The sequence below is a fragment of the Symsagittifera roscoffensis genome, chromosome 5, assembly GCF_963678635.1.
Source record: "Symsagittifera roscoffensis chromosome 5, txSymRosc1.1, whole genome shotgun sequence".
Lineage (NCBI taxonomy): Eukaryota > Metazoa > Xenacoelomorpha > Acoela > Convolutidae > Symsagittifera > Symsagittifera roscoffensis.
This window is the reverse complement of record NC_087066.1, coordinates 5,988,851-6,133,029: the sequence shown is the minus strand read 5'-3', so window position 1 is coordinate 6,133,029 and position 144,179 is coordinate 5,988,851. Positions and strand designations below refer to the sequence as shown.

Genomic DNA, 144,179 nt, shown 5'->3' with positions numbered 1-144,179 from the left:
GATAATGCTGGAGGATGACAGATGTGGAGTGCCTGCTTATTTGAAGTTTTTTCTAAGTATATTTGTATATTGTTTTCAATGCGTCTTCGGCGTCTTGAAGACCACACTTGGGCTTGTTCGCTGGTTACTGCCGCATGGGCTCAGTTGGATGTCTACTGACCGTTTAGACCCCAGTCAGTTCTGCTGATGTTAGAGAGGCTTGAAGGGATGGGACACAGTTACTAGAAGCAGTAACCGTAAAGGGAACAAGTTCAAGTTTTGTTTTTGAAACCGAGTAGGGATGCCTACGACTAGCGAGTTTCAGAAAATATGAATGATGAATTTGAACTAGCTTCTTCTTTAATTTGGTTTTATACCGACTACGATTGAACCTCACTTTAAATATTGATACAGAGCGTGGACCTTATGTCATTAATCTGTCTAGACAATGCCCTAAATCTGCTGCTTTATGTTTATTCAAACTTGAGTACTTTTCTTTTCCAAAATCTTTTATGTTTTCAGATTTATATATTTTTCCTTGTCTTTGAAGATTACAAATTTGTCCTTCATTTGATAAAAAGGGCAGTGCTGAGTAACCAAGTTGGGTTCGTTAACTGTCCCTTCACTGTTTCTGGTGCTTCATACTTAAATTCTTTTTATATGCAAATTTACCATTAACAGTGAGAAATAAATTCTTTCTTTCTTTCTTTCTTATATTCGAAGCAACTGTTGCGTGCTTGTAGAAGAACATGCTCATACGCCCCAGCTTTTAAAAACAACAGACGAACTCAATTTGAAAATAGAGATGATATTATTTTAAGCTTACAAAAATTAGGTACTAGATACTTGTTTGGTCCCAATGAAAAATATTAAAATAGCAAATGCTCCAAAATATTGGTAAACGCATTTACTACACAAATTTACTAAAAACAAAAAAAGCTACTTTTAGGCGTGGTATTACTCCCAAAGTAAGCAATGCTCTTTTAGATTACTGCAATACAATCGCCGTGCTTTCTAATCAAACATTGAAACCAAACTTCTAATCTAGTTTTGTTGAGAAACCAAACAAATTGATTAGTACCAAAAAATCTTTTTTTTTTCAACTATAACAAGACTGCTCGTATCAGGGCGAAGCCTTGAATGTTCCGACTGCCTTTTAAGGTTTTATGGAGCAGTAATAACATTAAAAAACTAAATTTAATAAAATAAAAAAAATAAAAATGTTTTTTTTTTTAATTTGAAATTTTTTAATGAAAATCATCCCCCACACGCCATTTAAAGTACAAAAAGATAGATTTAGCTCCTTGTAATAAAACACTTATGGCAAATAAGCTTCTTTCAACCAATTTGGAACGTTTTTAAGGCGGATTAACTCTCCGCTTACGCGTTAATAGCGCGAAATATATTGCGCGTTAATTGTCCCAAATTGGCCAAAATGGCAATCCTTAAACCCCCATAACTTTACGAAAAATGATCACAGGTGAAATATCTTTTCCAATTTGAGCTCAGGACAACAATACCTTTTGAATGATATAAAAAAATTCCGTCAAAATGGCTAGTTAAAAAGTCGAAATTTGTCTGAAGAAAAAAACCCACCCCTAGCACAAATATTCCGTTACTTTCGTATCGAAAGTCGGAACAAAAATAAAGATAAACTTAGGACTTTTTTTCAAGCTTGTCTATGACGATAGCACTGAAATTCATGGAGCAGTTTCTCTGTTTCCATTTATTTGTAGCGTTCCCTCCAACGATTTAACTTCTGAGTTCAACTTCTAAGAGTTCTTTTAACACATCGAAGCATGCAGCATGAATGGCTGGGTCAAGCAGTGTTGCAAACAGCAAACAGCAAAACGTCGGGCGATCAGCGGGAGGTTGCGAAGTCTTCTTTGCAGCATTTAAATACCTTCTCGCGTATGATTTTCGCAGTGCAGCTATTTCTTCCATTTTTGAAAGCCCTAGAAGCCTTTCAATTTCTCCAATAACGATTTGGATTTCCAACCCCTCTGATTGCAGATATTGTAAACTGGCTATGCCAAGTTCAAAATCCTGATGTTGTTGCGGTAGTGTGACAAACATTTCGCAAGAGATTTTTCCACTGATTGAAGATATCTGTAAAAAGCTACTTTCCAAACTTTTCGCCGCCTTTTCAGCTCTGTAATAACCTTTCGACCATTTTGGATTTTCCACAATAGATGTGCGAGCTGAATCGAGGCTCGAAAAAGTTAAAAAAGTTTTGCAGGAATTGGCTTTTCATTTGCCAGATCAAAGCTTAATTTAGAAATATTGGTATTGAGTTTTGCTAACTCCAGAAGGTGGGTTATCGCATTTTCGCCATTGCTTCGTGATTTTTCAATAAGTAGATTCAGCTTTCTTCGACTAACATCGTAATAATTTATAATATTTTTCTTTCTTTCGGGAGCCAATTTATAGATAAGAGCAGCAACTTGCTTCAAGTCTGTCCACGAAAACCGCTCGTCATTTTCTAAATCAACCGTTGTCAAATTCAAATTTCGTGCGTTAGATAAATTTTCACACGGAAAACGATCGTTCTGGAATGGTTTTGGATTTTTCAAAAAATTGATTAATGATTTGTAACTGTCCAGGCTTGGAGAAAAGCAAGATAATATAATGAAATCAAAGTGAAATGTTTCAGATAACAAAACGAGTGATTCTCTAAGAAAAACATCGTTTAGGTGTCTGAATATAAATATGCAGTAAGCACCTTCAATATAGGCAGTTTTTAAAGGAAAACAATGTATTACACTCATTATTTGAGGAAACACAAGTAAATGATCACGATTTTTGTAAAGGTACTGTTGGACGCCTTCTGGGATTGTTTCACTTTGAGACGGTTCAACATGAGTTAGATTAGGTACACTCCACCCATCGCCGAAAACAATCACCCTCTGTTTTCTTTCAAAACAGATGTCCAGTATTCTTTCAAGATATATAGGTATATCCTGTTTTGGCAAAAAATGATCCCCCACTGGCCTGAAATCAAAAATAAACCAAAATGTTTGAGTCAAACAGAAACATTATTACCCTTGCGATAAGAAGGGTATTGCAATTGGGTACTTGACTTTTTACATAAACAGCTTTAGGTACAGAATGGTCAAAATTAGAAATGGTAAATTTAGGTTCAGTTCTAAGTCAATTCAAGTTTCTTTGTTTCTCTGGCACACTTGGTCCGGAGGTAACGAATACGCCTGGAACGGCAAAGGTCCTGCGATCGAACTGACAGGACTTGTTTTTTAACGGGAAATAATCGGTTTCACAAATCAATTGTCGGCTTAATTTTTGTCTGCTTATATTCGTCTTAATTTTTGTCTGATTATATTTGTCGGTTTAGTTGCCATATTGTAGAATTGTTGTTTTTTTTTCAAACATTATAGTTGCTTTTAGTGTTCTGATTTACCTCTGATGTTGATAATTTTTCTAACCTTGACTTTATTTTTTTGCTCAAAAAATTTTATTCTGCCCAAAAAGATTCGGCCTATTTTTCATCGACTTAGTGACCTAATTTTGATCTTTTTCATTTCTTAATCGCAAAAAATGCTAAAAATCACAATCAAAATTTTAGTTCTTCATGAGATTTTCATGACAACTATTTTTTTTGGCTTTTTTTGTCTGCTTGATAGGTTGTGGCCTATGTTATATTGGTTTGGTGTGGCCATATTGCGTTTTTTGACTTTCTTATTTTTGATTTTCGGCTTTCTTATTTTGTATTGCAAATGATGCAAAGCTCAGCTTTGCCTCTGTGTATGGGTTTGTAATTAAAACGATGTAATAAAATTTTCGGCTTTGTCACCGTTTGGTAATTTTTGTTCCCATGCTTAATGCACATTACCTGGTCTTGGCACGTTTTTCTATTGGAAAGCTAGCCTTATTTTTGTGACAGATCTAATTTTTTCCCTATTTTTGAATTGTTTTCGATTTTATTTTGATCTGGCGGTTTTCTTGTTTTTTTTTGCAAGTGGTGCGAAGTTCAGCTTCGCCTATGTGTTTGAGTTTAAAATTGAAACTATATTCGTAATCACCCATGTAAGTATCATCGATTATCTTCAAAAGTTTCAATTTCCAGTCAATGGCGTTGAAATGATGGACTATGAATTATCTCTTCATTCTCGAAGTCATCATGAGGGAATGATAGCAGAAAGGCAGGATGTAGTATGCATCATTTGAACTAATTTAATTGAATTTCGGAAGAAGAAACTTTTCCTAGTCTACTTAAGGGCAAGATTATCCATTAAGACTTAGCTTTTTTGTTTTTGATGTTGTGGCTAGTCGTTCACCTATTACTAACACTTCAATAGGTTCTGCTGCCTCTCGGAGAACTTCAGGATCAATTTGTAGTTGTGCAACAACAGTTGACCGTCTTAATCAATGTATATTTTGAATGTTTCAAAACAAACTTGCGTATTTTGAGTTATGTGACAATCAACAAGGGCAATTCCATTTCGAACAAACCGTATCTATGACAACGTTCTAATATAAATTGAAATGGGTTGGTTTTCTATTGACCGCTGAAGATATCATTAGGACAGTTGAACATACAAGCAGACGCATATATCTGTGGTATCAAAAACCAAAATAAAACTCTCAAATCTCAAAATCACAACAGTTTCTTTTATTCCACTGACTTCTGTCAGAAACGAAGTAACAACTGACTGGTGGTTCTCTTTAGACATCTTCTTGGTGGTATTTACAGTTTGCACCTTTTTTGAAGCGTTTTTCTACCTGACACTCTTATAGTTGGGTTGTCTTTTGTTGCTGGTTCTAAACTGAACCAAAACGTTTCATAAAATCAGGGTTTTTTTAAAACATTGGTTTGGGAAATATAGATAATTCAAACCTATGGTTCAAAATAGATTACTGTTAAGTTGAGGAGGTTTTAACACAAATTTTGAGTCTCGATCATTAATTTTCAAGTAGATCCACTGAAAATTTTGAAACAAAATTCGAAATTCTTAAACTCTGCTAGTGACAATAATTTAAAAAAAACGTTCAATTTCTTCACTCTAACTTTCACCTTGTTTTCCGCCTCACTTCCGGTAATTTTCTTGACAACGTGTTCACCAATGATTCTGAGAAAAAAAACAAGCTGTCGCAGACCTTGGATTTTGCCTACTTTTCTTTGTTGAGATTTTTCAGCAAACATATATAGTGAGTTCCATTGTATCAGTAAGTAGTTTTGCTAGAGAACAGAACAAAAATGGTCGAATTGAAACTTGAATTGTTACAGAGAGCTTCAAACATTAGCCTAGAATGATTGGAACCAGTTCAAAACTAGTATGTATATCCAATCATATCATTGATAAAACTATCTCTAAAAAAAAAATTCTAACTAACCAATCATGATCCACAACTAACACGTAGAATTATTTGTAACGGTGAAACTGTTCATAGTTTCAGCAACAGAACAAAATAAATATAGCTTAGAAGGCAGTTGTTCTCCTTCAAGATAGTTCCTGATATCTAACTCGCAAGTACCAGCATACACTAGATCTATTGAGATTAGGAGATATAAGATTAAGAATAAGATAAGTATTAGACTAAGAAGTTGCAGGAATATATCCGGCCGAAAATAAAAAAGCATGACGAACAGAGGGTTTTCCTGTCTGAAGATACTTTATGAGTGAGCCATCCTGGACTTACACTCATCTGGTGCGATCAAGAGTCTCTAACATGAAATAAAATTAACTTGTAGCAATAAGATTCTTTTCCAAGCCATGTACTTCTTAATGATTTATAACCATATTAATTAAACATAATAGGGACTGACAAAAAGATCCCAAAGTCGTTCATTTTATCAAATCTGCAGCAATATTAAAACTTGTGTAAGAACAAAAATGCAAAAATTAGTTAATAGTTAGATTAAAGTTAGTTTTATTGGATTTACAAAATTTTCTTGCTTCTCGAGGACTTGTACCCCCCATCCTTCTATAACTAATGCTTCTTTGTTTTTTCATCTAAAACATAACCATAACCAACTAAAAATTAGTATCATTCATATCTCTAACTTTTAAATCAATCCTTAGTTCAATATTTTTCATCAAATTATAATCTTCAACTAAATTATTATCAAGGCTTATCCTTTTCTTGTAATGACCTAAATTTTCCCCAAACCAGATCATCAAGGCTATCCTTGAATCTTCAATTTTGAATTTAGTTTTAAACTCTTTCCTTTGAAATATTTGATCATCAAAGGAGCTTTACTTGAATCAATCAGAACAATTTTGTTCTCCCAATCTTCTAGTAAAAAGTGTCTAACAAACTCAAGCGTCGATTCACTTTCCAACCCTTATCAACAACCCAGGACTAATGAAAATGTTTGAGAAACTAACCTTTTTAAATAAGATAAAGGAGATGAACTTTGGTTGCTCATCCTTCACTTGAGCCCCTCCTCCTAATGACTTAACTTAACACACATCTTAAGACTAGTAAGATTTAAGATAGTATCTAATGATCTACTTGGGTTCTAATTTTACCTGAATCTTGTGGGTTGATATACTCTTCCCCAACCTATGATCACAATCACAACCCTAAGTAAGATAAAGTAATTTTTTCTCAATATAAAACGTAGACACCAAAATCAATATAACGAGTTGATATACTCTCTCTCCAACCCGTCTATACTCAATAACCTATGTCCCAAGTTAGGATAACCTCGCAAAAAATTGTAGGAACTAATAGTTGAGGAAATATAAAGACTAACCCCTGAATTTTGCTTGCATCATCCTAACTATTATGTCATGAGATAACTTAGGAAAAAAAACAAACAATAGTACTCCACAATTATTTAATTCAAAACGAAAATTTTCTAAAACACGAAAGGCATTTTCGGAACCTGATACAACTACAAGCAAGATCCTCAAAACTTCAAATTAACGACAAAAAATAAACAAATAAACGTTCATAAGCATTTTTGCGGATCAGAATCTACAACACCATCATTCATAAAAGCTAAACGCAGAATATAAAATTCATACCTTTGCAAACCAATACGGCTCTATAATTGGAGTCAACCACTGAAACACATTGAAATGTACACGATAACCATAATACAGCACAAAAAATCATTCAATACGACAAAATTTTTGTTAATAATTCTAATCTTAAAACATTTAGACACTAAAATTTGTGGAAGTAAGATTTACGCAATCGAAGAACACGCAATTATTTTTGCTCCCATGTTTCATCAAAAAACACTTCAGCGGCTTGAACACTAAAAAGATCTGCAAAAGAACTCAATAGGATAAGAATCCGTGTGTATACAATGACTTGACTTCTTTTCAGAAAAGTTTTTATGGCCGAGTGAGTTTTTGAGCAGTTTGATTTGTTCTGCTCAAAAAATCTAGAGAAGTCTGGTGATTTTGAAGACAATTTTCCTCTACATTAATGACACTGACTGCGCTATGAATGCTTAAATAAAAGTGTTAAGCAACGTAATCGAAGATAAGATAAATTACTGGGGTAACTTGCAAGTAAATGGACATCACTTTTGTTTGATCAAATTTTAAACAAGTTTAAAAAAATTTCTTTGTTTCAATTCTGATACTTAGTCGAAAGTTGTACAATTTTCATTCAATCAGAAACAAAACAAGAATTGTTTAAAAATTTTATACATATATAACCAAGTTTTTTTAAACCAAAACATGAAAGCAGCCCCAGAAAAATCACAGTTTTTCCTTACTAGTGTAAAATTCCTTAAACACAATTTTGAAGGCACCACAATTACACCTTTAAAATCACGAGTAGAAGCAATTTTAGAACTGCAACCACCATCAAACAAAAAGAAAATGCAAGAAATCCTTGGATTGCTAAACTTTTAAAATAACACCGTTTACAGAATGTAATTATATCTCAGACCATTTTATATTATTCTCCGACAACAAAGTGATCTTGAATGGCCATTAGAACATCCAAAGCTTTGACGAATTAAAAACTCTTCTAACAGAGCAAATTTTGAACACAAATCCAAATCCAGACGAACTATTTTACGCTTTTTGTGCGATGCCTCCAACTTTGGAATTGGCGCAGCACCTCAACAATCACATAAAGGTACAGATAACATGAATCTCATATCTGCAATTTCAAGAGTTTTTACAAAAGCAGAACTTAGACGCTCTACCCTTATGAGATATGAACAGCCACAATATGTACATTAACAAATTTTGAATTCCTAATCCTTGGATCAAAACATCCAACAGTTTTGTTCACAGATCATAAACCAATAATTTTTCTATTTAGAAAAAAATTAAACCCAAATCAGTGAGTTTTTACATTTCAACATACTCGAATAAAAATTCTAAAAATAGGTATAAATTGAACAACAGGCAAAAACCTTGCTTCACTAGAGACACTTAGTCAAAACACACCATCTGATTTGACAACACGAAAAACAACTGTAGAAAAACCACAAATAAAAATTGTTTCTTGCAAAAGACGAAACATTTCAACAACTAGAATGTAAAAATGATGTGAAAACTGACTCTGACGCTAAGCAAATGAACACCTTAGAACACCAAATTCTATTTAAAGATAGTCGTCCAAACAACCACTATGATGTTGATTTATTAGAAAAAAAATCCACTTAAACCAATTCCATACTCATCATTAATAAAAAACATTACACAACAAAAGACATCAAAACAAAAACAACACCGAAATAACTCCTTCCCTTTGTAAGAAGAAGAAAACCTAACAGAAGCCTTAAATTTGCCAGCCCAGCCCCCCCCCCCCGACTTAAACCAAAAAATTACAATCAAAAAGATCCAAAAACATTCAATTTACAAGACCCCCTGGATAATATACCCCTCTCAAAGAATGAAATTCAAAATAATCTTCTCCACACACAGAAAAATGGCACTTCAGTTATTACAAAAATATCACAGTCTTGACTCTGTCATCCGACTACTGGAACCTTCGCACAAATTTAAAACAAAACCATTAAAAGTCGATATCACAATCCAAGGAAGTGAAATCTTACTACCATATTTCCGAACAATTAATAGTACGACAATTAACGAAAGTACTGACCTCTTAGAAAATCACACTTTTAAAACAAAACTACCCACTCCCACTTAGCTTAATTTTAATTGCATTTCACGTTTCACATTCCTTTTATACAAAAGGACAGGCAGGATCAGAAAAAAAAACAGATTCAAATTTTACTCAAATTTTTCATTTTCCAAATGCACCAACTTAGATAAAATTACTATGCAGTGATTGCATAACCTTTCAATTAAACAAACTGTTTCCACACTAAAAACAAATATTAAAAAAATACAAGAATTCATAGGACAAAAATTTACTTTAATTACAGAGTCTCATTTGATACCAAAGTCTATCACCCTCATCAGAAGTAAAATTTTACATAATGGTAATAGTAGATGCAATTACGCACTTTATAGCACTCAACCCTGTACCCCCTGCAACGCTTATTATCCTTATACAACACTTAACGAACACTGGATAGCAAATTTTGCACTACCAGAAATCCTTGTCACAGGCAAAGGAACAGAATTTATAAATGATGAAATCATAACATTATGTAACTCTATTTTAAAAACCTAGATCATCCCTCGGCCCAGGAAAAAAAAAATTAATTAGTTGAAGGCATGAACCGTTCACTACAAGAATACCTCCGATGTTTTGAAAATGGAGATAAAAAAAAATACACCGAATGACCAACAGACGTAAAATGTTTCCGTCTAGCTTACAACTCTCAAATCACAACACCTCTTGGACTATCACCATATGAAATGGTTTTAAGCAAAAAACCACGTAAAAACACCGACAGCTGGCCAAACCAGCCAACTCCAATCATCTACTCGTATCTCGTTGGTAGGAAGCCTTAATACGTTTGAAGAAAGAAACGCATCACTATCCGAACCATTAATACCAGCCATTCGTCAAGCACCACTAAGTCGACCACAAAACGAGTCAACAAGTAACATCTACCCCTCACTTCATTACGACTTTAACAGAAACAGACATCCAAGCCAAAACCGAAATTTAACAACTAAAGTAAATAGACAAATTTATAACCCATGACGAAAACGAAACCTTACAACAACACAAGGCCTTCATATTAATATACCCTAATCACCATCATCGACCTCTCCTGTGTGTTCTAGTAGTACAATACCAAGCACCCTTTCATTGCTGCAAACGATCTCGAAGCAAATTAATCCAAGTATTCCATCAGATTGTTTAGGTTCAACACCAACTTCTAAACCAATTCGTGAGCATCCTTCTAACCAACCTACTTCAGCGCAAAGACTTCCACTTCCAATCCAATGACACAAATACTTTTACAAGGTGAGCCAAACTTAGTTAATGATCCAACCGGTTTTTCATCAGACACCTCTTTATCACTACAGGAAACTCTATCACTTCCATCAACACCTTCATCAGTTACAGGCCGAAAACCATCAACTACTTTCCCTACAAACTTTTTAGGTCAACCAACCGATAGATATCGTGAACTGCAAAGTTCAAAAACACACTACGCTCAGACTGAAACTCCTATGTAGCACCCCTCCCATTTTTGGCCAACATCTCTTTGACAATCGAGTAAATAATTGGGAACTCAATAGACTACAATACAGACACGATATTCACAAAGTTATACATAAATATATTATCCAGATCTTACCCAATATAAGTTAACCCTTAAATTCGAAATAATAGTAAATTAAATAATTTAGTAAATCATCCATTACCACCATCCCCACCAAATATAACCAGTCAACCTTTGCCGCCCCCTCCATTTATTACACAGGAACTTATCTACAAAAACGGTAGATATACAAGCAAGATAATAGGATACATAACATTCTATAATCCTTTCTTTGGATAATAATATGTATGTATACAACTGTAGAAAAACCACAAATAAAAATTGTTTCTTGCAAAAGACGAAACATTTCAACAACTAGAATGTAAAAATGATGTGAAAACTGACTCTGACGCTAAGCAAATGAACACCTTAGAACACCAAATTCTATTTAAAGATAGTCGTCCAAACAACCACTATGATGTTGATTTATTAGAAAAAAAATCCACTTAAACCAATTCCATACTCATCATTAATAAAAAACATTACACAACAAAAGACATCAAAACAAAAACAACACCGAAATAACTCCTTCCCTTTGTAAGAAGAAGAAAACCTAACAGAAGCCTTAAATTTGCCAGCCCAGCCCCCCCCCCCCGACTTAAACCAAAAAATTACAATCAAAAAGATCCAAAAACATTCAATTTACAAGACCCCCTGGATAATATACCCCTCTCAAAGAATGAAATTCAAAATAATCTTCTCCACACACAGAAAAATGGCACTTCAGTTATTACAAAAATATCACAGTCTTGACTCTGTCATCCGACTACTGGAACCTTCGCACAAATTTAAAACAAAACCATTAAAAGTCGATATCACAATCCAAGGAAGTGAAATCTTACTACCATATTTCCGAACAATTAATAGTACGACAATTAACGAAAGTACTGACCTCTTAGAAAATCACACTTTTAAAACAAAACTACCCACTCCCACTTAGCTTAATTTTAATTGCATTTCACGTTTCACATTCCTTTTATACAAAAGGACAGGCAGGATCAGAAAAAAAAACAGATTCAAATTTTACTCAAATTTTTCATTTTCCAAATGCACCAACTTAGATAAAATTACTATGCAGTGATTGCATAACCTTTCAATTAAACAAACTGTTTCCACACTAAAAACAAATATTAAAAAAATACAAGAATTCATAGGACAAAAATTTACTTTAATTACAGAGTCTCATTTGATACCAAAGTCTATCACCCTCATCAGAAGTAAAATTTTACATAATGGTAATAGTAGATGCAATTACGCACTTTATAGCACTCAACCCTGTACCCCCTGCAACGCTTATTATCCTTATACAACACTTAACGAACACTGGATAGCAAATTTTGCACTACCAGAAATCCTTGTCACAGGCAAAGGAACAGAATTTATAAATGATGAAATCATAACATTATGTAACTCTATTTTAAAAACCTAGATCATCCCTCGGCCCAGGAAAAAAAAATTAATTAGTTGAAGGCATGAACCGTTCACTACAAGAATACCTCCGATGTTTTGAAAATGGAGATAAAAAAAAATACACCGAATGACCAACAGACGTAAAATGTTTCCGTCTAGCTTACAACTCTCAAATCACAACACCTCTTGGACTATCACCATATGAAATGGTTTTAAGCAAAAAACCACGTAAAAACACCGACAGCTGGCCAAACCAGCCAACTCCAATCATCTACTCGTATCTCGTTGGTAGGAAGCCTTAATACGTTTGAAGAAAGAAACGCATCACTATCCGAACCATTAATACCAGCCATTCGTCAAGCACCACTAAGTCGACCACAAAACGAGTCAACAAGTAACATCTACCCCTCACTTCATTACGACTTTAACAGAAACAGACATCCAAGCCAAAACCGAAATTTAACAACTAAAGTAAATAGACAAATTTATAACCCATGACGAAAACGAAACCTTACAACAACACAAGGCCTTCATATTAATATACCCTAATCACCATCATCGACCTCTCCTGTGTGTTCTAGTAGTACAATACCAAGCACCCTTTCATTGCTGCAAACGATCTCGAAGCAAATTAATCCAAGTATTCCATCAGATTGTTTAGGTTCAACACCAACTTCTAAACCAATTCGTGAGCATCCTTCTAACCAACCTACTTCAGCGCAAAGACTTCCACTTCCAATCCAATGACACAAATACTTTTACAAGGTGAGCCAAACTTAGTTAATGATCCAACCGGTTTTTCATCAGACACCTCTTTATCACTACAGGAAACTCTATCACTTCCATCAACACCTTCATCAGTTACAGGCCGAAAACCATCAACTACTTTCCCTACAAACTTTTTAGGTCAACCAACCGATAGATATCGTGAACTGCAAAGTTCAAAAACACACTACGCTCAGACTGAAACTCCTATGTAGCACCCCTCCCATTTTTGGCCAACATCTCTTTGACAATCGAGTAAATAATTGGGAACTCAATAGACTACAATACAGACACGATATTCACAAAGTTATACATAAATATATTATCCAGATTTTACCCAATATAAGTTAACCCTTAAATTCGAAATAATAGTAAATTAAATAATTTAGTAAATCATCCATTACCACCATCCCCACCAAATAAAACCAGTCAACCTTTGCCGCCCCCTCCATTTATTACACAGGAACTTATCTACAAAAACGGTAGATATACAAGCAAGATAATAGGATACATAACATTCTATAATCCTTTCTTTGGTTAATAATATGTATGTATCTTGTAATTGTTTTTCTAATTAAACTCCTTTCCTCTCTTGTACTTCTAGCCTATACGTCATCAAAGCCTTCTTGCCAAACAGGACTACAAGACCTCTTTGTTACACATTATGGTTGTAAAGATATTCAACAGAAAACACTAGCTAAATACGCAATCAATCAAGTAAAACTTCACGTATCTAAACCACAAGACATTGAATCAACAGCTATAGTAGATACACTTCATTCAAAAGTCCGAGCTACAACTGTAACTTGATATAAATCTACAGCAAAATTCTCAAAAAAGAAAAAAAAATCTTCACAAATTTCAAACAGAAATAAAAATACTGATTCGATCATTATTTTTTTTATCAAACTAAAATCGAAAAAATTCTACACTTTAACCCCAAAAATTGTAAATACGAACTAATTCTTTTGAAAATAGTCACAAACAAGAACACAAGTTTTAAAATGGTAAAATTTTAAGTCTTTCCAGACTCTGCACACCCACCACGCACAACTTGAACGCCATCAAGGTCATAGACAACTAGACGATAAATACCCATATCATGGCGCAGCCGGTCGTTTAACTTACAATTTACACTGTAAAATTGGATACCAGACATTGGAATAAATAACTCATCATACTGTAAAGCAGATACAAAAATTCAGGCTACCAGAAAATAATGTTTTTCGCTTGGAAAACTCAATTAGAAAAAGTACAAGTAACACGAGATTCAATTGATGATACCATATTGTATCAAGGAATCCGCTAAACTTGTAGAAAAAAAAGTATCAAGGATATTGCGAGCCCACTACACGAACACAGGCAACCATAGTTTTGTTCTCTGAAGACACATCGAGGTCTTGTTTTAAGCAAACTAACTTCCTGTAAAAAAACCAAATCGCTCCTGCACTCATGTTCAGCTGCAGAACAAGGAAAACCTTTCTCAAAGATGTTCAATTGGAATAAAATATCACAAGAAAACTCATAAACTGTTCATAAGTGCAGCAACTATTTTTCGTATAAAGGGAATTTCAACCCTCATACACAAACATACAGGTGAAGAAATTGGGTTAAGGTAAGTTTTTAGGTTGACCCATCTGAAATGGATCCAGCACAAACTGTCTAAAAAAACAATTAGCAACAAATTCCTGACTTTAGGTATCCTGAGATTTCGCCATGGGGGCGTTCTATTTAATTTCAAGAGTTGGTGTTATTTTGGTAGTGGCCTTTAAGCAGTAATACGATCTTGAGTTCCATTTCTAGTTGAACCGTTGGTTGGCTCCGACCGATCGAGATAATAAAAGCCCGAGTAATAGTGTCTCTGACCCTTGAGCCAATGGCTATGGAGCCGATCATTCTTGATCTCAAATGTGACATAAACTAAAGACTGTTACGTAGTGTTTTTTTGATCCTCCTGGGTGTTTAGACATCATAACTAGAAGATCAAACCTAAAAGACACAAAGCCGGGCTACATGACCATTTCGCTGGTTTGTGCACAAGAGTATGTCTGGTTTGTTTCAACTGGGACATTTCCAGCTCCCAGTTGCACCAGGTTAGCTTTTCAGAAAAATTTGCAGTAAATTTTTTCTCCAGTGCGATTTCCGACAAAAGGCCTGACAAAAAGACTTGAGATAGCCACCAGAGAAACAAAAAAATTGAGAAACATACAAAAAAACTTGAAAAAATTGACAAATCACTACCAAAAAAAAAACAATAAAAAAGTCATAAAATCATTAGATAAACAGGTTTTGTTGGTTACTAAGTCGGGTAGATTGCAGCAAACATTTTAAGTTTCATTAGAAGCAATTAAATTTAGAATGTTGGACAACTACAGTTTTTGTCGAATTAAAATCCATTTTTTGTTATTTTTTTCTAGAGTCATTGGAAGGTTAGCTACAGTCTTGGGAAGGTTAAAATAATATCCAAACGAGTTTTTCTAGAGTCTTGGGAAGGTTAGCTGGAGACTTGGGAAGGTTAATCTACTATATCAACGAGTTTTTCTAGAGTCTTGGGAAGGTTAGCTAGAGACTTGGGAAGGTTAATCTGCTATCCCAGCGAGTTTTTTTTCCTCTACATAACTTTCCTCCACAATACTGACACTGATTGCGCTATGAATTCTTAATTAAAAAGTGTTAACCAATTTAATGGAAGATTAAATAATTTACTGGAGTAATTTGGGAGTAAATGGAGATCACTTTTGTTTGACCAATATTTAAGATTCCTTTGTTTTAATTGTGATATTTATTTAAAAACTGTGCAAGTTTTTGAATAATATTTCAGTCAATAAAATTATGAAACAAAGCACGTTTGACCCTGAAGGGAACTCAATCTTGATTCTGCAATTTTTTGCTTTTTAAATTGTTGGGCAGAAAAATGCGCTCGACTTTTAACTTCACATCTAAATTGGAACTTTGACTTTGAATCTATTTTTGAACCTATTTTTGGTGCAAAGGCAGCTGCAAGACCTCTACAACAAACTGATGTACCTAAACAATTTGCTAGTCACACAATAACATATTCGAGTATCTGATGAAATTCACCATAGGGTCCCTGTTCATCCAATACTTCTATTTACTTCTTCATAAACAACGATCTTCAAACATTTAAAAACGTTTTACTGATGGTTCAATAGGTTTTTCACAGCAAAATGCTGCTTTTTATAAAATTCGGAGCAAACTGATAACGTCCTCAAACTTAAAAAACTTTGAATTTACAATAATAAAAAACTGCCACTAGACAAAAAAATTCTGATGAGTGAAGCGTCAATTGAAATTCTTCGTGAGTTCAACAGCAGAAGTTTTTTTTTGAATTTGTTTCAGAACAGAAATGTTTGTTTTATATACTGCGTTAAAAGGTTGTCGGTAGACTAAAGTTAAATTTTAGTTGGTACAAAGAAGTCATTGAGTCATTTTGTTGTTGAAGACGAGTACAACTAAGTTGAATGACTTTTTGGTTTTGGTGCTGAAGCGTTTTTTTTCTAGGCAATTGGTGGCTTTAATCCTATTGGCCCTTCGCCAGTCGCTCATAATGAATGAAATGTTCATTTTGGATTTAGTTTTTCAAAATTTCGAATGAATCTCGTCATGCCTGATTTTCACGCGACAACTGAAAACCAGAAGTTAAAACCAGTACAGCCGAATTGACAATTGCGGGAAACTTAAATTAAAAATTGCTCCAGAACAGTTGCTCATTGCAGTTGGCAGATCTAGACAATTTTGAAATGAGAATTTTTTGCTTATTGAGTGGCTGGGACAGGCGAATGCGAAAAGCAAATAATTTATCTAGATCAAGAAAACAACTTCACTGGACGAACTTCCCAGTGAACTGACCTAGTGAGCCAAACTCATATAAATGTAACATGATTAAACTGCTTGGGTTAGCTAGTTATCTTGATCTCGGTTGAATAACATACTAGAAGTAATTCCACAGCTTTTTCATTGTGTCTTGAAAATAGTCACAAACAAGAAAACAATTTTTAAATTGATAATATTTTAAGTCTTTCCAGACTCTGCACACCACGCAAAACTTGAACGCCATCAAGGTCATATACAGCTAGACAAAAAACATCCCTATCACGCCGCAGCCCGTCGTTTAACTTACATTTTACACTATAAAAATGGATACCACTTATTGGAATAAATAACTCATCAATCTGTAAAGCAGATACAAAAAATTCAGGCTACCAGGAAAAAAGGTTTTTCGCTTGAAAAATTCAATTAAAAAAAGTACAGGTAACACGAGATTCAAATGATGATACCATATGTATAATAAAAGATTCCGCTAAACTTGTAAAAAAATATCAAGGATATTGCGACCCCACTACACGAACACAGGCAACCATAGTTTGATTCTCTGAAGACACATCGAGGTCTTGTTTTAAACAAATTAACTTCCTTTAAAAACCAAATTGCTCTTGCACCCATGTTCAGCTGCAGAACAAGGAAAACTTTTCTCAAAGATGTTCAATATGAATAAAATATCACAAGAAAACTCATAAACTGTTCATAGTGCAGCAACTGTTTTTCATATAAGGGGAATTTCAACCCTCATACACAAACATACAGGTGACGAAATTGGGTTAAGGTAAGTTTCTAGGTTGACCCATCTGAAATGGATCCAATGCAAACTGTCTAATAAAAAATAATTAGCAACGAATTCTTGACCCTACTTTAAGCGTTTTTTAAGTATTCAGAGATTTCACCATGGGGGCGTTCTATTCAATTTCAAGCGGTGGTGTTACTTTGGTAGCAGCCTTTAAGCAGTATTAGGAGCTTGAGTTCCGTTTCTAGTTGAACCGTTTATTGGCTCCGACCGATTGAGATAAAAAAAAGCCCGAGTGATAGTGTCTCTGATCCTTGAGCCAATATCTTTAGAGCCGATCATTCTTGATCTCAAATCTGACTTAAACTAAAGACTGTTACGTAGTGTTTTTATGATCCTCCTGGGTGTTTAGACATCACTACTAGAAGATCAAACCCAAAAGACACAAAGCCGGGCTACATGCCCATTTCGCTGGTTTGTGCCCAAGAGTATGGCTGGTTTGTTTCAACTGGGACGTGTCCAGCTCCCAGTTGCACCAGGCTGGCTTTTCAGAAAAACTTTCAGTAAAGTTTTTCTCCAGTGCGATTTCCGACAAAAGGCCTGACAAAAAGTCTTGAGATATCCACAAGAGAAACAAAAGAATTGAGAAACATACAAAAAAACTAATAAAAAGACAAATAACTACCGAAAAAACAACAAAAATCATTTAACCACTGAATAAACAGGTTTTGTGGGTTACTAAGTCGGGTAAATTGCAGCAAACATTTTTAGTTTCATTATAAGCAATTAAATTTAGAATGTAAGACAAATACTGTTCTTTCGAATTAAAATCCATTTTTTGTTAATTTTTTCTAGAGTCATTGGAAGATTAGCTAGAGTCTTGGGAAGGTTAATATACTATCCAAACGAGTTTTTCTAGAGTCTTGGGAAGGTTAGCTAGAGACTTGGGAAGGTTAATCTACTATCCCAACGAGTTTTTTTTTCTCTACATAAGTTTGCTCTACAATACTGACACTGATCGCGCTATAACTGCTCAATTAAAATGTGTTAACCAACATAATGGAAGATTAAATAAATAACTGGGGTAATTTGCGAGTAAAGGGCGATCACTTTTGTTTGACCAAAATTTAAAAATTTCTTTGTTTTAATTGTAATATTTATTTGAAAACTGTACACGTTTTTGAATCAAATTTCAGTCAATACAATTAAGAAATAAAGCACGTTTGCCCCTGAAGGGAACTTAATCTTAATTCTGCAATTTTTGTGAATTTTGAATTGTTTGGCAGAAAAAAGCGCTCAATTTTCAATTTCACATCTAAATTGGAACTTTGACTTTGAATCTATTTTTGAACCTATTTTTGGTGCGAAAGCAGCTGCAGAACCTCCATAACAATTTGATGCACCTAAGAAAACTTGCCAATCACACAATAACATGTTCGAGTGTCTGATGAAATTCACCATAGGGTCCCTGTTCATCCAATACTTCTATTTACTTCTTCATAAACAATTATCCTCAAACCTTTAACAACGTTTTACTGATGCTTCATTAGGTTTTTCACAGCAAAATGCTGCTTTTTGTAATATTCGGAGCAAATTGATAATATCCTCAAACTTAAAAAACTTTGAATTTACAATAATAAAAAACTGCCACTAGACAATAAAATTCTGATGAGTGAAGCGTCAATTGAAATTCTACATGAGTTCAACAGCAGAAGTTTTTTTTGAATTTGGCACAGAACACAAATTTTTGTTTTATATACTGTGTGAAAAGGTTGTCGGTAGAATAAATTTAAATTTTAGTTGGTACAAAGAAGTCATTGAGTCATTTCATTATTGAAGACGAGTACAACTAAATTGAATGAATTTTTGGTTTTGGTGCTGAAGCGTTTTTTTTCTATGCAATTGTTGGCTTTATTCCTGTTAGTCCTTCGCCAGTCACTCATAATGAATGGTATGTTCATTTTGGATTTAACTTTTCAAAATTTCGAATTGAACTCGTCATGCCTGATTTTCACGCGACAACTGAAAATCAGAAGTTAAAACCAGTACAGCCGAACTGACAATTCCAGGAAACCTAAATAGAAATTGCTCCTGAACAGTTGCTGATCACAGTTGACAGATCTAGATTTTTTTGAAATGAGAAATTTTTGCTTATTGAGTGGCTGGGACAGGCGAATGAGAAGAGCAAATAATTTATCTAGATCAAGAAAATAACTTCACTGGACGAACTTCCCAGTGGACTGACCTAGTGAGCCAAACTCAAATAAATGTAACATGATTAAATTGTTTGAGTTAGCTAGTTATCTTGATCTTGATATAATAACATACCGGAGGTAATTCCACAGCTTTTTCATTGTGTCTTGAAATTAGTCACAAACAAGAACACAATTTTTAAATTGGTAATATTTTAAGTATTTCCAGACTCTGCACACCACGCACAACTTGAACGCCATCAAGGTCATATACAACTAGACAATAAATATCCCTATCACAGCGCAGCCGGTCGTTTAACTTACAATTTACACTATAAAAATGGATACCACACATTGGAATAAATAACTCATCAAACTGTAAAGCAGATACAAAAAATTCAGGCTACCAGGAAATAATGTTTTTCGCTTGGAAAATTCAATTAAAAAAAGTACAAGTAACACGAGATTCAAATGATGATACCATATTGTATCAAGGATTCCGCTAAACTTGTAAAACAATATATCAAGGATATTGCGACCCCACTACACGAACACAGGCAACCATAGTTTGATTCTCTGAAGACACATCGAGGTCTTGTTTTAAGCAAATTAACTTCCTTTAAAAACCAAATTGCTCTTGCACCCATGTTCAGCTGCAGAACAAGGAAAACTTTTCTCAAAGATGTTCAATATGAATAAAATATCACAAAAAAACTCATAAACTGTTCATAGTCCAGCAACTGTTTTTCATATAAAGCGAATTTCAACCCTCATACACAAACATACAGGTGACGAAATTGGGTTAAGGTAAGTTTCTAGATTGACCCATCTGAAATGGATCCAATGCAAACTGTCTAATAAAAAATAACTAGCAACGAATTCCTGACCCTGCTTTTAGCGTTTTTTAAGTATTCAGAGATTTCACCATGGGGGCGTTCTATTTAATTTCAAGCGGTGGTGTTACTTTGGTAGCGGCCTTTAAGCAGTAATAGGACCTTGAGTTCCATTTCTAGTTGAACCGTTTATTGGCTCCGACCGATTGAGATTAAAAAAAAAGCCCGAGTGATAGTGTCTCTGACCCTTGAGCCAATATCTTTAGAGCCGATCATTCTTGATCTCAAATCTGACTTAAACTAAAGACTGTTACGTAGTGTTTTTATGATCCTCCTGGGTGTTTAGGCATCACAACTAGAAGATCAAACCCAAAAGACACAAAGCCGGGCTACATGACCATTTCGCTGGTTTGTGCACAAGAGTATGGCTGGTTTGTTTCAACTGGGACGTTTCCAGCTCCCAGTTGCACCAGGTTAGCTTTTCAGAAAAATTTGCAGTAAATTTTTTCTCCAGTGCGATTTCCGACAAAAGGCCTGACAAAAAGACTTGAGATAGCCACCAGAGAAACAAAAAAATTGAGAAACATACAAAAAAACTTGACAAAATGACAAATAACTACCAAAAAAAAACAATAAAAAAAGTCATAAAATCATTGGATAAACAGGTTTTGTTGGTTACTAAGTCGGGTAGATTGCAGCAAACATTTTTAGTTTTATTAGAAGCAATTAAATTTAGAATGTTAGACAACTACACTTTTTGTCGAATTAAAATCCATTTTTTGTTAATTTTTTCTAGAGTCATTGGAAGGTTAGCTAGAGTCTTGGGAAGCTTAATATACTATCCAAACGAGTTTTTCTAGAGTCTTGGGAGGGTTAGCTAGAGACTTGGGAAGGTTAATTTACTATATCAACGAGTTTTTCTAGAGTCTTGGGAGGGTTAGCTAGAGACTTGGGAAGGTTAATCTGCTATCCCAGCGAGTTTTTTTTCCTCTACATAATTTTCCTCTACAATACTGACACTGATTGCCCTATGGCTGCTTAATTAAAATGTTTCAACCAACGTAATCGATGTTTAAATAATTTACTGGGGTAATTTGCAAGTAAATGGAAATCACTTTTGTTTGACCAAAATTTAAAAAAATTTTTGTTATAATTGTGATACTTATTTGAAAACTGTACAAGTTTTTTTTGAAAAATACTTCATTCAATACAATTATGAAACCAAGCACGTTTGCCCCTGAAGGGAACTCAATCTTTTTTTTGCAATTTTTTGAATTTTGAATTGTTTGGCAGAAAAATGCGCTCGATTTTTAAGTTCACATCTAAATTGGAACTTTGACTTTGAATCTATTTTTGAACCTGTTTTTGGTGCAAGGGCAGCTGCAAGACCTCCATAACAATTTGATGTACCTAAAAAACTTGCGAGTCAAACAATAACATGTTCGAGTGTCTGATGAAATTCACCATAGGGTCCATGTTCATCCAATACTTCTATTTACTTCTTCATAAACAACGATCCTCAAACATTTAAAAACGTTTTAATGATTCTTCATTAGGTTTTTCACAGCAAATTGCTGTTTTATACAAAATTCGGAGCAAAATGATAATATCCTCAATCTTAAAAAACTTTGAATTTACAATAATAAAAACTGACACTAGACATAAAAATTCTGATGAGTGAAGCGTCAATTGTAATTCTCCATGAGTTCAACAGCAGAAGCGTTTTTTTAAATTTGGCTCAGAACACAAATATTTGTTTTATATACTGTGTAAAAAGGCTGTCGGTAGACTAAAGTTAATTTTTACTTGGTACAAAGAAGTCATTGAGTTATTTAATTGTTGAAGACGAGTACAACTAAGTTGAATGAATTTTTGGTTTTGGTGCTGAAGCGTTTTTTTTCTATGCAATTGGTGGCTTTATTCCTATTAGCCCTTCGCCAGTCGCTCATAATGAATGAAATTTTTTTTTGGATTCAACTTTTCAAAATTTCGAATTGACCTCGTCATGCCTGATTTTGACGCGACAACTGAAAATCAGAATTAAAACCAGTACAGCCGAACTGACAATTCCAGGAAACTTAAATTAGAAATTGCTCCTGAACAGTTGTTGATCGCAGTTGGCAGATCTAGATAATTTTGAAATGAGAATTTTTTGCTTATTGAGTGGCTGGGACAGGCGAGTGCGAAGAGCAAATATATTATCTAGATCAAGAAAACAACTTCACTGGACGAACTTCCCAGTGGACTGACCTAGTGAGCCAAACTCTTATAAACGTAACATTATTAAACTGTGTGAGTTAGCTAGTTATCTTGATCTTGATTGAATGACATACTGGAGGTGCTTCCACAGCTTGTTCATTGTGTCTTGAGTTAATTGGTTTAATTACAAGAAATTGTTTTATATGACGAAATTGGGTAAAGGTGAGTTTCTAGCTTGATCCATCTGAAATGGATCCAACACAAACTCTCTAATAAAAAACATTTGTCAACAAATTCCTGACTATGTTTTTAGCGGCGTTCGCGTGTTTTAATTATTCAGAGATCTGGCCATGGTGGCGTTCTATGTAATTTCTAGAGGGGATGTTAGTTTGGTAGTGGTTTTTAAGCAGTAACACGATCTTGAGTTCCATTTCTAGTTGAACCGTTAATTGGCTCCGACCGATTGAGATAATAAAAGCCCGAGCGATAGTGTCTCTGACCCTTGAGCTGATGGCTAAAAAGCCGATCATTCTTGATCTCAAACCTGACTTAAACTAAAAACTGTTACAAAGTGTTTTTATGACCCTCCTGGGTGTTTAGACATCATAGCTAGAATATCAAACACACATGACACAACGCTGGGCTACATGCCCATTCAAGAGTATCGCTGGTTTGTTTCAACTGGGACGTGTCCAGCTCCCAGTTGCACCAGGCTCGCGTTTCATAAAAACTTTCAGTAAAATTTTTTCTCCAGTGCGTTTTTCGATAAAAAGCCTGACAAACCGACTTGAGATAGCCACCAGAGAAACAAAAGACGACTCGATAATCACACAAAATAATATAGAGAGAATTAACTACCGGAAAAACAACAAAAAATCAAAAAACAATTAAATAAACAGGTTTTGTTGGATACTAAGTCGGGTGGATAGCAGAAAAAATTTTTAGTTTCATTAGAAGCGATTAGAATTAGAATATAAGACAACTATAATTTTTAGTCGAAATAAACTCTGTTTTATGTTAATTTGAAAGTGATATAAAGATTTTAACGTTTTTTTAGAGTCTTCGGAAGGTTAGGTAAAGTCTTGGGAAGGATGATCTACTATCCCAAAAATTGTTATGAGATTCATGAGAAGGTTAGCTTAATGTTTTGGAAGGTTACTTTACTATCCCAACGAAATTTTTTTAGAGTCTTGGGAAGGATATCTTAAGTCTCAGGAGGGCTAGCAAAATCTTGGAAGGGTCAACGTCTTGGGAGGGTTATTTAGGGTCTTGGCAAGGTTAATTTACTATCCCAACGAGTTTTTCTAGATTTTTCAATTGGCTCCGACCAATTGAGATAAATAAAGCCCGAGCAATAGTGTCTCTGACCCTTGAGCCAATGGCTATAGAGCCGATCATTCTTGATCTCAATTGTGACATAAACTAAAAACTGTTACATAGCGTTTTTTTTACCCTCCTGGGTGTTTAGACATCATAACTAGAAGACCAAACCCATAAGACACAACGCCGGGCTACATGCCCATTTCGCTGGTTTGTGCCCTAGAGTTTGGCTGATTTGTTTCAACTGGGACGTGTCCAGCTCCCAGTTGCACCAGGCTCGCGTTTCATAAAAACTTTCAGTAAACTTTTTCTTCAGTGTGTTTTTTGATAAAAGGCCTGGCAAACCCTAGTTGACTGTGCCCTAGAGTTTGGCTGATTTGTTTCAACTGGGACGTGTCCAGCTCCCAGTTGCACCAGGCTCGCGTTTCATAAAAACTTTCAGTAAACTTTTTCTTCAGTGTGTTTTTTGATAAAAGGCCTGGCAAACCGACTTGAGATAGCCACCAGAGAAACAAAAGAAGACTTGGGATGATTCAAAAGAACTAATATAGAGAGAATTAACTACCGGAAAAACAACAAAAAAATCAAAAAACAATTCAATAAACAGGTTTTGTTTGATACTAAGTCGGGTGGATCAAATCTAATAATTGCCTAATTCAGACAATGAGAATACTTTTCGTAGAAACATTTGTCTAATCACCAAAAAACACTTCAAAAAAAATCTAGAAATGCCTGCAAGAAAAAATTCTGATTTATTTATTAGGAGTTAAAACATTTTATAGCATTTTCCCGTACCTAATACTGAACCAAAGAAATTATGAAAAAAAAAACAATCAAAGAAATACAGAAATTCAAAACAAAATTTGACAATATGTTAATGAATTTTTTTCCGTTTGTAATTTTGTTTAATTTGTACATTATTTAGCTGATTTTAGACATAAAAACTTAGTTATAAACCCTTTTTATTTAATTGCTTAGCAAATACTGGAAAATGAGTTGCTATTTAGATTTAGTTAATAGTTTTAAGTTATTGGGCTTCGATTTGGTTGATTGTGACAAACAGTGCAGGAGATCCGATGCAGCTCGACATCGTAGAAGTTGTTTTCGACGACTAACTTCTTGGCCAGAAGTTAATTTTTGTACTTAAATCAGGAAATGAACTTCCAATCATACAATAAGAACGTGAAGTCTAGCCCAAAGGCAACAAAATCCTGTAATAAAGAATTTGCAGGCTTTTATTCACTTCAACAAAACTACAGGAAAGATCACCGGCTGAAATCGAACAAAACGAGTGATTTTCTTGCTGATTTGAACAAAAATAGGAAATCAACGAAGATAATGAAGAACGCGAGATGAAATGAATGCCAGTCAACGCTTTTTGACAGACATCGAGATGTACAATGGACCCCACAAGGTATTTATTTTTCAAATTTCGAAACCAGATCATAATCTTGTTAATGAAAAACAGGATTAAGTCTTTAGAAAATTTGTTTGGGCAGCAAAAACCAACATTGCCCTAGGTTTCGTTTTACGTAATATAGGAACAGGCAAATAACTTCGCCTTTTTGCTCTGAAAAGGATTGACGACTTGACAAAGTCAACAAGCAGGATATCTTTAAAGAACACAAGAGAGACAAAAAAGAAAAATGCAAACTGATTCAAACTGATCACTAACGTCACTATTTTTGCAGCATTGCTACAAACATACCTAGAGGTGCAGAAGCAGTGATTCACGAAACACTTTTGAGAAATCATCAAATTGACTGTTTGATTTTCGACTCAAGAAAGCAAGCATACAAGGAAAACCATACAATGATGTAAACATACAATTATCTATTTGTTTCGAGCACTTGCTTTTCGTTTTCGAAGAAGTGCAGTGGTTGAAATTTCCAGGTCGAGAAATTGTAATGAGTGTGTCAAAAATCCTTTGGATTAAAAATTTATTTTAAAAATTGAAGACAGAGTCGAGCAAAATATTTTTCTCTACGACATCAACATTGAAGATGGAGACTTCATGGGTGACTTAGTACGGAAGAGAGTTGGCAATTACGAGAATACAATGAAACTTCTAGGATACAACAATTATATTTCTTATTTATAAACTCCACAAATTCTTCAAATGCTTACGATGCCCAACTTGCGATAAATTTCTCAATCTGTCCTAAAATTTCAACAAGCATCCTTCGCGTTGGGAAAATTGAGTCAAAATCTTTTAACAGAAAAATTCAATTCAATGATTTGTTGCAACATCTAGAGAGCTATACTAATACTCGACCATCATCAGTGGTCTACAGTGGTCTACTTCAAATCAATTTCAAAACTTTTCCAAAATCACACGAGTAGTTTGATACTCCCAACAAGCTCGATGAACAACAGCAAACGCCGTAAGATGATTTTACGGTAAATTGAAGAACAACAACCCTCTGGACGAAAAATCGGACGATTTTCAGAAGAATCTCTAGCCTGGGATAACTGAAGAAAAAGCAATGGAAAAACATACACTAAAAACTAAAACTCCTACAGGACTGGAAAATTTTATATACCTAAACTCTATCTGGCAACAGGAAAGTATGACAACGTTTCGCGATATTCTACAGTGATATAACAACAACTATATTGCTCCTATTGATGAAGCTATAGCATTAAAGATCGAAGTTTATTATGATGAAAAAACGGGAAGATTAACTGGTGGTCCTTCAGTTGTTTTCACAGGGAAAGCAATGGCTTTCAAGAACTTTTTTTTAAAATCGAAAAACTGGGTAAATCAATCGTTGGGATTGAAGTCAGTCAATTATGTCCTTAATCGTTGTGTCAGGATAAGTCCACAGGCTTGTTTACGAGATGGGACTGCAAGGAAGAAAAGTAGAAACTCAAGGTGAAATCGAGTTTGTACATTTGAAAATATGGTCATGTCATATTTTCAAGCAACCAGACCTCAAATTAAAATCGAGAGCTATTACAAGACAATAACTCAAAAAAAGCTTCAGTGTTGATGGGTACTATAACCATTACAAGACGGTTTTGTAGGACGTAGCCTTTCTGATGATGAAATCAAACCACAAACGGACGAGCATACGAATCGAAATTGGTGAGAGGGTAGTTGGTGAGATAAAATTTAGAACAACGCAGCCAAAAAATAACGTTAGAAATAACTTTCCTGTCGAATTTTTTTCCAGTTCACTACTGTGAAAATTTTGAGATGAAACACTGTTTGGTTATGTTCAATGCAATCTCAATTTTCCAGATAAACTAAGAGCCAAACTCTCAAAATTATCAACGATTTCAAAAATATCGATGTCTCCAAAAGTGATATGGCGGAATGTTTATGAAGATATATGGGGACGAGAACAGTTTGCTAAAACAACCGCAACGACTAGTGATGTCGAGCTTCAATTTAAGCAACGATACCCTTAATACACCACTCTTCAACTTCTATTTGGATCTTGGACTACAGTGCACAAAAAGTCATCAATTAATCAAATAAAGTAATCAAATAAAGGAGAGACCAAAGCATACCATGACAAAGTATCTCAGTGACATAAAGACCGATGAAGATATCGACAGACTGTTCTTTAAGAGTATAATTTTTGTTGCAAAACACACGTATGAAACTGCGCTTTTTAAATCTACTATATAGCACTGTGAACCGGTTACGGTAGAATTGTTTATACTTTAGTACGCCAATTTGGAAATGTTGTAACTGTATTTTAGTTTTTATTACTGACTTTGCTACGTCAACAAAATTGAAAAACTCAAAACGTATACAAATTCTCTCTATTTGTTTTTGTCAGACAAAAATTTAGATAAAGGTAATCTTTTCAGAAAGGAATGAAATGCGGAACAAGGACTGTCGAGACGATTTCAGAGCAGGTTCGAAAATCAACTTTTCCCCCGTAGTTGCTGCTCGAAACACACAAAAAACAAAATAATAGAGAGTCAGGATTGTTCAAGGAGGTGTTCAGATGTACCAAAATGTTTTGCCTCTGTCGTAAAAACTATTGCTGTTGTGCTAGGAAAAGTCAAAAGCATGAGTTAAGCAGTAAAGGCCTAACTAAATGGGCATTAGAAGATTCTGAAGATGGACGGATGCTGAATTATTGTTAAGTATTGGGTGAAGCAGTGAAATTATTGTCAACTAAAAGAGGTTTTAAAACAATTAACCATGCAGTTGCAACTTATGAACAAACCAAAAAATGACTTTAGCATACTCTAGCGGTAATGTTGAATGTGATGGAATAGATACTGAATCTCTAAAGTTGTAGGAGATAACATGGCAAGATTGTGCTTGATTCAGTAAAATGATACGTTTTCTCTGTAGTTAAAATTTTTTTCAAAATTTTTCATAAAGTTTGCATTCGAGTTAACAATTCTATTGTTTCTGGTAACCAATTAAACATTTAGAATCCTAACATTGCTGTAACGGCAGAGTTGGGTGCCTAAAATTTTTTGATTTTTTTCCCCAATCATACCATCTCACCATCTGAGACCTAAAAACTATCCTAAATTATTAAAAATTATGTTCCTTATCCTAATATATTGAATTTTTATTACAAATCCTAGTACATAGGGAAATCTATAAACAATCCTAATACCTGTGAAATTCGGGCGCAGATGAAATTTACCGTCTGAAACTTACCATTTGAAACCTATAACCTGTCTTAATAGGTTAAGACATCTATTCCCTGTGTTAACAGATAGGGTGCCGACCAGAAACTCTATTGCTTATGTTAACACATGGGTTTAAGCATCCCCCAAAACGATTTGAAGCAATCATTTACTATTAACAAAGAATATCGAAGTTAGAAGTTTAAAACCATTTCGAAGACTGAAATGCTGAATCAATTGTATTGAAACAGCCATGCCAATTAAAGGATAAGTGGGCGATTGTGTTCTTCCATGACTATCTGAAAAAATTTCAAACAAAAGATACCTGAAATGACTTTGAACTTAACTTTATTGATAACTTCTTTGTTTCCTAATTTGAAACAATTTTTACTACTTATTTGCTACCTACAAATTTTGGTACCTCAGCTTCAGAACAACGCAAGACAACACAATCTAACGCAGTTAAGTGAAAAGACAGGAGCTGGTATAAGGAGTGTAGTAATGGATAGAAGCAGAGAGAAAAATGGTCATATTTAAAAAAATTATATTCATACACTCGCGCAGACACTTATGGGTATGTGATTGACACTTAACCGCTTGTATGACCAAAGTATGATATCGCAATGTCAAAGTAAGTGTGGCTAGTTTTGTCTGAGCCTCATTTTCAAAATTTTGAAAATTTTACTCGTCAACGGGATATTGGACAGATCTTGTTTATCTCAAGTCAAGTCGCATTGATTTTCTCAGCCAGACAAATTTACTTTTGCGGTATCCGTTCGTGAAAAAAATTGCATTTATCACCAGTTCAGACTTTCTAAACTACACCATTGTTCAAAGCACTCACTCTAACAAAACAGCAACCACCTTACTCAAAAAAGCAAGTAAATATTCGTTATCATTTTGAGCTGAGATATCAATTTTATTCGGATGAGTATCAATATTATTAAGCTCAAGGTATCGTTAGTTTTCCAATTGACTTTAAGAAAAGTGTTGTCAGAAGGTTATATGGGGTTAAAACCACCCGAATCACAACATTTTGCATTTTTTCAAGATTTAGACTAAAAATACTCACACATATTTGATCCAATCCCAAATTTCTGTCCTATTCAGTTCTCTTCTTGGTGACGCATGCAATGGCTCTTCGACTAATACAATTAATCGCATAGTTGCACGTGTACAATATCCATAAAAAAACCTCACCTCAATTGGACGACGGTTCGCAGCTTCAAAGGGCACAATGACCGTACAAAATTCTGCTCCTCCGAAACATGATCGCAATAAACAAATTTTATGGGTGTCTGATGCCCCCGTTTCCATTTTGATGAGATTTTTATCATCAATAACTTCAATTTTTTCGCTTGTCAACGAATGTTTAAGATCAAGAGTAAAAGCCGGGGACAAAAAAGCGCCGCCTACAAGTGTTCGGCCATAATCAAATGGTGACTTTGAGCATTTCTTTATAAGTTCCACCAATACCTCAAGTAGTTTACGAGATTCAACAAACTGAACAACTGGTGGCTCACCCTCTAAGTTGTGGGCACAGTTTCCTTTTAGGATCTCAGAGTTCTGAAATTGAGATTGAACGTTGTTGCAAAATTCAGCTAATTTAGATGTCGACCTGAGAACATAACTTAAAGTTAAAACTCGAGTGTCCGAGCTTTTTGAAAACCGGTCGGCCAATTCCCAAAAAGTGAAAACACAAATAATAACGTTTTTGCTCGATGCGTCCATTGAGTTAAAACTGTTAACAACTTCGGAGAAAAAACGGTATTCATCGATGAAAATAATTCCTTCTTTAATTGAATTAACTTTTTCTGGATCGTTTTTGGTCCAAATCTCAACTTTCGATTCTTTGAAGACATTTAGAAAATTCTGAAATAACAATTGTGATTGACCGGAAGTTCCGTCGCAAATTACAACCCGTTTGCAATGATTGGCAGCACTCCAGGCGAACACAACCTCCGCCAATTTAGCCAAGTAGACCAAAAGCATTGTTTTCCCCGAGCCGTGTGGACCTTTAACTACTAAGCGCAGTGGTTTGACTCCACTCTTCTTCGTAAGAGCGTCATAAACTTCAGCAATTATTTCCAGCTGTTCTTTGGTCCAAAGAATAACTTTCATTTTTCCTCTTTTCGACTGATTTCTATTAGACTCTAAAATTTCTTTCTTCATATCATTTTTCAGTTCTCTCAATGAATCCTCTCTAATGTTTCCGGATGTATTGGCAAATTGTTGATCAAGTCTAGTGTTCAGATCTTTCTGTTTAACTTGAATTGACTGCAAGCTATTGGATATCATTTTATCGTGTATGAGTGCAGTTGCACTGTCCATCGAACTCAATGCTACTAAACGGGCGACCGTCGTTTCAAAGTGGTCATGCATTTCGATATCACAAATTTTTGACACTTTTTCAGACCAGTTTTTCTGGAAGTTTAAAAAATCTGGCTGTTGAAACATTAAAACATGCTCAGTGTCATTATAAGTATACCATTCCTTGTTTGTTTCCAGATCTTGCATATTTTCTGAATTCCACGAAAGTTGGCAGAAAACAGCGTGTAATGGAATAAAACCAGAGCTGGAACTAGACGAACAAGGTGATGTTTTGTAGTTCGAGAGCTGCATGATAAAATCAGTGTGCTTTAGCATTTCTTTCTTTAGTTTTTCTTTCATTTCGTCTTCAAACTTTTCAACTGCTGCACCGTCCATGCCTGGTCTTTGATCACCCATTTTTCGGTTTTTAACACTCACGATAAAGATACCTTTCGATGGGTGTAAAACTAACATGTCGATTTCTACTACTCCTGATTTCGATTTAAACAGCCCATTGGTATCTAAGTTTGGTAGAATTATTATACCGTCATGATCAAGCCCAAACCCATCCAAAAACTTTCGATATAATTTCAATTCGCCTTCTTCCCCTTTTTGAATTCGTTCATAATGGCTGTTTAGTTTTTCACTCATCATCTCTGGTCCCAGAAACAATGCGGGGACTCTAACTGCAGGGACTGAAGTCACTTTGCCTTTCACTTTCCAATCTGGGTATTGTTGTTTGACTAAGTCTCTCAAAAGTCTATTATCGCTAAAGTGAACTTCCGCGCTACCCGGCCTGCAAATTTTCAAATTATTGAGCTCGTTGTGAAATTCATCCATCGTGGTCTAAAACAAACAGGAAATTATAACAAGCAGATTTTGATATGGTACTAATCGTAATATCAAAAAAGCTCCACTCTGTAAAATGGAGTTTCCAATCGTTGAAATGATCACCAAATTTTTATGTTTCCAGCATCTGTCGAACTCAAATCTGTCTTTTATTTTCTACTTTCGAATTCAAGTTTATGTTTCCAGCATCTGTCGAATTTCAGCATCCGTCAAGCGGTGTGGACCGCTCTTCGAAGGCAAAATCAGGCAATGCAAACTTTTTTTTATTTTGTTTAGATTGAAATCAGTTAAAGACTTGAATGGATGACTTGGATTTCAAAAATAGAAGTCGGAGTAACTCAGTTATCAAAAATGAACTTTTAATGCAGAGATAGAGATAAAAATATAAGCAGGCATTTGGGGCTATAAGTGTGAAGAGAAGGTGCGGGCGGGGAAAATGTCGAGGGTAAGTAAGAGCTAAAATTTTAAAATGTCAAGCTTAAAAGGGGTTGCGAAATGTGTTTTTGAGTGGTTATCATTTTCTTAAAGAAATTTTATGGTGCTTTGCTTAAAGTGCGAGTAGCCGCAAGTTAAACCAAATTGTTGCAAAATTTGTAGAAAAATTTGCAGATTTTGCATGTAGGTTCTAATCCGATGTTAGCCATTATGTCGAAATTTACAGAAAATATTTTTGGGTTTGAAACTTTTAACTTTCGAAACTTTTGATTTTCTTACTATCGTTTTCAATGCGTAAAAATTACATAATAGTTCTATTTAGTGGTTCTTTATAGTAGTATTACTAATACTTCTATTTAGTGGTTAGTTCATTTTCGAATACGAAATTCTGTTATCTTCTAATTCTTCTCCAGAAACTTTGAATATGAATCGTACAAATTTTTTGTTGATTTGTAGTTGCTTCTTGTAATCAGATGTTTACCTGGCCACGAAAAAACCTTATCACAACCAAATCTAATAATTTTCAGTAGTTTACCTTGCCAAAAAATCTGATTTGAAGAACTATTTGAAAACCTCTTTGAAAGAGTGTGTCAGTTGAAGCCCATTTTATTTACTCCTTCTAACTAGCAGAATCAATTTTTCTAATCTCTTTGACGTTTTAAATTTCTTAAAAGTTTTCTTTGTTGAACTTCGCTTGCAGATTTTGTCTGACGCTTCTTGATTTTGTTTTAAAAAGTCTTTGCATATAACAGAAACTGTTGTTCATGTGTCTTTGCCTGTGACCGAACTTCTCATTTTCTAGAAAAACAGCAGCTAAATAAATGCATCAAGAATTTTTGCGTCAGAAATCCAGACACAAAGGGTCAGAAAGTAACAAATTTCGAGATGCAATTTAATTTTTTGCTCATCTGGTAGAAATCAGATATGAAAAACTTGAAGCTGACACGCACATTTGTAAAAAAAAAACTTTCGCTCCAAAGCGTACTTTTTACTTTCTATTTGGTTTGTTTCACTTATCAAATAAAACAAGGTAACATATTGTAAACTAGAGTTTCATTGGTCGAATTAAGAACGAAAAAACGAATTGATCACATGTATTTCAAAAGACTTTAATGACACAAAAATCACGAATTTCTTCGTGTATGCGCATATGAAAACGAGCAGTGCTACCGACTACTTTGTCTTTTAATTTCAAAACATAGATGAAGCAGAAAGGAAGGGAGTCGGTCGTATTATGTTCGTACTACTCAATTTTTTACCTTTGATAATTGATATTACCACAACATATGGGCTTTTAAAAGTTTATCGCCAAAACTATTCCATAACGATCAAGGGGCAGTAGGAACAATCCGGGATTTGAACTGATATACGAGCAGTGTAGTTGACTATCAGATTTAAATCAATGATTTTTTTTTAAGTTTGAGGGGATAACAGAAAACGAAAAGGATTGGTTTTTGACAACAGCTATATTTGAAAATCCAGACTGTTATTCGTGAGTCGAGGCATTTCTCACGCATATTGCTAATTATACTTCCCACGCATACCTTTAATTGTTCCAACTAAGGAAAACAGGTAGGAAGTTTTTATTCGGTTGTTTTAGATTTTTATCAATCATCACGGGAATGGGTCAAGTTATATATCAAACAAAAGACCTTTCAGCCGTGATTCGAACGAAACTTTAAACAAAAAAAATCCCCTAATACCGAGAAAGGCTAGTTTGAAAATTTTGAGATTTAGTCTAATTTCGAAGAGTGACGCGTGTTGAAAATTTGTTTTGCTAAGGTTTTTAGGAGTTTACTTTGAAGAAAACTAGTTTGGGATGGTTTTAAGCGTTTAGTTGGCAAAAATTTTTCTAAAAAAAATTACGATAGTTGTGCAAAAAATTAGAAAAAATTTTAACTTTATTTCATTTTCTCTTTGTTAGTCAGTTTGAAGACCGATGTAGTCGATTAAACCTAAATCAGTTTCTTTTTACGCGTTTGTATAATTCTTGAGTCGCACTATCCACTAAACACGATACTAATTTGAAGGAAGTAAAAAAATATCTTTTTCTTTTATTTAAGAATATGGTCGGTACAATCTGTATTACTGGTACAAAAACTGGCTATCCTCGTTGGTATTTCTGCATCTGATTATTGCCAATGCCTAATTTTCTTTGCGATAAAAAATGATTTAAAAAGTCATGTCTAAATTAGTCACTTGTCATGCCAAATTTCGTTAAATTATGAGAATGTTAGTTTTAGGAAAGTAAATTCTAACGTGGGAAGCGAGTGAAAATAGCTTGACTCGAAATCAGAAAAACTACTCACCGTAGCTTGCACTAAATCTTCTTGAATTTTTTGTTTTCTAGATATATTAGTGTAACTTTTGTAAAACCTCTCAAAAAGTGCATGTCAGCTGAAGTCAATTTTTTAAATTCTGCTTCTTCTAATTGACAGGATCAGATTTTTTGTTTTTTTTTCTCAATGATTCTTCAGCTTTCTTAAAAATTTTCCGAAATTAACTTCGTTTGCAGATTTTTGTCTAAGGCTTTTTGATTTTGTTTTAAGAAACCTGTAAAAATAACAAAAAGTTTTGTTCTTGTGTCTTTGCCTGTGACCGAACATCTCATTTTCTAGCAAAACAGCAGTTAATTAACGCATCGAGAATTTGTGCGTCGGAAATTCAGGGTCAGAATGTGAACAATTTTCGAGATTCAGTTTAATTTATTGCTCATCTGGTATAAATCAGATATGAAAAACACGAAGGTAACACGCACATTTAAACAAAAAACTTTCGTTCAAAAGCGTATTTTTTACTTTCTATTTCCTTTGCTTGACTTATCAAATGAAGCAGTAACATATTGTCAACTAGAGTTTCGTTGTTCAAATTAAGCACGAAAAAACGAATTGCTCACATGTGTTTCGAAGGACTTTAATGACACAAAAGACACGAATTCCTTCAATTGATAACGACCATATGATAGCGAGCAAGGCTATCGGCTATTTTGTTTTATGTTCAAAACCTGGAGGGAGCAGGAAGGAAGCGAGTCGGTCGTATGATGTTCGTACAATTCAATTTTTTACCTTTCATAGTTGATATTGCCACAACGTATGGATTTTTGAAAATTTTTTGCCAAAACTGTTCTATAATGATCAAGGGGCAGTAGGAACAATCCGGGATTTGATCTGATTTACAAGGAGTGCAGTTGACTTTAAGATTCAATTGAATGATTTTTTTTAAGTTTGAGGGGATAACAGAAAAGGAAAAGGATTGGTTTTTGACAACAGCTATATTTGAAAAGCCAGACTGTGATGCGTGAGTCGAGCCACCTCCCACGCATTTTGCTAATTAAACTTCTCACGCATACCCTTTAAGTGTTCCAACTAATGAAAACAGGTAGGAAATTTTTTTTGGTTGTTTTAGATTTTTTAAGAATCATCGCTGGAATGGGTCTAGTTATATATGAAACAAAAGGCCTTTCAGCCATGATTCGTACAAAACTTGTAGAAATATAAATCTCCTAGAATCGAGAAAAACTGTCTTGAAAATTTTGAGAATTAGTCTAATTTCGAAGAGTGACGCGTGATGAAAAAATTATTTGTTTAGGTTTTTAGGAGTTTACTTTGAAGAGAACTAGTTTAGGATGCTTTTTTGGCGTTTAGTTGGCAAAAACCTTTTCTAAAAATTTTTTTGAAGTAATTGTGCAAAAACTTGAACTTTATTTCATTTTCTTTTGTTAGTCATTTTTTGAAAACCAAGGTGTTCGATTAACGCTAATTTACTTTTTTGCTACGCGTTTTTATAACTCTCGAATCTCACTATCCTCAAAACACGATACTAATTTGAAGAATTATGATAGTCGGTTCAATCTGTGCTACTGGTACAAAAACTGGCACCCTCGTTGTTACTTCTGCAACTGATTATTGCCATGTGCCTAATTTTTTTGTGATAAAAATTAATTTAAAAAAACGTGTCTAAATTAGTCATTTGCCATGCCAAATTTCGTTAAATTACAATGTTAATTTTTAGAAGCTGAATTATAATGTGGCTTGCGAGTGAAAATAGCTTGCCCCGAAATCAGTTTTACATTACCTAAAAATAAACAGAATTAAAAGAAAAAATTGCTCACCGTAGTTTGCACTAACTCTTCTTGAACTTTTTATTTTCTAGATTTATCATTAGAACATTTGTAAAACCTCTGAAAAAGTGCATGTCAGCTGAACTCCATTTTTTTACTCTGCTTCTTCCAATTGACAGTATCAGAGTTTTTGATTTTTTTCTCAATGATTTTTCAGCTTTCTTAAAAATTTTCCGAAATGAACTTCGTTTGCAGATTCTTGTCTAAAGCTTTTTGATTTTGTTTTTGAAAACCTGTAAAAATTGTTGTTCTTGCGTCTTTGTCTGTGACCGAACATCTCATTTTTTAGAAAAACAGCAGCTAAATAACGCATCGAGAACTGTTGCGTCAAAAATCCAGGGTCAGAACGTGAACACATTCGAGATGCAATTTAATTTATTGCTCATCTGGTATAAATTAGATATGAATAGCACGAAGGTAACACGCACATTTAAACAAAAAAACTTTCACTCCAAAGCGTATTTTTAATTTTCTATTTCGTTTGCTTGACTTATCAAATAAAGCAAGGTCACATATTCTAAACTAGAGTTCCATTGTTCAAATTAAGCACGAAAAACGAATTGATCACATGTGTTTTAAATGAAAACGAGCAGTGCTACCGGCTACTTTGTCTTTTAATTTCGAAACATAGATGAAGCAGAAAGGAAGGGGGTCGGTCGTATTATGTTCGTACTACTCAATTTTTTACCTTTGATAATTGATATTACCACAACATATGGGCTTTTAAAAGTTTATCGCCAAAACTATTCTATAACGATCAAGGGGCAGTAGGAACAATTCGGGACTTGATCTGATATACGAGCAGTGTAGTTGACTATAAGATTTAAATCAATGATTTTTTTTAAGTTTGAGGGGATAACAGAAAACGAAAAGGATTGGTTTTTGGCAGCAGCTATATTTGAAAATCCAGACTGTTATTCGTGAGTCGAGGGACTTCTCACGCATATTGCTAATAATACTTCCCACGCATACCTTCAATTGTTCCAACTAATGAAAACAGGTAGGAAGTTTTTATTCGGTTGTTTTAGATTTTTTATCAATCATCACGGCAATGGGTCAAGTTATATATCAAACAAAAGACCTTTCAGCCATGATTCGAACGAAACTTAAAACAAAAAATCTCCTAATACCGAGAAAGGCTGGTTTGAACATTTTGAGATTTAGTCTAATTTCGAAGAGTGACGCGTGTTGAAAATTTGTTTTGCTAAGGTTTTTAGGAGTTTACTTTGAAGAAAACTAGTTTAGGCTGGTTTTAAGCGTTTAGTTGGCAAAAATTTTCCTAAAAAAAATTAAGATAGTTGTGCAAAAAGTTAGAAAAAATTTTAACTTTATTTCATTTTCTCTTTGTTAGTCAGCTTGAAGACCGATGTAGTCGATTAAACCTAAATCAGTTTCTTTCTACGCGTTTGTATAATTCTTGAGTCGCACTATCCACTAAACACGATACAAATTTGAAGAAAATAAAAAAAAATATTTTTCTATTATTTAAGAATATAGTCGGTACAATCTGTGCTACTCGTACAACAACTGGCTATCCTCCTTGACACTTCTGCATCCGATTATTGCTAAGTGGCTAATTTTTTTGTGATAAAAATTGAAACAAAAAACCTGTCCAAATTAGTCATTTGACATGCCAAATTTCGTTAAATTATGACAATGTTAGTTTTCAGAAACTATATTCTAATGTGGGAAGCAAGTGGGAAATGGCTTGAATTGCAATCTTTTTTACATTACCGAAAAACAAACAGAATTAAAAGGAAAAACTACTCACCGTAATTTGCACTAAATCTTCTTGAGATGATTGTTTTTTGGCTTTATTATTCGACAAAAAGTCACACAAACGTTTTCAAATGAGTGCTCAAAACTAGCAGCTTGGTAGAAAGTTGGTTAACTAGCACGTGACGTGTATACCAACTATTATAAAACGCAGTCCATCCAAAAACTCATTCAAAAATGACAAAACTTGAAACTCTGGTAACGCACATGTGATGTTTAAGCTCGTCAAACAGCTTCATTTTGTTCACGTCATTTATCATTGATTGTAACTTTAAAAAAATAACTGCTCGCCAGCAAGATTAGTCCAAAATTGGTTTTTTCAACCTCATAAGAACTCTAATTATTTTTCTTACTTTCAGTGCAATGTGAGATGATTTAAGTAACTTACGCTGATTAACCTATCAACAACCATCGCGTAAACTATTGTCACACGTTTTGATCTCCAGATTTAGCACTGCTTCGACTTCATGCACCAGAGTTAGCTGATCTAAGCCCTCAATACTGCAGTATAGTATTTACTTTTAGATCTAATCATGGTACCTTTTCACAGGTCCCACAAAAATCAGTCCCATAAAGTCCCAAATTAAGAAACCGTCTTATATATCGCAAACGTTTTCAATTGGTCAAACATTTTCAATGGATCATGATTGGTTAGTTCTAAGTATTTTACAGTGAGAAAAATTAAATCATAAAAAAATGCTTGTTCTAAACTGATTCCAGACTCCTACTCTCTATTGGCAAGCACGCAACACGGTCGCGCGACTGCAAGGGTTACTAAATCTGCCGTTTATGTTGTTTGAATAATAAAGAGTTAATTTATCTATTCGATGAAGATTTTTTAGAGACTTATAGGAAAACTTTCAGTTTAGTTCCTATGACATTTGGGAGCTATGGGCTTTTCTCCTATGATACTAAGAGTAAAAGGATAAAAAATTAGGAGTAAATTTCAGTTTTGAACCAAAAATATCACGAAAAGATTTTTACTTGCTTGCAAACTTCTTGACAATATTTTGCAGACTCTCAAAATAACTTTGTGCAACAGCAATCAAGTAACTTAATGTGAGAGTTGTATAATTTATGCATTTCAAAACTGTACTAAGCCATTCCAATTTAAAGTTTTTCAGGGGACCGATCGCTTAGCAGACCAATATTTTAGCATAAAAAGTGAAAAATGAGTCTTTTAGCAGACCAACGAAATAAAGTGATAGATGATTGATTGACAGACTCAAAAAGACGCTCAGTCTGGGGCCAGGCTTCCCCAACTAGACCAATTATCTCACGATTTGTCAACAAAACTATCAACTTCAAAAACACAGCAGTCTAAATTAGCGGCAAAACAAAGATTTACGCGCACAATAACACTCGTGTTGAATAGAAGCGCAGCGGAGCAAGCGGTCGCTAATCGCCAATGCTGCATTTGAAGTTAGCTATCACACTTTATAATTGTTCTGAGTCTGCTAAAAAACGGTGGGCTAAAAAACCGGTCTGCTAAAATCCCTATACCCAGTCTTACAATATGTACTTTTAGTGTATTGATCAGTTCCTTTTGTTTCGCACGCTATCTATTTTTTATTCGTCGTAAGGTTTTTGTGATAGGGCATTACAACTTTATAAGCATATATATGGGGCTTTAAAATGAAAAAATAGATCAATCAAGTAAGATGATTTTAAAATAAGTAAAGATGATAAATCTCTAAGCAAAACTGAATTTTAGGATGAAAAGAACGGTTTTTTCATCCAAAAATTCAGTTTTGTTTATAGATTTATCACCTTTAGTTATTTTAAGATCGTCTTATTTGATTGTTTTATTGTTTAACGTTTGTTCTATTGTTTATTGCTTAACGTTCTATAGATAGCGTGCGACACAGTGGCATACAGTGCTGATTTAAATTAACCGGACAAAACGCGTGAAGCTTGAAAATTAAAACGCGTTTTTCTTAAATTGGGTTGAGTTTAGATGAAAACTTATCAAGACAAAACTTATCAAGACAAAGAATTAATATGGTGTAATTTGTTTTGCGAAATTCGGGCCCAAAAATTTATCCCAAAAATTGGTCATTTTGGCTTTTCTTAGTTAATCAAAAATAACGCCACAAAAAACCGTCGATCACAAACACAATTATATCAAAGTGAGCCCCTTTCGTAGCTCAACAAACTTTGTAGGGATCATTTGTAGCGAACGTCTGGACATGAGTCTGGTACCTCGACCCAGGAATGTCATGATTTTATATATATTGAAAGTTTATCCTGAACTCATTGCAAGTCTAACTTATAATATTTGGTCAATACTTCATGAGACTTTAAACAACATTTAAAACACAATCAGCCTAATTGGACAGATAATAGAATTCAGAACTTGGAACGACCGTAAAGTTTGAACGAACGATCAAGCAGTTAAGAGTTTCGGGCGAATCAAGAGTTAAGGGCGTGCTCAACCAGTCTACGATTGACAGGTCAATTCGATAGAATCTAGTAGTGGGGTTAAATTGGGCTATGAGTAGACGGCCAATCGGTGGAGTCCTTTGTAATCGACCGAACGAATGATGGAAATCTACGTTCAGCCGATCAGATTTGTAACTAGGAGCAAAATCTATCATTTTTTTACTCTGTATGGCATGTGGGGGAGATGATTTTCATAGAAAATTTCAAATTTTAGGAATTTTTTTTTCTTTTTGTTTCATTTCATTTAATTTTTTCATGTTATTACTGCTCCACAGATCTTAAGAGGCAGTCGGAGCATTCAGGGCCTAGCCCTAATACTAGAAGTTTTGTTGTAATTTCAAATAGAAACTTTAATAGTAGTCATTCAGATTTAAGTGAAGGAGTAAAATTGAAACACTGCAAATTTCAATAAAGGAGACTGGTGGCTATTCTCATGATGCAGGGACCGGCTCTTTCCCCCCCCTCCCCCCACCTCACACGACCTTCAATACATTAGTGCAACGAGTGGTTTTACGAGGTTGAGTATGAAGACTAAATATGTTTGTCGTGGCCTTATTAGTCTGTATATAAACTTTCATAGCAATCGGACAATGTAGTCAACAAATTTACATGTAAAAATTTGCAGGTGGGGGGGGGGGGGAGGAAAAAGAGCCCAGAGACCGAATGCGGAAAAAATTTGAACCCATCGGAATAGCTAAACGTTAGCTTGTCTATATTGAGGTGAGCTGCTCTATCAGTGAGTTAATAAGACTAGGACCACGAAAAAAAAAACAGAAAACAAGGGCAGGTTTAGATAAAGACTCCAGTCCATGGCAGCGTTGAATAATTCTGTCTTCAGCGAGCAAGAAGAAATTGACAACACACCAGTGTTCCTCAGCTGTGAACTTTCTCCGAGGGAAGCAGCCGTAGAAAACGCAACTCTACAAAAATGGCGCGAGCTATTTGCAAGCGGTACGGAAAATAGAGCAAAGAATCTCTAATGGAAAGCTCCTAATACAGAGAAACTAATAGCGGCTTAGCTCCAGCACTCAGATCTAGCAAAGAATGATTATAAATCTAGCAAAGCCGGTCACGGTTGGAGGGGTCCCATTGTCATCCGCCTCCTCAAGAAGGTGGGACCGGCTGCGGCAAAATGGATGACAGCTCCACCTCCCCCACGGATGGTCCTGCACTTAGCAGGCCGGGGGCTAATAAAAAAGAATGATTAGATATATATGCCAGCATCCTTTCATTCAAAGCACGAAGCTTTCATGACTTCAATAGAAGACGGGACTTCAAATTGGACTTCAGCGATCATATGCCATACAGAGCAAGGGTTCATTTTCAGTCAAAGGAGTCGTACTTGTGTGGCAAACGACATGAATCTGAGATTGAATTCTAGATTTGCCTACTCCAAAGATAGATTGAAATTCATCCGTGATCATATAATTGAAGAGCCTTTCATACCGTACTGCTTCAACAATGTCGACGTAATGATCGAAATTTGGTTTCAAAGATATTACGAGGTACTTGTTAACCCAGCCCATTTCATACCAAATATCGTTTGTCGCTGGCACCGTTGGGCTTACTTCTTACTTCTGATTCAATCAAAATTCAAGCTACTCGAAAGAAGAACTACCAGAAAATCTTAGTAAGCTTCAGGTAAGCTTCTACGCTCTATAGGATGGAAAATTGCAAGCGAATTTGACGCATGCCTTAATTAGAGATCAGTAAGCTCATAGGGCTTACTTCTTACTTCTAATTCAATCAAAATTCAAGCTACTCGAAACAAGAACTACCAGAAAATCTTAGTAAGATTCAGGTAAGCTTCTAAGCTCTATAGGATGGAAAATTGCAAGCGAGTTTGACGCATGCCTTAATTAGAGGTCAGTAAGTTCATAGGGCTTACTTCTTACTTCTAATTCAATCAAAATTCAAGCTACTCGAAACAAGAACTACCAGAAAATCTTAGTAAGCTTCAGGTAAGCTTCTAAGCTCTATAGGATGGAAAAATGCAAGTGAATTTGACGCATGCCTTATTTAGAGGTCAGTAAGCTCATAGGGCTTACTTCTTACTTCTAATTCAATCAAAATTCAAGCTACTCGAAACAAGAACTACCAGAAAATCTTAGTAAGCTTCAGGTAAGCTTCTAAGCTCTATAGGATGGAAAATTGCAAGCGAATTTGACGCATGCCTTAATTAGAGGTCAGTAAGCTCATAGGGCTTACTTCTTACTTCTAATTCAACCAAAATTCAAGCTACTCGAAACAAGAACTACCAGAAAATCTTAGTAAGCTTCAGGTAAGCTTCTAAGCTCTATAGGATGGAAAATTGCAAGTGAACTTGACGCATGCCTTAATTAGAGGTCAGTAGGTTCATAGAAACGAATTTTTCGAAGAAATGATGAAGTGCACAAATACTTTATTAATGTTCGAAGATCTGAAGGCATGCTTAGTTAAATTCAACGGGACTTGTGACTTGTTCGGGCATATAGCTTCTTTTGGCGATTAAAACTATCTTATATAATAGTAAACAATTTCAGAGACAAATCTGAATGATAATAGTCGGTTGCTCAGCAAAGACCACAAGATTCTCATAACAAAAATGGAGGAAAAAAGCCAATGAAATCAAACAAAAAGCTTAAAAAATGGTCTGCAATTGGCTAACTTCCTTGCAGTCACATACATCGTATATGATGAGCATCTTAGAACTGTCAATTTATTGTCATCTGGACTACTCATTTCTCACAATATTTTGAAAATATCAATCTTTTAACTGCCAAGTCATTGTGGTTGCGAAGGGATCATTGTGGTTGCGAAAGTCTGGAAAAGCCGAGTTTTGGTCAGGAAACCAACATCTGCGCATTTGTAGCGAACGAGTCTGGACATGAGTCTGGGACCTCGACACAGGAATGTCATGAATTTATATATATTGAAAGCTTAGCCTGAACTCATTGCAAGTCTAAGTTATAATATTTGGTCAATGCTTCATGAAACTTTTAACAACATTTTAAATACAATCAGCTTAATTGCACAGATAAAAGAATTCAGAACTTTGAACGACCGTAAAGTTTGAACGAACGATCAAGCAGTTAAGAGTTTCGGGCGTATCAAGATTTAAGGCGTGCTCAACCAGTCTAAGATTGACAGGTCAATTCGATAGAATCTAGTAGTGGGGTTAAATTGGGCTAGGAGTAGACGGCCAATCGGTGGAGTCCTTTGTAATCGACCGAACGAATGATGGAAATCTACGTTCAGCCGATCAGATTTGTAACTAGGAGCAAAATCTATCAATTTTTTACTCTGTATGGCATGTGGGGGAGATGATTTTCATAAAAAATTTCAAAATTTAGGAAATTTTTGTTTTCTTTTATTTCATTTAATTTTTCCATTATATTACTGCTCCATAGACCTTAGGAACAGTCGGAACATTCAGGGCCTAGCCCTAATACTAGCAGTTTTGTTGTTATTTCAAATACATCAAATAGAAACTTCAATAGTAGTCATTCAGATTTAAGTGATGGAGTAAAATTGAAACACTGCAAATTTCAATTAAGGATTCTCATGATGCAGGGACCGTCTCTTTTCCCTTCCCCCCCACCTCACACGACCTTCAATATATTAGTGCAACGAGTGGTTTTACGAGGTTGAGTATGAAGACTAAATATGTTTGTCGTGGCCTTATTAGTCTGTATGTAAACTTTCATAGCAATCGGGCAATGTAGTCAACAAATTTACATGTAAAAATTTGCAGGTGTGGGGGGGGGGGGGGGTTAGGAAAAAAACCCAGGGACCGAATGATGAAAAAATTTGAACCCATCGGAATAGCTAAACGTTTGTTTGTCTATATTGAGGTGAGCTGCTCTATCAGTGAGTTAATAAGACTAGGACCACGAAAAAAAAATAGAAAACAAGGGCAGTGTTAGATAAAGACTCCAGTCCATGGCAGCGTTGAATAATTCTGCCTTCAGCGAGCAGGAAGAAATTTACAACACACCAGTGTTCCTCAGCTGTGAACTTTCTCCGAGGGAAGCAGCCGTAGAAAACGCTGCTCTACAAAAATGGCGCGAGCTATTTGCAAGCGGTACGGAAAATAGAGCAAAGAATCTCTAATGGAAAGCTCCTAATACAGAGAAACTAATAGCGGCTTAGCTCCAACACTCAAATCTAGCAAAGAATGATTAGAAATCTAGCAAAGCCGGTCACGGTTGGAGGGGTCCCATTGTCATCCGCCTCCTCAAGGTGGGACCGGCTGCGGCAAAATGGATGACAGCTCCACCTCCCCCACGGATGGTCCTGCACTTAGCAGGCCGGGGGCTAATAAAAAAGAATGATTAGATATATATGCCAGCATCCTTTCATTCAAAGCACGAAGCTTTCATGACTTCAATAGAAGACGGGACTTCAAATTGGACTTCAGCGATCAAATGCCATACAGAGCAAGGGTTCATTTTCAGTCAAAGGAGTCGTACTTGTGTGGCAAACGACATGAATCTGAGATTGAATTCTAGATTTGAATACTCCAAAGATAGATTGAAATTCATCCGTGATCATATAATTGAAGAGCCTTTCATACCGTACTGCTTCAACAATGTCGACGTAATGATCGAAATTTGGTTCTAAAGATATTACGAGGTACTTGTTAACCCAGCCCATTTCATACCAAATATCGTTTGTCGCTGGCACCGTTGGGCTTACTTCTTACTTCTGATTCAATCAAAATCAAGCTACTCGAAAGAAGAACTACCAGAAAATCTTAGTAAGCTTCAGGTAAGCTTCTAAGCTCTATTGGATGGAAAATTGCAAGCGAATTTGACGCATGCCTTAATTAGAGATCAGTAAGCTCATAGGGCTTACTTCTTACTTCTAATTCAATCAAAATTCAAGCTACTCGAAACAAGAACTACCAGAAAAACTTAGTAAGCTTCAGGTAAGCTTCTAAGCTCTATAGGATGGAAAATTGCAAGCGAATTTGACGCATGCCTTAATTAGAGGTCAGTAAGCTCATAGGGCTTACTTCTTACTTCTAATTCAATCAAAATTCAAGCTACTCGAAAAAAGAACTACCAGAAAATCTTAGTAAGCTTCAGGTAAGCTTCTAAGCTCTATAGGATGGAAAATTGCAAGTGAATTTGACGCATGCCTTATTTAGAGGTCAGTTAGCTCATAGGGCTTACTTCTTACTTCTAATTCAATCAAAATTCAAGCTACTCGAAACAAGAACTACCAGAAAATCTTAGTAAGCTTCAGGTAAGCTTCTAAGCTCTATAGGATGGAAAATTGCAAGCGAATTTGACGCATGCCTTAATTAGAGGTCAGTAAGCTCATAGGGCTTACTTCTTACTTCTAATTCAACCAAAATTCAAGCTACTCGAAACAAGAACTACCAGAAAATCTTAGTAAGCTTCAGGTAAGCTTCTAAGCTCGATAGGATGGAAAATTGCAAGTGAACTTGACGCATGCCTTAATTAGAGGTCAGTAGGCTCATAGAAACAAATTTTTTGAAGAAATGATGAAGTGCACAAATACTTTATTAATGTTCGAAGATCTGAAGGCATGCTTAGTTAAATTCAACGGGACTTGTGACTTGTTCGGGCATATAGCTTCTTTTGGCGATTAAAACTATCCTATATAATAGTAAACAATTTCAGAGACAAATTTGAATGATAATAGTCGGTTGCTCAGCAAAGACCACAAGATTCTCATAACAAAAATGGAGGAAAAAAGCCAATGAAATCAAACAAAAAGCTTAAAAAATGGTCTGCAATTGGCTAACTTCCTTGCAGTCACATACATCGTATATGATGAGCATCTTAGAACTGTCAATTTATTGTCATCTGGACTACTCATTTCTCACAATATTTTGAAAATATCAATCTTTTAACTGCCAAGTCATTGTGGTTGCGAAGGGATCATTGTGGTTGCGAAAGTCTGGAAAAGCCGAGTTTTGGTCAGGAAACTAACATCTGCGCATTTGTAGCGAACGAGTCTGGACATGAGTCTGGGACCTCGACCCAGGAATGTCATGAATTTATATATATTGAAAGCTTAGCCTGAACTCATTGCAAGTCTAAGTTATAATATTTGGTCAATGCTTCATGAAACTTTTAACAACATTTTAAATACAATCAGCTTAATTGCACAGATAAAAGAATTCAGAACTTTGAACGTTCGTAAAGTTTGAACGAACGATCAAGCAGTTAAGAGTTTCGGGCGTATCAAGATTTAAGGCGTGCTCAACCAGTCTAAGATTGACAGGTCAATTCGATAGAATCTAGTAGTGGGGTTAAATTGGGCTATGAGTAGACGGCCAATCGGTGGAGTCCTTTGTAATCGACCGAACGAATGATGGAAATCTACGTTCAGCCGATCAGATTTGTAACTAGGAGCAAAATCTATCAATTCTTTACTCTGTATGGCATGTGGGGGAGATGATTTTCATAAAAAATTTCAAAATTAAGGAAATTTTTTTTCTTTTTGTTTTATTTCATTTATTTTTTCCATTATATTACTGCTCCATAGACCTTAGGAACAGTCGGAACATTCAAGGCCTAGCCCTAATACTAGCAGTTTTGTTGTTATTTCAAATACATCAAATAGAAACTTCAATAGTAGTCATTCAGATTTAAGTGATGGAGTAAAATTGAAACACTGCAAATTTCAATAAAGGATTCTCATGATGCAGGGACCGTCTCTTTTCCCTTCCCCCCCACCTCACACGACCTTCAATATAATAGTGCAACGAGTGGTTTTACGAGGTTGAGTATGAAGACTAAATATGTTTGTCGTGGCCTTATTAGTCTGTATGTAAACTTTCATAGCAATCGGTCAATGTAGTCAACAAATTTACATGTAAAAATTTGCAGGTGTGGGGGGGGGGGTTAGGAAAAAAACCCAGGGACCGAATGATGAAAAAATTCGAACCCATCGGAATAGCTAAACGTTTGTTTGTCTATATTGAGGTGAGCTGCTCTATCAGTGAGTTAATAAGACTAGGACCACGAAAAAAAATAGAAAACAAGGGCAGTGTTAGATAAAGACTCCAGTCCATGGCAGCGTTGAATAATTCTGCCTTCAGCGAGCAGGAAGAAATTTACAACACACCAGTGTTCCTCAGCTGTGAACTTTCTCCGAGGGAAGCAGCCGTAGAAAACGCTGCTCTACAAAAATGGCGCGAGCTATTTGCAAGCGGTACGTAAAATAGAGCAAAGAATATCTAATGGAAAGCTCCTAATACAGAGAAACTAATAGCGGCTTAGCTCCAACACTCAAATCTAGCAAAGAATGATTAGAAATCTAGCAAAGCCGGTCACGGTTGGAGGGGTCCCATTGTCATCCGCCTCCTCAAGGTGGGACCGGCTGCGGCAAAATGGATGACAGCTCCACCTCCCCCACGGATGGTCCTGCACTTAGCAGGCCGGGGGCTAATAAAAAAAGAATGATTAGATATATATGCCAGCATCCTTTCATTCAAAGCACGAAGCTTTCATGACTTCAATAGAAGACGGGACTTCAAATTGGACTTCAGCGATCATATGCCATACAGAGCAAGGGTTCATTTTCAGTCAAAGGAGTCGTACTTGTGTGGCAAACGACATGAATCTGAGATTGAATTCTAGATTTACCTACTCCGAAGGTAGATTGAAATTCATTCATCCGTGATCATATAATTGAAGAGCCTTTCATACCGTACTGCTTCAACAATGTCGACGTAATGATCGAAATTTGGTTCTAAAGATATTACGAGGTACTTGTTAACCCAGCCCATTTCATACCAAATATCGTTTGTCGCTGGCACCGTTGGGCTTACTTCTTACTTCTGATTCAATTAAAATTCAAACTACTCGAAAGAAGAACTACCAGAAAATCTTAGTAAGCTTCAGGTAAGCTTCTAAGCTCTATAGGATGGAAAATTGCAAGCGAATTTGACGCATGCCTTAATTAGAGGTCAGTAAGATCATAGGGCTTACTTCTTACTTCTAATTCAATCAAAATTCAAGCTACTCGAAACAAGAACTACCAGAAAATCTTAGTAAGCTTCAGGTAGGCTTCTAAGCTCTATAGGATGGAAAATTGCAAGCGAATTTGACGCATGCCTTAATTAGAGGTCAGTAAGCTCATAGGGCTTACTTCTTACTTCTAATTCAACCAAAATTCAAGCTACTCGAAACAAGAACTACCAGAAAATCTTAGTAAGCTTCAGGTAAGCTTCTAAGCTCTATAGGATAACAAAAATTGCAAATGAATTTGACGCATGCCTTAATTAGAGGTCAGTAGGCTCATAGAAACGAATTTTTCGAAGAAATGATGAAGTGCACAAATACTTTATTAATGTTCGAAGATCTGAAGGCATGCTTAGTTAGATTCACGTGAACTGAAATAAAGCCTGTTGTGGCCTGAAAAACTGATTTATTTTATTGTTTTTTGTTCCGTCTACAGGATTTTTCAATATGAACAGCAATTTGATACGGTAGCCACAATAAGGTCCTTTTCAGTCACTTCCATCTAGACATTGGCGAACTAGAGAAAACTTACAAAATAGAAACGTAAAATTAGAATCAAAGAGGAAATTACCAACGTTTGCTAAACAAAGCAAACTTGCGTTCACGGATGGATTGAAATTCATCCGTGATCATATAATTGAAGAGCCTTTCATACCGTACTGCTTCAACAATGTCGACGTAATGATCAAAATTTGGTTCTAAAGATATTACGAGGTACTTGTTAACCCAGCCCATTTCATACCAAATATCGTTTGTCGCTGGCACCGTTGGGCTTACTTCTTACTTCTGATTCAATCAAAATTCAAACTACTCGAAAGAAGAACTACCAGAAAATCTTAGTAAGCTTCAGGTAAGCTTCTAAGCTCTATAGGATGGAAAATTGCAAGCGAATTTGACGCATGCCTTAATTAGAGATCAGTAAGCTCATAGGGCTTACTTCTTACTTCTAATTCAATCAAAATTGAAGCTACTCGAAACAAGAACTACCAGAAAATCTTAGTAAGCTTCAGGTAAGCTTCTAAGCTCTATAGGATGGAAAATTGCAAGCGAATTTGACGCATGCCTTAATTAGAGGTCAGTAAGCTCATAGGGCTTACTTCTTACTTCTAATTCAATCAAAATTCAAGCTACTCGAAACAAGAACTACCAGAAAATCTTAGTAAGCTTCAGGTAGGCTTCTAAGCTCTATAGGATGGAAAATTGCAAGCGAATTTGACGCATGCCTTAATTAGAGGTCAGTAAGCTCATAGGGCTTACTTCTTACTTCTAATTCAACCAAAATTCAAGCTACTCGAAACAAGAACTACCAGAAAATCTTAGTAAGCTTCAGGTAAGCTTCTAAGCTCTATAGGATAACAAAAATTGCAAATTAATTTGACGCATGCCTTAATTAGAGGTCAGTAGGCTCATAGAAACGAATTTTTCGAAGAAATGATGAAGTGCACAAATACTTTATTAATGTTCGAAGATATGAAGGCATGCTTAGTTAGATTCACGTGAACTGAAATAAAGCCTGTTGTGGCCTGAAAAACTGATTTATTTTATTGTTTTTTGTTCCGTCTACAGGATTTTTCAATATGAACAGCAATTTGATACGGTAGCCACAATAAGGTCCTTTTCAGTCACTTCCATCTAGACATTGGCGAACTAGAGAAAACTTACAAAATAGAAACGTAAAATTAGAATCAAAGAGGAAATTACCAACGTTTGCTAAACAAAGCAAACTTGCGTTCACGGATGGATTGAAATTCATCCGTGATCATATAATTGAAGAGCCTCTCATGCCGTACTGCTTCAACAATGTCGACGTAAGGATCGAAATTTGGTTCTAAAGATCTTACGAGGTGCTTGTTAATCCAGCGCACTTCATACCAAATATCGTTTGTCGCTGGCACCGTTGGGCTTACTTCTTACTTCTAATTCAACCAAAATTCAAGCCACTCGAAACAAGAACAACCAGAAACTCCTAGTAAGCTTCAGGTAAGCTTCTAAACTGTAGAGGATGGAAAATTGCAAACGAATTTGACGCATGCCTTAATTAGAGGTCAGTAAGCTCTTAGTGCCTACTTCTTACTTCTAATCCAACCAAAATCAAGCTACTCGAAACAAGAACTACCAGAAACACCTAGTAAGCTTCAGGTAAGCTTCTAAGCTCTATAGGATGGAAAATTGCAGACGAATTTGACGCATGCCTTAATTAGAGGTCAGCAGGCTCATAGAAACGAAATTTTTGAAGAAATGATGAAGTGCACAAATAATTTATTAATGTTCGAAGATCTGAAGGCATGCTTAGTTAAATTCATGTGAACTGAAATAAAGCCTGTTGTGGCCTGAAAAGCTGATTTATTTTATTGTTTCATTGTCAAAAGTGGAAAATACAAATCATACTAAATTGACCATTCTGTGCACAACGTTGTTTAAGGGGAAAAAATCTAGTACTCGATGCAAAAACCTTGTTAATAGCAAAAGTAATGAGTGAAAAAGCCCCGATAGAACAACTAACCGTCTGCTAAAATAACTTTCAAGTTCCATAGCAAAATAAATCAGTGTTTTTACTTTTCGACAAAGCTACTTGACCCGCTAATAGTCATTATGTACAAAAACAACCTACCAACGACTGCTACTCCTGCTTCGGCTAAGCCAATGATTACAGATGTATCTCAGAGAATGCTATTACTCCGAATACGGTTGCTAACAAAATGGAGTTAGTGATCAAGAAACTTCTTGAGAGTTAATTTAACTGAGAGCAAAGTTCTCCAATTTAAGCTAATAAAACATGGAACTAGTGCTCAAGAAAATTCAAGTGTCCTAATTTAAAAGGACTAATAAAATCAAGTAACTTGTCTTGAAATGAGCAGGCTAAATTGAGATCCGTCAAAACTTTGAAGCTTTCTTTGCCTTCGAAAAAATGTCACAAAATGCTTAACAGCAAGCACAAAAAATAACTATAGAGGCTACGTAGTGACACTAATACGCTTTAACGCGTCTCAGAAAAACTTTCAAGACCGATATAGCTGTTATTGGAAAGAGCAAGCAGTTGGATCCTGGGCAAAGCGCGCTTCTATATAACGCCCGACTGAAGAAAATATAACATTCACCATTATCGCTACAACACGAGAGGCACGTGATTTTGCTTTTTGTTCAACAACTGGTATTGATTGGTCACTAGTTGTTCAAGTTTTTAGAATTGGTTTATAAAAATATCAAATTAAGTGCCTACTTATATCAGCAAGTAGTTCCGTCTCAATACGGTTGAGATTTTTTGCAAAGAGCATGATTCCTTACAAATCTTTTGAACCGTTTTCACAACCATGATTTTTAAGACGCTTAATAAATTTTGCGCAAAATCGAAGTAAAAGTTTTGCGAAAATGAAGTTCAGCAGTACAGCCAAGTTTACTGCATAATTCGTGCAGATAATGAATCATGTGATAATTTAAATTTAAAATTTGTCTCATATTGTTTTTGTTTGTGTTTAACTTTTTCCAAGGCGTCATCGATCTGACAATATTTGAAAAATCATGTATCTGCTGAAATCGCCTAAACCAGCTACCATATAAGCCAGCCGAAATTACTTAACTAAAACATAAAAGTTGCAATAATTACGTAACAGAAACAGCATTCTTGAAAGTTTCATTCCATTGAATTATACTTTGGCTGACTTGTAGCCTCTCTGACAGCATATTCGGCTGAATCATACTTCGGCTGAGCTTCGCACCACTTGCAATACAACACAAAACAACCGAAAATCGAAAATGTAAAAAAAATCTGTATCATAATGAATAAGGCTAGTTTTGATACAAAAACATGCCGAGACAATAGAATATGAAATTAGCATCGGAAGATAATTTACCAAGTGGTAAATACCTTGTCAGAAACCGTTTAACCCGAAAAAAAATCAACATGACTTAAGACTTATGAAAAGTCCCCGTCGCCCTTAAATCTTTCAAAAAACATTATTTGCTCGTGAAAAGAAACAATGTGAGACAACTAAGCCGATATAATATAGCCCGAAACCTACGAGGCCCCCAAAAAGCCAAAAGAAAAAAATTGAAAAAAAAGTCAAGACTAATAAGAAGTTATTAAGCCCCCTTCGCCCTCAAAACACAGAAACGCACACAAAAGGCGCAATATGAGGCCTATAAGTCAATATAACATAGACCGAAACCTATATCAAGCCGAAAAACAAAACAAAAAAAGGCGATGAAAAAATTTTTGCCATGAATTATTATTTCAATTAAGATGTTGAGCATTTTGTTCAATCCGCAGATGGGCATTAAAAATATGATTCCATTGAAACAACTTCAAATTAGGTCACTCGAAATTAATTTGGTCAGAATAAAGTTTTAAATCAAACAAAATCAAAAAAATATATACGATGTCAATGTTAAAAAAATTGCAAAACAGCAGAGGTAAATCAGATCACTAAAAGCAACTATAATGTAAGAAAACTAAATTTCAAACAAGTGATTTAGTTTGATAGTAAAAACACGGCGGAAACTAAGCCGACAAAAAGTAAACCGAAAGCGACGAAGTCGAAAACTTAAAAAAATGCCTAAGAAATATCTTGTAAAAATCTGAACTGCGAACATTAATAAGGACGCACAGTGCGAGTAATAGACCAATGAGCGCAAATATACGTGTACTGCATGCATGTCGTGTACTGCATGCATGCTGAAATCTGTGGACAAAGTTGTTCAAGGGAAAAAAGTCTATTACCGGTTGCAACATCCTTGCTATCGCAAGGATAATGATCCATTTATAACAAAACATTTCGATCAGTACTGAGATTATAATCATTGTTTTGTATTACTTCGAGATAAGCAAAAATATCAGTTTTACAACAAACTATAATTCATTATTATTATCGTTTCATTATTATTATCTAACTTGCTTGTGGTCTGCATGAATTATATTATCGATGTGCTTACCTTTTAGCTCCAACTAGCGTGATTGATTTTTGATGGAAAACAAACCAATAGTTTGCGGTTGAAAATAAAGATATTGGAGCGGTTGTCAGATACCGATGTCAGCTTTTTAGACGATAAATGTATTCAGAAGCCGTTTTTTCTCAGCCAAAATGCTGCGTTTAACCAAAATGAGATGTATTTATGTTCTAGTCAAGCAATACAAAGTTGATAATGCTCATAATTGTATTAAAAGTTTTGTAAACCAGCTGATAAATCAACATGCCTAACTACTCAACCACTACAGCCAAACGTATAGTGGACGGTGGTATATGATTTTTTGATATAATAAGAAAAACGTTGAGAATGCTTATGCTTAAGCTAAAAATGTTGTAAGCCAGCTATTTAACCAGTATGCCACAAACTAATCAACAACCACAATCAAACTTTGTGTTGACTGTGGTATATGATTTTTTGATAGATTAAAAAATAGCAAGTTGAGAATGCTTATGATTGTGTTAAAAATTTGTAAGCCAACTATAAAACCAGCATGCCAAACTAATGAATCATCACAGTCAAACTTCGTGATATTTGACTGTGGTTTTTGATAGAGTAAAAAAGCTTGACGTAATAGATTAAAATGAACGCGCACGCTTGCACCAAAATTGATGCATTTAAATGTAACTGCAAGATATCGGAGTACCAAACTAAGCTCCAAAGAGCACAAAGTAGCTGTGAGAAAATGTCAGCCGCGTTACACCAATTTCCTAGAAGTCCACATTTCACTCATATGCGCAGAAAAGGGTTGAGAAAAACTTCTAGTGCAATACATCCGAATATTAGAGATCCGAGTATTTCTGATCTACAGAGACAATTTTCATTCTCTGTGGTGTCATTTTAAGACCTCGATTGTTGGCCAAACTGCTCCTTATGTGCTAGATGTGCAGATACCATTCAAAAAATAACAAATTTTTGATCAAACAAACTCACTTTTGGAGATGTCAAAAAATTGCTCGACAAGTAACAAAAAAACATATCTGATTTTCTGCGCAAAACTATGACGCGAAAAGCACACAAGTTTAAGAATTTTGAAAGCAAACTGAGCTACTTTGTTCCGAGATCTCAATATGCTTTCTCAGAAAATGCCCGCAATGTCAGGAGCGATAAAAACCTGAACATAATTGACCCTGAGTAAAGAGTTAAACTGAGTTTCAGAGTTTAGCTACTTGGTTATGAGATGGGTTATACTCATATTTTCAAATACACTACACTTCATGAGAATAAACAGCTAAGATAGCACAGCTAAATTTTAACGAAGATGTTTTACACTGATTTACGTTGTAGGGTACATTATGACACAAAAACACAGATGCAAAGCTGAGTTTTGCGCCACTTACAATACAACACAAACAAAACATATTAAGACGAAAAAAAAATGTTGAAAAAATCTAAAAGAACCCAGTCAAACTTTGAGGCAGCTGTTCGACAATTTTTGAATTTGTTTTCCCTATGCGGGATGATATGGGTGATTTCAAAAATTGGTCTTTGCTGGAAACCTTAATACGTCTACTGAAATAAGTGAGAGTGAAAATTTTTAGGAAAACGATCTTTCTTCCTATATACATTAAAATTTCCTCACTAAAATAAAGAGTCGCTGCTTCTGTAGGAAAAATTTTCGCAACCGGTCTTTTCGATTGAACCCTTCATCTTAACTTTGATTGGATAGTTTTTATGAAAAACAAAAAAGGTTTCTAAGAACGATCAAAAGTTCAAACACTTGACTTTCCCAAATCTATCAATTTTTTCATGCAATGAGAAGGTCGTGGCCGCTGAAACATAGCATGTAACAAGAACAGGTTTTTTCGATTGAACCTGAAAACTTAACCAAAGAATTGGCAGGGTAGCTTTCGAGAAAAGTCAACAAGTTCACAAAAAAGGGGGCAAAAAATCAAAAGTTTGACTGTTCTGCAAATCATACCTTTTTGTGTAAAATATTTAGACGTAGCCACTTGAGCAGAAGAGATTCACACAATCTGTTGTTTCGATTGAACGCAAGAACTCGGGATTTGATAGTTTAGTTTTCGAAAAAAGCAAAATAGTTTCAAAACACGGTACAGAAACCAATTACTGACTTTTCCGAGGGCCATAGCTTTTGCGGGTGAGCTCCCCATAGCGCGTTTTATCCATAGAACGCAAAATTTTAGATTTGTGAGACTAGTTTATGAGAAAACGAAACAAAATCCAGAAATATGGGTCAAATATTTCCCCGACATACTTTTTAGAAAGCTGTAGACAATAGGATAAAGTACAAAGAGACAAGGTGATTATGCATGCACCCAGGGGAGCAGGCGCTCTTTTCATTGATTCACTTTTTTTGAATTTGGGTAGAGCTTATTTCTACTGAGCTAAAAATTTTTTGAAATGTGTAAAAAATTTCGAAAGTGTCTCAAAAAAAGTAAAAATAAAAACCCAATCCCATACATATTTATAATACCTGATTTTGTCGAATAGAAATTTTTGGCCGTCAAAGTTTCAAAATATAAGTTGACTAAGCCAATGGATCATCAGTCAAAACCATTTAGTAAAAAAACTTATAGAACAACAAAGTTATTCTCAATCAGACATGGTAAAATGACATATCACAGAACTTTCAATTAATGGAAAAAAACTTACTATTAAAAAATCATAATTTACAAATTGGGTTAATTCAAGTTAGTACCAGATAATATAAATGCTATCTAAAAAACGGAAAATCAACTTTTTTTCAAAAAAACTCATTTGAAAAAATAGTTACTACCTCAAACGTGCTCCACCTATTAACTCCAACTACCTAGATGAAGTAATTTTTCGAATTTCAAGAAATTGAGTATGTCAGAGATTAATCAGTCCTGTGAAAAAAGTTATTTACGGTGAAAAAAATTCTAGAACCCGGTTACAATACACTTGCTTATCGCAAGGGTAATTACACGTAAAGTAAATTACAAGCAATGGAAATTTAAATCCAAATACGACACAAGAGACGCTCAGCAGCACATCGCAAACACAAGCAAAGAAAAATCAAACAGGCCAGTTGCCTTAACGACTTATCAACTGCTGATTGAATAACATTAATTTCACGCTTACTCTATTATTTTACAAAACTGGTTGTATCGGGTCAACTTGTTGACTTCTCTTTAAAAAAATTTGAAAAGATGATAGAACTTAATAATACAAAAACAATTAAAAATTTTTAGGAAAATTTTTTATTGAATTTATTCTTCCCGCACTAATTCTGAAATGATTAATGTTTCCTCTACTGATGGAAAATTTGGATAAAATATTTGCCTTAATTCAGGTATTTTTCTCAAGCCCCATTACTTCATACGCTATATAATTCAATAAGAACGCTACCTTCGCAAACAGGTAATTTCCCGTATAATTATCAATATTCGCTGCGACAGTTGTAACAATCATCAGCCAGTTTAAGTTTTCTAAATAAACGAACATAGCCATCAGACAGCCGGAAAAGAATCAAGTAAACAGGAAAAAAATATTTTTTGAAAAAAAATCTCAATTTTCGAATTTTACAACAAAAAATAGATGCCCTTAAAGTTTTTTGTATTTCTACAACAATTTAAGATGGACACTTTTTTGATTAAATAAACCCAATTCGAGAAAACTGGATCAATATATAAAGCTTTTACTCGCTGGGAAATCTGATACTTAAATAGCACTTTCAAAACTAGAAGTCGATCACGTTTTTTGTGACCTTTCCACTTTTGCTGTTCGATAGTGGAAATTGCTTTCGTTTTAACAAAGGAAATGAATTGAACTAATGAAGAAATCACAAGTCAAATCGAGGAAAAATAAAGTTAAACATTAACAAATTTAAGACTTTCTTGGAAATTAAAACAAAACAATCATCAGCAACTGTATAAGCGTCTGAACTATGTTCATCGACTCTTAAAAAATAATAAACTGCAGAACATTCACCATCAAACTTAAGTTTCATAGAGCTTTACCGGACAATATTACTTAAATCAACCAGCGCAAGAAGTCCATTGAAATATTTCGACCAAGCATGAACGATTCGGACATGGTTCTATTCATTCTTATCTTAAACCAAATAAACGCAACCAAACGCGAAACGATACATAGCGTTTATGATGGGATTTTGAGAAAATTATTGATGATCTTTCAAGTCCCTCCCTGAAATAAGAAACAAAAATTTTGCACTTGCATTTACAATGAAAATTGTCTACAGCTCAAGCAAAATCCGTTGTGGCAATTTAGCCAACAAAACTTGAGCGAAGAAACGAAAAACCAACAATTTTTTCTCACAACTTTTTTTTCAATTTCATTGATAATGAAAAAAGCTCAAGTCCGGCCACAACTTGAACCCCAGACCTCAGGGTACAAAGGTGAAGCAACCTGGAAGATTTCAAGAAAAGAGAAGAGAAGTGAAAAGAAGTGAGTTGCATAGTCAGCAAGTGATTCAACTGATTTTGATTAACTAGTTGTTAACCAGAAAAAAGTCTATATTCCTATTTGATAACGCTTGTTAATCGCAAGAGTAATCATTGTACTGCTGTTTAAAACAAATAACTTTTTTCAGTTCATTTAACTAATCAAATGTCAAGGCATATATGCCTTGTACTGCTACAGCGTCCCACGGATTCAAATTGCCACCAAGAGTAGCACTTTTATTGGCGACTTAGGTTGGCAAAAAAGAAAGATCGTACAAATGCACTCCGCAAGCAAGCTGGCTAGTGTAAATACCGTTCAGTCGTGATTCGGATTGATCAAAACATTGATTCTAAATTCCAAATTTAACTGAATAACAAATTGAGTGTTTTAAAAGCTATTATAACTTCGCAATTACCCTAATTCCTTCGCCTTTAATATAAACATTTGGATATTTAAAAAAACTTAGACCTGACAAAATGTCTCCACTTAAATCAGTGAGGACGGAAATGTCTGTTTTGTCCTATTTGCACCGCCACCATCTATCCTTGTTACATTTTGTTCTTTTGTAGTTTTGTCCATTTAGATTTTTAAAATACTTCTGGGAAACATTGACTTTCATACTTCTTCAAAAACAGCACAAACGAAAACAACATATGAGTTTACAGTCTAATATAGTTTTTTTCTTCTGTTGATGGCAAAAAATCGCAAATTCTAAAAACTGCAGTCACTGAAGAGAAAGCTCCCAGTGATATCATTTAGATCTGCTTCAGTTTTCTGTAGACAGCTAATAAAATTTATTTGTTTCTCTGGGATTGGTCGAATTGATTTGCGACCGATAATTATGTCGGAACAATCTGAGATTTCTGAGTCATTTAGCATCGAACTTTGATTAACTGACAAAGCAGCTGCAACAAAATTACTTTCTGATTTTCGTTTTTGAGATTTAATCTTCTGTTCGCTTAAAGCTGATCCGTTTGCATGAGTCGCATGAAAAGATAGTGTTCCACAATCGGAAGCTGTCGATTGACACTCGTCGCTTTTGGAAGATTCTGTTGTTGAGTTTGCACTGTAATTTGGCTCTTCGCTTTGATTGGGTATGGAGGGCAAAGACACGAATTCGTTTGGATTTGACCAGTCAAGGTGAAAAATTGGTTTGCTGGAATCTACTGTTTGGTCTGTTCGTTCTGAATGTGATTCACTTTTGCTGCTGTTTTTTTCGTCTTCTTCGATTTCTAAACTTGTTTTGCATGTATCCGGTCTGCTTGTGTCTACCGATCCGATTAGCTGTTGATTTGTTGAACTGTCTTCGAAATTTACTAAAAAATAGAATTTTTCGAAATAACAAAAACTTTAAACACCTCAAAATTCAATTAATACCTCTAATTTTTTTTTCAAAAAAGTTAAAAAAAACAATCAAAACGTTCAGCTAGAATTACCCAGTGAAATATAAAACAAAATATTGCACGTCTATCATTTAAAAAATTTAGGACTCCAGCAATAACTCACAGTTCATATAATAAATTAATGCTTCTTAAAGGTACATTTGATCAATGTGACTATAATGCAAACAGATTTCGTCCTACAAAAAGATTGACATTATTGTACCATTTCTAAAATTTACCAGCATATTTCGTACCATTTTTGTAACTCGAATAATTCGCTAAAACAAAACCCACAATCGGGCTGAAAGCTGGTGCGAGATTCCCAGTCCCGAGACACGAGCTGTTTCTGAAAATGCCTGTTGGATTACCGGCACGTCCACCGCCAGGCCATTGTTTGAGCACTTGTAAAATAGGACAAAATCTGTCGATTTAAATTTTGGGAACTGTGTCATGTCACCTCAATTCAATTTATCTTAGTCAACAGTAATTAGAGCCTTGTAAGATACTTTTTCTTGTTCAGTTTGTGTAGAATTGGTGATTCTACTGTATTACATGCTATAGAAACCTGAGTGTAAAATTGGTAATGATGAAAATGGGTGAAAGTTGCGAAATTCAATTTCAACGTAAACCGACTGTATGAACTTGTAGCAATGAAATTCAGTGACAGATAAGCTTAGTTTGAGAGAACAAACAATCGTAATCGGATTTGCACATTGAATTTGACCTCTAGGGCGAAGAATTGGAAAAAAGAAGAAAGCGCTAAAATTCTGGAAACCCTTCCCCGGATTGGGAACCACTGGTCCGATCCTTATGAAAATTGGTGGGTGACTAATAGAGATGATTTTAGCCGGGCATGCAAATTTTCAGACCCCGGGGACCCCTGGGGGTCGAGTGATAATGATTTCCGAAAATGCAATTAGCACTTTTTGTAAACCGGTAACTAATGGTCAGAATGACTTCATATTGCAATATGTTGTAGCCCTAGGCGAGGGAAGATCACCACCGGGATTTTGAACGCATCCGGTTATTACTTCCGGTTTTACGCCTTATGTAAACAAAACCCACTTTTTGTTATTTCTCGACCCCTGATAATGCTAGGAGGCTGAAACTTGGGGGGATGGTAGGTTTGGGGAAGACCTATAATGTATCAATGTTTGGACCCAATCCGGCGGCTACGTCGGAAGCTATTAGCACTTGAAAATTGAATAAGGCTATTAACACCTGATAGTGATAATTGACTTGTGATTTTAATGCACCAATGTGAAGGGGGGCAGAACCCAGTAGGGGGACGTCTAGTGACCCAATCCTCTCCGGAACTTCCTATGGGGTGAAAATGGCAGTTTTAAAGAAAAGTGTTAATTGACCCAATATTTTCGAAAATATGGGAAGGGAAGGTCCGATATGAATGAAACTTAGTGAGAATGATCTCCCATCGAAAATAAGACGTTTGGACGCGTTTGACCTCATTTGACCTCGGATGACCTCAAAGAGGCCATTTGGCAATTTTGACCCTAAGACCCCGGAACCCCCTGAAAAGCGATAAATTAGCCTTGTAAGGACCCGTAAGGGGTACCTACCCACCAGGCGAGACCCCTAAATCGAGAGTTTTAGTTTTGACCTTTGTACGCGAGCGAAAGTGATTTTCTGTAATTAGCAAACATTGGGGTCAGCTTAACCCACTCCACTTGGACTTTCGATAAAACCGACAAACAAGTAAAAATACAGCCCCGTACAAAAATTGGGAATATCTATGGAAGGAAATGGGAATTTCGGGATGAAGATTTTATGAACAGCCTTAGCATATTAAATAAATTCTTGTGGTGTTTTTTCGGATCAAAACGGACACGGGGAAGGGAATTACCCAGCCTTTGGACTGAGGGGAATAAAATTTAAATGACCAAAATGGAAACTTTTCAAGTATCACGGAAGTTAATTTACCGATTGAGTGAGAACTACCCAATTCATAGGAAAGGGAAAAAGCTAGGAAGAACTAAAATAAAATCATGCAAGGGTTCATTTGTCAAATACGATTGGGAGCTGATTTTGTAGTTGAACCCAATGTTTGCTCAGTATGTCCTGATTAACTGAGTGGCAGCTAGTTAAGTGAATGTTAGTAGTGATAAGGAACGGTAGGCCTCTGACCGAACCGAAAGTAAATAAAGATAACGATACGCGATTAAGGTACAACCACCGAACTGGTCAGAGCAATTGATACTGAAATAGAGTACAGTTGGTTCTCAGTTAGTTAGAGAACAGTGATAACTACGATTGAGAGTAGTTGGTTCTCAGTTAGTTAGAGAACAATTTGGGCTACGAGCTACGGTAGTCGCTTTATTCTCAATGTAAAGTGGGAACAAGTTGGAAGACTTGTTAACGTGATTTAGTTAGTTAGTCGATATAAGTTAGGCTATCTAGAGGATAGTGGGATCGTTGTTGAACGATCGATATTGAAAGAAGTTCTCGAGGAGAGCGTTAGTTAGTTATTTAATAGTAAGGCGTTAATTGAACTGCAGTGAGCAGGGGGTTAGATAATAGTAATCGCGGAACCATTCCATTGACTGAACGATTGATTGATATTGCAGCCATTTATAGGCTACTCTGTATTTGGTTATATTTATTTCTTAATTCAGTCTTATTATTGGAATTGTTGTTGCGATCGACTATTGATTGACGAGTGAGATACAGTCGGAAGAGCACAGATCACGGGGCAAGCAGCATAGTAAGATACAGAGTAGCCAACCACCAAATCAACCCTTTTGGGATTGTAAACAGTACCGGGAATCGGTTGCCCCACTGACCCCAGTACTAAAGGGAACATATTGCGGCGGTGCGAAGGACGATAACGAGTGAGAAAAGCCGGCCTAGAGATATTGTGAATTCCCCCACGTTTACAGTGGCGCTCCTGGGTGGGCATTATTTTGGATTTTACCTGCAACGACGATTTGTGTGTGAAGACGAGAATTGCGAACGAACAATCGACAGACGATTGCCATGGGTGAAAGCAGATTGAGGCAGATTATGGCTCCCTCCGACTATCCCAGAGTGCTGACAGGAGAAGTTGGAGGAGAACATTTTGCCCCCAGATCGGAGTCGGCTAACAAGGGACGAACTTTCGTTTGGGGCAGTGTGTGTGACGAAATAGTGGACATTGAGATTGACAATAGGACAGATTGCAACTTGATATCCGAAGGTTTGCTTGAAACCCTCGGGTGCGAAGAAGCTGTCCGGAGATTCAATGGAAAGTTGAAAGGAACATTCAATGGAAAAGAACGAAAGGTCGAGGCCCTCGGGTACATCAGAACAAGAGTCGGATTCGGTAGCTTTGAGGGAACCTTCATGTTGATCGTTGTCAGTAACCGAGTTCTCGATTCGGATGTAGTCCTGAGTGCTCAGGGACTTGCGGAGTGTCACAAATTATTCGTAAGCCACAAAAAAAGAGCGCTGTGTCACGAGGGCAACCTAATGGAGCCGACGCCAGTAGTTTTTGAGAAACTACCAAAGACATCAATGATCATGCTAGACGAAGAAACGGTTGGGACGAAAAAGAAGGTATCGATGTGGAATGCGGAAGAATCGAAGAAGCCGAGTACGGGTATGGATAGCGAACGGATCACGCCGGTCGAACCCGATTCAACGACGGTGACTCACTCGAGACGAAGTGATAATGACGATTCATCGGGCAGCAGAATGATGCTGGAAGCGGCTGAAGTGCCAACCGAGGTTAACCCGAAGCTGCACTTGATCGATGGGTTCGTGGACAACATCCTAGTTCGGATGGAGTTGGAAGAGACTACTGCAGTCCACATGATGAATGTATGTGCTTTCATGATCCTAGAAACTTCCCCTCAGCTTCAGGCGTTCAATGGGAAAATTCACGAATGTTGGGACGATCAGGTTAGTGACGTTGTTGTTTTGGGCCAGGCAGAAGTGGAAATGCAGATTGGGGCATTCACCGAGCGGCTGGATGTTGTTGTGGTGGCGGCTACTGAGATAGAAGTCGACGTGGTTCTGAGCCTCAAACAATTGGAAGGACGACACGGGATGCTCCTCGAGCGTCCGAGAGGTGCTACGTACTGGAAGGGAAGAAACGGTTCAGGTGATTACCGAAGATTGAGAAGACATGATCCCTCATCACTTCGAAGTTGTGCTTGACGGGGGCAGAAACCCCGAGGTCCCAAGAGCAACGAGCAAAGGAAAAGACAAAACAAAGCTAGCCGAGCCAATCCACGAAGGGCTGGGTGTATTGGCAGAACCTGTTGGCAAAGATGGCATCACATCAAGACTACGTAGCGTTGAAACAGAGCTTACTGTACACGCTGAGACCCAATGTTCCGGTTCTGTAACTAGCGAGAGTAAAATTGAGGACGCAACGGAAGTCGAATCGAATGCAGGGCGGAGAACCAGATCCGTTGAAACTCGCAGGAGGTTTGTGAATGCATTCGCCAATGGTGTGTATATGGATACCGAACTTGACGACGAGATTATGGGCAATTTGATGCGACTGGACGCTTACCAGACGTTGCAGCCACGGCCAGCTATACTGCAGTTCAACGGAAGATTGATTGGAAGATGTGACGGAAATGTCCGAGATGTCGAAGTGTTGGGATTAATTTCGGTGGAAATCAAGTTGGGGAGACTGAAGAGGACATTCCCAGCAGTATTATTGGAGAACCACGAGATGGACACGGACATGGTTCTGAGTACTCGATGGATGAATGAATGTTTAGGAAGTTTCTATGATGAGCAGTCAAAGCAATTTTTCACGAGTTCCGAACCAAATTCGGCGGTTTCATTCGAATGGGAGTCGTGCCCAAGGCCAGAAAATTGAACTCGCAGAGGAGTCTCAGACACAATTAGTAGATCGGAAAGACGGAGATGAAAAGCCGGTGGTGGGACGCCAAGTGAAGGAGTCACGAGTTGTGACCCCCAAGAATGCGAGGAAGGAAGTGAGTGAATCAACTCCCGTGGAGACGGACGACAGGTGTTGGATGCCAATCAGAGCATTTACGAATGGCTACGTCAACAACAGGGCTGCTAAAGTTGAACTGGATCCAGACACTGAATGGACCCTGTTAAGCTACGAAGCCTACCGGTTGATTGGATCAGAGATGCCCCTGAGACAGGCAGAGGAAATTCTCGAGACAAAAACAGGAGTCAGTATGGAAGTAGTTGGCAGAGCGTCGATCGTGCTGCAGCTGGGACAGTTTAACAGAAGGACCGAAGTCTTGGTGGTCGATGGACTGGATGTTGATCTAACACTTGGCCTCGTTTGGTATGAACAGAACGAAGGTTTCGTTTTCGACATGAGGAACGAAGTTTTGAAAACTGGAGCGAAGTGCAGTAGTCCAATTCAGGTTAGGTTCAGATGTCCTGGGAGACCGAGATTTCGGGTCCGACGTGGAATGGATTCAGGAAGAGTATGCGCCAAGGCAGCTGCGACTACAGACTCCTGTGACACGGTGCTGGTTTATCACGAGGATGCGGGACCTGGCACAGAAATGACTGAGATCAGAATTGACGAATCGGCGATGGTTGACGATGTCACCGAGCGAGTCGACATCGAAGTTTCTGAAAGTAGCGGTCAGGAAAACGAGTGTAAGGGAATGAGTCATGCTTCTTTGGGAGAAGGTGATCTGGGGAATTGCGAACCTGACGACAACTCAATGGAACGCGTCTACCCGACGGAGATGGGACAAAACGAGAAATCGGTCGATGAGCATAGTGAAGACAAATGCGAAGGTGATTCAATCCTCGACGGGGAGCATGTGAGGACAATATTGCAGCGTCGGCCACGAACCACAGATAATGCGAATGATACAGGCGCGACCCACAATCGCCAAACAAAGATGACATACGAGTGCGTGGGTATTAGTCATTGGACGAATGATCCGTACGGAGCCTATGTGGATGCTTGCGTTGGAGGAACGAACATGGACACGTTATTGGACACGGGGGCCACAACGAATTTGATCCGAAGCGACAAGGCTCGAAAAATTGTTGATGGGCCGGAGATAAAACTGTACAGGGGTCACTTGGAGACAGCGGACGGAAAGAGAGTCGCTTTTGATGGTTACATAACGACAAATTTGAAGTTAGGTGTCATCGATGATGAAATCGAGGCTCTGGTGGTACCAGAACTGAAGGCTGAGATGGTTCTCGTTCTCAGATCATTGAGAGGGTACAAATGTTCGTTAGAATTCAGCAGAGACAACTTGTGGACGGGCCGTACGGAAGGATCGGTTGTGCCAGTGTTTTATAAGGCTCCCCAGCTGGTCCCCCGAGTTCCCCCAGACCCAGGAGGGAAAAACAAGTTGGAAGCGAATCGGTGGGATAGACCAATTCTGACAAATAATTTGTCCAGCGATGTACTGGACGAAATTCCAGAGGGTTGGCCAGTCAACTATGAGAGTCACAGTGTAAATATGCTCCATGATAACGAAGCTGAAGACGACGACATGAATGGATGCCCCAAGCCAGTATCGTTAGAGGAAGCACTGAGAAGGACTCGTGGAGGAGATCGATCAGATATGGTTGCAGTGGTTCAAGAGACAGATGGGGCCACAACGAGCAAGCGACCGACGTCTTATCGGTCGGTTAGTTTCTTCGATGACCGGGAGATGTATGATAAAGATGAGTTGTTGTGGGTGAACAACCGGGAGGGTTTTAGTCATGACCCAGGTCCAAAAGATGTACCAGTGAGATTGTTGCCTGTGAGAAATCAAGCGGAAGAGCAACAAGTTAACCCACCTGGGCGAAATGTGCGAAACAGGGCGATGCCCGAACACTTTGCTGATCCACCTCAACGAATGATCGATGTGGCTAGGAGGGAAGAAGACACGATAGAGACGTACGATGCGACGGAGCTCGAGGCCAGAAGGGAAGAAGAGCCTGCGAATCTACCGAGTGAGGCGGAAGGCAGACCCCCGGGAGAGCCGATGGCTGCTGAACCAGTGATGGAAATCGGCACTGCAGATGACGGCGGTCGGTCAACTCGAGTAAGGAAACCACCTGTGAGGTTTGGAATCGACGCGTTTGTGAGTTAAAACTTTCATTAATAAAGTGTTTCTGTTCATTTCATATATATAGTTGGTGCTTCTTGTTATCTGAGTGCGATCCCACCTAACGGTTTTGTGCGGATTTTGAACATTGATGATTACGAATAGGAAAGGGTTGGATCGTACCATGAAGAGTAAAGTCAATTCAGTTACGTCCCCTCTTAGGTTACTCATTGTGCTATATAATTGTTTATTTAACGGGGACTAACTGATGGGTCCGCAATCTTTAAGGGTAAAACTTTAAAAGGAGGGAAAACGACCAAGTGTTGGGGAGCACGGCGTAGCGGAACGAAGCGTTATGTAAGTTAACCTTAGGCTTGTTAATAGTAACTTTTTCATTATTCGGGAGAATAATAGACTAGAAGGGAAGATTGTAGAATTGGTGATTCTACTGTATTACATGCTATAGAAACCTGAGTGTAAAATTGGTAATTCATGATGAAAATGGGTGAAAGTTGCGAAATTCAATTTCAACGTAAACCGACTGTATGAACTTGTAGCAATGAAATTCAGTGACAGATAAGCTTAGTTTGAGAGAACAAACAATCGTAATCGGATTTGCACATTGAATTTGACCTCTAGGGCGAAGAATTGGAAAAAAAAAGAAGAAAGCGCTAAAATTCTGGAAACCCCCCCCCCGGATTGGGAACCACTGGTCCGATCCTTATGAAAATTGGTGGGTGACTAATAGAGATGATTTTAGCCGGGCATGCAAATTTTCAGACCCCGGGGACCCCTGGGGGGCGAGTGATAATAATTTCCGAAAATGCAATTAGCACTTTTTGTAAACCGGTAACTAATGGTCAGAATGACTTCATATTGCAATATGTTGTAGCCCTAGGCGAGGGAAGATCACCACCGGGATTTTGAACGCATCCGGTTATTACTTCCGGTTTTACGCCTTATGTAAACAAAACCCACTTTTTGTTATTTCTCGACCCCTGATAATGATAGGAGGCTGAAACTTGGGGGGATGGTAGGTTTGGGGAAGACCTATAATGTATCAATGTTTGGACCCAATCCGGCGGCTACGTCGGAAGCTATTAGCACTTGAAAATTGAATAAGGCTATTAACACCTGATAGTGATAATTGACTTGTGATTTTAATGCACCAATGTGAAGGGGGGCAGAACCCAGTAGGGGGACGTCTAGTGACCCAATCCTCTCCGGAACTTCCTATGGGGTGAAAATGGCAGTTTTAAAGAAAAGTGTTAATTGACCCAATATTTTCGAAAATATGGGAAGGGAAGGTCCGATATGAATGAAACTTAGTGAGAATGATCTCCCATCGAAAATAAGACGTTTGGACGCGTTTGACCTCATTTGACCTCGGATGACCTCAAAGAGGCCATTTGGCAATTTTGACCCCAAGACCCCGGAACCCCCTGAAAAGCGATAAATTAGCCTTGTAAGGACCCGTAAGGGGTACCTACCCACCAGGCGAGACCCCTAAATCGAGAGTTTTAGTTTTGACCTTTGTACGCGAGCGAAAGTGATTTTCTGTAATTAGCAAACATTGGGGTCAGCTTAACCCACTCCACTTGGACTTTCGATAAAACCGACAAACAAGTAAAAATACAGCCCCGTACAAAAATTGGGAATATCTATGGAAGGAAATGGGAATTTCGGGATGAAGATTTTATGAACAGCCTTAGCATATTAAATAAATTCTTGTGGTGTTTTTTCGGATCAAAACGGACACGGGGAAGGGAATTACCCAGCCTTTGGACTGAGGGGAATAAAATTTAAATGACCAAAATGGAAACTTTTCAAGTATCACGGAAGTTAATTTACCGATTGAGTGAGAACTACCCAATTCATAGGAAAGGGAAAAAGTTAGGAAGAACTAAAATAAAATCATGCAAGGGTTCATTTGTCAAATACGATTGGGAGCTGATTTTGTAGTTGAACCCAATGTTTGCTCAGTATGTCCTGATTAACTGAGTGGCAGCTAGTTAAGTGAATGTTAGTTTAATTAAAACTGACCTAATGGTTGATTCAGCTGATAAGTCCTGAGTGGCAGCTAGTTAAGTGAATGTTAGTAGTGATAAGGAACGGTAGGCCTCTGACCGAACCGAAAGTAAATAAAGATAACGATACGCGATTAAGGTACAACCACCGAACTGGTCAGAGCAATTGATACTGAAATAGAGTACAGTTGGTTCTCAGTTAGTTAGAGAACAGTGATAACTACGATTGAGAGTAGTTGGTTCTCAGTTAGTTAGAGAACAATTTGGGCTACGAGTTACGGTAGTCGCTTTATTCTCAATGTAAAGTGGGAACAAGTTGGAAGACTTGTTAACGTGATTTAGTTAGTTAGTCGATATAAGTTAGGCTATCTAGAGGATAGTGGGATCGTTGTTGAACGATCGATATTGAAAGAAGTTCTCGAGGAGAGCGTTAGTTAGTTATTTAATAGTAAGGCGTTAATTGAACTGCAGTGAGCAGGGGGTTAGATAATAGTAATCGCGGACCCATTCCATTGACTGAACGATTGATTGATATTGCAGCCATTTATAGGCTACTCTGTATTTGGTTATATTTATTTCTTAATTCAGTCTTATTATTGGAATTGTTGTTGCGATCGACTATTGATTGACGAGTGAGATACAGTCGGAAGAGCACAGATCACGGGGCAAGCAGCATAGTAAGATACAGAGTAGCCAACCACCAAATCAACCCTTTTGGGATTGTAAACAGTACCGGGAATCGATTGCCCCACTGACCCCAGTACTAAAGGGAACATATTGCGGCGGTGCGAAGGACGATAACGAGTGAGAAAAGCCGGCCTAGAGATATTGTGAATTCCCCCACGTTTACAGTTTGAAGAAAAATCCTATATTTGAGGATAGGCGCAATTCTAGGATTTTTTCAAGGGGGGGGGGGGGCAGTTTCTATAATATTGCAATTATCACAGCTATTAAATTCATGCCTCATTTTCAAAGAGTTGACCACTTTCATTAAAAATGGTCGACGGTGCGCCGAAGGTGCTTTTCGGAAAAATGGGCACTCAATTATGTATAAAAACGGTTTCTTTTGTTCCCCTCAAAAATAAAGGCACGTCCCCCCATTATAAAATCGCGCCTGTTTGAGGGCCCAATTATAGCAAAAATTGACTTTAACCTTTACAGGCAGATACTAATTCTCACGAATAAACTCTTACCTTCTGATACATCTAAACTGTATCGACCACATGCTGTTCCACCTCCACTTACATCAGGTGACTGTGACGCAATCACTCGGAATGGGTTGAAGAGAGTCCGTTTGGCGAGAGAGAGAGGCGTGGAACAGACTTTAGACATCTTACTACTCAGTTTGCACTCGTCAAACGGAGTGAATGGATGGTGTCTCTTATTCATGTTTTCCTTGTTCTGGTTCTCATCGAAGTTGTTTTCGTGTTGTTTCTTCAGGTTGAGGTATCCCATTTTTTCCAAAGAAGAGGCCATCTTCCGCTCTCCTATAATTAATCAAAAATAACCATAACAGGATAATATTTCTTTTATAATTCATGGAAAAACAAAAGAATAATAAATTAATTTAGCAGAGCGCAATTGGGACACAAATTGTCTCTAGCAAATAAAATTTCCGTTTCCGTTCAACATTAGGAAGCTTTACTAAATATTGCATAAACATATCGCTCTCAATCTTTTTTAACATCATTCAGATTTTTACTATTTTGAAAAACCCTTCCGGGCTATAATAATGCTGAAACTCAGTAGATTGATTACCATATACTAAAATAACTCACTGCTGTTCATGAGCATTTTGATCTGAGTGTTGACGAATGGCGTGATGACTACAGGAGTGTTTGATCTCCTACTGCAACTACCACTCCCCCCATTGTCCGATGGAGTAGATGGGATCAAAATAGAGCCACCAAGACCCCCACTCTGTCTTGCCTGACGGGTACGAAGGTGGGAAGTTGCCTGGAAAGGAGATGAGATTGTGGCAAAAACATGAAGTAGTTGTAACTTGGATTTAAGACTAATTAGCCGCTCAAATTACATTCTAAATATCAGCTTCAGAGCAAAACTAATTTGACTCTTAAGTTGCAACTTTAATCCCATGTCTCAGTAATTGATATAACGTTAAAATTCCAACGTTTGATTGCAGGTTGAAAAAATCAATGAAAAATAAAAACCTATAACAGGATTAGGGGACCACTTCAAATATTTTTTGAACTTATATTTAAATCATGCCTGAAGATCTTCATTGATAATTGTAGCTTTCTGTTTTAGAGAGTGCTGACGAGTTCCCAATCTCTTTCTGTTGTTCATATCTAGAATCTGAAAGCGAAATGACTAATAGTCACGAGCAAAACCGATATACAATAGTACTATGTCATAGTTAAGCTAGTTTGAATATTCTTTTGTAATTGACCGTAAGGGTGAAGAATTTTCTCAGTAAAACGTGGGGTAGCTTCAAAGATAATACATATCTATACATATTATGAGTTTTTGATGTATGCGTGTTTTTGCGATCGTTTGTATCCTAACTCCTAGTTTACGTCAGAATCAAAGAAAGTGTGGTAAGAAAGTTCTCTTGGTTGCTGTTCAATGATGCGTAATATTTCTTAAGTGTTTAATCCTAATAGCATTCATACCCTAGTATTAGAAGTGATCATTAGCTCAAAAGAGCATCGGAATATAATAAACCTTAGAAAAAACAAGCATGAACAAAACTGCAAAAAAATTAGATATGCAAATTGAGAAAGATTTTTAAAAAGTATATTGCAAGAGATAAGAACAATTTAAGAAATTAGCTGCGCTTACAATGGATTCCAGATCCGGCTTTCTTCTACATAGAAATTCTCTTCCACTACTTTATTACGAATGGTTTACAACTCTCACAATCTCGGATAACAAAGGAGCGTGCAATGTAAAACGCATGAAATTGAGGAATCAAAAAATCAACGGAAGCGAAGCGACGCTTTGCACCGCTTGCGATACAAAACGGATGATTATGATAAGGTGCAGATAAATTGACAGAAAAAAATGTTAAAAAAAATTACTTGCACTATTCAAATTTTTACGAATGGCATTTGGATTGCTAAAAAAAGCAGAACCTACAGAAACCTTTTCAGCGAGAACTAAACCGACAAAATAAGCAGACAGACGATAGTTCGAAAAGTTTTCATTTACAAAAAATAGGTCCCGGATGGACTCGAACTATAGGTATAGGCCTTTGTCGTCTCAAGATTGATTTTTTCATTTCTATCGCGCAAAATGCACTGATTTTTTTATTGCACATAAAATTTTTAAAAACCATGTTGAAACACCAACCCTTTCATGTCCGATTTCCCTGAAAGAGCTTTACAGGGAAAAAAATTATTATGAAAAATAGTCGAGGAACACAACCAACACTACTTAGAGGCCCATCGAACCTATTTTTACAGCACAGCCAATTTGAATAATTGACTTTTAAATATTATTTTTTGCGTACAAATGGCACAAAATAAGTTGACTAGGCCAAAAAAAAACAGAGCCGGAACTAATGAAAATTCAAAAATACTAATCGAGTGCCGCAAAAATTTGTTATTGAGCGGCGCAAAAAAAACACTGATCAACAGAGCCGCAAAAATTTAGAACCGAAAAAACGGAAAACAATAACTCTTTGATGAAACGGAAAACAATAACTCTTTGATGAAAATTTTTTAAGTAAAACTCTACTCTAAGATTTTTAGCTTTGTGCTAATCTGGAGGGAGCATAAAAATTATGTTTCCCATGAACTACGTGAAACTTGGTCTTTTAGCCGAATAAAGTTTCTAAGCAAAAAAAAAGAGATAATGTAGGAAGTCGAGCTTAGCAAAAATACACATTGCACGAGACAAACAATACGCTAGAAGCAACTACCATGAAAGTTGCGTAGAGCACAAGAAAATCAAAATCCAAGATAAGGCAACAAAGTCGACAAAACATAAGCAGGCAAAAAATAAGCTGAATATTTTTTTCGAAACGGCATATTTCCCGTATGAAAAAGAAAACTGGTCCTGGTCATATTTGAACCCATGACCTTTGGTGTCCCTGGCGTATTGCCTACCTCCAGACCAGGTGCGCCAGAGACTCACCAAATTCCGATTTGCTTTTGGTTGCTAATGGCAAGCGTTATGGGAGGTGTCAGAAAACGTATCCACTAATTTATGAAGAATTAACAAATCTGAAGTTTTGTATTGAGAAAATCTCGCAGCCCACCTGGAATAAAAAGTATATATTGAAACAAAAGGCGCCTTTGTAACGGTTTAAAGAGTCAGTCGGTCAAAAATGGATGTAGATAAGTTAGTATTTTTTCCTCATTAGGTGAGACTACTTTCCAAGGCCATGTAGTACAATGATTTTGCTGATTTAATCAGTGATTTCCATTAAAAAAATTTACCACTTTCCTCATTTAAGATAATTTACCTTCATAAACTGGGACACTTCAGTTGGTCGTGCCAGTTGAAAAATTGGATATCTGAACTGACGCACTGCCATTTTTGGAATAGCGTTCCAGCAAAAGCAATTAAAGTTTTGCCGAGTTTTTTTCAAATAGCTGAAACTTGATTGGCAAAAAACCCTTCGAGCCTTTCTTCCATAAATGTCTCATTTATATGATAGTTTAGCTGCATTCTAAAGTTTAGACTTCTAGATTTCCTCTTTTTTGAAACTCTGTGAAAGACCTTTTGTAAGCTTTATTTATTACACCGAAGACTTTAGTCAAGGTGTTATGGTATCTTGTAACGGTTTTTTTTAATGTTGTCTGTTGTCAAGTGTCGACAAATAACGTCCACAGTTATCAATTATCATGTGGGCTGGACAATATCGCGCTATGTCACGTGATTGCGTATGTTTGTTTCTTTATTTGTTCATCTTTATTTATTTAATTATATGTTCTTCTATTTATTTAATTATGTTTAGTTTGCTTATATTTATTTATAATTTATGTACGTACATATTTATTTTTGTTTATTTTTATCACGTGTTTTGTTTATTTATTTAATTATTCTTTCTTTCATTTAGTTTTGCTTTTATTATTTCTGCGTGTGTATTTATGTAACTTATTTATTTTCATTTATTTATATTATGGGTCTGTTTGTTTGGTTATTTGTTCATATATATTTTTTCATGTCTATTTAATTATTTGTACATTTCAGTTTTGCGTTTATTTATTTATTTATTTATTTATTTATTTATTTATTTATTTATTTATTTATTTATGTATGTATTTATTTATGTATTGATTTAATTTTTTATTGTTTATTTATTTATCAGGTGTGTTTTGTTTATTCGTTGATATTTATTGCTATATTTATTTAATTATTTTTTTTCATTTAGTTTTGCTTTTATTTATTATTCATGTATGTATTTATTTATTCATTTATTTATTTATGTTTATTTATTTTTGGTTTGTTCGTTCATTTGTTGGTTTGTTCGTTCATTTATTTATTTAGTTAGTTAGCGTCTTTGTTGTTTGATTGTGAAATTTGATGTTTTACTTCTTAGCTATGTAGTTAAAAGCAAAAAATGATTTTCAATTTATTGTTCTGTTTAGGACATTTTCAGAAAGATCTGTATATCACCAATTAGCGTACAACGATTTACAGGGAACGCTGCCAACGAGATTTGTCCACTTGCTTTTGGGTTGCAGCTACATCAAAAATGATTTTAAATTATTTATTTTAAAGATTTATCTATAGTTATATCTGTCCGGTAATTAATTTTCAAATTTGCTTTTGTATTTCTAAAAAAAGAATTTGTTGGAGCGTGGACTCAATAACGTAAAGCAAAATGTTAAATTTTATGTTACTTCTATTTTCAGTCATGTAATGGAGCCATTTCGACCCACGGGCATTGCAAATGATGACAACAGTTGCTATCTCAATTCTGTTCTTCAGCTTTTGTTGTCAAGCGCTTGCATCAGAGATCGGCTCAGTAGACTTACTGAATTTGACCATGGTGGCGTGTTAATTTCAACTGTGAAAAAGATATTTTGTCAAATGCTGTCCACAGAAAACTTTTTCATCAATGCGTCTACTTCCAAAGTTAAAATTCTCCAGCATCTTGATTTGAATTACAGCTTCTCATATACCTATGGACATCAGCACGATGCTTCCGAGGTACTACTGTCAATTATCAATGCATTTAAATCTGAGGGCCAATGGAATTTCTTCGAAATATCGTATTCAGATAATTTCACGTGTTGTCTGTGTAATGTGTCATGGAGAAGACCTGAAACTACTTCTGCGTTAGTTTTAAGTCCTCCACGCAATGGTCAACTTCTGCAGGAGCTTGTGGTCAATCACTTTGCCAACCATGCCATTAATGTAACATGTCCAAATTCCACGTGTATCTCAGAAAGGGCAATAACATTTAAAGAACCAACCCATATTGAAAATACTGTTGTTTTGCTGATTGCGCGTTACATGTTTGTCGCTGGCAATCGCGTTTACTCTAGAGCAGAAGTCACAATTGGTGAAACAATCGAAATTGGTGGATGTGATTACGGAGTAAAGGCTGCTGTTATTCACACGGGGTCTTTTGAATACGGTCATTACTTTACTGTCATAAAAACCGCTCATGAGTACCTTTGCGTTAACGATTGCACCATATCGCACCACCATGTCCCTGATTGGGGTTGTGCTTATGTTATTCTTTGTGAAAAGAAAGATATGTATCCAACACCCGCTGCCAATATTATGCTGCTGGACAATTTATCAAATAACACTTGTGGTAATGTTAAGAAATTAACAAAGTCAAAGATGGATCGGAAAGTGTACCAGGCAGAATGGGCACGAACGAAGCGTGAGAAGGCGAAGACAATAAACGACACAAATAGTTTGTCGCAAAATTCAGTTCCCAGTCACGTGGATCTAACACCAGTCTCCATTGAGTTTGATTTGGCGGCCACAATTTTTGATATAAAGAACTCAAAAAGAGAATACAATCGGCACGTTTGGAACATTTGCGTAAGAGTCCAACTTTTGTGGAGCAAGAGCGCGTATCACAGCGAAAAGATTCCATTGGTCAAGTGCGAACTGAACGCAAGCAAGAATATAATCGACAGCGATTGAGCAAATTACGAGTTTTGCCAAATTTCAAAGAACACCAACACTTGTCAAGAAATAACGAACAATATAAGATTCTAAAGACAAATGTTGTTAAACAACATTTCCGAAATAACCCCCAGTACGAAGCTATAAATCGATTGAGAAGTCAACAAAGAATGAAGATTCCTAACGTTCTTGCTAAAAACATAGAGATGGCTTCCAAACGTGCCAAATCAGCAGGAGTGAAAAAGCGAATTGTCAGTCGCAGAAAAATAAAACCTAGGCAAAAACTTCCGCCGAGTATTAAACAACTAGTGAGAAGGTGGAACAGAAAAATTTTAGACAGTTGCCTCCAATTTGTTTGCACATGTTGTTCTCAGCAAAAGTACAGAGACCAAGTAACACCAGTTACGAACAAGACTGGTTTATTTCAACGTTGTTGTACTGATTACATGTCTGTTGATAACATAGAATGGATATGTGTGTCATGCTCTCGTCAAATTAGAAAAGGCCTAATTCCAGAAATGGCTGTTCTTACTGGTTTTAAATATGCAAGTATTCCGTTACAGTTCTCTGTCACCAGACTCGAAGAGTTACTTTGTTCTGCGCGTATTCCTTTCATGAAAATATTCTCAAGGCCCAGAGGGGGACAGTATGCTTCGAAGGGTGCTGTTGTTAATGCCCCCAGTAACATTGACCATACCCTCAAAATATTACCACGCCCTGCTAATGACAACTGTTTGCTTGCCGTTGACTTGAAGAGACGCACAACTGATAAAACTACTTACCTCAGTCGATATATTCGCCCTAAGCTTGTTCACGAATTTGCTGAATGGCTGTGTTTGCAGCATTGTACGTTTCAGAAGGCATTATCTATGACTCATCGATAACCATGCAATTGGAGTTACCACCTAACATTAAAATGGAATCTGATGAATCTGACGAAAGTAGCGAGGACGGTGAAATAGCAGGCTCCTTTGACACCTTGCTCAACTCGCGGCCTCTTATGGACATCAGTCTAAAAACTGTAACTGCTCCAACATCGGGTGAGACTCCATTGTCAATATTCACTGATGAATTTGGCGAGGAATATGCGTATCCAACCCTTTTTGCTGGCCAAGCGCGTGCTCGCAATACAGAGCGTATCCGAAGTGTTTCATACAAGAATATTTGTTAAGCAGAAATGCAAAACGTCAACAGAAAGTTTGCCCGTCATTCTGACAACCTCTTTTTCAAGACGAAAAAATGCGTCATCAAACGAGTCTTTAGTAATGCGCAAGTCGCTGTCCGCAAAAGACATGGCCGAAATTTGCGAGCTTCTGATGTTAAAGGCCATTCACTGCGTAATCTGTTCGACACAGACAAAGCATATGCATTTCTTGCGAATGAACGTTTCAGTCCACCGTACTTTGCCAAAATGGAAAAGAATTTTATGGCTCTCATTCGACAAAATGGCCCGCCGTCTCTGTTTATGACTTTCTCAATGGCGGAAGCCCATTGGACAGATCTTTTGACAATTCTCTGGATGTCAGCAAATCCAGGGAAGCCATGCCCCACTGGTGAACAATTATTGCAAATGGGATATAAAGAAAAGGCAGACTTAATTAGGTCGGATGCCATAAACATTGCCCGGCACTACTCCAAGCGAATGGGATGGCTTCAGAAAGACATTCTTATGTCCGCTGCTAGTCCTGTTGGGCAAGTTGTCGATTACAAGTCAAGATGTGAAACTCAACAACGAGGTTCGCTTCACGAACATGGATTATATTACGTCAAAAATACACCTAAGCTTGATATTGATGACGATTTGCACGTCATTAACTTCGTGAATCGCGCAATATCTTGTTCCATTACTTTACCCTATATCGAAAAGGTTGTTCTGACGAAAGAAGACAGAGCACTACCTCAAAAACTACAATTGGACAAACACGACCGTCGTTTTTGCAAGACCAACGGACTGCAGTGTAAAAACAAGTTTCCTGTTCCCCCCATGCCTTACACAGTAGTTCTTCGTCCTCTGACTTCAAATGTTGCGAAACATAAAAACAGATTTCGTAAAATTATAGAATTCATAAACAAGTTACCACGAGGAACCAATTGCGTTATGACGTTTTCAACTTTTATTGAAACCCTGAAAATGTCCGTAGATGAGTATTTATTGGCAATTAGATCTTCAATCAAAGAAACGACTGTTTTTATCCAGAGGAAGCCATCTGAAGTCCGTGTTAACAACTACAATCCAGTTTTGTTGTATCTATGGCGCGCTAACATGGACATTCAGTATGTGACAAATGCCTATGCAGTAATTAAATACATTTGCTCTTACATAGCCAAATCACAAAAGGGTATGAGCGAGACTTTACGAAAAGTACAAGAGAAATTCCGTGGTCACGATTTTCTCCGACAATTGCGAGAAATTGCGGGTGAATTTGTTAGAAACGAGGAAATATGCGCACAAGAAGCTGCTTTGCTTCTTTTAGAGCTACCAATTACAAGGTCATCACGTTCCTTTCAGTTTATAAATACCAGCGAACCCGAGAAACGCGTTCATATGTTAAAACCTCTCAATGTAATTTCCGAAATGGACGACAATTCGGAAGATGTTTTAGCACAAAATCACATTACTAGATACACTTCCAGGCCAGCGTCCCTTGAACAAGTTTGTCTAGCTGATTGGGTTTCACAATTCCGACTAGTTCGCAAAAACTAAAATAGTTCTTCTTCTGAGTCTTCTTCTTCTGAGTGCACTTTGGATATAAATAGTGAGAACATCTACAAATTGCCAAACGGTCAACTTGTTCAACGGATAAAGAATCCAGGATCTTATCGCATAATAAGATATGTAAAATACAGCATAGAAACTGATCGCGAAAATCACTTCCGCGAACTGTTGATGTTATTTCAACCTTATCGTAACGAATGTGATCTGAAGGGCGGATGTGTTACATTTGAAGAAAGGGTCAACCAAATCACAGCAGCTATAGATGAGAAACGAAAAATTTATGAATATTGGCGCAGTGTTATAGAATCTGTTGAAATTCCAGAAGAAGATGATATGAATCCTTTTCCTTTTTTTGCCGAAGTTAATCAACATGATGCCACAGGTGGCGACGAGCAGGAAACGGTTGTGGACAGAGGTGAAGCATTATTGCAAAAAATTTGAATCTATATAAAGCTATATTTTTTCGATAATATGTATTTTAACATTAGGTATGTTGTGCCTGCAGTTAGTGTTTGTGGTTTAAGTGTTGGAAAAAATGAGAGCAATAATGTTTTATCCCTAGATATCACTAACATTGACGATTTGCCTGCAAATTCTGCCGATGACCATAATGCAGTTCCATTTCTATTACCTGACAGTGATTATTTTAATCTAGTTTCCCGCTTGAACCAAGAACAACGGCAGTTCTTCTATACAATGATTCGAAAATTCAAAGTACCTGATCAAAGCGACTACGAAATACCCTTTCTGTCTGGTGGTGCTGGTACTGGGAAGACACATTTAACTAAAGCCATTGTTCAATGTGCTCTCAGGTGCTTTCGTCGTCCCGATTTAGACCCTTCAGATATAACTGTGCTCGTCATGGCGTCATATGGAATTGCTGCCACTCATTTAGATGGTCAAACTATCCATCACGCTCTTGGATTGAAAATAGGAAATTCACCCGACAAAATTCTTGCCATTTCACCAGAGCGATTGCACTTTTATCAAAACAAGTATCGTGAACTCAAATTCGTTGTCATTGATGAGATTTCAGTACTTGGTGCCACTTTGCTGTATTGCATTGACATGCGATTGCGAGAAATAACTGGACGTGATGTTGCTATGGGTGGTATACCAACGCTTCTTGTTGGTGATTTGTTTCAGTTAGCACCAATTATGGACAACTATCCGTTTGAAGTTCCGAGACCACATTCTGTGCCATACAGTGCCTTTGCAGGAATATTGTGGGATTTTGTACGTCTATTTGAATTAAAGAAAATTATGAGACAAGCAAATGACCAACTTTTTGCTGAAAAACTCAACAGATTGCGAGAAGGAAAACAAACTCCTCAGGACATTGCTGCTTTAAATAACAGAGTATTCTCAAAACATATCTTGTCAGACAGTGGCGTTTTGCGAATATGCCGACGAAACAAAGAAGTGCGAGACCATAATGACATTATTCTGAATAATTTTGCGGGTGAACGATATTTGGCAAATGCTCTTGATTCCGTTTCCGGAGAATTTTCATCTTGCACGTTGTCGGACACAATTTTATCAAAAGTTGTCAATCTTGACCCAAAAGACACCGGTCAACTGCATAAAGAGTTGAATCTTTGCATTGGACTACGATACATGCTTACCATCAACATTTCAACATCTGATAAGCTGTGCAATGGGAAAACAGGTGTTCTTCGCAAAGTAGTTTCCCGGAACAATTTGCCGTCAATGATATGGCTAGAATTTGAAGATTCGAACGTTGGTCATCATCAAAGAGCCCTTTTTTCAAATTATTTCACAGACGATATTTCATTATTATGGACCCCTCTTGTTATGGTTACTCGGGTGTTCAGTATGGGCAAAAACCAGTCACTTCGTATTGCAAGGAAACAGTTTCCGATTGTATTTGCTGGCGCGATTACAATTCACAAGTCGCAAGGTAACTTGTACTCTTGTAACTCGAAATATTGTTTGCGAAAGTCGTTTCTTTTTGTTTGCTTTTGTTTCTAGGAGATGGCTATCAAATTGTCGAATGTGATTTCCGATCTGGGCGATCAGTGAATGCATTGCATTATGTAGGGATTGGTCGCGTGTTTGCCGAAGACAATCTTTATATTGTCGATAGTCTGTACGAACATCAAATTTCAGTGTGTCAGAAGGTAACTGTAACCAGTACGATAAGCTTAATGTACTATATGTAAATGTGTTTTTGAAGCTTTCTTTGTTGTTTAGGTAACAACAGAGATGGAACGCTTGCGTTGCACAAAAGTGTTGGAACTCCCTTTTGAGCTGCATCTTGCGGACGAGTACAATGCTTCCGTGTACTATCAAAACATTCAAAGCTTGAGGTCAAATTTTGCAGATTTTGCGACAGACGAAAGTTTATACCGATGTCATTTTATTTTCCTTGTGGAAACTTGGCTGAATAGCACAGATTCTTCAGATTCGTTTAGCATTCATGGATTTAACATGGATCGTGATGACTTTGAATACAACGTTTCGTCGAGCAGACAACACACTGGTATTGTTTGCTACATCAAGAGTGACATTTATGCTGAATGTGATGTTCACTTTTAGATGTATCAAAATGTTCAATTCTGCATCGTTCGTCGTCACCTCTCTGTATTGATATGCGTGCACAGACGTCGCTCTGCGACTACTGACTCTCAACTGCGAACTGCCTTGCGATATTGTCTGGATATGTACACTTGCAACGAGGTTGCCACTGTTATGTTTGGAGATTTTAATGAGAATGTGTTGATGCAGTGTAGTCTTCCACGGTTTTTGCTTGATGGATGGTCACTGCGCTCACTAATCGCGCAACCAACTACAAACGATAATACATGTTTAGATCATGTTTATTCCAATCTGTTGGAGACAGATGTATGCGTATACGAAAGCATTGTTAGTTTTCATAAACCTATTTTTATTTTCTTTCACTATCCTTAATTGATTGTTGATGTATCTGATGTCTAGCTTTCTATTAAGAAGCTGTGGAGTCTGTCGATTAGTGTGTTTCCCTTGGAATGTTTTATTTTTTTTGCGTTTAAGAAACTTGTTGATAAAATGGATGGGCCAACTACACCCAAGCGTGCCAGATTAGACAATGCAAGTTCAGCAGCACAATCGCCCGCGAGTCCATCGAATTCGCCGACATGTGGTTTCTTACATGCAGTGAAAGGGTTGCGAGAAAAGGGAGCAAACTCCTTCTTTGAATTTCACATACAAACAGAAAACGACGTTCTGCGAGGTCTGTGTTTTGACAAATCAAAACACAGCGTATTTATGAAATACTCATCCGAGAAGACACCCGTTTCAATAAGCGCGGCACCAAAATCGGATAAACGGGATCCAGGCCAAATGGTACTGATGGTTGGCAGTTCTACCAAAGTCAGTGGAACGTCGTCTGTACAGCATTTATGGCAAAAATTTGAAAATCCCAATTTGGTGCGTGCAGTATTCTTCTTACACATATATATCCTTTATTGAGGTGGGAATAGATATTTATGTTTAGCCCATTGTTTAGATCTTTGATTTTTCAAATATGGATGCACTTGTCGACAAGGAAGTTGCTTTTGACTGCGTAATTATAAGCAGAAAACTAGAGCATCTCCCTAATCACGAGTTGAATGAATTGCAAGTTGCCACCAAGACTGGTGAAAGGGTGACTGTCAATGTCTGGGACCCTATACATGACATCCACACGCCGTCAACCATTGTCACAGTAGACGGTCGCGTGAAACTGTTCAACGAAGAACCTGTCGTTAACGTGAGTTCTTGCTAAATCAACTTTTTATATATTTTGCATATGTTTTCTGATATTCAATTCAGGCTCTTTCGATTGTCCCAACAATGGACTCCAATGGCGAATTCGAAAAGGTGAAAGAAACACTTGCCGATGATGCAGTCTCTTGTGTTACCGAAGTTGTCCAAGTTGTGTCGTGGGGCATTCAACAATCGAACCACGACACCTGCTCCTCGTGCAACATCAAAAATGTTGAAGTCATTGAACTTAGCAAGGTGTGTAATTCAGACAATGCTTTTGTATTGCATTGAAAACTATTGTATCGTTGTTGAATAAAAACTGAAATCATTTTCGGTTGCAGGGAAAAGTTCTGAAGTGCAAGAATCCGGCATGTGGACTTGTCAGTCGGGCACCAACGCCAAAAGATGTTGCACACGTTGTTATTAGTGACAAACGCCGGTTTCTGATAGATTTAAATCTTTTTCCCGCTCCATGCACAAACGAAGTAAGCCTGTCTGAGTTCTTTCTCGAGAACCCGTCCATTACGCTCGAGTTCACCCAAGGCGTTGTATCACGTTTACACACCGCCTATTAGTAGTACGCTTAAGACTGCTTTACACTTTCTGGATGTCTAGTTGTAGACAAATTTTTGTTATGTCTCTCAAATGTACTCAAATCGTTCAAATGTACCTTGTTATATTTTTGATTGACTAGCAGTAGATGAGTTCTTTGTGATAATTTTCTTTGAATCTTTTTTGAAATTTACCATTACTGCATTTTATTCATTCTCTTAGAGGGTCACAGTTGACAATCCAGGTCACGTCGAAGAGTACGAGCATTTTGGACTACGTGTACTATTTTGGTGTATACATGTGTTCGTACGATTTTTAGCTCACGAACTGTTATTTCGGGCCCTTTGTCAATATAGTAAAATTTTGGTGTATACATGTGTTAGCACGATTTTTAGTTCTAGAAGTGTTATTTCAGGCTCTTTCTCGATATAGCAAAATTTTGGTGTATACATGTATTAGTACGATTTTTTGTTCTAGAACTGTTATTCTTCAATTATTAGTTGATAAGTTGTTATAAGTTGTTTGGTTTTTGCTTCAGTTTCTATGCCTTCGGTGTATTGCGCGTAGCGCCTATGTTAGAATAGTGTAAGCTGAGTGTAAAACTGAGTGTAAATGAGCTAAGCTCATATGATTTAATTACAACTAAATTAACTCGACTTGCACCTTTAGACAATTCAATTTTGACATCTCACAATCGGCTGTTTCTACTTTACCGCCTTTTGAAAATCATTATAGAAGAGCCTTTACAAAAAGCAAAATGGACTAATGCAAAATCGACATTAGAAAAAAAAGACAAATTATCGGCAAAATATTTTTCCAGCTAGTTTTCCCTGTAATCTTTGCGCTCTATCGCAAGTACAAAATGCTTTTCCAGCTAGTTTTCCCAGTTATCTTTGCACTTTATAGCAAGTAACCCGAACCTCCACTTCGCATGTGTCAAAATTATACATCACAGCAACGGATATTACAATCACTTCAAGGTCACCAAATTTTTGAAATAGACTTTCTCTGTATGCACACCTGCAAGATATACTATTTGTATTAATCTATCCTCATAAAACAGCACACTGATTGATTTAATAAGACTTGAAGGGATAAGAGTTTAGTAACCGTTCTTTGAAAATAGCACAAAAAAAAACAAATTACAGTAAGCAAACTTGAAATGGACGTCTACAAGCAAAGAATTACTCCCGTAAACGCGCGAAATAGAATGAAATGTTTCTTCAGTAGACAAAAATAAAATTATCAACTACGACGAACATGAATCTAAGACGAGCCGATTTTCTTTCTCGGGACATTAAAGCTCTAAGAGCACAATTCGATAGCAAACTTAAGAAGTAAAGTCAGCGAAGCAACAACTGCCATTTAGTTAAGGCCCGCTAAGATAGCATTAATGGTACCACAACAAATCCTCCAACAAATGTGTTAGAAGCATCGAAACAAAATTGGCCCTATAATGTATTAATAGTTCCGCTATGTAATCCACATCATTTTTTTTGAATTTTATCAGAATTTGGGATTTTAGTTTGTAGCACTGTACCACATAGGCGGGAGCTCCTCGTCACCCAGTCTCCTCTGAGGATTCAACATTTCAAACAGATAGAACGGCGACCTGTCTACCGTCTGTGTAAAACAATAGGGCGGATCGTCCATTCTTGCAGGATCAATCGGCTCATAATAGTTCTTCTTCTGACCTAAACTCCAGTTGAAATCGTCAAATATGACGGGTTCCAAGTGATGCAACTCGCGTTTTCTGGTCACTAGCTTATCAGCCAGATATCTTATTTTCTGGATGCAAGTTCTTTGCTCATCTATAGTATTTGGTCTGTGTCTAGGATCCGTTTGTCCCAACATATAATTCATTCTGTCTCGCAGCTGATTCAGTTTATAGTAATCGTCATTGGAGAAGACAACTCCTATGGCCACTTCTGCGTCCATAGAATCCATAATGGTCGCTTCTTCCTCTCCTACCACTATGCCATCAATTCCACACAAGGCACTAGCGTGATGTGTTTTACTTTTATCAGTTCGGATTTTAGCTTGCCGACAAAACATCAAACTCACAAGTTCCAGGTAACCCATCTGCTTGTCAATCAATGTTGTGCTTTTCAAAATTGCACTTTTATCCCTGTCTGAAATTTGAATGTGACCCGCAATCAACATTTTTTCCTCTTTCACATCCGGGTTCTCATCTAAGGCAATCGAATTGATACTATCCGGGGCAACGCGCAGATTCACGAAACTTCTTTTGGAACTAAACTGTTTAGTCACGCCTGAAAACTTCAGTTCCAAAGGGCTAAACGGACCATATAGTTCAACTTCTCCGAATCTTCGGATACTGTTGATTTTAATATCTGGCTCATCCATTGACAAACCATCTTCTCCTCCTATTTTCATCATTTCCTGTCTTTTCTGGCACGCTTTCCGTTCCATGTGGTTCCTAGTTGAAGCAAAGGTTTCGTCTGCTTCGACGCAAGCACCGTTCTGAAACGCTAACTGTTTGAAGTTCACCAAACCTTCGTTCTCGATACTTTTCATGAAACTGGAAGGGTCATTTTTGAACAAGATTCGTTTTCTGAGGAGCCTGGCAGGGTAAGCATAGAGATCTCCATGTACTCTGGATCCGTCTGTGACAGAGTAGATCATAGCTTCGAATTTGTAGTCCTGCTCGTAGCACTGGTTAATGTGCTCCCACATACAGTCCTTGTCTTCGTTCAGCTCCTAGAATTTGACAGCATAATGAATGTTGTATAAAGAGTAATTAAGACATTTTGGCACAGTGGAGAACCAAATTGTTGTCGTAATGCCACAAAAATATCCCAGCACAACTTATTAGCGTTAAATAATAAGACAGATACGAAGATTAAATTTTTAAAAGAAACAAATTCAACCCGCAAAAAGATTGGCTCTTAGTTGGAATCGAATCCAAGACCTTTGTCGTCCCATCTGTGGAAGTTACATTTAGAAAAAAACGGGTGAAATGAGTAGCTGGATGATGATATACTATATAAGCAAGCTGAAGAGTTCAGCAGAACCGTCCTGTGAATGACATTTTTAACGGGAAAAAATCTAGTACCCTGGTTGCAATACTGCAATACTCTTGATATTTACACGAGCAGAAACACTTATGTGGGTATCATTTCACTTTCAAAACTTTTTTTAATTTAGAAAATCAATTTGCTTTTGTTTCTTTTGCAATTGCAACTGTCGACAAAATATTTACTGACAACAGCGAACGCCTACTTTTAAATCCACTTTTTTCAAAACACCTTTTCCCGCCGTATGTAAGTGAAAAGGCGTATATATTGCACCAGTTTTTCGCCACACTAAAAGAACTTTTTCAAAATAGATTGTCAAAAGAGCTCCAAAACTGCCCACTTAGAGCGTTTTTGAGCTGTCTGTTTGCTTTCTTTCAGGTAAATAGACAAAAATCAAAGTACCTGTGACTTCTTTCGAGGACACTTGACATGTGTGAATTTGACGATAAAAGCGAGGAATTCTATCCGTCGGAGCTGTTCATACTCTGGCAGGATGTCCACTAGACTACTGCTGCACACAACTCCACTGTTGCCATAGTCCACAAACAACACTTTGCACTGCTTTCCCTTCACTTCTTCTATCTCACATCTGGAAACAGTTAAATTTTAGCTTTCCAACTCAATTGAAGTAATATGATCAACACAGGAGAAGTTGCAACTTCGCAAAACGAGCGAAAAAGCGGCAAACATTCAGGAGCTTAAATTGCACAACTCAAATTTTGCATGTAAAAACTTGGAATGTTAAAAACTAAAGTCACCTCATTAATTTTGCATGCAATAAACTAGAAGGGACCATCAAATAAGACGACAGCCGATAAGACAACAGTTTTTGATGTGACTTTAAGACAACGCTACATGCAATTCTCTACATTGAACTCTGAGAAATTTGAACCGCTCTAATTCGAACTGCTCACTTTACATGTAAAAACGCACATTTGTCGTCTTAATAGCCTGTCGTCTTATTTACCTAGCACCAAATTAAAATGTATGAAATCAAATTGCGGCGTATGAATTATATATTATGAAAAACTCGCGAAGTATATCGAATTGGCAAACTTCTGAAATCGCAAATCTCAAAGCACATTCAAAATTGCCACTATAGAGTAGCACTTTTATTTGCGAGTTAGATTGCAAAAAAAGTTGCATCCCATTATCATACTACGCAAAACATGCTTTTTTGACATGTTTTTTCAAAAATCTGACTGCGGCGCAAAATGTTTTTGTGAAAATACTTTCTTCTAGTGTTCCGATCGACAAAATTTTCGAATTAATTGTAAAAATCTGTCCCACCTCCCTCGAGAAAATCCTCGATCCGCCCCTGATAGTACCCATGACATAGCTGACTCACAAGATCTAAGCGAAAAAGCATTTTTCTCATCAATAAGTTTACAAAAACAGCTCGCTCACTTTCCCTCTACCTCTCTCTCGATTTTTGATTTGAACAATGCTCTATCGATCTCACGTGATAACCTTAGCCTTTTTCGCGGTAAATCAAGAAAATTGACACCCCTAACCCATTTCCTCCCTGTCTTACCCCCCTTCCCTCCATCTCCCCCGCCCCCCCCCCCCCCCCCCCCCCCCCCCCCCCCGATTCGCGCATTACCTGTAGAGTGTGTGTTGAGTTTCTGGATCAGTGTCACTGGGATCTCTGGCCAGACACAGTGTGCCCCTGTGGAAACTCCTCCTTCCCAACTTGGCCAGTTTGTCCTTCCCACTCAACTGGATGTCTTTGATCATCTCCTCCACCTAATATCATCATCATCCATTCGAGCACAGCGATTAGCATGCGTGCCAATTAGCAAGCACAATCTTTAAATTTACCCTTTGAAATACTTTATTGCCGCCTTTGCTTATAAAAGTTTGTACTATTTTAAGACCTCAGTTTTGGCTGGCTGACCCTAAAATTGTTCTACAGGCGCCAATCTGTACTATTTTAGGGGGGAGCGCGCTCCAAAAAAAAAACATTTTTTTAATGTCAAAAGTGCCTAAAAACGCCTGTTTTGGTACAGTTGTACCGGATAAGGGTATCTGGAATCGATATCCGGCATTTTTCTGATTCCGGCACGAATATCCAGAATCCGGTAAAATTGCACTGGATAATTACCGGATACTGACCGCGTTTTTTGACAAAAAAAATTCTAAGAAACACTTAATACAAAATTATTTCACGTATTTGCACAGCATCATGATCAGCTTGATTTTAATGAGGTCTTTGGCTTTGCTCAGGTAGTGCGTTAAAAAATTTGCCTTTGAAACCAGGATCTAGTAATGTTGCCGCACATTAAATTCTATTTCATCAATTCTGCCTTTATCCGATATTCGGTAAGTTTTATTATCGGGAACTATCCGTTATCTAGTATTTTCAAAAACACGTGCAGGGAACATCTCTTTTTTTTGGCCTGTTTTTCAAAAATTCGCCTGCGGTGCAAAAAATTTGCCCTGTTTAGCGATTTAGGAGAGCTCAGAAAATCAATTTGGCCGACCTAAAAAAAGGTCGACAACATTTTCGAGAAAATCCTAAATCAGCTTCTGGTTAGTAACATTCGGGAAAATCATTGCCATATGATAATAGGCCGGTCCCCTTTAGAAATGATCTTTGAAACGATCGAAATGGAAAAAAAATAAACATAGGCAACCGACGGTTGCTAAAGCATTTTTGGGCTCGAGAAGATCGTTGCTGAACGAAGGATTTCAGCAGAAAATTACTATAAATTATCATTAAACTCAAATCAGTTATTTTTACGGAGCTAACATGAACTTGATACTTTAAAACATAGCCAACTGGCAGTTGGAAAAGAGAAATGAAAGCAAGGAAACTGAAAAATAAAAACTTGTTTTTTCAAAAAGCTTCAATTTTCCAATTTAGAAAAAAATAGACGGCCTTAAAGCTCTTTGAATTTGTAGAACAAATTATGACGGACACTTTTTTGTTATAAATTAACCCAATTTGAGAAAACTGGATCAATAGATAAAACTTTTATTTCGCCAAGAAATCTAATAACTAATTTCCATTTAAGAAATTAGAAGTCGATCACGTTTTTCGTGACCTTTGCAAATTTGCTGTCCGATAGTTGAGTTTGCCTTCCTTTTAACAATATAAATGCACTGAACTTGAAAAGAAATCAAAATTCAAACCGCGAAAAATCAAAACTGAGCGTGAACAAATTTTAAGACTTTTTCCTGAAAAAAAAATTAGCAAGACCTATATAAGAGTACACACTACGTTCATTACTCTTAAATATCAATTTTTCTTAGCAAAATTTAGAACTGAGGAAACTTAAATTTTCAAATAAAACAATACCTTTTTATGAAATATTCAATCAAAGTTTAAAAGGATGACGAAACACGCGAAACATCAAAATCCAAAATCTTCAGAAAAATTTTTCTCGACACCTGGTATCTGAACTTCCATAAAAAAACTCGACTTTATCTGAAAAAAAACTCGACTTTATCCGATTTTTTGGTAGTGAATTTTACTCACTTTAACCAGAGCTTCTTTACTCGAATCATCCTTTCTTTGAGCATAAAAGGAAATAGCATTTATTGCATGTATAGGCTCACACATCAAAGATTTCTGCTCCAAATCTATCGCCATTGTGTTTCTTTTGCTCGCTTTACCATGCAACACTAAGCCTCTTGTTCCCACGCAGAACTCTTCATAGTTATCGTTTCCGGGTGAAACTTCAGTGTGAACAAACGCTGCAGTACTTGCAGTGTACAGATGAGGAGAGTTCAAACAGTTCAATGTATTCGGGTCAAGGCGGCTAAAATCGATTCTAGGTCGGTTCCACTTTCCCGCAAATCGCATTTTCACTGCCAAATAAATAGCTTTACTAATTGAATTCCTCGCTAGACTATCACTGCACGCCGGCTCTTCAAACACAGCATACAGTTTCGAATCTCTGATATGCAGCTCTATTTTCGGACAGTACTTCAATGACACTCTAAACATCGCGTCCAGCTGGTGTTTCACACATGCAAGTTCTTCTATTTTGACCCCTAGTGGAAGCTGGTTGAACCGAATCGTCTGTCTGGGGGGCCAATTGAGCGCATCTGCCTGAATTTCTTCCGGTGTTGGCGTTGCTGATGTGAAGTAAAGAGGGAAAAAGGCACCGCAAATGGCAAGTTTGATGAACTTCAGCCGAGTTTCTGTATCCAGATTTTCCTGTTCGAATTGCGAATGAGGGTAAATATCTTCGCATCTCAAAATTCCTCTGAGCTTATCAGTGAGATATTTTATGGTTTTTATTTTCTTCAGTTCCACGAAATTTAATTCGCACCATTCTCTAATTTCTCTTTTTTCACTGTGACTGCACTCTGTGAACTCGGTCGGGAACTTTTCCTGGAATGCCTGGTAGACATGCAACAGTGCCAGAAGATCACTACACGTTCCTTTGGCCCATTCCAGACGCTTCTCAAAACTCTCTAGTCTCCTGTTGAACGGGTCGGCGAAAAGTCCTCGATCGTTCAGGCAGGCTGCCATAATAATGCAATCCTCGAGAACCCCAAAAACCCACCCAAAAATGATTAATTTACCCAACCGGACATCCAAGGGGAGTCTGGCTAATATTTTACCCATATATGTCAGTTCTCCGTCTTCAACACTAGGCTTTGTTTTGGTTTTATCCGAGTTAAAAAGATGCAGAGAAATAGCTCCAAGTTGTTTCAGTGACTTCATAGATGAAAGGATTCTATCCTCAAGTGGCGGTTCAATCGCGATTCCCAATATTTCTTTCGGGGATCCCATGTCGAATGTTTTGATCTGCAAAATTATTGGTTCAAGAGGCGCTCGTTTCAGTTCGCAGACCGCGTGCTCTTTCAATTCCTGCTGATAGAACTGTTTTGTAACCATCCGGTAGCAGAAACCCTTTTGAACCCTACCCGCCCTTCCCTGTCTCTGAACACAGTTCGACTTTGAAGCCCAAATCAACTTCAACTCTTGAAACGAAGAGTACTTGTCAAACTCCATTTCTTTCGACAGACAAAAATCAATGACATACAAGACATCAGTTACTGTGATTGATGATTCCGCAATATTAGTGGACAGAATTATCTTTCTATAATTTGGATCTACTTCTTCAAACATTCTATTCTGATTGGCTAGCGGCTGTTCGGAGTGCAAAATTGTAACGATCCAGTTGTTTCGCTCCATATTCGGATACATTCTGTCATGCATGTCGGAAATATCAGCCAGTCCGGGTAAGAAAACCAAAACCGCTCCTCTTTTTCTGATTCGCTTACTCGTCGCCTCAATTTCGTCCAAGTTTTCGATGAGCTTGACGGCCACTTCAAACTGATAAGGATCGATCACTGGGTTATGTATATGCAGCTGCAAATTACTCAATTTGTGAGGCTGATGAATATGCGCGAATTCCTCTATATAATGAACATTTACAGGGAAGTTTCTTGTCTCGATATTAATCAAAGGTGGTTTCTGAACCGGACCAAATGCACTAGATTTGAAGTATTCCACAAACAAATCTGAATCGCAAGTAGCAGACATCAGAATAATTTTCACGTCAGGCGCTCTGCTTCTTAACTTTTTCACTAGCAACATAGCGAAGTCTGTGTCTTGATCTCTTTCGTGAATCTCATCCAGAATGATATGCGTGAACTCATTTAAACTCTTCCTCGTCACAATCTGCTTCAGAAGCACACCTGTCGTCATATAGGTCAATCTAGTTTCTCCCATCGTGTATTTACTGTCTAGCCCCACTTGGTATCCAATTAGCCTGCCCTCTGTCAGGTTGCGAACTTTGTTCACATATCGGCTGACTGATAGAGCGGCTATTCGTCTGGGTTGGGTGACGACACAGTTGAATCTGACCCTTCGTTGGTCACACAGGTCCATGATGTACTGAGGCACTTGGGTGGTTTTTCCCGATGCAGTTCCTCCTTTAATTAACACGACTGGGTGCTGATCGATGGTGCTAAACAGTAGAAATAGTTATGCACAAGCGAAACGCAGCATCGCATCGGTGAGGTATTAATAATTCACGCAAATCGCAACAAATTTGAAACCTATTTTAACTGAGAGGCGAATCTGAGTTGCGCATCACTTTGGATATTGCTCGACTAGTGAAAAAAGGCGAACAATTCAAGAGCAGCCTCACACCAATACAATGTACGTCGAAAACAACATGGTCTGGACAAAAACTGCAGAAAAATCAGGTTTTCAATATCTGTCGTTGCGTCCAAAAAATCAATTTAAGGCCCTCACAAATGCTTAGTTGTAACACTGTGCAAATCTCTTTTTCGCTTTTAAATGACCTGGTACGAGGAACTAAGCTTATAGGAAACAGTCCCAAATCGTTAAGCGAACGTTAAGATACTTACTCAAACAACTTGGTACGTTTTATATTTTATACCACTTGCGATAAAAAAAAGTACATAGTTAAAACAGCGTGACGCTGAAGAAATAGCAAAGAGGACTTCGAATGCGGTTACCCCGGAAAAAAAACTTGAACAACGAAAAATAATCGGAAATTTATTGATTTTTTCAAGAGGTCCAAATGGTGTTGATTTAGAGCATTCGAAAGATTAGATTGCCCACAAGTATCTATGAACTCCGTTGTGTTAAATATATCTATCTTCGGCGAGTCTGTGGGTAAAAGAGGAAGATTGTACTCAGGGGCATGACAAGGTATTGGATGGTTCCCAGCAATAGGAAATCTCAAATGAAATTCAGCTTTGAATTGATTTGTTTTTTTTTTCTCACGCGCAATTTTTGATATCTACGAATGTTTTGAGCGACTGATGATTTGTTTCTCAGATTTATTTTTCTATATTTTAATCTTAGCTGGTTCCATCTCGGCTGCTTCTGGATGACTCTGATCTAATGAGTCATACACGGCTTTTGACCACTCATAATTATTAGAGAAGTCCAAGTTTACAGGGCGATTCAGGACTCCCATTCTCACGGGTTGAGCAGTTAAGCAGCTAGCGTCGACGGTTGTACCTGTAGGAGTAAAAAATTTGACATCTGACACTTTCGTCAAATTCATCCAACTTTTGGAATACTTCGGGAGCAACTTTCGACAGGAATGTGATAACTTTGTACACCCTGTATGAATCAAGATTCGACAAATTGAGGTGATTTCTTGCTGGTCTGTTTATCATTTCAATTTCTTTTTCGAAAAAATTGCCGCACTTCTATTGATTTCCTATCATCAATCGGCGGAAACCGCTTACTACGTTGATTACTATCCTCTCAATTACTTCAATGTCGCTTTCTTGTCGGTCTACCTTCAACATTGGTCATTTAACACTTGGAATTGTTTTGTCACATATTCGTTTGAAAACCGTACAACCATACCTGCATCAATGTTCTGCCCTGAGTTTTTAGGTAAGGGTATCCGAAGACAGGAATGGTTAATTGCTAAGTTTTTAGAGGGGTGTTTTAATGGCTAACATTGGAGGACAGCTTTGCATTTTTTTTCTCAAAAGTCAATGGATTTCTATGTAGGGGCAAACAAAGCATGTTGCATACAATAAAATTAATTGTTCACTTGTCAGCTCAATTAAAAACGCATGTTAGTTGTCTCATAATTTACTCATTTCATTGCGTAATAAGTTAATCATCATTAATTCTTTTTTCATACAATCAAGTTGCTGTCCAGCTATCGCGAAATATTAATTCTGGTCCGCCTGCATAACCTAAGGAAAGTAAGCACACTGCCTGAGCCTACTTTAAAAATTCAAACTCCACAGGCTATGAAAAAGCTTGAAAGAGCTCAAAGAAATTGTCATCAAGTTCTGAAACAAGTTTCTCAAGTCAGTGGCCTTTGTGCTAGCCACAATCGCAACCAAGACGAACTGAGCGATGAAACGAACGAGCTTGAGCATTGCTTGGCTCAATCCTCAGTTGCTGACCACGAGCTGCTTGACGCTATCGTTCATGATTCAGAATACGAGCAAGTATTTGATCAATGCCAGAAAATACAGAAGACTGCTCGCCAAACTCTACAAGCCGCAAAGAAAATGATAGCCGCATCAAGTCAGCCAATCAACCTTTCTGCAATTACGCAGACCCACCTGTAAGGATCACGCCAAGACTGTCGCAGACCAATCTGCCTAGCTTCAGTAACGATTTCAATGCCTGACTAAGCTTCATCGATCAGTCTCGATCAACTGTCCATGACAATGTCAAGCTTCTCACCGGTTCAGAAATTGATGTATCTCAAAATTTGTTTGTTGAGCCATGCTTCTAAACTCATCATGAACCTGGATTGTATAGAAAGCAACTACGAAGTAGCGCTTCAAATGCTAGAGCACAGATACAAAAATGATCGTATAACCCTTCGGAAGCTCTTGTCAAGGATTCACTGCAGTAGAAACTGAGAACGTATCTCAGCTTCGTCAGCTACACTCAGTCCTTAAGAGACTTCGCAATCGCTCAAGGCCATCGATAGATCAGTAAATTATTTGTTGCATTTCCTCTTCGAGAACTTCGATCCTGAATCTCAGAAGGCAAGGACCTTGATAGACTTATGGTATTATTAGACAACATATTCAGGGCTAGAGGTGGCTCAAGGATCTCATTCCAGACCCAATAAACTTGAACGTGAGCAGCAGATGTTATTAACAGAAAAAAACCCATCTCACAAAAATTCACTGTGGTAAAGAGAGGCCGAAGTTCAAACTTGCCAATACAAACATCCAATTTGGCAGTGTGTGAATTCCGATCGATGACCGTTCTAGCCAGCGCAGTCCGAAGCTCACAGCAAAAATAGATGTTCTTCGAATCAACCGGACTGGAACCATCACAATTCTTCGAACGGCAAATGTCAAAGTTCGATCTCAGAACGGTCGAGTTCATCACTTGAGGGCGCTGGTTGACAATTGTGCTCAGACGAACGTCACCACCTTACAGCCTATCCACCGGTTTGGTATCAAACCAACAGAAGCTTCATATCGCATAACTGGAGTGAACCGGAAGAACACTATGTTTACTCAAGGACGAATGAACTTCACGTTCTACCAAAGTTTGGTAACAATTTAAAATACCAATGTTTCTTGTGCGGTATCGGAAAACATCACAGATCACGAGCATCCAAAAACACAAATGGCATTCACCGACCTACAAAAGGTCGGCAACTACAACTTAGCGGATCCAACTTTCGACAAACCCAACAAAATTGATCTCCTGTTTGGACAATCCGTCTACACACACATTGTGAAGTCAAGCAACTTCAAGGAAGGCACTATACTGTTAATCGGCACGACTCTTCGTCGGACAGTCTCAGATGCTGCTGATACCGACCACTAGAGTCACAACATGAAAACCTTCGCCACGGTATGGAATCAACTTCCTAAACAGCTAGTGCACCACATTTGTCAGATTCTGAGAAATTGACGATTTTCCTTCAACTCCTAAATCCCAGCACTCAGACAACGAGCTTGAATGCATCCAAAATTTCCATAAGACTACGACCTATGGCTCATATGTACGAGCTATGGTGAGATTGCTTATCAACAAATCACAGGGGATCTACGACGAAATCACCCATGAATGGTTGCCCGATATTGGTCATTCAGCACGCAAAGCTTTACCACAATTCATTTTCAATGAAAAGCTACGACAGAAACGTGAAGCCGAGAACAAAATATAACGATTTCTTCCAAGAGATGATTGACACAGGCCAGATCGAGAAGGTACCGGTGTCAGATCAATTTCTGCCAGTTGGGAAGTACCTCATCATGCAGTTTGGAAGTTGCTGAAAAAGACTTGAAAGTTGAAAGCTTGAAAGTTGCTTAAAAAAAGCTTGAAAGATGCGGGAAAAGACAACAAACGACTAGTAAACTTGACAGTCGCATTCATAATCATTGCCCAAAGACGACTTCGCATAAACCAGAGTCAAAAAATTATTTCAAAAATAAGTTTCGAGATCGTTGTCACCGGAAAAGTGGCCAACTTTTAGCAAAGTTTTCCGAATAAAAAAAATCAAAAGCAAAAAGCAAAGCATTTTCCAGCACGCTTCAATGGCTTGCCTACTTGACACAAACCATCCAGATGCTTCCTATAAAGATTTTTTACAAGAAACAAGACAGTTTCACGAGAGCTCTATTGTGGTCAATTTCAACTGAAATTTTCAAAGTGAAAAAAACCAAGTCGCTCTTCTGCGATGCAACGAAGATGGCTTATTGAGCAGCTATTCATTCTAAGCGCAGGAACCCACACTTCATTGCTAGCTGCCAATTCACGACTTGCAGTCAATAGTTCTGGGCTTTACACTCCTGAAATGCGTCTTGAAGTCAATCAAAACTTTGCAATTGGTGGTAGATGTCAGCGCGTGGAGTGATTCAACAATAGCACTTGGTTAGATCAGATCATTTTCAAACAGGCCTTTTTCTTTTGTGGCCAACCGCATTACCAATGTTCAACAGATGCTACCAGCCGAAAAGTAGAATCACGTTCTGACTCATCCAAATCCAGCCGATCATACAGTAGCAGCAGCCTAACTTCGACACAAAAATTGCAAAATCGTTATTTTATGGTTTCTAAGAGCTGAGCCAAAGCTAACAATCGGGGCAAAATATGTTTTGTATGCCTTTAGTTTTAGCTGCGAGAGTCGACCACTGAGGTACACCACTGTATACGGGCAAAGCATCAGAGACTTCTCTTCCGATTCGAACGGTTTGTTTTCTATTACACAGGTAATTTTCTAGTTTCAAGCAAGGACCTGCAAAACCAAAACTCCTACCGTTTTCAATAATCATCCAATGGTTAACAGGCTTGAACGGTTTTTGGAAATCCAAAGAGACAAGCCAGAAAGTTTATTTCAATGTTATCATAGTGAGCGTACACTTCATGCATGTATTCAATTAGGTTTGTGACTGAACATTTTCATGTAAACCGTGCTGAGAATTTGAGATAATAAGTTAATCAAATCGTCAAACCTTAATTTTTCTAACTTTTTTGACGTTACTGTTAGTAGACTTTTTGGGTGGTAATAGCAAGCTAGTTGTTTGTTACCTCCTTTGAAAATGAAGAGTTTCACTTAATTTCCACGTTGATATAAAGATGCATTTATTAGCTATCGTTAAAAATACAAAGATTTGGAAATAGAAAAACAGAGCTAACACTCAATGTCATCTGCTGTACTTGGAGATAGAACAGCTGAGTTTCTTCAATAGAAGGTTTCCAATGTTATTAGTTCCTTTAATTAATATCCAGATTTTCGAGTATTGTTTCGATTTCACTTATTTTAAAATCAAAACTCGTAATTTTGCTAAGTTGTGAGTTCTCTTCAGGAATATGAGCGGTGTGGCTAAAAACAGATTTAAAGTACTCGTTGAACATATGAGCTTTACTACGTCAGATGCAGCCGCTTTAACGTAACAAATTTCCACCAGATATGGACTCAGTTTTTCGGACTTTTTTGAAGTAATTTTTGCTGTTTTGAGAAGTTTCTGTCGATGCCCAGAGCTTCTTCACATGATCTCTGATCTACGGTTAATCTCTTTTCTATGTGGTTTTACCAGAGATTTCAATTTTTTCAACTGATGTCCGGTAACATTCTTTTTTTATTTTCGTCTCATTGGTTTTATTATTTTGATGAGGTTTGATCTTTCTGAGGTCAACCAAGTTGCTAATTAGCCTCTATGTTTAGTTTTCTTAGGAACGCGTTTAGAGATTTTGTTAATTAACCAATTGTGCCACAATTTGGTCAAGAAATCGACATTGCTATAACAGTACGGGTTAAACTGGTTTTCGACGATACATTGCTTTACGGTCCCCATTTGCTTTCGAACATGAGAATGAGCGGAATTTTATATTGTTGTTTGTTACTATTTCTCGGAGAAAGTTTCGCGTGGTAGTGTGGATGATCGCTCGTGTATACTGGTTTCAGTCGATTGTCCATTTTCACGGATGTTAATATTTCTGGTTGATTACATAGCATTTTGTCTAGTTGTGGTTTGTCTTTGCACGTGCTTGTTTGATCAAAATTTAGTTCTGCTAACCCATTCAGAAAAGCCTGCTCGTCCTCATCAGAGAATATTAATGGCAGCCTCAATGAACCAAATCAGGAATTATGTTTTACGACGTTCCTCATTTCATCCTTGAATCTATTGTTTGTAAAAAAAAAAACATTTATAATGGAGGTTAAGCTTAAAATAACTTATTTTTGCTGTAACATATTCGATAAAAACAACTTACTCCAGGATCCGTTCTCGGAATGGATAAACAGGGAGACTTTTGTCGTAGAAAGTTTCTGGCGATAATCTAGAGGGGCCAATCCCCAGCTGCTGCTGAGAATTGGGTTCATCAAATCCGATTATGGTTGACTCTGCTCGCATGAGACTATTTGTCTCATCTAGCTAAAAAGTCAACAAAAATGTTTGCCTTTAAGAGAAATGCATTTTTAAAAATTACTTCCAATTTATGAGGCAATGATATTTTTGATACCTACGTCTGGCTGAAACTGCATTCCGTTTCTGGTACAGAGAGTGGTCGCGGTAAAGTTTCTTCTTTCTCGTTTTTCGTGAATCTTTTGCGCCTTTTCTGCGTAATCTAAGCTTGCTCTGTCAGACGCACCAGCCACGTGAAAATAGTTGACTCCCTTAAATGACTTTTCTCTGCCTTGATTCTTCTGAAATTCTAGCCTCATTGATTCATTAATGATAGGATTATGATGGAACTCATTTTCGGTGTGCAACTTTTGGGCTGTAAAGTTCCCGCTGAAAAAATCATTGACGTCTTTGTTGTCGAATTTGTACGCCATATTTAATCTTTAACATAATGAATTCGAGAATTGCTGCTGAGAATTGTGTTCATCAAATGCGATTATGGTTGACTTTGTCTCATGCGAGCAAATTCAACCATAATCGGATTTGATGCTTGTCTCATCTTGCTAAAAAAGTCAACAAAAATGTTTGCCTTTGTCAACAAAAGCTGGAAGCAGAGGTCGATGTAGCTACAATAACAACAACATGTACGGATTCGTGTCTTCAGAACTGGTGTAGAAGTAGCTCCAACCACTCGTTATCAAAACTTAGGCACCTAAGTCTCCGTCAGAGGATTTGAGTAGGCGTGTCTCCGCTAAGGTTGAGTCTTTTGATTAAAGAGGAGCCATGATTCATGTAGCTTCCTCGGACAAAGAAATGGTGGACTCGCATCACTCTAGTAGTAGTAGTAGTAGTAAAAGACTTTAATTCCATTGAGTGGATACAGGGTTAATATAAATATTGAATGAACTTACGATCGACAATTTTTACAAAAACATTTGACAAAGAATGTGCATGATCTGTTTATATCAAACAAAGTTGAAGATGAACAAAGTAGAAATCGAAGATGAAGCACCAGCCGCGTTCTTATCGCGATGTCAGTGTGCCCGGTGCCCGCCCCCTCTGGCTATTCTCCTGTCATAAACCGCATTACCATATCGGCGACGCGATCAGGTCTTATCCTTCTGGCTCGGCTGCTGGGCCTGATAGAGTGACCCCACAGATTCTTAAAGACTTGATTAGCCAACCAGGAGTTCTGTCTGGAAAAGCTCCTTGTCTCATCCGTCCTCATTTCTTTGGAGCTAATCTTTTCGCCTTGAGCAAGAAGTCTGGAGGAGTTCGTCCTCTTGCTGTGGACAAGGACAACGTTGTTCTTCGATTGGCTTCCACGTGTGGTGGGCGCAGTTTGTCGAACGTTGTTCGTCAGTTAAGCTATGGTACGCCGAGACCAGCTCAAGCCGCGGTCTATGCCACGCGCAAAAACATTTTTGAAAATAAGCAGAACAACGGTAAAGTGCTTCTTAAAATTGTTGTTGTTGTGAATTTTCAGTAGGATACTGATGGGATGATATCCCCAAAAATCTCAAAATTTTGTCCGGTAATTTCGGCACATGTTGCAGTCACAGAAGAGGACCCATGTGCACTTGTTTTGTTCTGAGAATTGATCGTCGAAAAACTTCCATATCATCTGTATCAATCTTCGCTTTAAGCCTCGCATTTCTCGAAATTCAATTTTCTGATTTAGTCGGTTTATTAGACGGCACGTCCTGAATGTAAACTCTCCTCTAGCTTTTTAAGTTCTGGTCTTGTTTAGGTTGAAAATTTCTTTCGTTCTTCCTGGATTTTCAATTTTTGCCGGGAGCTTAAGGTGATCGTTTTCTTCATGCAAGAATTTCGCCATCGTCAGTAACTCGTTCAGCTGGAGAAACAACGCCAGAGGCAGGATGTTTAACAATCTCAGCTGCTCTGTATAGTCAGAATCGTTTCCCGTGATCCATAAAGATTGATCCATTGATTTCAAGAACGCCTTCAACTCCGTCTCGCGCAACAAGCTCTTTTCTCTGGTTCATGATCGTTATCCGCGTCTTTATCCCTACACTCATGCTGCCTACGCTTCGGCTTCGCATTTTTAATATTTTTATTAGTATTATTATTAAAGCTTTACAGTAAAGTACTGAAGGGGGTTTAATCCCAGACAGAGAATCAAAGACCTGCGACTAGAGAAGAGTTGCAGATGCAAGTGTAGCAATCACAGTTTATCACCCATGTACAAGCATTTTCGGTTGAATAGTAAGAGTTGAAGAACATCCAGAACAACTTTTTGAGTCTTTCTTTCAAACCGATGGGATTTAAGTAGTCGACCCATAGAGGAAGGGAGTTAATCATGCGGGTTATTCGATGAAAGAAGTTTTGACGCGACTTCGCGAGTCTCACTCGCGGCACACTTAGGCGAACACTTTCCCCAGAGCGGGTGTTGAGAGAGTCATTGAAATTAACATTAGCAAACCAATCGAAATCATAATGATTTGAAACGATTTTGGAGAATGTGAGTAAGTCGCATATCTGCAGATGTAGAGTGATTGGTAAGATGTTCAGTGTCTTCATTCTTTCGAAATAACTTTCAGTTTGATATGATAGTATCCACTGGGTGACTCGCCGCTGAACACTTTCCAGGGACTTCTTGTTTGACCTGTTAGCGAACCAAACTGTTGAATTATAAGTTAGGACAGGCACAATCATCGACTTGTATAAATTCAAGCGAGCGGCTACGCTGATAGAAGAAGAAATGTTTCTTCGGATTAAGAAAAACACTGAGACGGCTTTCTGACATTGCTTTCGAATGTGGGGAGTCCAGGATAGGTCGGAAGAAACGATAACACCCAAGTCTTTTTCATTTGAGACATTTTCAAGCGTTGCCGAGCTTAATACAAAACTCGAGTCTGTCGGTCGGAAAGGCAGAATGTGACAATTATCCAAGTTAAACTGAAGTGAATTGTTCGCAGCCCAGGAATTCAGGACATTAAGATCGCCTTGAAGCTCGCAATGCGAGTTTCTCCGATGTATAGACAGAAGTTTTGCATCATCCGCAAAAGCATAGGTACTGCTACGCACGTTGACTTTGAGATCAATAACATAAACTAAGAATAGCAGCGGCCCCAAGATGGATCCTTGTGGGATTCCGCTGAAAATATCTAGTAAACTGGATTTGTGGCCATCAATATCTACATATTGCTTCCGATTCGATAAATAAGAAGTAAGAACTCTCAAAAGCAGGCCACTGACACCAATGGCTTTGAGTTTGTCCAACAAAATGCGGTGCGATATGGTATCAAAAGCTTTGCTAAAGTCTAAATACACCGCTTCCACAACTGTATCAGGTTGGTCCACGCCTTTGTAGACTTCGTTCAAATACTCTAGCAGTTGTAGACAGGTGGATCGTTTAGCTCTGAATCCGTACTGGCATTTCGGTAGAAGTTTGGACACAGAAGGGTACAAACTACTGAAAATGCAACGTTCCAAAACTTTCGGGGCTATATCCAAAAGCATTCCTGGCCGGTAATTTTCCACGAGCATCCTATTTCCTTTTTTGAATAGTGGCTTGAGTTTACCAATTTTCCAGCGTTCCGGGAAGATACCAGTTTCTTTCACTTTCCGGAAGATATCACTGAGTGATTTGGCAATGTTAGGTACATTGCGATAGAAAGCCGGAGGAATATCATCGGGACCTCTTGACTTAGTAACGTTAATACGCCCCAGGATTTTTACTACAGAAGCTCCTGATGTGTCAAAATCGCATACTCGGTCGGAGTTTTCTATAACACAAGTAGTATTGTGGGAGTCGTCCAGTGTGTACACACTCTGAAAGTAGTTATTGAAAAGGAATGACTGTTTTCGAGGAGTTTCCGCAATGCAGTCCCCATGTCGAAATGTTTTAGGCAGAGGATTTGCTTGCCTCAGACTACTGAAATACTTGAACAAACGGGAAACTGATCTTGTATCAGCTAACAAGGTTTCATATTCAGCTTGGTCTTCCACAAGAGAATCATGAATATCTTGTTCTAAGTTTGATATTTTATCTGGCACATTGTTGTTCCGGAGTTGTCTCTTTTTCATGGTCTTCAGCTTCTTCATTTTATGCGATGTGGCAGATGTGGTCCAGGGGGGCACGTTTAGTCTGTGTTTAGTTTTTACTGGTACGTGCTCCTGAGTGAGTTTGAAGAGCCAATCGTACCATTCACATAAAAGAACATTCGGTTTGGACCAGCAATTGCCGATAAAAGGACTTTCGAGTATGGACTTATTCAGGCCTTCATAGTCGGCATTGCAAAAACTGAGTCTTTTTTGAGAGTTCTCACCGCTGACAGCTTCTCCCATTATTTCAAATGAGACCGGCAAGTGATTGGAGCACGGACGATTTTCGACGGAATATAGATTCCAAAACTTCCTATCTGCAACCAGGTTCGAAATCAATGGACTTGAGTCAGTGAACACTAGATCATAGACGTTCGAGTTGGCAGCTGATGTGGGAAAATTCACAAGTTGCGGAAAAGAGTGTCTGTCTAGTAGTTCCAGCACTGCTGCTTCGTAATGGTTTCCGATGTTCCAGACGCTCCAGTCTACCCCAGGTAGATTGAAGTCTCCCATGAGGAAAAAGCTGTCATAGGAACTCCCTTGACGATCAACAGATTCCAACAATTTGTTCCACTGCTCGAGACTCCATCGGTATTTACTCTTGTCATCCGGATTATAGGCTACCACTATGAGAACAGACTTCCCTTCGCAGCGGCATGCACATCCAACAGCTTCGACTCCATGTAACTCAATAGGCAATACTGTGTGCAATAGGCCTCTCCGAACTGCTACCAGAGCGCCGATGTAAAGAGTGCGAAGATGTACCAGTCTGTCTATCGCTTCGATAAACTTGGTAGTTGCTCATGTAAAGTTCAAATTCCAGGATGTCGCTGGTCAACCAGGTTTCTGTCAGTGCTATGATGCTGAAGTCCAAGGTACTAATAGCGTTACAAAAGGACTTCCGTCTTTTGTTAGCTAGAATGCTCTGTACATTGAATGTGCATACGCTGAATATCATGGTTTCAGTTTCGACAGTCATCGATGGTTCGGTCAGTCATTGGGTTGGTACTTCAACCCAATTCTCATTCTCGCCCATCTTGAAGAGTTTAAGCTTAATTATTTTTAATTCTTTTCTCGGGACATTTTCTTCGGTGATAAGTTTGTATCGTTCCTTCAAGACTTTTTTCTCCAATTCCAGGTCAGAGATTGACAGGTCAGGAGAAACATACAAAACTTTGTTATATGTCTTCAGTTTTGAAACAGACTTCAGCACAAGGTCTCTTGAGAACTGGTTTTCTAAAGTAGCTAGAATCGATCTGGGAGAACCTCTCCCAGCTTCATAACCACCAAGTCGTTTTATGCTTACAACTGCGGAGTCCGCTTCGAGGTGGACTAACATTTTCTTAACTTCGTCCATGTCTTTGGCAAGGCGGGCGTGGGGTAAACCATCGGATTCTTCAATCCCTCGAATACGATTCGCGCATGGGTCTGCAATGCGGGTGGCTCGCTGTGCCGGAGCATTTGCAGGGTTTGATCGGGTTACAGCTTCCTCAACTGACGCGAGATTTGCCTTTAAAGCATCAGAAAAAGTTTCGAAACCTTTCGACAGCTTCACTTCTAATAACGAGTCATCAGGTTTCATCTCTTGCCTGTGAACACTCATCTCTTGGCGCAGTGTGCTGAGTTCTGTCTGGATGTCTTTCAAAGCTTTCAAGTCGTCGCTCATTTTATTCGATTGTGCAAGGAAGTTTTCTTGCTGGATTCTTGACGCGGTTTCATTAAAGATTGCGTCACGCTTGTTGTTGTTTACACATGAGTTGCAAATTAACAGCACATTCAAGCTTATCAATTTCAGGCTTTCAATGCTTCGTTGCGGAAACTTTGTACAATTTTGGCTCAGGTGTAGGGAAGTACCGCAGCACAGACAGACACTAACCTCTGATAGACTTCTTGCAGGTTTGCAAACAACACTATGACCAGCCATGTTTTATCTCAAACTATTTAATAAGTTTATCACAACAATTAAGCTAACTAAGTTTATCAGGCCATTTCTAATCTTTAACATAATGACTTCAAGAATTGCTGCTGAGAATTGTGTTCATCAAATGCGACTATGGTTGACTTTGTCTCATGCGAGCAAATTCAACCATAATCGGATTTGATGCTTGTCTCATCTTGCTAAAAAAAGTCAACAAAAATGTTTGCCTTTGTCAACAAAAGCTGGAAGCAGAGATCGATCTAGCTACAATAACAACAACATGTACGGATTCTTGTCTTCAGAACTGGTGTAGAAGTAGCTCCAACCACTCGTGATCAAAACTTAGGCACCTAAGTCTCCGTCAGAGGATTTGAGTACGCGTGTCTCCGCTAAGGTTGAGTCTTTTGATTAAAGAGGAGCCATGATTCATGTAGCTTCCTCGGACAAAGAAATGTTGGACTCGCATCACTCTAGTGTAGTTAGTGAGTAGAAATCGAAGATGAAGCATCAGCCGCGTTCTTATCGCGATGTCAGTGTGCCCGGTGCCCGCCCCCTCTGGCGATTCTCCTGTCATAAACCGCATTACCATATCGGCGACGCGATCAGGTCTTATCCTTCTGGCTCAGCTGCTGGGCCTGATAGAGTCACCCCACAGATTCTTAAAGACTTGATTAGCCAACCAGGAGTTCTGTCTGGAAAAGCTCCTTGTCTCATCCGTCCTCATTTCTTTGGAGCTAATCTTTTCGCCTTGAGCAAGAAGTCTGGAGGAGTTCGCACTCTTGCTGTGTACAAGGACAACGCTGTTCTTCGATTGGCTTCCACGTGTGGTGGGCGCAGTGTGTGGTGGTTGTGAATTTTCAGTAGGATACTGATGGGATGATATCCCCAAAAATCTCAAAATTTTGTCCGGTTATTTCGGCACATGTTGCAGTCACAGACGAGGACCCATGTGCACTTGTTTTGTTCTGAGAATTGATCGTCGAAAAACTTCCACATCATCTGTATCAATCTTCGCTCTAAGCCTCGCATTTCTCGAAATTCAATTTTCTGATTTAGTCGGTTTATTAGACGGCACGTCCTGAATCTAAGCTCTCCTCTAGCCTTTTCAGTTCTGGTCTTGTTTAGGCTGAAAACTTCTTTCGTTCTTCCTGGATTTTCATTTTTGCCGGGAGCTTAAGGTTATCGTTTTCTTCATGCAAGAATTTCGCCATCATCAGTAACTCGTTCAGCTGGAGAAACAACGCCAGAGGCAGGATGTTTAACAATCTCAGCTGCTCTGTATAGTCAGAATCGTTTCCCGTGATCCATAAAGATTGATCCATTAATTTCAAGAACGCCTTCAACTCCGTCTCGCGCAACAAGCTCTTTTCTCTGGTTCATGATCGTTATCCGCGTCTTTATCCCTACACTCATGCTGCCTACGCTTCGGCTTCGCATTTTTAATAGGTGAGGCTGTGCTATCTTCGGAGGATGGTGGTCAGCTAGTTGACCCAGAAGCACGTCCGGTCTTCTGCGACGCAACGAACGACATCACCAAGAAGATAGAGTCAGAGTTGAGCCAGAGGAGACTATGCAACCATGCTTCGTGATTTTCACATGATAATTTTGAAGTCTTGAAAATTGAAAAAGACAAACACAGACTTACTCGCCATGCAAGAGAAGGGCGAGATTAGCGAAGAGCTGTATACTAGGTTGAGATCAACGGGAGCCCAGCCAACTAAACTGTATGGAGTAGCAAAAGTACACAAACAAGGCACACCACTTCGTCCCGTCCTTTCTTTACCTGGTAGCTCATATGACAACCTAAACAAAACATTGGCAAAGTACTTTGATGAGATTGAGGGGGCAAAAATAGAAACGAACACTCAAATGGCCATGCAGATCTTGGAAAAAACTGAGTTGGAAACTGACGAGAGTATAATATCAACCCTCCGGAAACATCTCGCAAGACTATGGAAAAACTACTGAATTTGGCAGTGAGTAAGGTACACTTTAAATGCAATGGTTTGTGGTATGTACAAAAGACGGTTTAGGTTTAGCAATGGTCGCCTCCCTTGCAGTAGCATTGGCCAATTTGTGGCTCAAAGAATACGCACCTGCATTAAAGAAAGAAGTACCAAAATTGACTATGCTAAATGAGAGTAACAAGTAAGTGTGCCCTAGATGTCAGAAAAAGGTCACAAATCGGATAAAAGGGGTAGAATGGGAAGCTGGTTTGAATTGGTACCAATTAGGGTATGGTATTATATCGGAACCCGAATACGCAGACAACACTGAAACAGTTTGGTATTGCATGAGTTGCCAAAACAACAGGATGCAGATCGGAATGTGAATGGTGTTAAAGTTTTTCTAAGATATGTGAATGACATAGTTAGAAGGGTCAAGGGCGATGCTAGGTAGTTCTCGAGGTTGCCAATAAGTTGCATCCAAACATGCAGTTCACCATAGAAGAACTTGATAGTAACGGTTATTTGGCCTTTTCGAACTTAAATGTCAACGTGGATTCAGGAAGGAAGGTCACATGTGGTTGGTACCAAAACCCCACTGATACCGGCACCATTCTAAATTTCAGAGGCTGCGCACCTTTGCAGTACAAATAAAAAGTTTTTAAAGAGACGGTTCATAGGGTTTTCAGAAGTACCTCAACATGGGAAGATTTTGACCAGGCATTGAAAAAAATCGGAAACAATGGATTGAAAATCAATATCCGATTAGTCTGTCAGGGAAGTGTTTGAAACTCTTAACAAGATCATTGCGAGAAAGAAAAATTTAGAGGTGAAGGCATCAGAACCGAGAAAAGATAAATGGTTGAAAGACACACACCCCTTCTTACTAAGCAATATCGAGGCAATCCATCTCAACTGGTAGCTGCAAATGTTCGGCTAATATCCGGGGCACAAATAATTATTCAACAAGTAAATTGAAAGCATGCTTGCCATCCCTCAAAACTTCTTTTTCTCGTGAACTGAGATCCAAAGTGGTGTACAAGCTTACATGCAGTTGATGTAACTCCATCTATGTCGGCCAGACAGTCCGACTTTTATCCACGAGGGCCACGTTATTTAGGGGACTCCCCAGTAGGGCAACACTTGTTAGAATGTAATAAGGAGGTAGGCGTTTTTGCTGAGCTATAGTCAGAGATTATAGACCAATTAGCCAACACTCATAAACTACTGTTATAGGCTTTGCATATTTGGAGGAAGAGGCGGAAGATCAACACACGCGATGATTTCAGGAGCCGGCAATTAACACTAAAAGTATAGTCTTTGTATAACATGAATAAAAGTTTAAAAAACTGACAACTCAGAATTAAAAATATTTCCAAATCAAAATTTTATAACCATGAAAGAACAAAAAATTAAAAAACCTCAGAAATTTACAGGAAAATGTTATTCATGATTACGTAATTACATTAAGTATTTACAGGTGTTTAAATTTGATGGGTTAAAAAGTTTCAGATTTTTTTTAGAATTTTTTCTCATTTATCAGATTTTTGATCGTTTTGTAAGTTTTGTAAACAATTTTAATCCTGATGATTCACAAAATGTGCGAAAACGTTTGAATTAACTTTTTTAATTTCTTATATTTAAGTCTTGAAGTGCGCCCAGACAAGTGTGAGCTATATTTAGTAGAAATCTCTTCAGAGGAATTGATGTCGTCCATTTTGTCTAAGTTCAACAGCATTTGCCGTCGGTATCGTTAAATTACTCATCTTGGGAGCACCGATAGGAGATGTCGCCATTGCTGAAGCCCTCGTGGAGAAGACGGCTGATCTCTCGAGTTTTTTTTAGCATCTGACCGAGAGCATTGATGATTTTAATGAATTAGTGACGTTTTTTGAACGATCAGACAAGTAGGGAAGTATTAGTTTTGACTGAGATGCTGTGTTTTAAAATTTCGATTTGGCTATGAACGACACGTAACTTTTTGTTATTTCGCACACACTGAAACAGCAGAACCACAGCAACAGAGTTCGTAGAGAACAACACTAGTCTCAGTGACAACAACAACGAAACGGCAGAAGATTGAAATTGTGGTTACAAATTGTCAGATACCAATCCGAGTTGTAACGATTGTGCCGCTACAATCGTTACCGAGCAGTTTACAAGAACCAGGAAGGGCGTTGGGACGACGTGTCCAGCCTACCGGAATGAATTAAGAGTGTTATTTCTCCGGATTCCAGAATCCGGAGAGGTCTCGGGCCCAAGACTCAAACTGTTGTATAATAAATTTTAGCTTTCTGGTCTTGCCGTGAACTGAATTGAATTAACATCCCGATTTATTTTGAGATAATGAGAAGCTGGGAGTTGGAGGAAAGGGTTGATCGATCTTCGATGGACATGATGATTTTACCTACTGAACTTGAAGTTCGATCTACTGAACATGGAAGATTGATGGTTTCAACGGATAAGCGACGTTATATGAACGATTGGAGAACTCGGGAAGGGTTGGTTTTAACTGACATGCTAATTTTTAAAATATCGATTTGGACGTGAACGACACGTAACCTTTCATTATTTTCTTCACACTGAAACGGCAAAACAGAACAGCGATAGTTGCAGTGAAAACAACTACGAGGAAATAGCGACAGATTGAAGTTATAACTGGAAATTGTCAGAAACCGCTCCGAGTTGTAACGATTGTGTCGCTACAATCGATACCGAGCAATTCAAACGAACGAGGAAGGGTGTTGGGACGACGTGTCCAGCCTTCTGAAAAGGAATAGGAGTGCTATTTCCCCTGATTCCAGAATCCGGAGGGGTCTCGGCCCAAGACTCAAACTGTTATATATTAACTTTTAGCTTTCTGGTCATGCCTTGTATTGAATTTAATTAACATCTCGATTCAGTTTCAGATAATGAGAAGCTAGGAGTGGAGGAACGGGTTGATACATCTTTGATGGAGATGATGATTTTTATCTACTGAACAAAACAATCGTAATATAATAGATAGTAGTAGCACGTTTTTAGGAGTGATCTCGTAGTCTGGGGATAGTGAGACGCAGCCATGAGCTCACTATTTTTGCATATAATTAAGTTAATTTGAGCGTTCTGGTCGAAGCCGGAAAGCAATAACGTTTTTTGTCAACCCGATGTTAGGAAAACCGCCAAAAGAGCTGGCTTTGGCAGAGACGGTGAATATCATGTAGAGCTTTTTTAAAACGCTATCCATTCGTTTTATAGCTTAGCTTTAATTTCCGTGGATATGTATTTCCGGGCGAATGTTACATAGATGTTTTTTGGCGCTCCTGCTTGCTATTCTTTTTAACATCATGACCGGCAGAACCGTTAACGAGCACTCCGCGCCGAGCGGATGCTCATAATAACGCCCTTAATAAGGCCCTAACGGCCGGGTCGGAAGGGTATTTCGGAACGCGGAAGCCTTCAGGGTTTCCGTGAATAGCTTTTCAACCTAGTTAAGACCAAAAATTCACGAACCAGGAGGGTTGGGGGGATTCGCGGTCCCGTCATTTCCTGAGTGACGCGTGACCAAAAACACTTGAAGATATACAAGAAAGCAAACAAAAAATAGTGTAGTACCCAAGAAAAAACAAAAATCAAAAGAATAACCGAAAAAAAACCAAAAACAGTAAAAAAGTATAAAATCAGTAGAAGTAATCCCCCCCTCAGACGAGATGTGATCCGGCCCTCTCAATCGTTGTTGTTAGACATATTGTTGTTACAGGCATTTATATCAGTCATTATCTTTACGATCAAAATTGTGGCCCGCTTGTGGTGCTTGTACTGTAGGGTTATTTTACTATTTAAGAACGTTAATGCTATTTTGCGCTCAATCCGGAAAGGTCTCGGATTAGAGAAGAAGACTGAGCCGGCAAGCAGTTCAAGGAGCGACCAGTAAAGGCTCAAGGACAACAACAATCGACTGTTGGATATCGTTAAGAGTCTTTTATCCATTTTGGTACAAAAAGTAAGATACTAATCTGTGGGGAGCCCGACAGTATTATTTTTAATACAGTCTAAGTTTTTACACCTATATCAATAATCAGTGAAAAACAGAGTAAACGGACCGGTTTTTAGGGTCAAAATAGCGATATACTGATCTCCCCACAAATCGCGATTGTTGAGATACCAATATTTTTTGAAACAAAAAAAGCGCTAAATTAGTGAGTTACATCGTAACTGTACTAGTATAATAGGTAGAACCGGTGAAGCTTAGTTCGGAAGTGGTTGGAACTAATTGGGTACCAAAAACCGAATTTTCTTGATTTTTGAAGAAACGAAACGCTACAAAATAAATTTGTTATTTGAAATAATTGAGTTAGGACAAAAAAATTGTTGTTCGGACAACATTCACCAGTGAATTGACAGGTTTTGAAACCCGTTTACCGATAACCTTCCGGGTTACAGAGAAATCGAACTTAACGTGTTTGATTTAGTGGATTCTTCAATCCGGTGGGGTGCGAATAAAATTGTTTTTGGCACACTTTTTCAGCTAGAACGCTTCAGATCAAAATTTTTGCATTGAACTAGGAAATTATAGGCCTTCTGAGCTCGGATCAATAATTTTTAGGTCAAAAAGAAGAGAACTGCGAAAAAAGATAGGCGGAACCTAAAAGAGAGAAAAGTTTTTGACTTTAGAAAGAAGACGTTTTGGTTAATAATTTTGGATTTACTGGACAAATCTAACTGATCTTAGTAGCATAAGATCAAAAAATAGGTGAGCTTTTTCATAGAAACATCAATTATTCAAAAAAAAAACAGCTTGGAAAATTTTTAAGATTGTTTTTAGCAAATTCACCAACTCGGGAAGTTATTTTTTTTGGAAATGGAAAGCCCTTACAACCCTACCAAATGGTAGTAACGGTTGGATAAGGCGAATTTATGCTGTTGAAAGGGGAAGTCTAGGGGAACCAGAAAACCATAGTCAAGTCGAAACTAGGCTAGTGATAAGACCGTTCACAGTTAGGGTGAATTGTCAAATTAGAGGCTTCGCTTCGATCCGGAAGGTTCTTGGGAAAGAAGATAAACACTTCTTAGTTAGTTCAAACAGCATAATAGCATCGGAGAACGTATCCCGATGGGTATCTGGTGGAAATTTCGAAAGTCTCTGAAAAGCTATTTTTACCAATCCGGAAGGGTCTTGTTTTTGACAATTGGGGAGGGTCCCAATTTTGCCAATCCGGAAGGGTCTTGTTTTTGCCAATCGGAAGGGTACTATTTTTACCAATCCGGAACGACTTTTTTTGCCAATCCGGAGGGGTCTTATTTTTCCCAACCTTGAGGGTCACAATTTTGCCAACCAAGAGGGGTCTTAATTTAGCCAATCCGGAGGGTCATATTTTTACGAATCCGGAGGGGTCTTGTTTTTGCCAATCCGGACGGGTCTTAGTTTTGACAATTCGGAAGGGTCTCAATTTTGGCAACCCGGAAGGGCCTTGTTTTTGCCAATGCGGAGGGGTCTTAATTTTGCCAATCCGGAGGGGTCTTATTTTTACCAATCCGGAGGGGTCTTGTTTTTGCCAATCCGGAGGGGTCTTATTTGTCAAGACTTAAGTAGACAAAAGAAAAGAAAAAAGTGAAAGGTATCAAGTTATTAATAAAGAGGCTAGGAACCAGTGACTGCACTGGTAACTTGCCTTTTATAAAAGAACAGACAAAAATAAAACAGGTCTAAATTCAGATATTTCGGACACTAAGTCTATATTGAACAAGAGTTTGTAACTGAATTGTGTGGATTGAAACCCAAATCGTGTTTGGGAAAAGTGATTGCCCTAAAGATTTTAGTAGGACTATCTCGGGCAGTCCGAAGGCATTTAGGTATCACAAAACTCGGTGGGTGCAATAGACGCCAACTTGCAAAAATTACTGCCTTCAAGTTTTGTCTGTTTGGTGCAGCACCAAGCAGGGAAAGCACTTTATTTAGAAACAAGTTCGACTGTTACCTTGCGACTGACTAAAGTACAAAACACATACGTTTTCCACAGAAAATATTCTTATTTTTCTTCATTTTGGTTTTAAATCTATAATATCTGTTCTTGATTGGGTCGTGAGAACACCATCTTTTAAATAAACTGATATCGTCATACTGTGCTAGCTTCAAATCTTACAACTAATAATCGATTATTGTGAGTAAATTGTTTGCACGCTGTACTGTGATAACATACAAGGATTCGTAGTCACTATTTAACAGAAACTTTTGGAATTTATTGTGTTGTGTTATTGTTAACAGTAGTCAGACTAAAAGGACACTAGCAATCAAATTGAGTGTATAGGCAGTAAGAAATGATACAGTGAAAATGAGTCTAGACAAGTCAAATATACCTAAACTAAGTGATAGCTCCAGGAAAATCATACAAGAGAATCAGAGAAAAGCAATGAACGACCCTTTTGTGGAAAGGATCACACGAAACCGGACCGACAAGGGTAAGATGGTTTCAGGCAGAATGGTTGAGACCAGGAGTGAAAAGTCCTCAGAAGGGCAAAAGGCAATGTTAGAAGTAGAGGTCCGTCCGGACCAGGCCATGGATGAGAACCAGGAATGACATGTACCGAAGGGGAGAGGAAACAGAAGACTGGCGAGTGAATCTACTTCGGTAGAACAAGGCCAAGATTTTGCCACTTCCACCGGGACACCCGACCTCGAAGAGATGTCGGAACTGTCCGACATCTCTACTGAGAATGTGCAACTACAAAATCACCCACAGACAACACCACGATGGTTGGGGTGACTGAGAAACCGGCAACGTCCTCATCCTTTTTAGAAAGAAAGAAGAACATTTTCGGAAACTTCTTTCCATTTACCATGGGACAGGGTACAGGCGATGAAGCAGAAACCCAGGAAGAAGAAGAGGACGATGACGAGCAAGATGAATTTGGATCTCAAGTCAGCCTCAATAGTTCGACCCAGGAGAATGACGCATACACCGATAGAGTGACTGGCACCATGGACCAATTTGGTGTAGTGAGGACAAAAAGAAGACCACAAACGGATCATGCCAGTCAGGAGACTTTGTGAACATGACGAACTCGGAAATGCGAACTGGGGAGATTAAAAAATCAGAACTAAGCAACGCACCGGCGGTTCCAGAGGTCGATAATGAAAAGACGTCGAGGCAGAGGATCAAAGCCCGAATCTTGACCAGCACCAAGCTACCTGGGATTGACAGGGTGACACCGTCACTTGTAACGCCATTAGTGGATAACGGAGCATCAATTGAAGAAGCCTTGACCAACATAGTGGGCAGCATTGGAGAACAGAATGAACAGATGCCTTAAGATTGAATGAACTAGAAAGGAAATAGACAGTCCACCTCGAGAGAGAAAGTCTGCGGGAAGAAATCAACCGCAACAGACAAGAAGTTACTAGAAGCAAAAAATGCTTGAAGGAGAGAACGGATGAACACTTGGCGAAGAACATGTCGCTAATGACGAGGGAAGCTGAGCAAAGAGAGTTACTTTTGAGAGCCGACATGGAAAGGTTGAGACTTCAACAAGAGCAGACTCTTGGAACTCTTGACACGAAGATAGATGCGATGATGGAGAAGCGAACTCAGGCTATCATGGATAGGTTGGACGGGCTACTAGGCAGCAGGAGTAGATCAAAAAATGGGGAATCGAACTCGGGAGAACCCAGCAGGGAGCCGAGGGTGAACTTCAATGAACAATAGAATCGGAGAAGGAAATATTGATCCAATAAAGGAAGTGGCAGTTCATCAGGCTATGCCATAGGGGACAATAGAACACGGGGTCCAAGCATCAGAGGAAGTTCAACTGGCAACAGACAGACCTCAAACGAACGATCGACGCAAGATACACATGCGACTGGGAGATGTGATTCCAGGAACAGGAGTCATGCGAGCCAAGAAGGAATCAATCCCATTGATACGGACAGGAGGAAAAATCCAAATCCAGATCCCTTATCAGGGGGCTATGATACTCAGGCGGGGCATTCAAGAGACGCTACACCAATGGCACCAGCCTTTATACCTCTGAACTGGTCTTTGGAGACATTCCTAACGAGGTTATCTAGAACCAATGAACGTAGTGAAAGGTCCAGAAGGGTTTTTGAGAAACCAAGGCGCTAAAAAGACGAATTTGATGGCTGTATTGATACCTGGAGAGAGGTGATGAAACTGCATTTTGAAGAAGAAGACTTGTCAGAAAGGCAAGAATGCAATGCTCTTACCAGCAACTTGGAAGGGACAGCCCTGAACTGCGTGATGGCCAAAAAGCAATACCAGCGAGACACAGCTGAGAAACTCTTTGAAATTTTGATAGATCAGTTCGGACCGTAGTTCAAGGTTACCAAGCGATGATGCGCTTCGAGAAACGGAGGCAACGTGAAGACGAGACGATCGACAAGTTTTTAGATGATTTGGAGATGCTTAGAAGGCGTAGTCAACCAAATGAGTCAAACAGCAGAATGAACCTGGATGTAGCTTCAAAATTCATCGATGTTGTATAGAATGACGAGTTCGGACAATGTTGGCAATACAATACACACAACTATCAACCGATGCGCCTACATCAGAAGAGTTGAGACTCAAATCAAAGGGTTTGCCTCCATTACTAAAGCCTCCATTGAGATCTGGTTATTACAAGAACAATTATGGCAATTTTAGCGTGGGGCCAGCAAACCTATGTATAATCTGTACAAACGAACGGACGATATGGACAAGAGACGCTTTTGTGCAAATTGCAGCTCGACGCTTGAAGATGCGTCAGTAGTCGATCATGAAGATTTCATGAGAGGAGTAATTGCCAAGTTCGGCCCGATGTGCTTCTTTTGTAACTTGGAGGTTCATTTTAAGTCGCATTGTCCGCAATTTTGGGATGCAGTGGCAGAAATCAAGCAACCTAGGCATGAGGAAGCTTTGTCGTGCGTGAAGCAGATGTGCGCTGGAAAGAGAAGTCGCAAGAGCTGGCAACAAAAAAAATACAGGCGGTAACAGCAGAAACACGTGAAATGGATCCAGTAACTGCAGCGGATGATTTCAAAATCGACTACAAGGCAACGGCAAGAGATGCCTTAAACAGAGTCCAGCAGAGTTGGTAATAAAAGAGATCGAACAAAAAATAAAGCTTGAACTGGAAAATGAGAAAACACAGGAGAAACTGAACGCCTTTGAACCAACAGAGGTAGAGGAAACGATATACCAAGCAGTTTGAGCATGAAATTAAATGTGATATGTCACAGGGAAGTAAAATACAATCAATAATCTCGGTAGCGGGACACCAGATAATCAGATATCTGAGTGAACCATCAGAATTCATTATGATGCATTTGGATACATATGCAGATTATCTGTGACAGGTGGAGCCATGCACTGAGCCAAGAGCTGTGCGAGCGCTACCAACAACGGGTGGCCCTCGAAAAAAGAAACTTCCCGGCGTTACTTGGAAGTTTATGGACCGTATCAAGTGATGCTGAACGTGGAAGGGATCAGTATCTCGCTAGGACCTACGTGACGAGAGACAGTGACCATATAGGGCAAATCTATTTGGGTGAAAAAGAACTTAAAGTCCGTAGGATAGGCTATAATGCCATGATGGAGCAAGACGCGGTTCACATTGGATATGAAGCAGATGTGACTCTACATCTGCTCGACACCAACGGGAAGAAAATCGTAGTCACAGGGTTTCTACAAACAGGAGCGGTAGTGAGCGTGATGCCGATAAAAACTTGGGAAAGAATGGGCTTCACGAGGGAAGACCTAATTCCGACGAATCTCCGACTGGCTGCAGCCAATCGAGGAGCTATTTACATAGCCGGAAGAAAAACAATAACGGTTCTCCACATGGGAGGACGGGATCTTTGGATGAGCTTCCTGGTGGTAGAGAATTTGGACAACTTCAACCAATTCATCTTGGTCAGAGATTTTGTTAGGAATTTCGACGTTATGATTGATTTCAACAACGGTCTAATAAAGTTAAGGAACCCGGAACGGAGGTTTTTTAAGAAACCAAATAATAGAACAATAACAGATGAAAACAAGGCAGCAATTTTTTTAACAGGCTGTGTTAGCAATTTTTAGAATGAGGAATTTGAATTCGTTAAGTGATAGTAAACAGGTTTGTTTGGTACCGAATCTAAATAGGCTAATTTCAGTGATTTTAGGCCGGAGCTTCTCGGTAACTCGAAACGCACTGTGTGTCAGTGCGTTATTGAACACACTGAACATCACGGTTTCAATCCAGCGTGGAAAGAAACTTGGTTACGCTTTGCCGATAAGGACCGACTATGAAGAGACACAAAACTTGAGGAGATATAATGCGAAATGCCTATAAAGATAAAATTTTAAAAAAGATTAATGAATTTAAATCTATTCCTAAACTGTTTTCCATGATTTCCGAAACGCTGCTCGAATTTTCTGGAACGCCCCTCGTCATATGAACTAGAATCTGACAAACCAGTTTTGCCAGAAATAGAACACTTAAAAGGGAAAATAAGCGAGGGAAATTTTGAATCACTGCTGGCGGTTTTAAATCGGAACCCGGGTGTTTTCAAAACGTAAGGTGGATATCGGTTGTTGTAACTTTGTCAAACTCGAAATCGAACTAGAGGAAGGCGCCGTTCCCCATAGGTAGGCTCAAGACGAATGACACCACATAGATCGGAAGCGTGCCGAGCAGAAGTAGAAATGCTTCTCGAATTTTACTTTATAGAACCCTCGAAATCGCCGTGGGCTTGCGGGGTAGTCATGGCAAAAAAAGGGGGCAGTTTAGGTTCTGCTGCGACTTTCGTTACTTGAACGCAGTGTCAAAAAAAGATGCGTACCCGATACCGCGGATATACGAGAGCCTCTCTGAACTTGGTGACGCCAAGTTTTTCACCACACTGAACTTGGGTTATGCCTTCAGGCAGGTCCCTTTGCGGAAGAAGGACAGACGGATTTGCATGAAGAAGACCGGATTCGCATGCGAATTGGGGTTGTACCACTGGAAGAGGATTCCCTTCGGCTTGCGCAACGCAACAGCCACTTTTCAAAGACTGATGGCTCAGAGGATAAAGCGGGAACTGTGCGAAGCGCCAGTGCTAGGCATGCCTACAAAGATGGGAATGTATCATCTTGAAACAGACGCATCAGTAGTAGCCATCTCAGGAATACTGCATCAGGAGCAGGAATGGAACGGAAGAACGGTTCTCCGTCCCATTGCTATTGCAGCAAGGTGTTAAGTGACACTGATATGAAATATGGTGCACCGAAAGCAAAATTGTTTGAAGTAGTCATATTCGTGGAAAAGTACCGCGCATACTTGGGGAGCGCTCTTTTTAAGTTACGCGTGGACAACAGAGCGTTATCCTACTTGAAGACATACTCGATGGACAGAGTTATATTGTTAGATGGATAAAAAGATTAGATGGCTACCGCAAGATAATCGAGCACAGGATGCGTGAAAAACACCAGATTGCTGACAGCCTCAGCAAGAAGACCGAGTTCTACGAAAGATTACAACAGAAGCATGCCATTCAAGCAGAAATCAAGGAAGGGCTCGCGTTTCTGGACAAAGAAATTCATGAAGCGCTTCCCTTGACAAGATGATTGGACAAGTCTGGACATCCATTTCCAGGACATCCTGAGTTACCTTTGGAAAAAGCAGCCGAGATAAAGATTCTATCGAAGAAGGACCCGGTGCCCTTAGACCTATTGCTGCGCTCAAATCTGGTCAAATTGGAACTCTCTCGCATGAACATAAACAGCCTCTCATTATTGGATAAAACGGTGCAAGTCACACCGCAAGTGGTGCGGATGTTGGGTCGATTGTTAGAGTGAGAAGTGACCAGAGATGACCCCGAGTGGGCAGCAGATATGGCATCACTGACAGTCCGTGAGAAGGTGAAGATCATGCCATCAAGACGACAACACAAAGATAATAAGAGGGATTGTAGAACAATAGTTCAGCAACTAGTATCCTCGATATCCCGAGAAGTTTTAACAAGTACTTCATACAAACGGAAAGAACAGGGGAACGACACACACAAAAAAAACGTTACCTTTAAAGACCAGCGGAAGGACGGTGAGCAAGTGAAGTCGATCGAAACCTGGAGCAAGGAATTTGTCCGGGGAGACGAACGGTGAAGAGGGAGGGCGAGCTCAGGATCAAATCCCGGGACAAGAAATTTTGTCCGGGGAGTCTCATGTAGAAGAGAAAGTTCCGGATGAGGAACGGGACCTGGAGGATAAAATTTTGTCCGGGGAGTCTCATGTAGAAGAGAAAGTTCCGGATGAGTAAGGGGACCTGGAGGATAAAATTTTGTCCGTAGAGTTCAGGTGGATGAACAGAACACACAGAACTGACCCAGGAGAGGGAACAGGCTTCATCGCAGACTCTTCAATAGATGACAACTCCCGGAATTCAGGAATTGACACCTACTCAGACAGGAGCTCGAGCTCAGGATTGGAACTGTCAGAGCTAGCGATATACACACTACTAGCGGAGACTCGAGCAAGGGACCTGGACAGGGAGGTATATCAAGACCCTGACAGTGATCGCTACCTCATACCAGGTGAACGAGTCTTTGACAACACAGCGGATGATCTGGAAACAATAGCGGTATCGAAACGTTCGATAAGTCTGTTGCCACAAGAAGAGGTAGTCAGGACTGATCTTCATCCGTTCGAACGAGAAACACAGCCGTTGGCGAAGATTTGGTCCGTTGAGATGGAAGAAGACGCGCATCAGTTCAATGAATTGAATAGTCAGATGAGGGTCATGAAGACGTACTTGAAGGCGAGATACAGACTCTCGGACCTATTAAGAGCGCGGAGAAATGACCGCGTGACAAGCAACCTGAAAAGGTGGATCGAAAATGGTGCTCCGGACAAAGGCGATCTGGAGGAAGACAGTTACCGCATTCTGAGACAGTATTTCATGCAGAAAGAAGGAAGGTAATATCTGAACAAGGACAGGATCGTGGCTTGCAAGTGAAGAGAAGAAGACAGAGTCCTGTACAAGAATAACGCGATAGTGTTGCCGCAACTCTATCACACAGAATTTCTATTCAGATCAAATGATCAGATGAGCCATCAGGGAACCGACAAAGTACACCAGAGGATCCTGAAAAGCTTTGAGTGGCCTGGATTGAAAAATGCATGCGAGAAGTGGGTAACAGCATGTCTGTCATGCCAACAGGTCGAGGATCCAAGAAAATCCTGATTTCTCTTGCAGTCAATCGAGTCATCTGAATTTAACGAGGTGGTGCAGATTGATCACCAAAAAGATATGCATGAGAGACAGTGGTTACAATCAAGTCTTGAACATGATAGATCACTTCACGAAGTATGCAGAGGCCGTGCCCTGCATAACTGTTTCAGCAGAAGGGACATGCGATCACCTAGTCAATACGTAGACGGCGAGACATGGTTGTCAGTTGACATTTCAATCGGATAACGTAACCCCTTCCGTGGGAGAACTAACGAAAGAGCTCAGGAGACGTTCACAGGTGGCTCAATCTCACTCCACGACATACCATCCCCATATGAATGGCTTAGTGGAAAGGCAGAATCAAACGTTAGTGTCGATGTTTTGTTCCAAGTACATGACCGATTAGGACAGATACCTTCCACAGGTGATGGGAGCTTACAACAGCACGCAACACTCTACCACCGGAGTTAGTCCACACATGATGTTAACCGGACACGAGAAGTCTTTGCCCTTGACTTTCTTGTACCCGGAGTATGAGGGAAAGAAAACGTCTCCACATTTCTATGTAAGGGATGTGATTGGACGTCAACAGTAGTTAAGCGACTTGTGTAGACGGAACACTCAGCAGGCACATGCCAGGTAGAGGAAAAGGTTCGATAAGAAAGCAGCTGGTGCAAAAACTTACTCGGTAGGAGACTACGTATGGGTTTTTCAAAACGTAATACCACCAAAAGGAACGAAAAAGCTCCTAAAAAGTGGAGGGGATCCTTCATGATTACGGAAGTGCACCAGGAGGGACGCTTTTCTAGACTCATAACTGGCCCTGCCGCTCACTATGAGAACATTAAGCCACACAACCCATCGACAGAAGACTGGTGTATACCTGCAGACATGGAAGAGGGGAATTATCTAATGATGAACCCTGCTTGTGAGGTCAACGAGAAGGGCACCAGGAAAAAGAATGATGGAAATGAAGTCGCAGAGGAAGGAACAAGGCCGCCACTAGACCTGGGTCCAAATGAGGTGGTTGAAGCAGACGATGAAACCTTACCCTAAGCAGAAGAGGACTGGCAAGACCCCGAACAAATGGAGGTCCCCAAGAATTTGGAGGCAGATCTTCCGTTCACGAAACAGACTCGACAGAACGATAGGACAAGATCCAAGAATAAATATAATCCTTAGGGTGACGATTTTGTAGTGGACAGGATAGATCTGAAGAAGATAGCGGAAGAAGTGGTGAGTCTAGAAGGAATAACAGTGTCGCAAGACATCGACATAGATGATGACCACGATGAGGAATGGACCGAGGACCGGTCGAAACCCGAGGTAGAATTCGACGACGAGCAACAGCAATCCTACAAACAGGAGTTGACGAATCTGCGTAACTTGGAATGGCTGAATAAAATGACATCGGGCCCAAAGGAGGCCAGTGTCATGGTTCAAGATGTAGATCGTGAAAGCATGAAATAGATAAAAACCGAAAGGGATGATCTTTCTTGGGCTGCCCAGGAAGGGCAATAACTCATTCCGGCTTCCAACCTCGACTTGATATCCGGTATGCAATCGACGGGGTGTCCATGGATATTTTTGTCCGGAAGTGGGGGTAAAACTTACCCACACTGAAAATTTGTTAATGAAAAACTTAAGAATAGCAAGAAAGACAGGTGATCTAGAAGCAGAAACTGACGAGGACCCTAAGAAATCGCCAATGGGGAGGGTGGTTGAGTCATATTTTAACTTACCAACTGAATAACAAGTAGCATAATATTGACAGATAGCGAGTTCAACTGACAAAAAGAACATGTGTAGCGATCACAGCAGACATGAGTTTAAAGACAGCGTTAGCAGCAGATTTTAAGAGAGAATATAAAAACATAGAATTCCTTTGGAAGCAAAGACGGGGAATAGGGGCGTAGCAGCGTTGCCTCCAGCGGCGTCACAGATACCGGGAAAGTTTGTAAGCTTCTTGGTGCCGAGGGCGACGGAGGAGCGGCACGTGGACCCGGAAAACCTAGTCTTGTCCATGACGAGATTGAGAGACTTCCTTGTGGAAAGGGAAGTGAAGGAGCTTTTGCTTCCAGTGTACAATCCGAACAGAGGACAACTGCATCCACGGGAGCTGTATGCATTGATACACCTAATCTTCTCTGATACTAATATACAAGTATACTTACATAAGAAACATTACTTAAGTATAGGCTGAGTTTAGGTGGCATGCAGGAAGGCGTCATACTAAATGTGTGTTGTGTGTGATATGTGGGTTATGTTATGTTATTAAGACCCTGGGTGAGAAGGAAATAGTGACCATGAACAAACGAATGACGATCATAGGAATAGATCCAAAGTTTGGACTGTCCACTCTTAGGTCGAATTCCAAAATTTTAGAAACGATTGATTTTAATACATTTCAGTATCAAGATTTTTTATCTGACTGTTTTGAATAAGTTTTAATATAAAACTAGTGTAAAGCTGACAAATAAGGTATTAGTGACTTCTTTACTAGATCCTGATTGATCGTTTAATTATTCACTTGACTTCAAATCATCGAATCGATAATAGAATCTGCAAAAAAATGAACAATTTCAACTTGAACGAATTGATGGTACTGGCAGAGGCATATGTGGGAACGATGGTAGATGCGATCTATCGTCAGTTGATGGATCGAGATTCGCTCTGTATGACCCAGATTCAGTCATGTTGCTGACCGTCTTAAAAAACATCTTGGGACATGATAAACCTGGGGACCGCCCACGGAAACGTTATTGATGGCAGCATACGGAGAAAGAGGAGTACTAGACCGCTCGAACATGAGAAAGATGTGGTGGAGTAACGGAGCTCTCTCAGTATGTGACTTGGGGAACGAGCCTGGATTGGAAAAATCAAGGACCTACCAACCAGGTGAGACGCCTTTGCCCACCAAGCCTAGGCCTGGACTGAGGAAGATGCATTAAGAAATGAACAGCGAAGCTGCATCGTCTAGTTCACAACTGAGAGCAGCTGTGCCAACAAAGAGGGCAAGAGTAGAAGAGGAGGTTCAGACGAACGAAACCATGCAAGACCTTAATGTGACAATAGATGAACTGTAGAAGACCAGAAGGGAGCTGGACGAATGCTTAGTACAGAAGAAGATGAAGACATGTGGAAGAGACTGTTTGAGGATTGCAATTAGAAACAGGTTGAAGAAATAGAGCGCTTGAGGCGACAGTACAAAGAGCGATCGGAGCGGCTGGCGTTGACGACAGCCGTGGAAAAAGTGATACCTACAAGTATTCCTCGTGGGCAGTCCCGGATAGGAATTTTGATGCCTCGAGAGTTGAGTCAAACAACGGAGACGCACGCGACTCCCAGCTACAACTGGTCGAGTGAAAATCCCAGACCCGAGTGACACCCTAGGTGAACCAGTCGTGGAGCAAACGGTGAGAAAGTTGATAGAAAATGCTGGACGATTGGTTGCTAATAGGAATGCACCAGGTTCCGGGGTGACTGCATCCTACGGAACAATTGATGACACGGGTAGAGTACAGGTCTCCCAAAAGATGATGACCAGAGACGGAGTTAGTGATGCGATGTTAGCGACAAAGAACTCTAACGTCCCAGACACGAGAAAGATACGAAAAATACCGGTGAAAGAAGTGTCCCGTGTGATTGACGTGCAGAAGAACAACCAGTCGAAGTACAGCTTCACAGGAGTTCCGGACACGGATTCTAGAGCCTGCTTCAATCGATCGACTTGGAGCCCAGCAGTAAACCTGCAGCAACCGCCACTTGGGGCATCACATCTGATACTGGGTTACAGCTTGGTGAGAGTGCTCCAGAATTTGAGGACCTCCTGGATCACTACGGTGAAGGCCTTTGGAGGTGAAACGATAGCTTAGTTATGACGGATGGTGGAGCTGATTCCAGGGAGGAGCTGAACCCATGGAGGATCCTTAACATGATGGTCCTAATAGGGACGAATAATGCAACCAAGTGTAATTGAAACTGAAAGAAAACCTTTTGTTGAGTTTTGAAGATTAAAGAATTTGCATTTATAAATTTGCATTTTGATTTTAGCTAGTGCCTTTAGAGAAACTTACTTTTTGTTTAGAAAGGCTTGATTGAAGAGTATATTTAAATATTCCAGACTGCATAATTGTTTTTAATCAACTAGGGCGAATGATCACTTTGTGGTGACATGAAAGGCTTGGGTAACCTCTTGATGAGGGAGATTGTTTCATTGTTCCTTCTAACCAGAGTGTTCCTTAATTTTAATATCTAGGACCAATAACAACCAAATTTTAGTAGGATAATTTAGAAGCATAGTAGGATAATTTTAACTTCTTGGTTGGCAGGACTGTCCTGCAAACTATCACCTTTTAAAATCTAAGAGAAAAATTTCGAAATCAGGGCATTGACACTGGAAGTCCGAAACAATGTGTTAATTCAAGTCATATCCTCGAAAGGGCAGATTAGTGAACGAATTTGGAAGGCTATAGTAGTGTCTTATTATGCCATTTATATTCTGCAGTGAGTCGATATGGCAAGGATAAAAGCGATTTCGTGCATTTTGTAAAATCTGTTCGATGGCACTGTAGTATTTTGATGTAACATTCGTCTACTACAGTCACACATGAGGCTTAAGAAAAATAGGCCCTATGACTATTGGCTCAGGAGTCAGGGACACTTTCTCTTGTGTTTTTCCGCCTCAAATCAGTCGGAGCCAATTCGGTTCGCTTGTGACATGAGACTACGACCCGCTACTGCTTAAGGCTACTACCAAAATATCCCCCCACTCTAGAATTAAGAACGTCCCCATACTTAGGTCTCAAAATACCCAAAATACATGAACGCCGTTAAAAACCGGGTTAGAACAATCCGTTAAGTTACTTTTTTATTAGACAGTGGAACTTTGATCCATTTCAGATGGATCAACCTAAAACTCGCCTTACCTCAACATAATAATCATAAAACACACTCTAGAATTTTAAATTAAGGACTCACATGTTGATGCGCTCAAGCACAGGAGGTAATTAAATGGATGAGCAACTCTAGAATTAACTAAGATAACTAGATAAGTTCATTGTTTGTCAGTTTGAATGGCAAAGGTAAGTTTGAACTCTAGAATGAAGTTTTATGTGGACCATTGGGACACTCAAGCTGTCCACCTTTCCGTCGAAGGTTCACTCTGGTCCAGTTCGAATAATTGTTCTCTCGGGAATACTCTGTCTTCTATTTCAGATAGGACAGCTCTACTCTTGTTCACTATGATGGAAATTGCGAATAGCAATTTCCCACTCGTTTTTATCTGACAACTTTCCCGCAATTGTTCTGAAATTGTTCTGATTTCTTTTTCTGATTTTCAGTTATCGCGAGAAAATCGTGCATGATATGTTCCAATCGAAATTTTGAAAAATTAAATTTCACTCCAAAATCAAGTGTTTTTTGCTCCTCTCAAGGTCAAACTTCCAAATATGACCGACTGGCACATACTCCCCGGACTCGAGATCGATGTCCTCATCGCGCGCTGTCTTCTGCCAGTGAGTCCCAGAAAAACCGAGTGTTGCTCAAGATACAGTGCCAGTGGTCATTTACAGAAGTTTGCAGCAGATTTAAGATTATCTACACCCCAAAATTCACGGCCATTTAAATTTTTCACACTATTGCTAAACAGCAATCAAAATCTGCATATACCTGCACCCTTGAATTTTCGCTTTTCAAGCCAATCATTTAAAAATCTCTTTTGTCCTATTCAATCAGGAAATTGTCATGCAGCATCTTGATTTATATAATAAATATAGTATATTAGTAACAATATTTGCTTTGTTAAAATTTCTTTTTCGTGAATCCAAGTTTCACTCGGATCCACACTCAAGCCCCCCTTTCCTCTCAAGACTCAAGATCCATCCGATTTGCCCATTCATCTCGTACTCTTCGCCTTGGAGGTACTGCATCCTGAAGTGCTAGATGCGGCAAACTGTCTCAACAGTTCCTCTTCATCATCGGAGCTAATCACAATCTCCTCCTAAGCCTTCAGCTGTTCATAGGATCGCATCCATTCTCTCTGCTCCTGTAACCTCTTTGCTTGGTTGGGTAGTGCCTTCACCCTAGCCTCTCGGTTCAAGCAAAAGGAGTTGTGCAGGCTCAGGATCACGTTCTTCGCCAGGTCTTCCTCTAGTATCGACTCCCTCGCTTTGGTATTGTCTCTAGACATCTTGCCCACTCTTTTCCATCCTGTCGTGATCGCATTACGATGGGTTAGCAGGGGTCTCTTGAAAGCTTCCGGCCCAATCTCGGCCTGGAACTGTCGATACTCTTTTTGATGTTTTCTCATGTGATCTTTCGTTGTCATGTACAACCAAGACGTCAGTGTCGCCCGAAACCACGGGGAGTATCTCAAGCGGCTCCATACGTGCCTGACTTCCATCGGTATGGCGAATACTTTGCACGCAGTCTCAAACAACTCAAGTCTCCTGCTGTAGTCTATCGCGTATATTGACTCAGCCGTTGGCGTCGTCGCCTCCCGATACTTCGTTATGTTCTCTTCTATCCATCTCAGAGCTAACATCGTACTCACTACTAAGAGCGTCACCTTCTGCCGGTGATCCGGTAGTCCGATCGACCGAATCTCTTCCACATCCCACACCAGGCAAAGGTTCTTGTGATCTGGATACCACACCGTTTGTGCCAAACAGTGGCATGGGCATTCCCCATGAGAGATCTCAATGCTCCTGAGATTACGCTCCCCTGAGGCTTCCAAGAGAGGCTCAAGCTCCATCATTTTCTCGTGCATCGTGTCGTTATCTTCCAGGTTCGGAGTACCTCCCACAGGTTTTCCGATCACATTTTGTCTCTCGTGATCGCTTGTGTTTTCTCTTTCCAACTTCAGAAGATCTTCTCCCAAGATTTCGCTCAAGTCATCTCTCAATTCTTTTGGTACTGTCCCTTTGATTTTTCTCAACAACTTGTGCGAGTGATGCGATATCCGAGCCAACCTCACGCACTTGGGCACTGAGAAGGCCTTGTCCACCAATATTCTCTGGCTGGACACTTCCACCATCGCCATGTGTAGCGGGTAGTGGCTTCCGCACAAGTTGGCCATCATTGACCCTATCAGCGACTTCGCGTTCAATGGCAAGCCATAAGCTTCGCTCATGGGAAATCCCATTTCCGCCTCAAGACCAACCTTCCAGCTCCGGATGTGTTTTTGAGTCACCTGCAACACCCCGGGCCAGGATTCTACGCTCAACGCCGTCACTAAATGATGTTCAGATTCCAGTCTCTCCAGTGCCTGCAGACCACACATTCTCGAGAAGAATCCGAGAGCTGTCGCTATATTCACCGTGGTTCTCGCGTAACATTCCGCTATTATTTGCACTTCACTTTTCTCCCTTTCTGTGATGTCTTCGAACCACGTGACCAGGTCTTCTTTTTGAAATGACAGTATTCTGACGCATGACCGTCCATCGCAGATGTGCTCTCCGTTCCCACACGTCGAATCCAGACAGCTACCCGGCTCCAATTTCTTTGCTGACTCGGGGTCGCTCGTCCTTTCGCTTGGTTCTTGCATCTGGGGCGTTACTAGCTTATGTAGCACACTCAATTTCGCCGGATCTTCATCTTCCGTTGGGGCTAACCTCACTCGCTCGGTGGTTTCCTCGATCAGACTCGCATGGGGATGTGGACACCAGGAGGGTCTTAGTAGCTTCCATACCACTCCCAAGTTCGTGGTTAACAAGCCATTTCCACCGCCCATATTCACTTCAACCCTCTTGTTTGAGCGCGGTATGCTTACCACCTCTGGTGTTTTCTCAAGAATCAGGCCCAGGCTCGGCCCCTCTTTTTCCACCGTGTCTATTTCCATTATTCTTTCTGTCCAAAACTTCAGCAGCTCCGCTACCTCGTGGTTCATGTGGGCTCCTCCAGCTTCTGGGTCTAAGAAGGGATTGTAGGCTATTCCCATCACTCCAGACACATATTGGTATTCCCCCTTCTCGCTGAGTCTCGAGTACTGCTCTGACGAGGCCAGGTTACGGTGAACATCATGTTCTTCCTCGAACTTCTTATTAGAGAACCTCCGTACCTCGTCCAGCTTTCGATGGTTCTCTAAGGACACTCTGCTTGAGATCCGTCTCCAATTCTGGCGTCGAGTAATCATCCTGCGGATAATGTCCACCATCGTCAATGACCTGCCATTCCTCTCCGGCTTCCAGTTCGCCTACGCCTAGTAGTTCATCGCCCAACTTGTCTGGCTGTATCTTATCGATCAAGAAGTCATCCCCGTACCTATTGTACCTCATGCCTGTGCGTTTACGATTGCCCGTCCTGGTTTCCGGTGGAGTTGGTCGATCCGGCTCCATCCACTTCGGTACCTCGTTTTGCTCTGGATCGTTCCAGTCTTCTTCTACAAATGAACCTGCATCCGACTCCACTTCTATCTTTTCGTTGTCGTCCAAACTCAAGTTCTCATTACCATCATTTTTCTCTCTGGTGCCTTTCTCATTCACTTCGCACGCTGGTTCTACCACCAGGTAGTCAAGACCTTCCATGTCTTTTGGCAGGCACCAGTCCTCCGGGGACGGGACATGAGGCTTCAGATTTTCGTAGTGTGCTGCTCGCCCTGTACTCAAGCGATAGAACCTTCCTTGTTGATGTACTTCCGTAATCATGAACGGTCCTCTCCATTTCTTGAGTAGTTTCTTCGTTCCCTTGGGCGGTATGACATTTTGAAAGACCCACACGTATTGGTCCACTTCGTATGGCTTCGCTCTCAGTATCTTTTCGTCATATTTCTTGCGTTGCCTCGTTTGCGCCTGCGCAGTGTTTCTCCGACATAGCTCGTTCAGCTCTTGTTGTCTTTTGATCGCTTCCTTCACGTATGCTTGAGGCGACGTCCTCTTCCCCTCGTATTCCGGATAGAAGAATGTCAGAGGCATTGCCCTTTCCCTGCCCGTCAACATCATGAAAGGACTGATACCCGTTGTAGAGTGCTGGGTACTAATGTAGGCTCCTACTACCTGTGGCAGGTATTTGTCCCAGTCCGTCATGTACCTTGAGCAATACACCCTGAGCATGTTGACTAGTGTCCTGTTCTGTCTCTCTACCAACCCATTGGTCTGTGGATGATAGGTCGTCGAGTGTGCTTGAGCAATGTGTGACCTCTTCATCAATTCTTTTGTTAAGTCCCCCACAAAAGCCTTGCCGTTGTCTGACTGGAAAGTCATTGGACAACCATACCGCGATATCCAATGCGTTATCAGGTGATCACATGCTTCCTCTGCTGAGGCTGTCTGGCACGGAACCGCTTCCGCCAACTTGGTGAAGTGGTCTATTATAACTAGTATTTGGTTATAACCCGATTCCGTCATGCAGATTTTCTGATGGTCTATCTGCACCACTTCATTGAATTCCGAACTCTCGACAGACTTGAGGGGAAACTTCATCTTCCTTGGGTCTTTTACTTGAAGGCATGCTAGGCAGGCATTCACCCATCTCTCGCAAGCTTTTCTCATTCCCGGCCAGTCAAACCTATGAAGTATCCTTTGTTGTACTTTATCTATCCCCTGGTGGCCCATCTGGTCATGTGATCTGAAAAGCACCTCCGTTTGGTACAGTTGTGGTAGTATGATGAGGTTGTGTTTGTGTAATATTTTTTCTTCATCTCTTCTCTTGCACGCTACTACCCCTTCAGCTGTGTGATAAAGTAAGTCTCTCTTTTCTTTGTAGAACTGGCTCAAGATTTTGTAGCTGTCTTCCTCAAGTTCCCCCTTCTCCTTGACTCCCGAATGAATCCATTTGGAGAGGTTACTTGTCATTTTGTCATTCTTCTGGGCCCTTATTAGGTCAGACAGCCTATATCTCGCCTTGACGTGCTCCTTTAGCGCCATGATCTGTCCATTCATCTCACCAGGGTTGTGGATGTCATCGCTCAGTTTCACACATATCATCCTTTTCACGATTTTCATGTCGTCTTCTGGTACCAGATTCGTTCTGACGTTTGAGTTGCACGATAGTTCCCTTAGTGGCTTTCTTGAAACTGCTATTTTCTCGAGCTCTTCTCCACCTCGTACCTCTTGTATTTCCAGATTGTACGTCCCTGAAGATGGATCTGTCTGTAATTCCCTGTCGTGCTGTCTTATCTTCTCTTCCGCCAGTATCATGCATAGGCTGTCTTGGTCTTCGCTGCTCTCATCCGAGTCTTCATCCCATTCTTCACGCTCCCCGGACAATTTTCCTCCTCCGGTTTCGTCTTCTTCCATGAATCTGGACCACTCCCCGGGCTCTTGATCTCGTCCCAGGTGTTCAACTTCTTCTCTGAATGTTACTGTCTTATCCCTGACTTTTGTCTGCTCCAGCATTTTTTTGGGGATTTTTTCAACTAGTGATCGCACTACCTCCTTGCTATCAGTGATGCTTCCTTTTGAGACGTCAGTATTGTTCACTGTTTTTTCTCTCCGAAGTATGGTTAGTTCCGGTGCCTCTTGACCTTTCCCTTGGATCACGGGCTTGTCATCTGATAGTTTCTCAAGTAACCTCATTAAGTCCTCATCTATTCGGACCGTTCCCTCCTCTACTTGGATGAGATCATAACCTTTTGCCTTGAGTGTTTCCCTCACGATCTTGGATTTTAGCATTAGTCCTATCGGAATCCCTCTGCTTTTCTTCAAGATGGTCTTTTCAAGAGGCTCTTTCGGCAATTCGGGATGATCTTCAATCGGTTTACCTGATTTGTCCAGCCATCTCGTGAGTGGAAGACTGTCGTACGTTTCTTATTCCATGAAGGAGAAGCCATCTTTGATCTCAGGTCTGTCCGCCTCTCTTTGTTCTTGCCTCTCGTAGAACTCCGTCTTCTTACTCAAGCTGTCAGCATTTTGATGTTTATCTCGTGTTCTGTGCTCAATTATCATGTTGTATCCGTCCAAGCGAACTATCCACCTCCCAATATAGCTCTGGTCCATTGAGTACGTTTTCAGCCAGCTTAGTGCTCGGTTGTCGACTCGCAGCTTGAAGGGCTCACTGCCTAGGTATGCTCTGTATTTTTCGACAAAGGTGACCACCGCGAACATCTCTGCTTTCGTTGCTCCGTACTTCATTTCCGTGTCACTTAGGACTTTGCTCCCGTATGCTATTGGTCTCAAGACTGTCTTCCCATTCCATTCTTGTTCTTGATGGAGAATCCCAGAAATAGCGACTACTGACGCATCCGTGTCTAGCACGTACATCCCCTTCTCAGTCGGCATACCCAGTACTGGTGCCTCACACAGCTCTTTCTTTATTCTCTGGAATGACTCTTCTGCTGCATTGTTCCACGTGAACTTCTTGCCCTTGTGTCTCATTAGTTGTTGCATCGGGTATACTTTGTCCGCGTAGCCTTTGATGAACTCCCTGTAATAGTTAGCGAAGCCCAGGAAGCTCATCAACTGGTGCTCCGTCTTCGGTGATTTCCAGGTTAGGACTGCTTCCACGGCGTCTGGATCAGGTCTGATACCGTGCTTATCTACCATCCTGCCCAAGTATTTGATCGAGTCCTTGAATATCTCGCACTTTGATGGTTTACACTTCAGCCCCGATCTTTTCATGCACGCGAACACCTCGTCAAGCCTCTCGATGTGGTCTTCTAGTGTCGGCGTTGCTATTACCACGTCGTCCACGTAGCACATTACTAGGTTGCCGTTCTTCTTCGTCACGCCTATCAACGCGTGTGCCATTAGCCGCTGAAACGTGGCTGTTGCATTGCAGAGTCCAAACGGCATCCGTTTCCATTGAAACAGACCCAACTCGCAAGCGAACCCTGTCTTGTCCCTGTCTTGCTTCCTTAATGGTACCTGCCAAAAGGCCGAGCCTAAATCAAGAGTCGTAAAAAATTTCGCATCACCTAACTTCGAGAGGCTCTCATCAATTCTAGGTATGGGATAGGCATCCTTCACCGTGACGGAGTTCAGGTATCGAAAGTCACAACAAAACCTTAACTGGTCGCCTTTCTTTTTGGCCATCACTACTCCACACGCCCACGGTGACTTGGATGGTTCTATCATGTCATACTCTAGTAACGTTTCGATTTCTTTTCTACACGCGTCCGATTTGTGTGGGGTCATGCGCCTCGCCCCCTCCCTGTGTGGTACCGCGTTTTCCTCAAGTTCAATTTCATGTTCAACAAAATTACAACACCCGATATCCGCCTTATGCCTTGAAAAAACCTCCTCGTTTCGCTCTAGTACGTCCTTGATGGCTTCGAGCTGTTCCTCTTTCAGTTTGCCCCTTAAGTGTTCAATCTCCGGGAGAACCGGTTTATCGGTTTGCATTTCATCTAGTGTGGGTCGCTCTGGAAAGTTCGAACAGCTCGAAAGCCCATCGTCCGTTTCTGACTTAAGTGATTTGATAAGACCTGAAGAATCTTTTATTCTCTGCAATCGTCTCAAGATACAAATTTTGTCCCTGTGGTTGGGACAATCAACAACTTCATTTTGTTTTGAGTTTTCAATTGTTTCATAAGAGTTTTAACCGGTAAAGCATATCCCAGTTTCCGCCCTCTCTGTATCGTGATCGGTATATCAAGGGTATTCAACAAGACACTGACGCAGAGGCCGCTCTTCGTTATCGAAAATGATCTTCCTAAAACAGCAGCGCTTTGACTATTAGGATTTGGAACTATACACACTTGCTTGTTATCGCTTAGTTCATTATAATTTTTCATCCTCAAGCTTACGATTGCCGCTTCATTAGCTTTTAACCTCACTCTCCTACTCAAGAATACCGGTGCTTTGTTTTCATTTGCCATTATTAAATTTACCGGTTTGATTGCGTACCTCCTATCCGGGTTCCGTATCCTGAACATTGCATTATTCAGATCAATCGTTACGTCGAAATTCCTGATGAAGTCTCTGCCCAAAATGAATTGGTCAGATTCATCTAGGTTTTCTACCACGATGAAGCTCATCCACAGGTTACGTTCCCCCAAATTGAGAGCTATTATCGGCGTCCTGCCCAGCACCCGAAGGGCCCCTTTGTTTGCAGCCGACAGCCGTATTCTCGAGTCTATCAAGTCACCTTTGTCGAAGCCCATCTTTTCCCATGTTTCGATTGGTATGACGCTCAAGACTGCTCCCGTGTCAAGTAATCCACGTAACTGAGTCTTTTTGCCATTTATGTCTAGCACGTGCCCTGTCACGTCTGCTTCCGTTCCAATGTGCATTGCATCTTCTTCAAGCATAGCACAGTGTCCAATCGATCTTACTTTCAATTCCTCTTTCCCTACATAGATTTGTCCAATTAGGTCTTCGTCGCATGTTATCATCGTTTTGGTATAGATGTTAATTCCATCTATATTTAGCATGACCTCGTGTGGACCATAAGCTTCAGTGTACCTATTGTCAACTCGTACCGACTTGCTGCCCCCTCTCGTGAGTAGTGCCCTGAGCGCTCTAGAAGTCGTTTGTGGATTTATTCCACTCAAGTAATCTGCATAGACATCAATGTGCATTATCGTCTGGTCGCTCGGTTCGCTCAAGTTTCTCGTTACCTCGTGGCCGCCCACTGTGATTATCGACATTATTCTTGCTCCAATTTTCGATATTCCAAAAGGTTTACCTGTCACCATTTTCACGGTGTTACAATTCCCAGTCTTCGTTGAGCCCGTTCTAGCCTCTGGTATTGAGTTCGATCCGGTTAATGCTTCGTTAAAATTTTGTCTTTCGATCTCCAACTTTAGTCTTTGCTCTATTTCTTTCGCTGCCAGATCTTGTTTCACTTTGGCAATTGCTTCCGTCGCCGCTTTCTCATAATTTATCTCTAGAGAGCTTCCGGCTGCGGACTCTAACGCACCGCTAACATGTGTAACAGCTTTCACTGTCTTCGTCGGCAATTCGGTGTTTGGTGCCCCTAAGTTCCTAGATTCGAACTCGTTTTGCCTGTTCCGCTGATTCTGCACCGCCGCTAATGCCAACTTATGTTTGGGGTGATTCTGGTCCTTGACCGCTTCCTAGAACAAGGGACAATCCATTCTGAAGTGCCCCTCCTGGTTACAGAAGAAGCATCTGGCGCCTATCTTGATGATTAAGCCATTATAGTACTCGTGTTCCTCCATCTGACTCATATCCTCCTCATCCGGTGCATAACCTAGGCTCTTCATGCCTTGTTTGTACGTTGTGCAGTCAGCCACATGATGATCCGCTGACCCGCAGTTCGCGCATGATCTGCGCTTATCCATATCATCTCTAGGTTTGTACCATGATGACCTCTGGGGTTGACTTCCCCCTTGCGTGTTCCTGTTTTCAGAATATGAGTACTTCTTAGGTTTCATCAGCATGTATTCTCTTGATTTCTGTCTCATCTCTTCTGGGGTGGGTGCGCTGTCCTTCGACAATGTGTAGTATGTTGCTAACATTGTCCTTAAGTCATCACTTTTCACCCCATCAATGAACTTCGAGAAAATGCTAAAGTTCCGTCTGTTTGTCGACTCCTCTGGGTCACTCCTCCTTCTCAAGCTCTCGAGGTCATCTAGGAACCGATCTATTGACTCGTCGTCCCTCTGCCTTCTCTTTTCAAATCGCATCATCGCTTGGTGACCCTTCATGCCTGACCCGAATCGATTCAGCAATATCTCGAAGATCTTGTCCGCGGTGTCGCGTTCTTCCTCCTTCTTTGCGACCACGCATTTTAATGCCGTTCCTTCCAAGTTGCTCAGTATGGCTGTACATGCTTGCCTTTCGTCACTCAAGTTATCTTGCTCTAGATGTAATCTCATCACTTCCACCCAAGTGTCAATGCATCCATCGGAGTCGTCTTTGAATTATTTTGGCTTCTTGAATGTCTTTCTTGTTTTTCCCTCTCTCCTGTCGCTCGAGTCAGTGTTCCTCGTGGCGAAGGCCTCTAGAGTCCTGTTCATCATCTCCCAAGTGCTGGCCCATGTCATAGCATCCGGTCCTGTGTTGCTGTTAGCTGTTGCATCTCCCGGACCAGTCGTTGTATTCGACATTCCATTCTTCATTATTGTTTTCGCAGCTGTTGGTGCTATGCTTATCGCATCCCTGGTTATGGGCAACGGTGTCGATTGCCGTTTGTTTCTTTGTGGTTCTACAAAGTCAACTCTGGTGCCTTGCGTACGATCCGCTGCCGGTCTTTCTTGTGGATTCGAACCTCTCAAGATTGCATCCAACTTCGCCTGTATTGCACACGAACTCTCGGCCTGACTCTTGCTCATTGTGTCCATTCTCCTTTCCAGGCTCCCTAATTGGCTGTTAACATCATCATATCGGTTCTTCAACTGTTGCATGTCTGTTTTGATGTTCTTTTCTCTTTCTTCATTGGTGGCTTCTACCTTATCTGACATTTCCTTGAGTCTCTCCTCTGTTGCCTTAGCTAGGTTAAAATAACTGTCTAGATACTCGTGCTTGTTGTATCTTATCTCCTTTTTTATCACCTCTCTGTCTTCTTCACTGTTCTTAAGTCTTTTGTCGATCTGATTTAATTTCGCCAACAAATCGCCCAGCTCAATGGTAGTCTCTTCATGGTCAGCCGTGGGTTTCTCTTCGGCCGTAGCCTCTGCTTTAGTTTGTTCCTCATTTTGGCCGGTTTCTGTCGCTTTTGTGCTCACTGTACCAAATGTTCGTGCTCTTTCTGCTTTTGGTTCTTCAGTCACGTTTTCTTTCGTTTTTATTCCGAACATTATTCCCAATTTTTCCGTAAAAGATGTCCTCTTTACTTGAGAGTCTTCTTTCACCGTTTCTTCGGTGTTGCCTATTGCATCTTCCGCGTCATCTATCGGTGAGAACTCTATGGTTTTCTGGTTCGGTTCCTCTGCATTGGGCATTGGAGTTGACTCTGTTGCCATCTTCCCTGTTTCATCCACACTTTGATCGGGTGTCTCTAGATCAATCTTGATGGTGGGTCCTACTCTCTCCCCTTCCGTGCCCTCTTTCGCCCTGTTCTCCGCTGTACTCCTTGTGCTGACCATGTTAACTGAAAAGTTCTTCTTTGTTATCTTTGGGCCTGTTGATGTCGTTCCGCGCAGCGATGAATTATATTTCGTGTTTGATCCACTTGACCTTTTTTCGAGCACCGGTACCCTACTCCGCCTCATTATTTCTATTTACAACTGCTTTTATTTACAATTTTATTATATACACGCTTCTATCCTAAGAGTAACTAGTAAAAAATTTAATAATAAAAATAGAACAAAAATTTCTGTACAACGTGTTTAAAAACCTTGTTCTCTTTCTAAAACCTTTGAAAAATTTCCCTTAATGTGGTCTCAACCGTACCTAATTTGATTTGTCTTATTCTGTCTTAAGACACACTTGTTGTAATTTTACTTCAATTTTTATTCTGTCCCAAGACTGTTCGTTACTATCACAGTACTCTCCGCTAGTGTCCTAAGACCCTTGTACCAAGGCCACTGTCCCAAGACTACTGTCCCAAGGGTAGTGTCCCAAGACTAGTGTCCCAGGGCCCGTGTCCCCAGACCAGTGTCCCGAGGCTAGTGTCCCAAGACTACTGTCCCAAGACCAGTGTCCCAAGACTAGTGTCCCAAGGGTAGTGTCCCAAGACTACTGTCCCAAGACCAGTGTCCCAAGACTAGTGTCCCAAGGGTAGTGTCCCAAGACTACTGTCCCAAGACCAGTGTCCCAAGACCAGTGTCCCAAGGTTACCGTCCCAAGACCAGTGTCCCAAGACTAGTGTCCCAAGACCCCTGTCCCAAGACCACTGTCCCAAGACCACTGTCCCAAGACCCTGTCCCAAGACCACTGTCCCAAGACCCTGTCCCAAGACCACTGTCCCAAGACCCTGTCCCAAGACCACTGTCCCAAGACCCTGTCCCAAGACCACTGTCCCAAGGCCCTGTCCCAAGACCACTGTCCCAAGACCCTGTCCCAAGACCGCTGTCCCAAGACCCTGTCCCAAGACCACTGTCCCAAGACCCTGTCTACTGTCCTCGAGACTTCTTCAAGACTGTTCTGGTCCAACACTGTCCCAGTACCGCACTGTCCCAAGGCTGGTCACGGAGTGTCTTCCTCGTTGTGGGGTCTTCTTGAATCACCGTACCTTGTACCACCACTCAAGCTCTAGTAAAATTTTTCCAAAAACCCTCTCTTAAAAGCCAAATAATGACCCCCCTCTTCTTTTTGGTTGTTTCTATTTCAATGTAGGTGCGCAGGTATCTTGTGATCACCTGTTCGTATAAGACCAAACACAAATCCTCACCAAAAAGCAACAAAAATCTAAGTAAGAAAAATGTTAAAAACAGAAAAATGAGCCCACCTGAAATTCAAAGGTGACCAATGTCTACCTTTCGTCAAAAAAAAAAAAATGTCTGGTATCTAATTGCCACGCGTTTTCCTCCCCCCACTAGTGATCTTATGGGGTATCACAAAAACTGTCTATCTCCGGTCCCCCCTACCAATCCAACCAGCGTACCAGTCTTAACTCGAGTTAAATTTTGGATATCCACCGATTATCACCAACGCGTGTTATTGCTAATGTAACTAAATCAACGATGTCGACTAATTAGTTACTCTAGTTTCCCCCTTTTTTACAATTTGAAACCGCTCACCTCTAACCTAACCAGCCCCCCTTCTAACCTCCCCCCTGTCTAGCCCTCCTTCTTAAGCCTAAAAATTGCCTTAAGCGCCGGGTGCTAAACCTCTCAAGAGAAAACCGTAGACCTGTTTCCAGGCCTGCTCAAGTAAAAACTTTCCTCAAAACTGGGGGGTTTGCTTATCCAATTTTACACCTATCTCCTATAATGTAATGTGGATTCTAACGATACCCGTTCTGCCCAACTTGAGAACTCGAGAACTGTCGAACTCTCTTGGCTGCTTTCCCACTCGACTGATCACCTGTTCCAGTGCAGTCTCCTATTCGTTCAGCTCAAGTGTTCCTGAACCAGTTTCCCACTCTGCCGGTCACCTCTTCCAGTGGAGTCTCCTATTGGTTGTTCCTACTCGGCTGGTCACGTCTTCCAGTCCAGTCTACTTGTAGTCCAGCTAAGTTCCAAGCTATCTGAAAACCCTTGACACTCGGGCACTATATTAAGGTTACTGGGTTAAATTGCTAGGTTGATCGAAACGATCGAACTTGTAAAACAGTATGGGTATACTATTTAATTAATATAAAGGTTTGATCCAACTGATCTGGTGTCAAAGTCACTGTCTTTTTTTTTCGTTTTATGGTTTTTGTTCCTTTTTCTATTCTTTTTTGGTTTTTTGTTTTGCTTTTGTCTTTTTGCTCGTGTTTTTGTCCCCCTAGTTGCCCCCCTTTACTCGGTTAGCTAAGCCTCGTTCGGAGAGCGTACCAGGAAATTTTCTCGAGTTTTCTTAAAAAGCTATCACGGTACAACCGGAAGGTTTGCACGTTCCTGTCGAACCGTACCGCCGGTACTCTAGAATGGGCATTCAGCCGAAGCTGTCTCAAGTGGGTTTGACTCCGTAGTCTTGATGTCGTAAACACCCAGGAGCGCCATAAAAACACTATGTAACATTCGTCTACTACAGTCACACATGAGGCTTAAGAAAAATAGGCCCTATGACTATTGGCTCAGGAGTCAGGGACACTATCTCTTGTGTTTTTCCGCCTCAAATCAGTCGGAGCCAATTCGGTTTGCTTGTGACATGAGACTACGACCCGCTACTGCTTAAGGCTACTACCAAAATATCCCCCCACTCTAGAATTAAGAACGTCCCCATACTTAGGTCTCAAAATACCCAAAATACATGAACGCCGTTAAAAACCGGGTTAGAACAATCCGTTAAGTTACTTTTTTATTAGACAGTGGAACTTTGATCCATTTCAGATGGATCAACCTAAAACTCGCCTTACCTCAACATAATAATCATAAAACACACTCTAGAAATTTAAATTAAGGACTCACATGTTGATGCGCTCAAGCACAGGAGGTAATTAAATGGATGAGCAACTCTAGAATTAACTAAGATAACTAGATAAGTTCAATGTTTATCAGTTTGAATGGCAAAGGTAAGTTTGAACTCTAGAATGAAGTTTTATGTGGACCATTGGGACACTCAAGCTGTCCACCTTTCCGTCGAAGGTTCACTCTGGTCCAGTTCGAATAATTGTTCTCTCGGGAATACTCTGTCTTCTATTTCAGATAGGACAGCTCTACTCTTGTTCACTATGATGGAAATTGCGAATAGCAATTTCCCACTCGTTTTTATCTGACAACTTTTCCGCAATTGTTCTGAAATTGTTCTGATTTCTTTTTCTGATTTTCAGTTATCGCGAGAAAATCGTGCATGACATGTTCTAATCGAAATTTTGAAAAATTAAATTTCACTCCAAAATCAAGTGTTTTTTGCTCCTCTCAAGGTCAAACTTCCAAATATGACCGACTGGCACATGATGAAGACTACGAGAATCCAAAGGGACATTGACCGGGCTGTCCGGGGAGTATGTGACATTCGACCAGAGTGTACGAAAATGTAAATTTGTATTCGTATTTGCTGACCTGGAAGATTAACGATTTTAGCAGATAAGCGACGTTATTTGAATTATTAGACGAATCGTGAAGGTCAAAATATTCTGAAACTTTTAGTTCTTCAAGAGTTTGATTTGTGACGTCACATTTCTGAGAAATGATTGAAACGGCCATTTTGAAGAAAAACTAAATAAAAGCAGAACAACAATAGTTGCAGTGAAAACAACTACGAGAGAAATAACGACAGATATCTGGAAAATTGTCAGAGAGCGTTCTGAGTTGTAACGATTGTGTCGCTACAATCCTTACAGAGCAATTCACGTGGAAGGTGAAGGGTATTGGGACGGTGTGTCCAGCCTTCCGGAAAGGAAATAAGGACGTTATTTCCCCGGATTCCAGAATCCGGAGGGGTCTCGGGCCCAAGACTCAAACTATTTTATACAATTTTTAGCTTTCTGGTCATGCCATGAATTGAATTTAATTAACATCCCGATTCAGTTTCAGATAATGAGAAGCTAGGAGTGATGGAACGGGTTGATCCATCTTCGATGGAGATGATGATTTTTATCTACTGAACAAAAACAATAGTAATACAAAACTAGTAGTAGCACTGTTTTTAGGAGTGACCTCGTGGTCTGGGGATACTGAGACCCAGCCATGAGCTCACTTTTTTTTGCATATAAGCAAGTACATTTGAGCGTTCTGGTCGAAGCCGGTAAGCAGTAATGTTTTTTGTCTAACCGAAGTTAGGAAAACCACCAAAAAAACTGGCTTTGGCTGAGACGTTTTTGTCGACCCGATTTTAAGAAAACCACCAACAGAACTGGCTCTGGCAGAGACGGTGAAAAGCCTGTAGAGCTTTGTTTAGACACTAGCCAGTCGTTTTAGAACCTAGCTTTATTTTCCGTCGATATGTACTTTCGGGCGAATGTTACATTCCGGATTTGTCCAATTGTTCAAATAACGTCGCTAATTCATTAAAACCATCAATCTTCCCAGTTAGATGTTCTATAACCTTTCCAATAAAAATTCGATTGCTAAACTGCGTTTTTGTATATTCTGGTCGAAGGTCCCACTTGCTTGATTCCCGGTTTTACCATCCTAACAAAATGAAACTACGCAAAACTGGAGGTTCAAAAATTTAGCAGATAGCAACTGAAGATGATTTTATCAACAAGGAACTAGACGAGCAATTTTGTTTAAATTACCAAAGTTTTGAAATTAATTATTACTTGTTTGCTAGCAATGCAGGTTTTCTTCGTTCTCGGTTTTCAGATGCGGAGCTACTTTCAACAATATTGGCTAAAAAGTAATGAGAACATGTTCTCAATTGTTGTAGAAAATTTAACATGCATGAACAAAAAAATTGCGAAAACTCATTGCCTACACCAGAAAATATGTTGAAAACAGCTGAGTGATCAAACAAAAGCATAAAATGTTGCAAGCAAAGTGGCTCTTTTTCCTTCCCCCCACCTGCAAATTTTTATATTTGAAGTTACTGTTAACATTGTCCGATTGTCATGAAAATTGACATGCAGACCAATTAGGCCATGTCAAACATATTTGGTCTTGATAATTAACTTTGTAAGATCACTGGCTAGACCATAGAATTAATGTTTGATTGAGGTGGGAGGGGGGAGGAAAAAGAGCCAGCAAAGTTAATTTTCTAAACTGAAAAAAAAAATGAAAATAAAATTTAAAAAAGTTTAAGAAATTTTTTTGAAAAAGTTTCAAAAATAAAACTAACCTTTTTAATTTTTTCATTTTTTATTTTTTTTGCTTGTATTAGGAAGGGTCTGGGAAAGTGATTTAGATTTGACTAAAACTTTTTGTGAGACCTCAACCACTCTCATGAAAACCAACAAAAAGCAATTGAGAAAAAATCATTCGGAAAATGAGCCGACGGAATTAAAGTCGAAACTCATGTTCCGAAAAAATACCGAAATTTTTTGGCACAAAAAACACTACTGAAGGAACTCATAACTATCAGACAATGCTCGTACCTAACCTAACATGCACATACTACCTTTACCTCTACAGTAAAACATCTGTAGTAAATGTAGTAAGTACTTCATTACTACTTCATTATGTAGTAAGTACTTCATTTGAAGTAAATGCAGGGGACCACCACGGCTGTCCCAGTATATCAACAATTTATCTGAAACTATTAAATAGTTTCAGATAAATTGTTGATATACTGGGACAGCCGTGGTGGTCCCCTGCATTTACTTCAAATTATTTACCTCTGCTACCGCTCGTGGACACTAGTGGGTGGACACAGGTTGGTGGATCACATGATTGTAGTTGGAGCAAGCTCACTCAGAAGGACCCTTGACTACCTACCCTACGATCTAAGGGTAAAGTATCGAAGATTCACTTTTGCAAAATCGGGACTAAGCCTCAACCCAAACAACGTGAGTAAACTCAAGAAATTGCAGTGGTTACTTAGAAACGGTTCCCTAAAATCCAGAGAAATCATTCTCTGGCACGACGTGATAAACAATAGTATCACAAAACATCCCAAAAACTTTAATACGAAGTGTTCCCCGGAGCAGTTAACTGAAATCATCACGAATTTTCAGCATCAAATAGCTGCGATCATATACATTCGTCGAGACGGTACCCCTCACATTTTTGAAAAGTTACGGAAGACGAAACCTCTTATCATCGACGCGATAAAACGACTTCTTCCTAAACAAAAACAAAACGACATTGATACAGTTGTTGCCCTCTCTAAACTACACCCCCCCTCCGTCTCTTGAGCTGAAGTTGCTCAACAAAGTACTTTCGAAACGTCACAACCTTCGTTCACTAGTACTTCAGCAAAGATCAAAATCCAGAGTACGGCCCACCAAATCAAAGAGAGCAGCAGCAAAGAAAAAACAAGCAGCCCAATCCTCATCGCACTAGTTCTGGTGAGTCTGATTTTCTTGAGACTATTCTCTCCTGAGGTTTTTATACCTTGGAGTATCAGTCCAAGGGAATCAAAAAAACTCAATAAGTCTTCTCTAGTCTGGTTTTCTCCTGAGGTTTTATACCTTGGAGTGTCAGTTCTGAGAAGATTTTTTTGAGCAATATGGGCTCAGAAGAAAGACGCAGAAATGCTAGCGTCTCGCAAGCATCTGAGAAATCTTGTAAAACATGCAAAAAGCCGATCACAAACAAAAGTCAAATCTTTAATTGCATTGCCTGTGGCGATGTTATGCACATGACAAAAACATGCACTGGAATATCTGAAACTGCCATCCTTGGAATTTCGGAGATCAGCCAGAACGTCCTCCTGCTCTGTAACTGTTGTGTTGGAAACAATAGGAAAGAGTCGATGATCAACGATTTGATGCAAACCCGTCCATCCATTGCTGAAACAAAACTAAATGAAATCGCCGAACAATTCTCTACTTTTAAACAAGAGATAGATTCACTTAAGCAAAAGATAGATGAAACAAGCAAAAAACCACAAAACAGAAATGAGCCAAAGCAACCTGCCTTAAACAAACCAGAATCAAGCTATAACGGAATCCGGATAAGAGGACTGCTTGAACTGGGCTCAAAAAGTTCAAGAGATAGACACGAACACGACTTGGAAGAGGTGAACAAACTGTTTGCGTTCTTAACAGTTGAAGCAAAAATCACAGATTTAAAACGTTTAGGAAAATACGAAGAAGGAAAAAGGCCACGCACAATAGTTGTAAATGTTTCAAATGAATGGCAAAAACGACTGATACTAATGTCCTTGGCAAAATTGAAAAACTACGACAAAACTGTCTTTGTGTCAAAAGAGCTCAGCCCAAGTGAATTTCTGATTGAGAACAAACTTCTTATGAAAAGACGAACAATGATAGAAACTGGAGTATCAGCTAAAAACCTAAGGCTAAGGGACCTTGTCCTTTACCAATATGACGAAGAAAGTGGAAATTGGAAAAAAGTCGAAGAAAGCAATTGACTACCTACTGCCAAGTATTTAAAAATGTTATGCCTAAATGTCAGAAGTATTTTAGACATCAACAGAAGAATAGCTCTTTCAAATGCCATTTTACAAACAGACTACGATATACTATGTCTCACAGAGACATGGCTGGTAAAGGAAATACCAGATAAAGCTCTGCATTTGGCTGGTTTTAATATAATTCGCAAAGATAGAAAAAACTCCACTTTAAAAACCAATCACGGAGGCGTACTCATGGCGATAAAAGAAAATGTGCATTACGAAGAAATTGATGCTCAAATAGAAAATGAAGAATGCATAGTGGCCAAACTAACAGGTGAAACTGGGCATCATCAAATACTCTGCTGTGTTTATAATCCCCCGAAAAACAGTAAATACCAATGGAAACAACAAAACTTCATCAGTTTGTTCGAAAACCTAACAAAATTACAAATACAACACAACTGTAACGCAGTGTCGATTACGGGAGATATAAATTTTGAATACACTCATTGGAAAATGATGCACTCAAAGGACAAATATGAAAATGCAGTGTTAAAAAAGCTCATTGAACTTGACTATGAACAATTATTCGACTCCAAAAAAAAGCAGCTTGATGTTTTATTAACAAACAACCCTGGAGTAATACTCAACTGGCACACGGACCATTCAGCAACAAACGCATACAGCATCGACAAAGTTTCTTGCTCAGATCATTATGCTTACTCTGCAACAATTAACATGGAAGCCAGTATCAAAGAAATAAACAAAGATGAAAGTCTGGCGTTTAACAGAGCCGATTGGAAGATAATAAATCAAGAAATAAAAGACAAACCTTTCATACCGTATTGTTACAGTAATGTAAATGAGCTCCTTCGTCAGTGGTATGCATGGTTATGGGACAAAATAAAGAACAATGTACCCAAGGTTACATCACACAGATCAACTCTCCCCCCATGGGTGAAGCCAAGTACGTCTCACATGCTAAAAAGAGTACAAACCTTAAAACGGCGTATCGATCGGCAAAACAAACCTAATTTAAGCATTATCCTAAAACACAAAAAACTGGAAAAAAATCTTCAAATAGCATTGACTGCAGATCAAGCAATTTACGAAGAAACAGTAACAAGCAGTAGACGATTCAGTGACCTGCAAAAATACTTGAACAAAATAAGTAGTTCCAGGAAATATCCCCAAAAAATGTTCTACAAGGAAAAATCCACAAGAGATGACACCCAAAAAGCTACATTTTTTAACGAATTTTTCATCAGTGTATATCAAAAGGAATCAATTCCTAACCCTCTCGCACGAAATACAAACTGTTCTCCTACAGAAGAAATCTGTACACAAATACACATTGAAGAAACCAAAATCCAATACATTCTCAAAAATCTTTTAACAAATAAAGCGTCAGGTTTTGATGGTATAGGTAATATAATCCTAAAAAATCTTTCTGAAACTCTGTCAAAATCGCTCTATCTTCTCTTCCGCACATTCATTAACAAGCGGCTCTTCCCGACCTACTGGAAAACAAGTCAAGTGGCCCCAATTTTTAAAGAAAAGAACAAGGCGTCAGTCGAGTGCTACCGCCCAATTAGCCTCTTATGCTCCGCCTCGAAGGTCTTCGAAAAAATTATCTTTGATAATATATACCCCAAAGTTCAACCTTTCCTGGAAAACGCACAATACGGCTTCCGGCAAAAAAGGTCAGCAGTACTACAAATGGTACAATTTTTGAGCAAAGTATATGAACTCTACGATGACAAAAATGTTCAAACACTCTCAGTCCTTTATCTAGATTTTTCTAAAGCCTTTGATAAAGTTCCTCATAGTATCCTAGTCGCCAAACTACGGAACATAGGTCTAAGCATTCAAATACAAGACATAATACAAGACTATCTAACAGATAGAATGCAGTTTGTGAAAATCAATAAAAGTTCATCAACTCTGAAAGAAGTAACTAGCGGTGTACCACAGGGCTCAATTCTTGGCCCTCTACTTTTTATCATATTCATTAACGACTTTCCCAAATGCATTGAGAATTCAGATTGTTTTGGCTATTGTGACGATATGAAGATCTTGTCTACTGAAGAAATTCATCTGCAAAAAGACACGGCAAATGTTGAAAAATGGTGCAAAGAAAATAAAATGCCGCTGAATGAAGATAAATGT

General features: G+C 38.9%; 4 protein-coding genes across 5 annotated transcripts; all 4 read right to left on the bottom strand.

Annotated features, from left to right (window-relative positions):
- Positions 1 to 29,577: 29,577 nt before the first annotated feature.
- On the bottom strand, positions 29,578 to 38,052 carry LOC134846578 (uncharacterized). Its single transcript, XM_063863961.1, has 2 exons — positions 37,995 to 38,052; positions 29,578 to 31,665 (listed from the first exon to the last, which is right to left on the bottom strand). The coding sequence occupies exon 2, from the start codon at positions 31,657 to 31,659 to the stop codon at positions 29,578 to 29,580; it is 2,082 nt and encodes a 693-aa protein (XP_063720031.1). The 5' UTR covers positions 31,660 to 31,665; positions 37,995 to 38,052.
- Positions 38,053 to 58,370: 20,318 nt separating this feature from the next.
- Positions 58,371 to 103,612, bottom strand: LOC134846001 (uncharacterized). The gene is made up of 5 exons (XM_063863164.1): positions 103,592 to 103,612; positions 70,411 to 70,499; positions 69,960 to 70,137; positions 69,375 to 69,668; positions 58,371 to 59,090 (listed from the first exon to the last, which is right to left on the bottom strand). Exons 2-5 carry the CDS (start codon positions 70,486 to 70,488, stop codon positions 58,486 to 58,488), a joined length of 1,155 nt encoding a protein of 384 aa, XP_063719234.1. The 5' UTR covers positions 70,489 to 70,499; positions 103,592 to 103,612; the 3' UTR covers positions 58,371 to 58,485.
- Positions 82,859 to 98,058, bottom strand: LOC134845719 (ATP-dependent RNA helicase TDRD9-like). Of its 2 annotated transcripts, none has more exons than XM_063862775.1 (6): positions 97,707 to 98,058; positions 97,454 to 97,614; positions 88,775 to 91,223; positions 86,897 to 87,039; positions 85,696 to 85,882; positions 82,859 to 84,976 (listed from the first exon to the last, which is right to left on the bottom strand). In XM_063862775.1, exons 1-6 carry the CDS (start codon positions 98,016 to 98,018, stop codon positions 83,777 to 83,779), a joined length of 4,452 nt encoding a protein of 1,483 aa, XP_063718845.1. In that variant the 5' UTR covers positions 98,019 to 98,058; the 3' UTR covers positions 82,859 to 83,776. The 2 variants fall into 2 exon arrangements, with proteins under 2 accessions (XP_063718845.1, XP_063718847.1); XM_063862777.1 differs by having other exon boundaries at positions 97,703 to 97,817.
- On the bottom strand, positions 100,122 to 102,165 carry LOC134846577 (uncharacterized). The gene is made up of 2 exons (XM_063863960.1): positions 100,806 to 102,165; positions 100,122 to 100,210 (listed from the first exon to the last, which is right to left on the bottom strand). The coding sequence occupies exons 1-2, from the start codon at positions 102,163 to 102,165 to the stop codon at positions 100,122 to 100,124; spliced, it is 1,449 nt and encodes a 482-aa protein (XP_063720030.1).
- Positions 103,613 to 144,179: the final 40,567 nt, after the last annotated feature.

What these genes read in the sequence shown, in the direction of transcription:
- LOC134846578 (XM_063863961.1), bottom strand. Translation starts at nt 31,659, where the DNA reads ATGGATGAATTTCACAACGAGCTCAATAATTTGAAAATTTGCAGGCCG.
- LOC134846577 (XM_063863960.1), bottom strand. Translation starts at nt 102,165, where the DNA reads ATGGGAGACTTCAATCTACCTGGGGTAGACTGGAGCGTCTGGAACATC. An exon ending in GGACAAACTCAAAGCCATTG is followed by an intron (nt 100,211 to 100,805) that starts GTGTCAGTGGCC and finishes GTTCGCTAACAG; the next exon opens with GTCAAACAAGAAGTCCCTGG.
- LOC134846001 (XM_063863164.1), bottom strand. Translation starts at nt 70,488, where the DNA reads ATGAACAACAGAAAGAGATTGGGAACTCGTCAGCACTCTCTAAAACAG. An exon ending in TTATCAATGAAGATCTTCAG is followed by an intron (nt 70,138 to 70,410) that starts GCATGATTTAAA and finishes TCTCCTTTCCAG; the next exon opens with GCAACTTCCCACCTTCGTAC. An exon ending in CAAAATGCTCATGAACAGCA is followed by an intron (nt 69,669 to 69,959) that starts GTGAGTTATTTT and finishes GATTAATTATAG; the next exon opens with GAGAGCGGAAGATGGCCTCT.
- LOC134845719 (XM_063862775.1), bottom strand. Translation starts at nt 98,018, where the DNA reads ATGGCGTACAAATTCGACAACAAAGACGTCAATGATTTTTTCAGCGGG. An exon ending in GTAAAGAAGCTCTGGTTAAA is followed by an intron (nt 87,040 to 88,774) that starts GTGAGTAAAATT and finishes TGATGATATTAG; the next exon opens with GTGGAGGAGATGATCAAAGA. An exon ending in GTCCTCGAAAGAAGTCACAG is followed by an intron (nt 84,977 to 85,695) that starts GTACTTTGATTT and finishes GTCAAATTCTAG; the next exon opens with GAGCTGAACGAAGACAAGGA.